Source organism: Nyctereutes procyonoides, unplaced genomic scaffold (genome assembly GCF_905146905.1).
Source record: "Nyctereutes procyonoides isolate TBG_1078 unplaced genomic scaffold, NYPRO_anot_genome, whole genome shotgun sequence".
NCBI lineage: Eukaryota > Metazoa > Chordata > Mammalia > Carnivora > Canidae > Nyctereutes > Nyctereutes procyonoides.
In genome coordinates this window covers 70,497,331-70,619,139 of record NW_026575126.1, presented here as the reverse complement: position 1 = coordinate 70,619,139, position 121,809 = coordinate 70,497,331, and the positions used below count along the sequence as shown (strand labels likewise).

Below are 121,809 nucleotides of genomic sequence, written 5' to 3'. Positions count from 1 at the left end.
TGTCTGTACAAGAGGCCCATCATCATCACCCAGGGCTGCTGTGAGGGGCAAGGAGATGCTGTGACTGAAAAGGCCTGATGTGCAGATGATCCGTTAATGAGTGTTTCTACCTTCCTCTGAGATCGTTTTTATTACTTCAGAGGAAGACAAAGCTGTCGTTTTGACCATTAGTTGCCGCCACCCCAGAACCCCCCATCCCCTCCCCTTCTTGTGGAGGCACAAGAACGCTTTGCAGGCTGGAGCACGGATGGCACATACAGCTCCCGGCCACACAGCTGGGCAGCAGGCCCCTGGCAGCCCAGCCCACTGCCTACCCACCCCCTCCAACCCCCCCCTCCCTGGAGCACTTCTTATCCCTGCCCCCAGCGGCCCTGGGAAGCTGCCTGGCCTCAGGTGGAGGGCCAGAAAGGAAACAGGAACAGAGGGACCCAGCCCTCACTCCTCACTCTACAGCCTGCTTACCCCACCTGCTGGCTCCCTTGAAGGGAGGGGGAAGGAGAAGAGTGGTGTGGGGGCAGGGGGATGGGGGAGAGGCAGTTACTGGGCACCACTTCTGGGCAGGACCTGGAAACCCAGCCCAGAGATCCTATGGACCATACAGAGGGCTCAGATTCATTCCCTGTCCTTAGAGAGTGACCCACACACAGGGGAGGTGCACCTGCCACGATAGAAGGAATTGTGGAAAATTCATACATGGAAGCTCTAACCCCTAGTGTCTGAGAATGCAACTGTATTTGGAGACAGGGTTTCTAAAGAGGGAATCAAGTAAGGCCTTTTTCTTTGTTTGTTTAAAGATTTTATTTATTTATTCATGAGAGACGCAGAGAGAGAGGCAGAGACACAGGCTGAGGGAGAAGCAGGCTCCATGCAGGGAGCCCGACATGGGACTCGATCCTGGGACTCCAGGATCAGGCCCTGAGCCGAAGGCAGACAGATGCTCAACCACTGAGCCATCCAGGCGTCCCTAAGTAAGGCCTTTAGAGTGGGTCGTAATCCAATCTGATTGGCACCATTATAGATTAGGACACCGACACCAGGGTTGCACGTGCAGAGGAGAAACCATGTGACCAGGCAGCAAGAGGGCAGCCTTGCGCAGGCCAGGGAGAGAGGTCCCAGAAGAAACCAGTCCCACCAGCTGGATCTTGGGCTTCCAGTGTGAGAGAACAGTCGCTTGGTTTTCATTTTGGGTAAGCTCTACGCCCAACGTGGGGCTTGACCTCACGACCCCGAGATCAGGAATGGCACACTTTACTGAAGCAGGCCAGGTACCCTGAGGCTTGTTTGAGCACCCGCCTGTGGCATCGTGCTGTAAGAGGACTAAGCCACCCACCATTACAGCACAGGGGGCAAGAGTGTTCATGAGGTGGGGCCCAGGGAGCAAGGGCGGGGTGAGATGTCATGTAACCCGGAGCCAGCAGGTGAGCTGAGGGCAGCGGCTTTTGTGCACAGAGGCTTGGAGGTAGGACAGGGCCTGGGGGACCACTGAGCAGGCTTCAGAATGGACTTGAGGGTAGGCCGGGCTATACCTGCGCTCAGCCCTGGCCCTCACCCTGCTCGCTGTCCCTGACCCAGCTTTCGGGGTGGCCTTCCCCCACCCCCATGATAGCCATGTCGTGTCCCTCTCCTTCCATCCTCTACACTGGTTCCAGCCTGGACGCCCCTGATCCTGAGGCAGAGCCCCAAGAGTGAGACAGGAACACAGGGTTCTCCTTTATGCCTTACTTGCCGGGTGAGCCCCACCAGACAGCCCTGGCCTGGCCTCAGTTTCTCCTCTGTAAAATGAGCAAAGATCTTTCCAAGCTCCTTGACTCAGACTCTCCAGTCCTGGCCTCCCCGAAACCCCACTCCCTGTGGGTGACACGGGCTAGAGTTACCCAAGGGCAAGAATGTGTTGCCCTTGACAACCATTCTTTCCCTGACTTCTCTCCCTGAGGGACAAAGAGGAATGCTTCATTAGTCATCCTGGCCTCTCCCTCCTTGTCTTCAGCCCTGCTCCCTCTACTCCCCAGAGCAGGTGGCTCAAATTCCCCCTGAGGGTTCCATGGAACCCCCACGCTCAGCCTTGCCCTCTAATCCCTGTGACTGGAACCTGTCCTTGTCTGAACCTCAACTCCATGGGGCTGGGGCAGTGGGAGGGCCCCCAGGGCAGGAGGTGCCGTGGGGTGCAGGTGGGGGGATGGGCAGGAGGACTTGGGGGCAGAGAGTGCACTCAGGTCATCAGACATCTCCGAGTGCCTCTTCTGAGTGGGGTGCTCTGTGGGCAGAGCTGCTGGCCTCTCTGATGGCCTATTGGAGGGAAGAACGAGCAGAGAAAATGCCCACCTTTTACCCAGCCTCCACTTCACATGTAGAGCTTCGGCCGTGGCCCGTGCCCACAGTGGCCCTGGCACAGAATAGTCCCTCAATAAACAGTGTGGCAGCTGCACTGAACGTAGCAACTAAAATGGCCTTAGTCTTCTGACCTCCAGCTGCTCTGTGTCTGGCTGGGGAGATGTAGGCCCAGAACAGGACGGACTTGGCCCCGGGCTTAGGTGAATCAGGGATGAGCCAAGGTCACTTACCTCTTGGTCCCAAATTTGTGAGATTTCACTCAAAGGAGGCATTCCTCTGCAGATCTAGACTGCAGATCTGGGGCATCACTGTGCTGGGGAGGGTGAGGAAGGGACTTCCTGCCCCTGGAAGTGCCAGAGCTTCATCCTGGGCACCTCCACAGGACAGGGTGTGATGGTTGCCATGGAGCTGGTGCCTTGTTTGGTGACATGGAGCTGGGTGGGCCTTTAGCTGGCTGTTCTGTGTTTGGGGGCGGGTGGAAGCCCCACCTCATCCCATGAGTCACCCCAAAGGTACAAGGCAAGGTAGGTCCTTGGGAACAGACTATTCCCTAGGGCTTGGTATGCCCCCCTCCCCCGGGCATCCTGGGCTCACTCCTTTCACACTGGGACTCACTGGGCTGGGAACATCTGGACCAGGGAAGAGAGCTGGGCTCTACCCTGAAGCCACAACATGGTAGTTGTCAGCCCAATGATGTAAAACAAGATGGTACCCATGGGCCACCTGGCCAGATACACAGAGCAGAGAGGTGTTCATCTTAGCAGTCAAAATGAGGGGCACCTGGGCAGCTCAGAGGTTGAGTGTCTGCCTTTGGTTTAGCTCCTGATCCCGGGGTCCTGGAATCGAGTCCCACATCGGGCTCCCCACAAGCCCTCTGCCTGTGTCTATGCCTCTCTCTGTGTGTCTCTCATGAATAAAGAAAATTTTTTTAAAAAGTTACTGAGCACAATTATTGGGCCAGACCCTGGGCTCAGTGCTGGGGATGCAGTGGGGGTGTTCCTGATAATGGAGAAAAGAGGTATTCGTCAAATAATGATACGGCCAATTAATATAGTTGGGGGAAATCATTTATACTGTGGTCGAGAATGTAGCATAAAGTTGCTGTCTGAAATGGCCTGATACTGATGCCCAAATAGACAGATTGATCCAAGAAGTGAATCAGAACATCCAGAAGCTGACTAGAACTCACACACACACACGCACACGCAGACCAGGCGTGAATGTCTGTGAACTCCGAGGTGTAGGATACGTCAGACTTTGTTTTCTGAATCACAGCAACTCTGGTTCCTGGTGTCCATTCTCTCGGGCTGTCGGCCCAATATCGGTTGCTTCACACGGCTTCTCTCCTCTGCTGAGTTTGGCCAAGGTTCTGGTGAGGACTCAGGCTAGGAAGGTGGCTGTGGGAGGAGGTGGCATGTCTGGCCAGGAGTCTGCCCTGGTCCTTCTTGTCGCTGTCACCAATTCTGCCATAGTGGCACGGCTGGGAGCTGCTTACTCTGGTGATGTCCAGCTGTGCCCGAGCAGGCCGGCCCTCAGCTGCCCAGGCTCCTGTCCAGGAACGTGGGAGAGAGAGAATCCCCTGGCCTGGCTGAGCCTGTGCTTGTCTGCCGCCAGCTCCCTTGCTGTCACCTGCGGCAGCCCCAGGATGAATTCTGCAGGACAAGGAAGGACTCCTGCAGGCCTGCGAGTCTGGGAAGGAGCCCTCATACCTGTGCTTGGCAGGACAAACCGAGCCAGTGGTACCCCGAATGGGCTATGGACACCCTGAGGACATATGGGAGCTCGTCTCAGGTTAAAGAGGCCCTCTTGGTGGCCCTTTGGCTGACCCTCCCTGCACACAGATACCCACACTCACCCTGACCTCATTAGCCTGCCCTGAGCTTTCACTCTGGTATCGGCCCGAAGTTCCCTTGGGGCTGAATTGATCACCAATGGAAATACAGTGATTTCAAATCCTGAAAAATCTGAAACTATCTGTTAGCATGTCTGAGTAGAGTTAGTGTCACAAAAAAATCAACCAGGCAATTAATTACAGAGTTGATAGGAGAATCTCCCCCTTTGAAGTTCACTATAATATAAATAAGTACTATAAGTACTTTTGGGGATAAAAAAGTAGTGTATGTGGGCTGGCAATCAGATAGCATGTAAATGCATTATAATAACTAAAGAATATTCATAATTGTTTTTTAAAAATGTGTTTTAGGGATGCCTGGGTGCCATAATCGGTTAGGTGTCTGACCCTCGGTTTCAGCTTAGGTCGTGATCTTGGGATCATGAGATCGAGCCCAGCATTGGGTTCTGTGCTCAGGGTAGAGTCTGCTTGGGATTCTCTCTCCCTCTGCCCTTCCTGCTCATGCTCTCTTACTCTCAAATAAATAAATCCTCAAAAAAATTAAAATAAATGTTTTTTTAAAGTACTCCCCCAGGCAGCCCGGTGGCTCAGTGGCTCAGCACCCCCTTCAGCCTAGGGCGTGACCCTAGAGTCCCAGGATCGAGTCCCACATCGGGCTCCCTGCATGGAGCCTGCTTCTCCCTCTGCCTGTGTCTCTGCCTCTCTGTGTCTCTCATGAATAAATAAAATCTTAAAAAAAAAATAAAGTACTCCCCAAAGGAATTTGGGTTTTAGGAGGGAGGCTCTGCCCAGGTGCAGAGGCTGGGCTGAGGGGGGCTTGTGCTTGGGGCAGGGCTTGCCCCACAGGGGACTGTTGCTCCAATCCAGGTGAGAGATGGTTAGTACAGGCTCGGCACCCCCACCCCCTACTCCAGACCCCATCTAGGACCCTTCTGCTGAGGAAGAATTGCCCTGTCCTGGCAGTGGCCAGAGCCGGAAGAAGAAGAGGGGCCAGGTCACCTGGATAATGAAAGGAGAAAGGGCAATGTTGAGGAGCCCCCCTTCCAGAGTCCGGGCTGCAGGGAGTACCCCTAGGCTTGCCTTTGGCTGTGACCGTCCCATCCAGGCTCTGCCCTGGCTGGCCAGTGATCCTGGACAAGCCCCTTGAGAGCAACTTCCTCCAGTACAGGGGGCTGTGGAGAGCCATGGTGCCAGGTTGCCCTGTTGGCCAGAGTCACGGGGGCCACCTGGACCCCAAGCTCCAGCCTCCTTCCTCCACCCCTCCCTGGCCAAGCCCTCTTGGAGTCAGGGGTGGGAGGGTCCAGGCTTGTCCTGACGGGCAGCTACTGATTGTTCTCGTCAGACCCCTCCCTGGGATGCCACATCCATGGGGCCTGCAGATTCTGCCCTCAAACCTGTCCAACCAGTTGTTTGCGAAGAGGGGGGACCTGGGAGGAGCTGCAGGAGGTACCAGAAGCAGCCTCCTCCATCCAGATAGATAGTGGAGCCCCCTGGGACGCTGCAGACAGACTGACAGACAGACAGACACTCGGCCTGGCCATGGGGCTCAGTGGGGGTCAGTATGGGCTGCCAGTGCCACTGTTGCTGCTGCTGACCTGCCTCCAGCGGGGGACAGCCCTGGGTGAGTGAAGGGGAGCAGGGCACTCTGTCTCCAGCTTCAGGAGGACAGATCTACCTCCTCCAGCTGCCTCCCAAGCCCCAAGTCTGGGTGGGTCAGGGGAGGTGGCCCACCAAAGAGGTCACAAGAGATAGACACCTGTCCCCACAGCCCAAGACAGGAGAGTGAGTAACGCTCCTTCATTCTCTTTAGGGTCCTCATCCTCATGGGTCCTGAGCCCCCATCCTATTCTCACCAATGTCTCCCCACTGTCCCCTCCTTCCTGTCCCCAAGGAGAGGTTTAAAGATGTTGACAAGAACCATCCCTCCTTGAAGAAAGCTCTGGAAGCCCTCCAGGCATGGCTGCAGGCATTGGTTACTGTGGGCTCTTAAACTGGAGGTACTTAAGAGGTGCAGCCCCTCTCATCTGGGCTACTCTACTCCTTCTCCCTCATTAAGTGGACATTAAGTACCTGCTGTATGCAGTGTGCACCAGGCCTCAGAGACAGAAGTGGGGGCTCTGCGGAAGGAGAGGTGTAGCCCTGAACCTTTGGAGCTGAATGAAATGGAAATGAATCATACTGAACCCAACAGAGAGAGGGAAAGGATTCTGGAGACTGGCGGGGGAAAGCCACCTCCCCTTTCTGCTGCTGGGGAGGGTCCTCCTGTGCCTCCATGGCTTCCCCAGGCCCCGTGCAGGGCAGAGACCCTAGTGACTCAGGTGGGGCAGGATCTCCCTCTTGACCCCTGCTAGTAGACTAGCAAGGCAAGGGGCAGGGGCTGGACTCAGGCCCCCGCCTGTGACCCACGGGCACAGAGTTGCTAGGAGGCCTCCTGATTTGTGCCTGACCGCAGCTTCTAGAGAAAGCCTCCACTCCTCCCTCAGATCAGGGCTCCCGAATCAAGTCTGTGCCTCCCCCCTCAGGCTGGGGCTTCCAGAACCATGACTTCTCCCTCAGACCAGGCTGTGGGGGCTTGGCTGTCCTGCTGAGCCTCTTCCATCTGCCCCCCACCTGCTCCAGAGCACATCAGCTACGTGCCCCAGCTCTCAAACCGCAGCCTGGCAGGGACACTCACCCAGTCCACCTTCACACTGGAGCAGCCCAGGGGCCAGTTCAGTCACCGCAGCATCTCTGACTCTGATGCCATCTGGCTGGTGGTGGCCCACAGCAACGGTGGGTGCTGCGGGGGCGGGCTTCGGTTTCCCTCTGTGAACAGGGGCAGGAGGCCTGGGAGGAACAGCAAGCGTGGGGGAGGGTTGGCAGGTTTTGAGGGGCTGTGGTACAGGAAGGCCGTCTGGCCTGGCAGGAGGCGGGGGGGGGGGAGCCCTGCCCCTGCAGCCGTCACTGTCTGACCTGCAGTAACCCTCAGCCACCCAGAACTTCAGTGCCCCACAGAGGGTGGAGGACATCCCTGTCCCTGAAGACTTCACCCGGAGGGGCTACTACCTCACACTGATGGCCAACCGCTTGCTCTACCTGGGCAACCAGCCAGGCAACCAGCTCCGGGTCCTCCGCGTTGGCAATGATACCAGCTGCTCCCGCACCAAGAGGGGCTGCAACCACCCCCTGCCGGGCCCAGGCCCCTACCGGTGAGCTCCTGCCAGGGCTCAAACCCCGGCCTGGGGCAGCTCCCTGCTCAATGCTTGGCTTTCTATGGGCGGGAGCGGGGGGGGGGGGGGGGGGCGGGGGGCAGGGGCCAGGGCTGGGGAGGTCTCGGTGACTTCTCCCTTCTTTCTTGAGCAGAGGGTCCACCACTTGCACCTCTGCCCCCATGGGCCATCTGGACCCCACAGGAGATTTCCCCATCTAGGCAGGATGTGCCCCAGCCCATCTCCCCTTACTTGGGTCTTGATTCACTGATATTGGGTGCTGGGGATCTAGACCATTCCACACACATTTCCTAAGTGAGGACATTAAGGACCAGTGATGGTGAGGGATGCACCCAAGGCAACACAGCTGGGAAATGTCACAGCTGGAATTGAGGCCCCTTCTGGTGGGTTCTAAGGCTGGCTTTTAGGCCAGTCTGCACTTCTCTCCCCCACCCCTCCATCCCCCAGGCCCTGAAAGTCAGGGCCAGAGGCCTCACTCCCCATCCTGGGTCTTCTTCTCAGAGTGAAGTTCCTGGTGATGAGTGACAAGGGACCTGTAGCTGAGACAGAGTGGTCCAACGAGACCCACCTACAGCGAGGTAAGGGACTGGTAAAACACTGGGGCGGGGGGGTCTGGGGCCCGGGGGCTCCTGAGGAAGGGCTGGGCTGGGGAGATGGGGCCAGCCCCCCATCACAGGCACCATTACCACCCCGCTGCCTGCCGGTGCCCCTCCCCGAGCTGGGGAGAGGGATGGTCTGTCTGGAGGCCGTCCCAGGTCCCTCTTCTCAGGTCGGATCTCTCCTCCTTCCACTGCTCTGCCTGCCTGGGGAAACCCCCTCATGCCCCTCAGCTGAGAGGCTGCAGGCTGCCCCAGGCCCCCAAAGCACGGGCACCGTGGTCATCATTGCCATTTTGTCGGTCCTGCTGGCTGTCCTCCTCACTGCCCTCCTTGCTCTGCTTATCTACACCTGGTAAGTGGACAGGGTCTGGGCCCCCTGGGAGGGGTGGGGTCTCTGACCGGGACCACCTCTTATGCCCCCAGAAGACAGCAGGTCGTGCGAGTGTGTGTGCACAGGAAACCCTCCTCCTCTATCCCTCTGGGCCTGCCAATTGCTGTCAGGAGCTGTTGGGGGCAGGGCGAGTCTGCGCTCTCGGAGCGGGCCCCATGTGACCCCTGGCGGCAACCGCTGGACTTGCGAGTGGGGGCTGGCTCCAGATACTTCCGGTGGGGTACACCCAGATGCAAAAGTCAGGCAGATCTGCTGAGCAGGGATAGAGGAGAGTGGGGGTGCTGCACTGCTGGATCTGTGAAGTTTATATTTCTTAAAGATTTTATTCATTTATTCATGAGAGACACACAGAGAGAGGCAGAGACGCAGGCAGAGGGAGAAGCAGGCTCCATGCAGGGAGCCTGACATGGGACTCGATCCCGGGACTCCAGGATCATGCCCTGAGCTGAAGGCAGACGCTTAACTGCTGAGCCACCCAGGTGCCCCTGGATCTGTGAAGTTTAGAGGAAGACCCTGGATCTCTTTGGCTAAGCCAGCCTGGCCAGTTGAGCCTCAGTTTCCCCAATGCTCCTATGCCTAGAGCTCCAAGCTGTGGGCAGTAACTGTGGGGCTTGGATCAGGCCCTAAGTTCCTCTTCTCTCTCTTCCCCTGCAGCTATGACATCCATGGGAGCACTCCCATTTCGGGCCCCGAGCAGTCAGTGTGCGTGAGAAGATATGACACCCACCACATGATCAGCCCTCCAGCCGTGGGGGGCTCCTGAGAGGTTCTCACCTACCCCTCAGCCTTGTCCCTGGTCCAGGCTACAAATTCTGGACTGGGGGCATGCCCTGCAGCTGCTGGAGCCCTGGGAAGAGAGTGTTTCCAAGTGAGGGTAGGGAGAGGGTACCTTAGCCCAAAACTGGGCCTGTCCTTGTCAGAAATAAATGTCCCCAGCACCACCACCCCCTGCACATCTATGTTGTACTCCTGAGCAGTCAGTCTCTCTGAACCCCTGTCCCCAGCTTCCCTGCAGGGGGAAGGAGGCAGGTACTCAGGAGGATGTGAGTCCAGGGTCCCAGGCTGGCTGAGCCATCTGCATCCAGGTAAGCTTCTCATCTGGCCTCAGTGTCACTCTCTGGAAGATGGGGATGATTACACTGGCCTCACTGGGCCAAGTTTCCGCTAAACCAGTGAGGCAAATGTGTTCATCCTGTCCTGGCTACTCCATCCCCACAGCATCCTCCCTGTGGTCCCCTCCCCAGGTGGCCCACTCTATAGCCCCCCTCTGGCTGGAGGGCTTAGAGCCTCTGAGCTTCACACCCAGCTCTAAGCTGGCTCTGGGTGTTGGGGGATGGACGTGCATGTGATGCTATGGCTCAGCCCAGAGCTGACTCTAGCCCCAAACCTAGTCCAAGGCGTCTGGCATTTGTTATCATCAGCCCCACTCTGGGCCAGGCTCTGCGGGGCGAGAGATGACCCATGCGGAATCCTGCCCTCAAGCCACCCAGTGCTGTGGGGGAAGAGAAGGACACCAGCACTCAGGGAATAGAGGGAATGCAGGTCCCAGAGATCCAGATGAGGCTTCAGAAGAGGCTTTATGGGCAAATGCAGCCTTGGAGAAGGAGCAGCATTGCGCCAGGTGACACAGGAAAGGTGCACAGGTTGGGGGGAATAGCATACTCAAAGGCCTAGGAGCCACCAGGGGCCGGTGGATGGGCAGGTTTGGGGTGGTGAGAGGATAGGGTAAGGGATGGCAGGGAGGCATCCCTGCCTAAGGGAGAGGCAGCCTGTGCCACGTGCCCCTGGGGCAGGGGGTGGGGAAGGAGGGTGCTGGCTGGGTTCCCAGGTGCCTCTCTCTGGGAGGTGCAAATGGCCCTAATTGGTTTATGAGCCCACGCAGAGCATCCGGCTCCTGCTCTGGAGGAAATCCTCGGAGACCATGGGGGAGCCAGGCTGGGAGGGGCAGGGAGGGGCAGGGAGGGGCGGGGGGCAAACAAGCCTCTACCCTCTGCCTACATCAGCCTTGGTCTCTCCATAGCCTTTTTGGAGCAGCCATGAGCCCCAACCCTGGGGCTGGGTGACTCTGGACACATCACTTACCCTCTCTGGTCCTCTCTTTCCCTTTATGTAAAAAGTGAGGATTGAACTGGGCACAAGCCAACACCCTGTAGGGTCGGGCCTGGCAGGAAACAGATGGCACGCTGTCTGGCGGGGCAATTGAGAACGTTTACAAAGGTGTGGTCAGCATGCTAAGGGGGCCAACAGGAGGGGGCCCTGACCCAGGGCACTGATGGCCATAAGCCCTCCTATCTCTGCAGGGCTGGCAAGAGGGGGTGGTGTTTCCAGAGCCAGGGAGCAGGAGCCGTGGGTAAGGGTCGGCACAGCAGAAGTGGGGGGCGTGGGCGGGGAGGCTATGGATAGAAGGACAAAACCCCTAGAGGGAGTCAGGGAAATAAATACCCCTGCCTTTCTCCTGATTTCTGCTCTCACACCGTGTCTCCAGCAGACCCCATCTTACCAGAAGCAAGGGGGCAGGGGGCTCTGGGGGGACATGATCTGGGTGCCAGCCTCCTGGGACCAGAGCAGCACAGAGAAGGGCCAGGAATGGACTCAGGATTACTGTGATCTGTTTTACTCCCAGCTCTCCAGACACCAACTGGGTATGCTGGGATTTAATTCAATTCTGATGCTAGCTACCTGGAGTTAGGACAGACCTCACAGGTAAGGGCTCGGCCCCCTAAGACTGCTCCCCACTTCAGACACAGTAACAAGTACTGGGTGCCCGGGATACCCACACTTCTATCCAACCTCGGCTGTTACTCAGCGATTCCCATGACCCCATCCTCAGATTGGATGATTTTCTGGGACAGATCACAGAGCTCAGGGTAACAGCTTACTTACTATTACTAGAGTATTATAAACGCTATAAATCAAGAGCAGCAGCCTAGAAGAGATGCGCAGGGAGAGGTAGGGGGAGGGGGTGTACAACTGGCATCCCCCCTCCGGGTGCGCCACTCTCCCAGTGCACTCACCAGCCCAGAAGCTCTCCGAACCCCAGCGTCCAGAGTCTTTGTGAACATTCCCTCACGTAGGCATGATTGATGAAATCATCGTCTGTTGGTGATGGAACTCAACGCCCAGCCTCTCTGCCCTCCCAGAAGCCATTGGGGGTGGGGATGGGGCTGGAAGTTCCAACCTCCTAAGCACCTGGCTGGTTCCTCTGGGGGCCAGCCTGCCTCCTGAAGCCACCCGAGGCTCCACCAAGGATCGCCTCATTAGCTGGGACTCAGGTGTGGTCCAAGGCAGCTTGTTACAAAACAAAAGATGTTCAGGGCGCCTGGGTGGCTCAGTCAGTTGGGCGTCCAACTCGGGTCATAATCTCAGGGTCGTGGGATCAAGCCCGGTGACAGGCTCTGCGCTGGGCGTGGAACCTGCTTGAGCTTCTCTCTCTCCCTCTGCCCCTCCCCTCACCCTCACACTCTCACTCTAAAAAAAAAAGGGGGGGGATCTCTGGATGGCTCAGCGGTTTAGTGCCTGCCTTCCGCCCATGGCGTGGTCCTGGAGTCCTAGGATCGAGTCCCACATCAGGCTCCCTGCGTGGAGCCTGCTTCTCCCTCTGCCTATGTCTCTGCCTCTCTCTGTGTCTCTCATGAATAAATAAATAAAATCTTTTAAAAAAATAAATAAAAAATAAGAAATAATAAAAATAAAATTCTGAGTTTTTTTTTTTTTTTTTTTTTTTTTTATGATAGTCACACACACACAGAGAGAGAGAGAGAGAGGCAGAGACATAGGCAGACGGAGAAGCAGGCTCCATGCACCGGGAGCCCGATGTGGGATTCGATCCCGGGCCTCCAGGATCGCGCCCCGGGCCAAAGGCAGGCGCTAAACCGCTGCGCCACCCAGGGATCCCAAATTCTAAGAGTTAAAAAAAAAAAATTCTAAGAGTTTTAAGAGCTTTGTTTTCAGGAATCAGGAAAAAAGGTCAAATATGTATTTCTTATTTTTATTATTAATTAATTAATTTATTTGAGAAAGAGAGACAGAGATAGTGACTGAGAGAGCACAAGTGGGGAGGAGAGGGAGAAGAAGGCTCCCCACTGAGCAGGGAGCCCATTGTGGGACTCGATCCCAGGACCCTGGGATTATGACCCGAGCCGAATGCAGACACCCAACCGACTAAGCCCTCCTGGCGCCCCAAATATATATTTCTTATACCATGATATCATAGAGAGTCACAGGCCACCTTTGTGCCAATCCTGTAGAATCAGACCCTCCCCCATCTTTGTGCTCTAGACAGGTGGCCTTAAAGTCCTGTCTCAAACAGAGTGCTGCTTAAGGCCAGAGTAGGGGTGTGCAGAGGGGACTCGGCAGGAGCCCATCCCTGAGTCTTGGAGGACAGGAACCCTGGCTACCTCTGAATGGATATTCTAGAGGCCCACGGGTCCCCATACGACATCCATAGCCAAACCTAGAGCTGCCCCCGGACCCCCACCTCCTGGTTCCCTGGTCCTCCAAGCCCCAGGCCAAAGGCTAGAGAAGACTCTGATTAACCTCTTTCCTTAACGACAGGCCCCCACTGAGGACGTGCACTATTTTCTGTGACTGACACAGCCTGGCCACATTGTTTAAGCCACCTCCTTGGGACCTGCCCGGTGCTGAACTCCGGGCCCAAGTTCAGGGGCTGGTGGAGAGCCCAGCAGGGTGTGTGTGGGATTCTCCCCCTCGGGGGCTCCCATGGAGCCTCAGCCAGGCCCAGGCATGCTTTGCTGGCTCTTCTGGGTCCTGGGAGCCCGGAGGGGAAGGTCTGAACCAGGGTGGCCCCATAAAGCCACTGACCAGGATCTCCAGGAAGCAGAGAAGGAGCCTCAGCTTCGGAGCCGTGTCGTGGGACATGGCTGTTGGGGCCTTGGGAGGGTCCGTGCCCTGGCCCCAGCCTGACCCTTCTTGCTCTTTTCATCCGTGAAAAAGTTGGAAGAGGTGAACCATAGCTGGTGTCATTCCCCTCCCTGATCACACATGCACGCACTCACTCACCTCCACGCCCAGCAGCCATTGACTTCAGCCTTGCTGGCACAGAGGCATGGAGTCCTAGCCTAGCAGCGGCTCAACATGCAAAGAGATACAAGGGGACCCTCATGGGATGGAGGGGCACACACTGCCCGGAGGTGCCTGGAGCAGGGGCAGGTGGAGTGACACTGACCACTGAGCCACCCAGTGTGCCAGCTCTTGGGGTCACAGACCTGGGAAGCTAGACCTGGGAATAAGGACCTTGAGCCATGAAATGATGTCCAGTGGGTCCCATGCCACCTGCTATCAGCGCCTGGCTTTGAGTAGGGGCCTTTTTCTGCCCCTACAGGTGGCCCTCGACTGACAGGCCTGTCCCCCTCTTGCTTCTCCGCCTGTTTTTTGCCCTGTCTCTTGCCTCTATGTTTAATTATGACAAGCCATGAGAACTCTGTCTCACTTTCTGGGAAAAAGCTGTGTGAGCAGGCCCAGAGACGGTTATGACCGTCTCCCAGAAAACGGCAGGATAAAATCAGAAAGCTAGCTTCTGTTCTGGGTTTGGGCTCAGTACAGGAAAAGGATAAAAACAGAGCAGAGAGGAGAAGGGAAGGAGAGAATGTGTGTCAGTTATGGGGACTGTTCGCAGCCTGTTGCCCTAGCCCAGCCGGTCCAGAGAGCACCCCCCCTCCGAGCCCCCTCACCCACTGGCCCTGCTCCCAATGCCCTTTGCAGCCCCCAGCCTCCCTGTCTCCATGCCCTGGCCCCTATCGAGACCCCACTTGTCCTCTGCAGCAGGAAACCAGGTGGCCCACGTGCACTGTCACGGAAAATCAGGCGGCTCTGCCCCCTACTCCCTGCGAGTGTGCATTTGCACCCTGCTTTGGCGTGGGACCTAGAACTCTGCTGGGAATGCTGGCTCACACAGAGGGGGTCTGAAGGCCTGGAGGTGCCAGAAGCCAGGTGGGCCCTGGAGAGGAAGGGATCAGCTAGCTTTGGAGTTTGAGGCTGGGCTGCTTCTGCATCTGACCCCATCAACTTAAGCTTCCTGGTTCCATCCTGAGGCTCACCCCAACTTGAAAGAGGGGTCTCTCTGGGGTCCCAGGTACCCAACTGGGAGGCGTCTCCCTGGGAAGACAGTCCAGCCAAGGGGGTAGTCTCCTCTATTATCCTAGGACCCATCGGTGAGTCCCAGGCCAAGAATCCAGTGCTCCTGGGGTCCCCCTGGGGATGTGCTCTTGCGGGGGCCAGAGTCTCTGCTTGCCCCGTGTGTCTGAGCTGCCCTGAGTCAGCTCTGAGGTTCCTGTGCCATCCTGATGGCCCGAGGGCTCACACATGATTTTCCCCTTGCCTTCCTGCTGCTGTTCCCGCCTCCCATCACCATCACAGGGCCCCCAAACCCTCCTGGTCATTCAAGCCCTGCTTGAATGTCACCCTTCTTTTGTGGCCGCCTGGGGCCCCTTCCACTACAAGTTATTTGTCCCTCCTAAATCCCAAGGACTCCAAGAATATCTCCTGTTTGCCCACAAAGAGGAGGGTTCTCCATCCATCCCTGGTGGGGTGAAGGGGCCAGGAGACACAGACAAGGAGCAGGGAAACAGACAGGAGACTTGAACCACCCTTGTCCACCACCCCTGGTCACTCCAGCCTGGCCCATCAAATGCCACCTACAGAGGGCACAGTGAGTCAGAGGAGGGGCTGACCCTTGCACAGCATGCACAGGGTATCAGGAACTGCCCGAACAATTCACACATGTGAACCCCCAGATCCTTGGGCAAGCCCAGGATAGCCTCATTTTACAGACGAAGACATGGGCACATAGTGAGTTCCATGAGGGTAGGGAACACAGGCGGGGGGCGCGGGCATGGAGGGTCTCAGAGCTCAGCTTCCCGGGTGGGGGGCCACAGGGCCCTTAGAGGGGAGGCAGGGGCACCCTGCTGTCCCACCCCCACCTCTGATCTGGACAGCAGCCTGGGTGATCCCCTCACCTTCCCCAGCTCCCACCCACGGCTTCCTCAGCAGGAGGACGGGGCAGGGCGTTTCCACTCCTTTCTGAAAGGTTCAGGAAGTTAATGAGAGCAAAGTGTGGAACTCCACTCAGGAGATGGACGAACTTCTGGGAAGACAGGAACCCAGGCCTGGGCTGCAGGCCAAGGGTGGGGTGGGTGCACTGCTGGTCACGGAGCCTGCCTACCTGCTGCCCCAGGGCCACAGCTCGGCCTCCTCTGACTGGCCACGGGGTCCCCCAGGGAGTCTCTGAGAATGTCAGAGGCCTCTTCTCTTCCCATTGCTCACCTGCTCCAACCAGGGATATTTGGGAGGTGAGCCCTCACGCTCTGGTTGGCTTTAACTCGCCTGCCTTGAGCCTCAGGATCAGCGGGCAGGGGTGAAGACAAGAACAGGTTCTGAATCCCACCGGAACCCTAGAGGGATGCCAGGCCTGTGTTAAGGACCTAAGAAGTTAAAGCAGAAGTTAAAGCAGACAGACTGGACCTTGAGGCTATATCTTCAGGCTTGGTCCCCAAGGTGGGACATTCATTTCTAGACCTTTCTCTGTGTCCCCAGCCATCTGTTATATCCTCCCCAGGCTGTATACTGGGCACTGGGAGCAGAAACAGCTTAGCCACAGTCCCTGTCCTATGGGGGGATAGGCAGGAGGGTGGCCAGGACAGAGTGACAGACCCCAAGAAGACAGTCCTAAAGGTGCCATGAGAGGAGCTCTCAGAATAGCTTTGTGTCCTCTTAAGGGGTAAGGAAGGGCTCTGTGTTTGCTGATAAATCCAGTGGGCCCTTCAGCTGTGGCAGGGGTGCCCTGGGTCCACGGGGGTGGGGGGAGCGAGATCAGAGCTGCCCTGCTCTGCCCAAAGAAGCTGTATCGGAGTTTCCACCACTGGGCTGCTGGAGGGAGGGGTAGGGGACATCTGGTGGGTCCATGGAGGGAGAGGTGGGGACTGGTGTGAAATGCCTGTGGAGGGACCCTAAGAGTTGGTCTGTTCAGGATTCTACCCCAGGACCCCACAATTCTGCTCAAAGGTATTTCCCCAAGAGAACTGAGGGCCCATGTCCAGCAGACGATGTGTAGGGAACTTATGTTCACAGTGGTCTTATGTATGACAGCCCCCGACTGAACACAGCACAGGTGCCCCTCCACGGGTGAAGAGAGAAGGAGGTGGTGGGAAGCCAGGGTGGCAGTGGCTGGACTGGGGCCCGAGGAAGCCAGCTCAGGTCTGGGTATGTTCTAGAACTCAGTCTGGGTGAGGGCATGTGTAAAAATCCTTCGAGCTGTTCACCTAAGACTGAATATGTTTTACGTGTGAGGAGGTGTCTGTGTTATTGATGAGCACCCCTGTGGAGCACCCACTAGCAGCACCGGGGCCACAGAGGCGATCCCGCCGAGGTCCTGCCTCTGAGAGGAGCTGGCCCCCCTCCCTGCCTGGCTGCCCCTCACCCAGGCCCAGGCCAGAGAGATGTGGCTCAGGAAGGGAGTGTGTGGGGTCCAGCAGGGGAGGGAAGGACAGTCACACACGGAAGGTGTAAGACGATGGTAGGGATCCTGCTGGAGCCGGCGAGGACAGGGGACCCCAGTGAGCTGAGGGGGCAGCCAGAGGCTGGGGCCCCAGTGCCCACAAAGCCCCTGGAGCTACGGAGTGGAGGAGGAGGTGATGGGGAGCCCTGCCAGGAGGGGCGTTTGAGCGTGAAGGGTGTGCAGGACCTCTCTGGGCAGGAGTCAGGCTGAGAACCAGGAGCCACCTCCACCTCCTGTCCCCCGCCTCCCCCACACCCTGGCTCTATTCTTCACCCCAAGACTCCTGGTTCCTGTCAGCGTCCCCCACCCCGGGGGGGGGGGTCCTGTGCTGAGCTGGAGTGGGAAGGCGGTGGCGCCAGAAGCCACAGGAGGTTTATGTTCTGGCTGCCGCTGCACTGCTCTCAAGCCAAGTCCCTGTCTCACACATACATCCTTTTCCCTGTGGAGCCGGGAGAGGCCCTGTCAGGGCCCTAGGGCCTGGGGTCTCTTTGCAATCACACTGCCCCCACAACCTTGGGTCCTCTCTGCTCAGGGGGCACCCTGAGAGCTCAGCCTGGCCCCTTCACCCCCACTTCCTGGGCACATCCCTACTCCTTCAAGTCCAGCCTGGTGCCGCCTCTTCCAGGAAGCCCACTCGGAACACCTCCTTCCTCCATAGGAAAGGTGTGCTTTGGGTTGCTCCTGGAGGCCATGGCAGAGATCCGGACCCAAGACCGTGGACTCCCAGCCTTCAGCTTTCAACACCCAGGACTTCTGCTTTCTCACTTGTCTTGCCATATGCCTCAGTTTCCCATTTTGGGGGTTGAGAAAGTAGTTTTCACCCACGGGGCAGATGCTGAGAGGGTTAACAGAAAGGAGCCTGTGAGCTCCCTGCTGGCAGCCACCCTCTGCCACTGCTGGGATCCCCGTGCCCACAGGGCACCTGACGGACACCTGTCACTAGCCCGGTTCCTGCCTCTGCCCACCTTGGCTTCTGCCCAGGACCACTCTTGGCCACCTTGAGATGTCCAGAGGGACCCGCAACAAGGGGGCCCTGGGGGGAGTTGGGGGGTAATATTCTGCTTCCCTCTGCCCCCACCACAGTCTGTGGGGTGTTTAGGATGGTCCCCTCTGCTTCTGTCTTTTCTCTTTCTGACTTCCTGCCTCTCTTTCTACTTCGGACTGTTTTTGTGCACCTCACCTAGATCTCTCTGTCTCTCTCTGCGTGGGGGGGGGGTGTTCTTTGTCCTCCCAGGGAGGAGGCAGCTCGGAGTGGGCAGCTCTGTCAAAGTGGCTTAGCGGCTCCTCACCTGTGAAGGAGACACAACACCAGCACGTAGGCCTGGAGTTGCGCTGTGGATCCAGGGTGATGAGGGCCGCCCCACACAGAGCGGGGGCTCGGCTGTGGCTTCCTCATCCATAAAAGAGGATGACAGGAACCGCTCCTGGCACTAAAGAGAGGACGTCCCTGAAGGGCTTAGCATTGGAAGGTGCCTCCCGAGGTCTGGGGACATCAGCATGCTCTATTCACAGCCACTCTATGGGATGCGGCCACCACTGCCCCACTTTATAGATTAGGCAGGTGAGGCCCAGAGAGGCTGAGTCACTTGCCTACAATTACACAGCACATCCTATTGGAGTAGTGGATTGAAGATTGGAACTCAGCACTGTGGCTCCAGGCTCACACTCTCTTCACTGTGGGCCTCGGTTTTATTTTATTTTATTTTATTTATTTATTTATTTTATTATTTTTTTAAATTTATTTATTTATGATAGTCACACACAGAGAGAGAGGCAGAGACACAGGCAGAGGGAGAAGCAGGCTCCATGCACCGGGAGCCCGATGTGGGATTCGATTCCGGGTCTCCAGGATCGCGCCCTGGGCCAAAGGCAGGCGCCAAACCGCTGCGCCACCCAGGGATCCGTATTTATTTATTTTTAAGATTTTATTTATTTATTCATGAGAGATACACAGAGAGAGAGGCAGAGACACAGACAGAGGAAGAAACAGGCTCCCCGCAAGGAGCCCGATATGGGACTCGATCCTGGATCCTGGAATCACGACCTGAGCCGAAGGCAGGTGCTCCTAATAAAAATGCATGAAGCAGGTGCTCAACCGCTGAGCCTCCCAGCATCCCAGGGGCCTCAGTTTTAAAATATTTAATTTAATGCTCTCTTTCTACATGCGGTGGGTGGGGTGTCAAGACCAGCGGGGCCGGGGGGGAAGCTGGGGACAGAGCCCCATCTGGCCTGCGAATGCGTCTCAGCCTGCCCCTCCCGGCTTCTCACAGCTGGCGAGTCCAGACTTCTTGGCACATCGCTATCACCCGGCGTAGAGCCTGCTCGTCCTCCCCGTGGCCCTGGGCTCAGTCCAGAGTCCCGTGCCCAGAATTTGTGGGGCCACAGCTGGGCCCCTCTAACCTCTGTGTATGTGTGGGGGTGCCCTCACCACCTTGATAGCACATCTGCCCAGCTGCCTCTCCATTCCCGGCTCCTTCCTCTGACCCACATTCTCGGTTTCAGCCCCCTCCTCCCCTCTCCCATCTCCTCCCAGGAGACTGGACAGGCACCAGCAGCCACTGTCTGAGGTTGGAGGACGGTAGGGTGGCGTGGAAAGGCCTTTTCCCCAGGAGGCCCTGTGGGCTTGGGGCTTCCTGCTCAGGAAAATCCATGCGGTCTGGTTGGGGAGAAATGCATTGGCTACCCAGCGTTAAAACCCCAAGATTTAAAAAGATAACAAAAATTTTCTTAAACTTCTTCTAAATGCAACACCATGTCAGCTTTGCTCACTGTTACATTTAGGATTTTAAAACATGTCACCGTGCATGCAAACAATTTGTAGGTCACATTTTCTCACTTTGGAAAAATTCCCAGGATTCCCAAGAATGCATGATGTTTGTAGAAAAATCAGGGCCAGTAGCAAGTCACAGGAGTGGCTTGTCCCAAAATAGCTTCAAAAACTAAGTTATAACAATGTTTTCAAGTATTTTGACGGCCAAAATATATACATGTAGAGTTGGGGTATATTTGTATTTTTTAATTGTGGTAAAAAACACGTAACATAAAATTTACCATCTGAGCCAGTTCTTAAGTCCACAGCTCAGCAGGGTTAAGTATATGTTCATTGTTGTGCAACCCATCTCCAGAACTTTTTCATCTTGCAAAACTGAAACTCTATACCCATTAAACAACAGCTCTCCATTCGCCCTCCTTCCACCTTCCCGCCCCTGGCAACCGCCACCCTACTTTCTATTTCTAAAAACTTGACTACTCTACGTATCACATATAAGTGGAAGCCTGCTTGGCTTTTTGTGACTGGGTTATTTCACTGAGCATGATGGCCTTGGGATTCGTTCATGTTGTAGCACGTGACAGGATTTCCTTCTTTTTTCTTTTAAGTAAACACTCACACCCAACATGTGGCTCGAACTCATGACCTTGGGATCAAGAGTGACATGCTCTACCAATTGAGCTAGCCAGGTACCCCAAGGAGTCCCTTCTGTTTTTTTAAGGCAGAATAATATTCCATTGGGTGTGTGAGTGTGTATGTGAATGTGTGTCTGTATCACACTTTTTAAAAAATATTTTATTTATTTATTCATGAAAAACACACACAGAGAGGCAGAGACATAGGCAGAGAGAGAAGCAGACTCCATGCTGAGCAAGAAGCCCAATGTGGGGCACATAAGACCCCAGGACCGCGACCCGAGTCAAAGGCAAATGCTCAACCACTTAGCGACCCAGGTGCCCCCCTATTTTAAATTTTTTGGGTACTCTGGCATGGGTGCATTTTAATCCATTTTGTTCCAGTTTTATTGCGATATAATTGACTTATAACTTTGTGTTAGTTTTAGTACAACACGATGATCTGATATTGTGAAATGATCACCACAAGAAGTTTAGGTAACATCCACTACCTCACATAATTATAATTTCTTTTTTTTTTTTTTTCTGGTGATGTCAACATTTAAGGTCTACTCTCTTGGCAACTTACAAATACACAACATGGTATTGTTAACTCTAGTTACTACGCTGTTCATTACATCCCCGGGGCTTATTTATCTTGTGCCTGGAAGTTTGCCCAGTTACGCATTTCACCTGCCCCCACTGCATGCATTTTTATTAGGAAGAGAGAGAGAGAGAGAGGCAGACGGAGAGGGAGAGAGAGAATCTTAAGCAGGCTCCAGGCCCAGGGTTCAGTCTCACAACCCAGAGATCATGACCTGAGCCAAAAGCAAGTCAGTCACTTAACCAACTGAGCCACCCAGGCATCCCAATGCAATCTCGATCGAACACTTATTTCTCATCTCAGCCAATTCGGCATCCAACCCCTCCCTCCCTGGGGTGGCACCCAAGGGGCTCATTCTTGTCTAAGGCTCTTTCCCCATCCCTGCGGGGGCCGACGACATATCTAGTCCTGTCACCCCTTCCAAGCCTCCCCTGAAGCTCAAAGACCCAGACTCTCTAACTCCCAACGCTTTCTTCTTCCAGCATTACCGATCTGCTGTGGACTGAAACTCAAGAGCTGCCCCCTGTCCTGTGCCAGGGAGCACTGACTTTCCTGAGCCCTGGGCACTTTTGATTGGCTTGGGTCGAGATCTTAACACATTTTTTCCCTCTGCTTTGGTATAACCATGAATCCAATCCAGGCTAGATTCCTTTGTTATATATTCATTACTATTACATCCACTTTTTGCTTCTGATTCAAAAGAAATTAAAACATTTTTGTGGGTCCCTAAAGATGTGTGGGGGAGATCCTCCATTCAACTGACCACTCGGGTCAGGAGCACAGGGAGTTCAGAGTGGGAAGGAGACCCACATGCTAACACTTCAAAATGTCAGTCTACTGCATTTCCAGCACCCACGCCACTCCTGTGCTCCAAACCCTGCCCAGGAAAACGTCAGGGCTCTCCCCACTGTCAAGGTCCTCCATTAGTTGCTTCCTATCTGCTTTTCCAGTCTCATGTACCTTTGCTTCTGACACCACCTACCTTGGTGTTTCCGGAACAGCCCAGGCTTCATCACACCTGCCCACCTTTGCTCAGGCTGGTTCCTCCACGGGGAGCATTCCCTTCCCACCCGTGACCACGTATCAGACATGCCTCCCTATCCTTCCAGACCCAGCTCAAATGTCACTTCTCCGTGAGACCTCCTGAGCACCCACCACCCCCTCCACACCCCACCATGCATGTCTCCGCTCTAGCACTTACTCGCCCTTTACGTCTATTTCTTCCCTTCCACTGTGAACCCCTTGAGGGCAGGGACCACGGCTGGTTTTTCTCTTGGTCCTCAGTGCCCAGCACTTGGCCTGGCACACAGCAGGTGCTCAATGAATGCTGAACACATAAGCAGGCTGAGTGAATGACTGAATGAATGAGGGAGACAGGAAAGGAGGGCAGTGGTCCGCTCAGCGAAGGGGTCTGCTCTGCAGCCCCCTGCGGAGGGAGGGTCTGGACCCACGGCTGGAGCCAGGGCTGCCTCCCCTCCTGGCCTCGCCCTCTGACTCACCCCTCCCCAGAGACTGGTTTCTGGGAACACGCTGACAGCTTGGCTGGCCTCCCTGGCTGGATCCTCTGTGTTGACCACGTTCTGCTCCGGGAGTCTCTGTGCTCAGAGGCTGTGCTCCTGGGCTGCAGGGCCCGGGCCAGGGCCAAGGCAGTGGTGGGTGGGGGTGGGGGGATACAGAGGGGGCAGTACTTCCATGTCGGTGGCAGGGACCGTGCGCAGAGGGGTTGGAATGGCTGTGTGGGAGGCAGGGTTTGAGCCCGGCTGGCAGGCAGCCCCCCAGAACCTCCTCCTTCCTGCTGGAGTGGAGTGCGCGGCAGGATGCCAGGTGCCCCATGGGAATCTCGGGGAAAAGGGGGTGACAGCATCTCCGGCACAGGTTGTCACGCAAACCAAATGAGAAACTTGTGTGGGTGCCTGCTGTGCAGGTGGCATCTAGTGGGTGCTAAAGAGGCATCATCTGGGGTGCAACATGGCAACCCAAGACCCTATCGTGAATGTTGTTGCCCCTGGGGATGCCTGGCTCCTGAACCTCTTTACTCTACCCAAGCCCTCCTCCCCTCCCCCATCCCATCTTCTCAGGTAGGTCCCTCCTGGCACAGATGCTGATGGTGCTGTCACTGGCCTTCCCAGCCCTGCGGTGACGAGGGGGGATGCCACAGTGCAGAATGTGCGACAGCAACACCTCGGCGGTTGGTGTCAGCCTGGGATGAGGGGTTGGCACTTGGGGTGTCTGCCCCAAGCCACTTCTGGCATGTACTTTGGGGCATTGTTCTTGGCTGGGTGAGCCCTTTGGGCCTGGTTCTCTGACCCTCCCAGAGAATCTGTGACAGACTCGATAGCCTCCTAAAGAATCTGTTTCTGTTTAAATTAGAGCTGGTTTCTGTTGTTTGGAGCCAGAAACCAGGACAGCGTGGCCCAAAAAAAGGCAAGGGGGGTTGTGGGTAGCATCATTAAAGGTCTAGTGCCCAGACAAAGGGAGGGTTTAGTCTGTTCATGTTTGCTCTGAGCAGCACAGCACAGCAGGGAAGCCCAACCCTTCTCGAAGAGAAGGCCCGTGACAAACTGGAGGCTTTCTAGGGACAATGACCAGGTCAGTGTGGGAGCTAGGACTCATGACAGGGGTGGGAAGCCTGGCTTGGAGCTGAGCAGGCTGAAGGCGCTGAGGAGAACAGCCATAGTTTAGGCTTCAAGGACCACTCTGGGTAGCTTGGTGGGGTGGGGGTCCAGCCATTCTCATAGCTGGAATAGTTTGAAGATGGAGAGAGCTGCCTCTGGAGGAGGTAAGCTCCCCAGTACTGGAGGTAAACAAGGCTGGATCCTGGAGGGGACAAAAGAAGCCCAGCCTGGGCTTCCCTGGCTTGCCTTGGGGGGGGGGGGCGGTATCTCCAGGCTAGGGAAGGGATCATACCAGCCTGCAGTATCGCTCCAACAGAAGACTTAGCAGAGTCCTCTGGCCCCCACCCACCACCTGGCCTCGGTGACAGCCCACAGTGTTGGGGGAGGGGTGTGGAGTAAGCCCCCAATCTACCAAGAAGCCAACAAAGCTTCTTCTCACTCTCCAGGTGACCTGGCCCACATTCAAGGAGCGGGGGTTGGGACATGCCTGATGAATGACAAGGCTGAGGGGGCAAATCTCAGCAATCATGAAGTTTGATAGTGGCCTGATATACTAAAAAAAAAAAAGGCCTGATATACTACCTAAAAAAAAAAATACCTCGAGTACCCTGAGAAACCATTATGTTTCCACTGATTACGTAGACAGAGATCACAGACTGATAACAGAGCATGCTGGGTGCTGGGGATGACGGGGAGCTGGCACGCTCCTGTATGTCGGTGGCCGTGTAGCAGGAAATCTGTGTCCTACACGCACACATCTTCTGGCCCAGAGATTCTGCTTCTAGGAATCTATCCTTGGCTGCATTTGCTCACGTACGATATGATGTGTGAGCCACGCTATTGTTTGGTGAAAGCAATCGCCCATCAACTCACAGGAGACCCATCAAAGAGATGATGGTACGTCCATACTGGAAAACCGGGCAGTTGGCAGAGAATGAGAATTTTTTTAATGCATAAATATGTATGGCTTTCCAAGATAAAGTAAGAGAAACTGTAGGCAGAACCTGTTAGCTACTATTTGCATGTAAAGGAAAAACATGTATGTCTGCTGCTGCATCGTAGGCAGAGACTGTCTTCAGTAGGCTGCACAAGGAATCAGGGGTGTGGATGCCTTGGGGGAGGGAATTTGTGTGGCTGGAAGAGTAGGGCGATTGTCTTTTTATTGAAAACACTTTATTGAAAACACTTATTTATGGAGCCTACTTAAAAAATATATATATAAAGTAGGCCCCACACCCAATGTGGGGCTTAAACTCACAACCCTGATATTAAGAGTTGCATGCTTTATCAACTGAGCCATCCAGCCACCCTGAAACCATCTTTTTAAAGTAATCTCTATGGGCAGCCCAGGTGGCTCAGTGGTTTAGCGCCGCCTTCGGCCCAGGGTGCAATCCTGGAGACCTGGGATCAGGTTTCACGTCGGGCTCCCTGCATGGAACCTGCTTCTCTCTCTGCCTGTGTCTCTGCCCCTCTGGTGTGTGGTGTGTGTGTGTGTGTGTCTCATGAATAAATAAATAAAAATATTTTTTAAAAACAGTAAAGTAATCTCTACATCCAAGGTGGGGCTCAAACTTAAAACTCCCAGACCAAGAGTCACATGCTCTATGCTGAGCCAGCCAGGTGCCCCTCCTTTTTTTCTTTTTAAGGAAGCATTGAAAGCATTGTAAATATTTGATATCTTTCGAATTTGGCAAAGTATGCACGTGTTGTATAAATAACAGAATAGGAAAAGAAAACAGAAGGTAAGAGAAAACAGAACCTGTGCTAGGCGCCCACACATTCAATGTTTCCTGGGTATCTATGGCAGGTGTCTCTGCTCCCTCTTTGCTGGGGATTAAATGGAACCAGCTCATCGAAGATCAGAAAGCCACTCAGAGTGACCAGCAAGGGAGTGCTGAGCAGTGGTGTTTGGGGAAGTGCCCTCCCGGGGCAGACAGATGCCCAGGGCCAGCTGCCGCTGTGCCAGCCCCAGGACTATGACCTGGGAGCTCTGGGAGAAAACCACAAAGAGGTGGACTCTGGGAGAAAACCTGGGAGAAAACCACAAAGAGGTGGATTCTAGAGACTCAGGTCTGGACACCAAGTCTGGGAGAAGGATGGTGCTGGTACTGGAAAGGCCCCTGCTCACCGAGGACCCGGTAGGTCAAGCCTCGCCCTCCTTGGGCCAAATGGGTGACCTCTAGCTAGTGATTTTCCCTCTGTGGACCTGAGGGCCTCATCCAAGTTCCCACTGAGGGGGAGCCTAGGAGGCCTAAGTGAAGTGACAACTGAGAAAGCCCCCTCCTCCAGAGCAGGTTCTCAAAAATCATCCATTCTGATCTTTCAGACTCCAAAGCATGGTCCCCAAAGCTCTGGACTGCCACGGCTCTCTCGCTGTCTCCTCCTGGGTCCAGATGGTTCTAACACAGACATAGTGTTTGCTTAGTTCTTCCGATTGTTCATTCATTCATCTTACACCTACGCAGGGCGTCCCACGCGTCAGGCTCGGGTGGCCAGGGCTGTCCTCCTCGCACGTCCCCTGCCCGCGTGTCCCCGTACCGGCCCACGCCTCTGAGCACACATAGCGTCCGTGCACCTGGGGACTGGCACCGGGACCACGCCCGCCGCCCACGCGTGCCGGTGGCACAGGCCCCCCGGGCGCCAACCATCGTCCCCTCGCCCCACCGCGACCTCCAGCGCGCGGCGGGCCAGCAAGGCAGCAGCCCTGGGCGCAGGCTCCTCCCCTCCCCCCAGGCGGCCAATGAGCGCCGCGACCCGGGCCGGCCCCGCCTACCCCGGGGAACCCCGGCCGCCGATTGGCCCGCCCGGGCGCACTGGCCCCCGCACGTGGGGCGGGGGCGGGGGTGAATGAAGTGGAAGCGATTCCCCCGCCCCCGCGCTCACCTCCCGCGCCCCGCGCGGCCCGCCCCCCGCGGCGCCCAGTCCCGAGCCCGCCCGCCCGCCAGCTGCGCCCGACCCCGGCGGCCCGCTCCCCCGGGCCCGGACCCGCGTCGTGGACCCGCGATGGCCAAGCGCAGCTCGCTGTCCATCCGCATCGTGGAGGGGAAGAACCTGCCCGCCAAGGACATGTGAGCGCTGCCGGGGGTGGGGGCCCCAACTTTCTGGGGAGGGCGCTGCCCCTTAAGCCTCACCTCCCCGGGGTCCACGCGGCCCGCTCGCAAGTGGAGCAGCGGCGAGGGTGTGGCGAGTGTGGCCGCGGTAGGGGACTGGAAGGGAAATGGGGACAGTAAGATTTGTTGGGAGCACCGGGCGGGGCGGGGGGCTGGGAAGGGCGGGGGCTGTAAGGGGCCTTAGTAAGGAGGGAGCGAACGGCGGCTCAGGAGGGGAAGGGGCTTTCATAGGACGGGAGCTGAGCGTGGGGGGCACCTCGCAGGGAGATGTGCTGCCGGGGGTGTGGCTGGAGGGGGTGGGGGAGGCCCCTGGAAACGATGTGTCTTCCTCAGTAGTTCTAGAACCTTTAGTACCCGAGAGTGTGCACCTGAAACACGCCCTGGGGCCCGGGGCTGTCCCGGGGCTTCCAGCTGTGCGCCGGCGTGAAAGGTGAATCCGTAGGTCAGGAGGCCGGGCCCATGCAAAGATGGGGTGGCTGGGGAGCAGCTGTTGCTTGTGCCCTGGGCTTTATCGGAGCCATGCGGTGGGTTTACCTCCTCACGAGCATCCAGCAAGGCAGTTCTCACCAGTCCATGTTACAGGTGAGGAAACCGAGGCTCAGAGACCTGAAATGCTGGCTCCGAATGGCAGAGCTGGCTCCTTGGCTCCAGAGCTCCTAACAGACACTGAGATCTAGGGCTTTCCCTGGTCCCTGGCCAGATTTGAGGTTTCGGAGCCCCTTGTCCCAGTCTGTTTCTCAGTAGTCGCAGAGCTGAGCTGCCCCATCACATCCCTGGCTCCCCTGCATACAGCCTTAGGCAGCATCTTAGCTCTGAAACCTCAGTTTCCCCTTCTGTAAACTGGAGGTCAAAATTCCTTCAGCGTAGAGGTGTTGGGTGGCTCGGTTGGCAGAGCACGCGACTCTTGATCTAAGGGTTGTGAGTTCAAGCCCCATGTTGGATGTAGAGGTTACTTAAGAATAAAATTAAAAAAAACAAACCCTTAAGCACAAAGCAAGAGGTACACTGGCTGCCTGGAGCAGCGTGGGGGAAGGGGAGCCCTGAGGCTGCATAGGGTCCAAAGTCTGCTGCCTGGATTCCCCCCCCCCCCCCGCCCCCTCCACCTCCCTCCCCTGCCAGCTGTGGCTCCTCAGTCAGCTCCTAGATGCCAAGAAGTGGGGAATGGGGAGGGGTGCCAGAGGCTGGGGCAAGGGTGTCTCTCTCACACGCACCGCGGCCCCTGTGAGTTTCCCTGCTCTCTCAGCCTCTCCAGCAGTTCTAGTTCAAGGCCCCCTGGGCCCGGCCAGGCCGGCTCAGCAGTTGCTATGGCGATGGGGTGAGGGAGGGGGCTGGGCGGGCTGTCTCCAGGTGGGTTTCTTTGTTGAGGGGGGTAGGTGGGGTGGGCGCTGGGTATGCGGCCTCTGGGGAGGACCCGCAGACAGCTCTGAGGAGGGTCTCAGCCTCCCGGCCCAGCCTCCAAGCACCCCCGCCCTCCAGGTTGGCACTGCTAACTAGGTCAGCTTGGCCTCCTCTGGCTGGTGGCTGCCGGGAGGAGCAGCAGCCCCTCCGTCTGTCGCCTCCTTCTCCATCCCTGCAGGCCCCTGTGCCTGGCTCAAGGCTTTCCCCAGCCCCGGGCGGTGAAACTGTGGACTGGGGCTTCCTGGGATCCAAGGTGCCAGGTTCTTGGCCAGGCCCTGCCTCTGTACAGCCCAGGGACCCTGAGTCTCCATCCCCCGAGGAGTGGCCACTGAGTCCTGTTGGTTCAGCCTCCACCATCTCTTTCCTTGCCCTGCCTGCCTCCCTCCTCCCCTCCCCTCATCTTGCTTCCTCTGCCCTCCCCACAGTGGCTGGCATACACAGCTCTGATCTGTCACTTGGCTCTTAAATCCAGCTGTGACCCTCCCCCAACCCCCCACACTTGGGCTCTTCACAGCCCTGCTTTTGCACACGTTTAGGAGGCTTCTGCCTTCAGACACTCCCCTTCAGAGTCCTTCAGAAAACTCCTGTTCATCCTTCAGAACCCCTCTCAAACTTGGGTTCCCTTCCAGGGCTTTCCCTGGTGCCCTTCGGCAGGGTTGGTTCGTTTGCCATGTCATGTGCCCTCCAACAGTTTAGGTCAGCTGGAGTTGGGATGGTAGCAGTTGCTGCTGCTTGGGCTGCCCCTGCTGTGGAACAGGAGGGTAGGAACCGTGACTCGTGACTCGTTCATCTTGGCATTCCAGGGCCCTGGGGAGCTCTTGGTCCATGGTAGAGGAGAATGGGGGGTGTTGAGGACCCTTCCATTTAATCCTCTTATTAGTCTTATGAGGTAGTTATGCTCAGTTTGTAGAAGGGGAAACTGAGAGACTCGGGATGTGCAAGTCACTTGCCAAGGCCACACAGCATGTAGGTAGAGAAGTCAGGATTCAAAGCCACTCTTGCTGCTGCTGACGGGCCAAGAATCCTAGCTGGACCGAGGTTGCAGGCTTGTTGCAGGCTTGCTGTTGGGCTCAGTGGGGACCAAGCCCTGCAAATGCCATGCAAATCATTTGGCTCAGGGATGGGGTGGGGTGGGGTTTGGAGTTCACAGGAGGCCCTCACTGAGCTTGGAGGCAGGGGTGGTGGTGAGCCTGCCTCAGTGTGCCTCTTTAGCCTGTCTTCTGAGCAGCGTCTCTTTCAGCCAGGACTTGCACACTTCTGAGGATGGGGAGCTCACCACTTTACATAATGGCCCATCTTGACTGAGGCTGTTCTGAGGAGGGAGATCTCATCACAGCTGCCAGTGATACTCATGGGCTTTTTAGTTCTCTTAAGGGCACAGAGCACAGCTGTGCTCCCTGTCACCGACAGCTTTTGGAGCCCACCTGTTCCTGTTGTGTTTCCATCCACTATCTCCCATCCTTGAGTGCATAGCTCAGCCAGACAGGAGCTGAGTCTCATAATGACCAGTGACTGCCTGGCTCCCACGCCCAGTGGCCCTGGGGACGGGCCCGGGACTATTTCAGGGTTTGCCCTGATCCTTCCCCTTCCACAGCCTGCAAACTGCCAAGGGGCTAAATATAGAGGCCCTGCAAGTAGTCAGGCTGGCTTCCCCAAGTGGCTTGGGGAAGGGGAAGTGGGGCAGGGGACCGGTCCAGGGGCCTCATCAGGCCAAGGGGTAATGGGCGGGGGCACAGATCCCAACAGCTGGCCAGGGATCATGGTTGGACTTCTGGCCTTAGTCCGCTTCTGACACTACCCCTTTTGCCCTCCTCTGATCCAGCCAGCCAGCTCCTCGCTGCCCCTGCACACCAGGTCTGTTACTGCCTCCAGGCCTCTGCCCACTTCGGTTATCCTGCTTGTAACACAAGCCCCAAACCGTGCCGTTCATTCAGAGATTCATTCATTGAGTGAGAGCTGCCCAGTGGGCAGAGCTGGACTCACGGGTGCCGGGGTGAGGAGGCAGAGGCAGGGTAGAGGGCCTCCCCCCAGGTCTCAGCCCACTCGGGACATCTTCCTCCTTCTGAGTTCCTTGTGCAAATATGCACGCAACTGCTGGGCCCTGCCACCGGATAGCCGGGCTCTGGGGGCCCCAGGGATCTTATTGCTGGAGCCCTGGAGTCCCCTGGCTTTGGGGTGTTGGGATGCAGGCTGGCGTCTTTCCAGGGGCTGTCTGGAGGAGGGGGCTCCTAAGTGACAGGGGAAAGGCTTACAGGCAGAAGAGCAAGGGGTTAGGACCTTGCCAACATTTACTAAACACCTGCCATGGGCTGGCCCTCCTACCAGGCCAGGGCCCTGGGGCAGCTACGCTGTGAGCGGTCATCATGTGCCCCACTGTACTGTGCGGGGAACTGAGTCCTGCCAGACATTTCCGCTCAGCATCAGAACCTTCGGAGATGTTTGTGTCTCCTCCTCCCTTCCTCTGCAGGAAGAGCCCCTTTTGAGAAGGGAAGCAGGGCTTGGAATTCCCCAACTCCAACACGCAAATCACTTCCTTTTTATGGACCCTGGGCCTGAAAGGCACTCCCAAGGCAGTCCTCACCCCCTTTCTAGTCTGGGACCAGCCCTAGGCCTGGCTGGGGCTGCCCCCACCCCAGGAATCCCCCACCCAACGAAACCAGGGCACCTGAGCAGTTCTGGCCTGGTCTTCCCCTTCCTTCTTTCCCAGATGGCTGAGAGCTCCAGGGCAGACTGTTCATTCTTTCATCCTGTGAATGCTCCTGGGCCCCCTGTCTTGTGCCCAGCTGGCTGGCCCTGCCTTAGGCCCTGGGGACACAGAAGCGGTTTAGTCAGATGGGGGTGGCCGCTGAGGACAGCACATCCCTAGCAGTCCTGGGATGGAGGGAAAGATGGAGAGGATGCCTGGCAGAGGGACCAATGGGTCAGAGGGGAGAGCCTACTCTGGGACAGGGACAGGCAGGCTCTGAGAGGCGGGGGTGGGGGTGAGGGGTGGGGGGATGCTGAGGCTGGGAGGTAGGCAGCACACTCCAGGTAGGAAGAGCAGAGGAGCATGGGCTGGGGAGAGAACAAGGTGCCGACTTGGGTATTGAGAATAGGGGTTCCTGGAGCTGGCCTGGGGCTGTTCCCTGCTCTGACTGTGGTTTCTGTCCTCCTTGGGGCAGAGCAGGGCGGGGCTGGAGGAAGGGGCTCCTGGAAGGAGCATCCTTTCTCTAGCAGGAGGGGGCAGGGGAGCTTTTGCTCACCACCAGCTTCCCAGACTGATGGGGGATGGGGCGGGGCACACGTTTTAGCCTGAGGTGCTCTTAGGCTCCAGCCCAGGCCCCCTGTGCCTCAGCCCCGATTGTCCTTTCCCTAGGGTAACTGAAGCCTGAGCTGCCTGGCAGCCCCTGGGCACCCCTACCTACCCTTGCCCCATTGGCCTCTCGGTCCGTGGTCAGCTCCTCGGTCCGTTGGTCAGCCCCTCCTTGGCCTTCTGTCTTGCAGCACTGGCAGCAGTGACCCCTACTGCATCGTGAAGGTGGACAATGAACCCATCATCCGGTACGGCCCCTCGTTCCAGCCCCAGCTGCGGGTGGGTGACAGGGCTGCACCTATTCCTCCCCACCCACCCCACCTGGTCCAGCTCACATCTGGCGTAGGGGGAGGGCTCAGAGTATCTGATCTGTTGCTGCCCCCTTCCCTGACACACCTGCTGGTAGGTGAGAAAACTGTCCCCTCACTCCTCCCGCTGATCACACTGACCTTACGGCCCATCCAGGCATTAGATCCAAGGGCCTCTCACCAACTCTGTCTCTTTCTATGATCTTTAGGGCCCTCAGAAGGGACAGAGGATGGTGATTAGTGACAGCAGCTGTCGTTTATGGAGTACAGTCTGCTAGGCCCTGCGCTAAACCTTTTGTAGCCCATTTAAAAGTTGCAACAAACTAGATGTGATATTATTGAATTGCATTTATGGATGAGGAACTCGGGGACTCAGAGAGGCTAAATAACTTGCCCAGAGTCACATATCTAGGAGGTGGCAAAGTCAGACCAGAAGCCAAATCTGGCTGACTCCAAAGCCTGAGCAACTTCCCCCTCCCCGGTCCTTGCTCTCCCTCGGGGCTCCTCCTCTCTGAGAGACTCCCATGGTGGTTATATCCCAGAAAGGCTACTTCGGGCCAGGGGGCCCCAGCCCGTACCCAGAAGAACCACTGCCTCTGGATGTGCCTTTGTCCACAGGCTCCACAATCCTAGGCAGGGATTTGAGGTCCCATCCCCCTGTCTCTTGGGCCTCTGCCTCAGACTTCATGTCTAGAGCCTCCCCACTGTTCTGCCCACCCGAGCACCCATCACTGACCACCACCCAAAGCTGCCAGGCTCATGATTCTTCCCCCCTGTGCAAATAGTACCCCAAATCTTCTTCCACATTCTATCCAAACCACGATACCAAGAAGGGGACAGACAGGATGGCTCGGATTGTGTCTGTGACAGACAGGGAGACCAAGTCTCCAGAGTTCAAATGATCTGTTCAAGAAGTGGTTGAGGTGAAGGTCATCATTTGTGCCTTCATCCACATCCTTGGGGGTTTCAGCTCCCCACCGCCCCCAGTATCCCCTGCTAAGTCCCATGAGCTCTGTCCTGGAGGCTGGCCAGAGCTGGATGAGGCTCTGTCCACATAAAACTTCTCTGGGTCAGGCTCTGGACTGTGGCTCCCAGGCCCCCCAGGAGGACTGTTTAGTTCCAGAGTCAACTTGGCTAGTCCCCTGTTTCCACCCTCAGCGAGTCTGCTCAGCATCAGGGGCCAGGGTGAGGCTAGGAGGCCAGCCCTCTGGTTTTGGCTCTGCCACCGTCCTGTTATGTGACCTGAGGCCAGCTATGGCCACCTGTGGTCTCAGTTTCCCCAAATGGAAAGTAGCCTGACAGACCTACCCAGGGCAGAAAGGAAGGTCAGGAAGGAATGATGGTGGACAGTGGGAAATCATCAAATAGCAGAGTGGGAGTGGAAGGGGATATGGAGAGAGGTGAACCTAAGTCACATGGCCCTGTCCTGTCACGTCCTGGGACCCGTGGGTGGCCCAGACAGGTGCTGAGGGTCCTCTCCTGCAGGACAGCCACTGTGTGGAAGACCCTGTGTCCCTTCTGGGGCGAGGAGTATCAGGTGCACCTGCCGCCCACCTTCCACGCAGTGGCCTTCTACGTCATGGATGAGGATGCCCTCAGGTGAGTGGGCCCCCACTCCTCACGTGGGCCCAGACCCTGCCATCCGCCTCCTCCCTGCCCGTGTCACTGCTGGGACTGCTGGTCACTTTGGATCTTCTTTACAGCCTGGAAGGAGGGGGAACCCCAGGAGGGTCTGGAAGGGCTCAGGGTTTGAGTGTGCAGATGTCTATGGGGGGTGGGGGTGTTCACACTGTTCACCCCACATCGTACATACACATGCACAGGAATAAAGGTATAGGTGTGTTGGGCTGTGCATGGGCGGTGGGGGTGTGTGAACTAGGGAACCCAGAGAGCATGAACTTGGCATATACATGGGCACACATGTCTGCCCATGTGCAGAAACCTAGCATGTGCTCATGAGAGTTTCCAGAATACAGGGCCCACAGGAGGGTCATTGGTCCTGCTCTAATAGGCTGCTGTAAATGACTGGAGTGTCAGCTTCCCTGCTTCCCGCAGGGCCCCTAAACTGGGAGGAGAGGGGTCCTGGGCTCTCTGCAGAGCCCTGCCCAGCTCTGGCTCCCTCTCCATCCTCCAGCCGGGACGACGTTATCGGGAAGGTCTGTCTTACCAGGGACACCCTGGCCGCTCACCCTAAGGGTAAGATCCCTGGGAGGGAGCCCATGGCCTGCTCTTTCTTCTCCTCCCCTGGCCTCCCTCCTCTCTCCCTCCACTGGTCAGCCTGGTCCCTGGCCTTCCGCCAATTCAGAGATGCTTGCTCGAGGCTCCTTCACCGCCCATGCTCAGGGAGAGCCATGTCTGCCCTCCCTGGAAGGGCCTCTGTGCCCTGGGTCCCCTTCTGTCCCTTGTTGGGACCGCATCCCTCTAGGGCAAAGAGGGGCTGCTAGTGGTGGGACCAGGGGTCCCTTGTCCCCTCAGCCTGGGCCCCAGTGCCGCTCTGTCCTAAGCCTGAGGGGTTGGCCTGTGGCTGGACTAGGCCCCTTGGATGATTGCTGGGATGCTGACACTGTTTTGAGGCCTCACTGTGTGACCTGGGGCAGGTGCTGCCACCCCTGGGATGGGTGCCTGTCTGCCAGTGAGGGCTCAGACCAGGAGCTCTCAGTTCAGGTTCTGCTTGCTCGAGCCCCTGTGACTCTTCCCAGGCCTTTCCACCACACACCTGCTCCTGTCTGTGAGGCTGGGGCAGGCGTGCGGGGTTGGGCAGACTTTGCTGACTCACGGAGCCTCTCGGCCCCTGCCAGGCCAGAGGCCTCTCCTGCCCGCTGCCCCTGCCAGCCCCTCAGGGTCCAGTGGCCCAAGGGATGCTGGTCCCTTGTGGCTACCCCACTGGGGCTCAGCCCCTCCTCTAGCAGCCCGAGATAAGAACCACTGTTTTAAGATGGAGAAACCGAGGCCAGAGAGGGTGATCCTATCATGAGTCAGGGTCAGCAGCAGGGCACGATAGTAAGGACACAGGGGTTGCTGGATTTGGATTCGCATCAAGCCTCTTCCAACTGCTGTTGCTCAGCTTCCGAGCCCGTGTCCACATCTGTCACTGGGGATGACAGCCCTTGCCTCATGGAGGGGGTCCCGAGGGGGTGGCAGAGGGGCCGTGTGACGCCTGGCAGGGCTGACGGATAGGGCCAGGCCCCCAGCTGAGCCACTGCTCCCACAGGGTTCAGTGGTTGGGCCCACCTGACGGAGGTCGACCCTGATGAGGAGGTGCAAGGCGAGATCCACCTGCGCCTGGAGGTGGTGCGAGGGCCAGGGCCCTGCCGGCTGCGCTGCTCTGTGCTGGAGGCCAGGTGAGGCATGCACAGGTCTGGGGTGGGGGTGGGGGACACCCTCTGTGATTGCCCACCTGCTGTGCCCCCCTCTCCATGGCCTGGCCCTGCACCTCCTCTCATGGAGGCCTTCTGTGTGGGCTGGGGGACAGTCCCCTTAGGGGACTTGGTGATGTTCTAATGGTGGAACTTCAGGCATCCTAGAGCAGTGGGGGTAGTAGGTGAGAGGGGACCTCAAACTCTGAGCATGCACCCCCAGTGCCATGACTGGGCTTCCCCTGAGTTTAACTCCAGTATGAACCTGGCCTGATGTGTGTGCGCACACCCGTGCGTGTGTGCATGTGTGTTGGTGGCGAGGGAGGATGTCCTCAGTGGGGTGAAAGGAGTTGCTGAAAAAATCCAGATGGGAGGGGTGGGTTCTCTCCAGGAGGGACAGTGACTTGGGTGGGAAGGTTGCCTGAGTCACCTGTGACAGGACCCCCCTCCCCCTCAGGGGTATTTTTAGTTGCGGGCTTCCCTCCTGTCTGGGCCTGAGTGTGAGTCACACACGCTCCATGAGCAGTACCTTCCCTTCTGGCTCCAACCCGCCTCCACAGGGTCCTTCCCTGCCTCTGGGGCGGGAGGGCCTGGCCTGGCCAGCGCCTGTAGAGGAGCGGGTCCCCGCAGGTTGGCTGGCTTCCCTGGGAGGAAGATCTCTCTCCTGCCAGTGAGGCTGTGGCTCCCCTGGCTGCATTTTCTGTCCTGGGACTAAAGTGGGGAAGAGGCACAAGCAGATGGAAAGTGTGTGGACTTGAGCAGAGGCACCTTCACACCCTCACACCCAGTCATTCCCACCGTCCGGCCCCGTGCCCACCCGCCTCCTCTCCCATCAGCCTTGCCTGGCAGTGGGCTTTGTGTGGCTCGCATGCATGCACACTCACACATGTGCACACTCACACATGCTCACACCGCTCACACATGTGCACACTCACACATGCTGAGACTCCTGGGGACGTTTAGCCGTTGCCTGGACGAGGGGAGCAGTCTGTCCACACCTCTGTGCCGAGTGTGGGGGGGGGCACCCTTGGCCCCCTGTCGCCCCCTGTTCAGACCCTGCTGGCATTCTGGGAGGCCTAAGAAGCTGTCTTTGCAGAAAGAACATTTCTCCTCGCTTTTCTGGGCAGATTCTCAAGGCCACGTTCTGGAATTCTATTAGACGGCTCTGAGGAGGAAAGAAAAGCAGGCATGAGAGGCTTTAAACTGAAAATGTGGAAGAGAGCAGAAAATAGTATTTACAGTAAATGGAAGAGGAGAGGGCTTTGCTGTTATTCCACAGAAGGTTCTGAGCTGGGGCTGCTGTGACCGTATTTGGGCCTTGCAAAGGATCGGCAGGATGGCTAATCAGGGCTGCTCTCCAAGATGCACCATCCCAGTCAGGAAATACTGCAGGGCAGACCTTCTACAAGCCCCATTATCTCAATTGTTGGGGTTATCTTCTCCATTCTACCTATGGGGAAGCTGAGGCTCAGGGAGCCAGCCCCAGCTCAGGGATGCCCTGGGAACAGGGGGTGGGATGGGGGGCACAGCTCAGGAAGGTGCACTTGCCTCGATGCACTTGCCTCCACTGCTCTCCAGGGCAGAGGAGTTGCAGCAGCTCGTCTGCAGCTGTCAGGTCAGAGGAGCCACAGCTTCCACCTCAGGGGATCCTTGCCTGGTATGGGTGCCACAGGGAGGCTGGTGGGGCGAAGACTGTGAGAACCAGCATCCAGAGAATGAAGAGGTGCTGTCCACAGTTACCCGGCTTGCCAGGGTGTGGATGAGCCTAGCCTGGTTGGGTACCCCACAGTGGTGGGGTGACAGTCTGGGGAAGGGGATGTGAAAAGTGGATGCTCTGCTTCCCCACAGAGACCTCGCTCCCAAGGATCGGAATGGTGCATCTGACCCCTTTGTCCGAGTGCGCTACAACGGCCGGACGCAGGAGACCTCGGTGAGGGGGTTGGGGGTGGCAGGCGGGCCCTTATCACCTGGGAGAGGCAGGCTGGGACTGCGGTCTCACAGAAGAGGTTTAGAAAAGTGGGTGACCTCAGTGCATAGTAGGTCCCAGCCCTTCTGGCATCAACCCCTACAGTCCCAGCTGCCTCTCACTCCCAGCCACATGGGCCAAGACAGCCAGTGTGGGGTAAATCTGCATGGTCCAACAGCTCCCCACACTGCTTTCCTCACCTCCAGGAAACAGCCTGGTTGGTGGGCTCAGCCCTAGGGTGAGGAGGGTGTGGAGTCCTGGATTCTCAGTGCAGTCTGCTGCCTTTTTGCTGTGTGGCCTTGGACAAGCACCTTACCCACTCTGGGCCTCAATCTCTCCCCTTGAGAAATGAGCAGAGGTTTGGACAGGAAGTTTATACCTCTGCTGTTGCAAGGCCCCTGCAGGGATCCCAAGTGGGGTGTCTGGGGTGGCTGTGTCTTTGGCTGGGCCTTGTTCCCAGGGTGGGGGAGGTGGGGTTGGGGGTGCAGGGGTGGGGCTTGGTGTCAGCTCTGCCCCCACTCATCCTGTTCTGGGTAGATTGTGAAGAAATCATGCTACCCACGCTGGAACGAGACGTTTGAGTTTGAGCTGGAGGAAGGGGCTGCGGAGGCGCTGTGTGTGGAAGCCTGGGACTGGGATCTTGTCAGCCGGAATGATTTCTTGGGCAAAGTGAGTGCCCCGCCCCTTCCGGCTGCACCTGCCACCACCTTGGAGCCTGGCCTCCATTCTAGCACTGCCCCCAACCACCCCCCCCCACCCTGCTGCTGCCCCAAGCACTCCCCAGAACCAGCCACTGCTGTTCAGGGACCCCCAGAAGCAACTCCTGCAAAAGGAACAGTAAGTTGGTGAGGAGGAGAGCTGAGGATATCAGCCCTAGTGTGGCTGCCCTGCCTCTGCCTGCCCTCAGGTGGTGTTCAATGTCCAGCGACTATGGGCAGCACAGCAGGAGGAAGGCTGGTTCCGGCTGCAGCCCGACCAGTCCAAGAGTCGGCGGGGAGAGTGAGTGTCCAGGCCTGGCAGTGGGGCTGGTGGGCTCTGGGCCCCGGGGGGGGGGCGGGGGCGGTGAGTGCAGCTGACAGCTGGCTCCAGCAGGCAGGCGGGCGGGCTGCGCGGGGATAGGGGCTGACCCTTGCCTACTAGGCCAGGCTCGGTTATCCTGGCTGATCCTGCTGCCTGGCCCTTCTCACAGTCTTGGACTCAGCCCTGTCCTCTGAGCTCTGAGGCAGTACAGGTCTCTTGCTTTCTACCTTCTTGGCAGATTCTGGAACAGGCTCACAGATCCTTTCCCTTGAGGGGTTTCTCAGTAGACCTCAGACCAGACTTCAAGTCCCCAGAGCTCTGACTCTCCCCCAGATTTTCCAGGAATAAGGTATAGGATGTCTGCTTAAAGCTGAATTTGAGACGAACATTGAATAATTTTTTAGTGTTAAGTATGCCCCTGCAGTGTTGGAGACAGACTTCTAAAGATACTCAAACTTAACTGGAGGCTTATATTTTTATTTTGGTAAATCTGGCAACCGTATCCAGGAAGCCCTCTGGGCTCAGCCTGGAAGTAGAGGATCAGCCATGACCCCCACCTTGGATAGTTCAGCTCTGCCTCTGCGGAAAGCCCCAGACTCCCCATCCCCACCATCGACAGGGCAGGGACAGCAGGGCAGACGGCTGTGTACAGGAGCAAGGCATTTCCACAGAACCAGCCAAGGGCCGTGTGGACAGCTTCTACTGTGTGTGATGCCATGGGCTGATTAGCATCATTTTGTGAACTCTGCTATGCTTCTGGAAGTGGGGGCCTTAGAGACAGTTAAGCCTTGGTCAGTACTGTCACCAGGAGGGATTCGAGCAGGGGAACTTGGCAGTTAGGTCTTTTGTGGCAAGTTGCCTAACCTTCTCCAGGCAGGTTGTTAGGACGACTGGGGATTTGTTTTACTGTGAAGCCTATACACGACGGAGCTGTGCTCTGAGGGTTTAGAGATTCTGGGCTGGGGAGCCCAGCATGTCCACCTGGGTCAAGCTCAGAGTCCAGGGAATCCAGAGGTGACAGGGAGCCAGGCTGTGAAGATGGGTGGAGGTAGGAGGGGCTTCCCAAGCAGGGAAAGAAAGCAGCTTGGCAAAAGGTCAGGACGTGGGGCAGTGCAGGGAAGCAGGATGGAAGGCATGAGCCAAGAGGCTGTGAGGCTGGTCGCAAGTGGGGAAGATGGAGGCAGTGGGGAGGGGGCATAGCCCCGGTGGCCTGGGTCCCTGGTGGAGAGGTGGAGAGGTCACAGGCTGCCCATTCCAGGGGCAGCCTGGGCTCCTTGCAGCTGGAGGTGCAGCTGTGGGACGAGACGGTACTGCCCTCTGGCTGCTACCAGCCCCTGGTGCAGCTGCTGTGCCATGAGGTGAAGCTGGGCACCCAGGTGAGGGGGCCCCGGGGGAAGGTGGGGGGTCCGGGGACAGTAGGCCTGTCCTCCCCGTCCTTCTAAACCTGTTCTCAAGAGCAAAGCTCTCAGTTCTCAGGATGGCAAGGAACTAGCCAGTGCCAGGGCCCCTTGCCATCCCTTGGGAAAGTGCCCCCCCTTCCCCATGGTCCTCTGAGGTCCTCAGGGTGAAGGGTTTGGGTTCCCCTGTGCCTCCTCCAACCCTTCCTCTCCTTGCTGCCTCCCACAGGGCCCAGGGCAGCTGATACCACTTATTGAGGAGACAACAAGCACTGAGTGCCGCCAGGATGTGGCCACCAACCTGCTCAAGCTCTTCCTGGGGCAGGGACTGGCCAAAGACTTTCTGGACCTGCTCTTCCAGCTGGAGCTGGGTCGTACCAGTGAGGCCTGGGAGGAGGTGGCCTGTCTGAGGGTTTGATGGAGAGGGGAGCCAGGAGCCAAGGACTCCAGAGATGCTAAGAGGGGAGAAATCTGGGAAGTCTTCCTGTAGGAAGCTGCTGGGTCTGATTAGGAGGCAAAGGAAAGAGCAGAAGGCAGAGGTGGGGCAGTGGGCTGGGAGGTGGCAAGGAAGTTCCTTGCAGAGGGTCCGGTTTAGAGTCCTCTGTCCTCCCCCAACCTCCGACCCACTAGAACCTCTGCTTGTAGGTGAGGCCAACACCCTGTTCCGGAGCAACTCTCTGGCCTCAAAGTCCATGGAATCTTTTCTGAAGGTGAGATTAAGGGGTCTGTGGTCTTTCTTTCATAGAAGAGATGGAGGTTCAGAAGGGCCGAGAGACGGTGGGAGCTTAAGCTCAAGTCTTGTGTCAGAGCCCGGGCCCTTTAGGCTGGGAATGTCATGCATCCATCCCCGCATCCGCTCACAGGGTCCTTCGTGCAGCAGGCAGGTGCTGCCGGTGGTGCCGGGGTGGCTGGGAGGCCAGGTGCGGGCGATGGAGGCAGGACCAATGCCACTCCCCACGGCCCCCAGGTGGCTGGGATGCGCTATCTGCACGGCGTCCTGGGGCCCATCATTGACAGGGTGTTCGAGGAGAAGAAGTACGTGGAGCTGGACCCCAGCAGAGTGGAGGTCAAGGACGTAGGGTGAGGCCGCGGGTGATCCCTGGGGGTGGGGGTGCCAGGCTCCTTCTGCCTGGGTCTACCTTTCGTCGCTCTGCCCCCCTGTGTCGGCTGACGCCGTACCGCGCCTGCCTCGGGGAGCCCCTGTGCGAGTCGTGTGCAGGGGCGCTGACCTCCATCTTCTCTGCGGGCCCCCCTCAGGTGCTCGGGGCTGCACCGTCCACAGACGGAGGCCGAGGTGCTGGAGCAGAGCGCGCAGACGCTGCGCGTCCACCTGGGGGCGCTGCTGAGCGCGCTCAGCCGCTCCGTGCGCGCCTGCCCCGCCGTCGTCCGAGCCACGTTCCGCCAGCTCTTCCTGCGCGTGCGCGAGCGCTTCCCCAGCGCCCAGCACGAGGTGCGCCCCCTGCCGGCGGGGGAGGGGCCGCGGGGCGGGGCTAGAGCCGCAGGCGGGCTCCCCGCGGCCGCGGTCGGTCGCGAGGTCCGGCCAGGGCAGCCCAGCCCCGCTCTCCCACGCCCCCCCCCCCAGAACGTGCCGTTCATCGCCGTCACCAGCTTCCTGTGCCTGCGCTTCGTGTCTCCTGCCGTCATGGCGCCCAAGCTCTTCCACCTGCGCGAGCGGCACGCGGACGCGCGCACCAGCCGCACCCTGCTCCTGCTGGCCAAGGTGCGGCCCGGCCCGGCCCGGCGCGAAAGGCTTCAGACGCCCCGATCTGTTCCGCCCTGAGCAGCGCGGGGATGGAATGGGTCCGTGAGCGGACCCTGTGCTGTCCCTGCCTCCATTTCTACCGCGGGAGCAGCCCAGGTTTGGGGGCGGGGCGGGGCAGGGAAGGTGCAGTGCGGGGGCCCTTGACCCAGCGCAGCCCGGCGCTTGCTGCGTCACCTGCAGGCGGTGCAGAACGTGGGCAACATGGACACACCGGCCTCCAGAGCCAAGGAGGCTTGGATGGAGCCGCTGCAGCCCACCGTGCGCCAGGGTGTGGCTCAGCTGAAGGACTTCATCACTAAGTTGGTGGACATCGAGGAGAAGGAGGGTGAGGCTCCCCGTGGGGCCCCGGGCCACCCTCTCACGTTCAGGTTTGCTCCACCCCTGCCCAGTGTGGCCCTGCCCACAGCCTGCAAGTCCTGTTTGTGCTGTGCCCCGTGTCACCACCTACCCCTGTGCCTCTTTGGTCACACTCACAGCCCCCTGCCCCCCCGCTGCCTGGGCCCCTTGTGGCTGTGCCCCAGCCTTGCCATCATCCCTGGGCTCACGTGTTGCCCTCCCTCCCTGGCCCAGCAGAACTGGACCTGCAGCGGGCGCTGAGCTTGCAGGCACCACCGGTGAAGGAGGGGCCACTCTTCATCCACAGGACCAAGGGCAAGGGCCCCCTCATGTCCTCCTTCAAGAAACTCCACTTTTCCCTCACCACCGAGGCCCTGAGCTTCGCCAAGACACCCAACTCTAAGGTGGGTAAGGAAGGAAGGAAGCAAGCAGGCAGGTGGGGTTGCGAGAGTTTATAACACCCTGGAGGCACCTGTGCCTCCCTCGGAGCCTGTCCAAAGGTCCACTGGGATCGGAGAAGAAAGCTCGGCAGGACCAGCCTTCTGGTGTTAGCCGCAGGATCTCTAAAGACTCGTGGGGAAGAAGCTCCTCTGCCCGGAGGGGAGGCAGCAGCTGCAGTGTCAGGCCTGGCTGCTTGCAGCATGAGTGGGGTGGGGGGCAGAGGGCTGCTTCTGGGAGATGAAGGAATTCGAGGAGGGCTGGGAAGGGTCCTAGTTTCCAGCTCTGTGTAGGGAGGAAGTGTCTCAACTTTTCTGAGTTTTGGTTGGTGTCTTGGCCAACAAATCAGGGGTAATGGTCCCCACTTCCCAAGTTGTTGAGGGCAGAGGAGATGGTTGCTCTGAGGATGCAGAGCCCGGGCCCAGCATAGGGCAGGATCGATTTTTTTTTTTTTTAAGATTTTATGTATGTATTTATTTATTTATTCATTCATTCATGAGTGAGTGAGTGAGTGACATAGAAAGAGAGAGGCAGAGACACAGGCAGAGGGAGAAGCAGGCTCCATGCAGGGAGCCCCACGTGGGACTTGATCCGGGATCTCCAGGATCCCACCCTGGGCTGAAGGCGGCGCTAACCACTGAGCCACCGGGACTGCCCCATAGGGCAGGATCTTAACCAGTGGTGTTACCGAGGGCCCTGGATTGGCCTCCTGTCCATGCTTTTCTCCCAGGAAGGGCAGAGCATATACGTCTTGGATGGATTTGCTGACCCCTAGCTGGGCCTCCCCACCAACCCCTTGCCAGCCAGGCTCTGGGGACTATCTGCTGGGGCCCCCAGATAGTCCCAACCCAGCCTGAGCAGCTGATGGGGAAACTGAGGGGGTGAGGGAGCTCCCTGGGTGACCTGTCAGCCTGGCCTCTCACTTTCCAGCTTCCTCCACTCTGGGCAGTTGCCCAGCGCCTGAGTCCCCCTTGCATTTTCTGTAGCCTCAGCAAAGCTTGGCAGGGCCTTCCCTTATCACACTCTGGGCCCTTTCCGCTCCTGGGCACTGGGCTCTGCTGTTTTGTGGGCACATCCCATGCATCCATCTTCTGTTTGCTTCCTGTTTCCTCTCCAGCAGCTGCTCCCCAGAACAGCAGGCAGCATATCCTCTGTCTTTTGGGAGGCCCCACCCCAAGATGGCTTAGATGTGTGTCCCCAGGCCTCCCTCCAGGGTTTCCCACTCCTCCCCCAGAGATGACCCTGCCCTTCTCTGCTTGTTTATGAGGCCAGCAGGGGTGGTGGGCTCAGATGCCAGGCTGGGGTTGTGTGGGTGCTCTCCTGAGGGCCATGGGAACCGGTTACTTGAGTGATGAAGGCCCTGATGAGTTCCGATGGGAAAACCCAGGGGCTGGGGGCTGCTAGCACAGGTTCAGTTTCCTCAGGTTGGGGGCCTCTCGGGGACATGAATCTGTCAGACACAGGGCTTCTCCCTGTCCCATTTGTATCTCACCATATCAGATGATGGCAGGGGTGGGGAGGGGCCGGGAGGTGGGGAAGGTAAAGGTAGGTGAGAAAATTATTCATAAGGGAAGAGGCACAGGGCCTGGTCCGGCGGGTGCTACTTTCCAGGCCTGAGGACTGCTGGGAGTCCAGACACTTTTCCAAAGCTCAGATCTCCCAGGACCACTGGGAACCCTCAAGAGGCCAGGCATTTGGTCACTCTCTGTCTGGCTGAGGTCGCTTACAGAGCTGGGTCCCCTGTGCCAGCCCCTGGTGCTGCAGATGCGGAGACTAAGGCCCAGGACTAGGGCATGGAGTGGTTCTAGCTCGGACCCTGAGTCTCCTTGTCCTGGCCCACTCCAGAAAAGTGCCCTCATCAAGCTAGCCAATATCCGGGCAGCAGAGAAGGTGGAGGAGAAGAGCTTTGGCAGCTCACACGTCATGCAGGTCATCTACGAGGATGATGCAGGCAAGCCCCAGACCATCTACCTGCAGTGCAAGGTGGGGACCATATGGAGGACACTCAAGGGGAGGGGTACTGTGAGAGCCTGTGAGCCTGGTGTGGGAGTGAGTCAGGCCCAGCAGAGTGTGAGATCTGATGTGAGTGCACAGTGTGTGTGTCCTGGGCTCTGGGGACCTGTGCCCATGGTGTTCCCTGGGCCCGTCTAGACGCCCACATGTAGGTCTCTGTGTAGTCCAGTGTACGGATATGTACGTTCCTGTGATTCCAAGCTTTGCACATTGTACATTTGTGGGAAACTGGATTTCTGAGTATCTGTGTTGGTGCCTATGTGTTTGTGGTGCGCGTCAACGCATATTAATCACCTGTTTACGCAAGCATGTGGCTTTGAGTACATGCTTTCAAATCTTCTCTTTAGGTATTAACTCATTCATTCATCTAAGACATGTTTGTGGCGCCCCTGCAAGGCTCCCGGCGCTGTTCTTGGGGGTGGGATACAGCGGCAGAGGACATAGCCTTGCCTTTATGGAGCTTGTCCCTTAGGAGACGGATGCTAAGTGAATATGTAAAATGTCACATGGTGACAGTGCCTTGGAGGACACAAGGGGAGAGGGAAGGGACACAGTAGTGTTTAGCGGGGCATGCTACTCTCTGAAGGGTGAGCAAGAGGGCCTCTGACAGGTGGCCTTTGAGCCGGGGCATTGTGAAGGAGAGAATGTCTAGGGGAAGGACACAGGGAGTAAGGAGGAAGGCTGGAGTCAGAGGGGGTCTGGCTTGTCCCTGAGAGTGACTGTCCAGAGCCACAGGGGAAATGGTGACAGTGAGGCCACCACATCTGGTTGGCAGGTCGTACACTGCCCAGGGGATGGCTGAAGTAGGCCCACTCTGTTCATCGGCCCATGTGCCTGGGAACTCCAGGAAGGGAGGGAGGGCTTCCTGGAGGGGGTGGCCTCAACCCTCCCACCTACCCTCCCGGCATTCCGTGCAGTGTGTGAACGAGCTGAACCAGTGGCTGTCGGCGCTACGGAAGATGAGCATCAGCAACCCTGGCCTGCTGGGCTCCTACCACCCCGGCATCTTCCGCGGGGACAAGTGGAGCTGCTGCCACCAGAAGGACAAGTCAGGTGAGAGCGGAGGCCTGCGCCCCCTGACACTGCACTGTCCACAACTGGCTCCAGGCTCCTAGCCGGGACTGGGGCCTTTGAGCCCTGGCTTGTTGGCCTGGCTGGGGAGCCACCTGTGCACCTGCGGGGACTAATCGGGGGCAGGCTAGTCCCTGCAGGTGCTCCGGGCGGGAAGGGTTCTGTGACAGGGTAGTTTGGGAGATGGTGTGTGGCGTGTGTGACACACATGGGCACGTTGAAGACCCAGCAGAGGCCTGAAAACGAGTTGGAATACCATCTCTGATGCCATGTAATCCAGCAGTTGGAACTCACGGGGAGTTAGGGGAACCCTTTCTTGCCCAGTGAGAGAGGTTCTGGCAAAACCAGTGTTCCAGGGAACACACTTCAGGAACTCCTTGCTAAGGAGGGCACATGAGGGCTCCTGAGTTTGCAAGTGCCCACCTGGCAGCCTGATACCGAAGCTGCAGGTGGGGGGACTCTGGGCACCAGAGGGATGGCCCATATGAGCTTCTGCTAGAACTTTCCGTGATAGCGGTAGTGGTATGTATCCGTACTGCCCAGTACTGCACCTGTGCTTGTCACGAACGTGTGGTTAGGCTTGAACCATGGCCAGTGTGGCCTAGGAACTGAATTTTAAGTTTGTTTTAATTTTATGTAGCTTTAATTAATTTAAAATCAAATGGTCTCCTGTGGCTAGGTGGCTACCCTATGGGACAGCTGAGTTCTGGAACTGTTAAGATCTTCCTTCCCTTAACCTCGGTCTGCTTTACAAAATTATTGTTCCCCATTCACAGAAGAGACTCAACCCCTGGAGCCTGTGGCCTCTGGGCCGGGCCTAGCCTCAGCCCCTGGAGCCTGGCTCGGGGAGGCCCTGGGAAGCTGCCCCGCCTGCTCCAGACCACCCTTGGGTCTGGGAGGGGGCAGTGGCAGCTCTTTACACAGGCATCACTGGTTGGTTGGCCTGACTTGCAGCCCCTGCTCTGACCTTGGTGGTGATAAACCCTGTCACTGGGGAGGGGGGCTCCCCATGACGCTAGGAGGCACAGGGCCTGGTAGCCCATTTTATGGAGGAGGAAACTGAGGCTTAATGGGCTGATGCCTCTGCCAAGGTTGTAAAACCAACAAGTGGCAGGGCCAGCTCCTTCCAGGGCACAAACCCCTCAGCTTCCATCCCCATGATCTTACAGTGCCAGGCCCCTCCCTTCTTCCTTCCAGGCAACCAAACATCCAGAAAGTTGTCCAGCCCCCTGACTTGTGTCTTGTGTGGCTTCCGTGCTCTGCAGTCATGTATCCTTGGCCCTGGGCTCAGGAGTAGACCCGAGAGGGATGAGCTGCTGCCCTCCTGGGGCCCCTGAGGCTGTTCTTGTTCCCCTTTAGCCTCTTGTGTCCCCACCTGCACTATCACCAGGTTGGATGTAAGCTCTCCCAGGGCCTGCCTGTGACTTTGCCCTCTCTGTGCCCCCAGATCTGGGCTGTGACAAGACTCGGTCACGTGTGACCCTACAGGAGTGGAATGACCCTCTGGATCATGACCTGGAGGCCCAGCTCATCTACCGGCACCTGCTGGGTGTGGAGGCTACGCTGAGGTGAGGAGGCCTATAGAGCCCCAGGGAATGTGGCCAGCGAGGACCGGGGTGAGGGACAGGGCCAGGGTGAGGGCTCAGGGCTGGTCCCTGTGGTTGCTCTCCCCACTGCACATCAGGCCGGCTCCTGCCCTGCCTGCCTGGGACAGCTACACCCGCGGAGGGGCACATGGGCCTCTGCAGCACGGGGCTGGCTCATGTTAGGATGAAGGCCCGAGGGCTGCAGAAGCCCCGAGTTCCTGCCAACGACTGTGTCCTGCCCGGGCCCACCCAGCCTCCCAGCCCGTCCAGCCTTCCCGTTGTGCCCTTGGACCACAGAGCTTGTCCTCAACCCTGGCTCTAGCTCAGAAATGACCAGAATGCCTGGGCCCTACCACACCAACTCAGAGTTTCTGGAAGTGGAGTCCAGCATGGGGATATCTCCAGGCAACCCACTGCTTGCTAAGAGCGCTGTTTTCCTGAGCCTGCTGGAAGGGGGCAGTTTTCTAGCCCAAAGGATGGGTGGTGGTGGTTGTCCGTGTTCTTCATCGACTTTTCCAGGGTTTAATCTTTCTCAAAACCCTTCAAAAAAAAAAAAAAAAAAAAACCCTTCAAGGCTCGTGGGGTCAAACTGGAACCACTCATTCCCCTGTGAGCCACAGTTTCCGGTAGCTTTCAGGTCATTCTGCAGCCACCTCCTTTTCTGATAGTGTGGCCCCCTTGCTTGGTGACTTCATCCTCTACCTACGGGATGAAGCTACCACCCTGTCTTCTCTGTTCCTGGGACCCACAGTTGTCCTCCATTTAAGCCAGGAAGTGGCAGAGCAAAAACTCGAACCTGAGCCACCTTGGGTTTAGGTGGGCCCCAGCACGGGACCGGTGCCCATGGGCCTCACTGTAGCACCCTGCCTTGAGAGCCTCCCCACCTCCAGAACCACCCTTTCCATTCCACACCGCCAGACCTCCTGCCCCTTGGCACCTCTGATTCTGACTCAGGGGTCTGTCCTTACTCCCCGTCGTAACTGATCACTGCACACTTGTGTTGGGAACAACATTGATGTATTCTCTTGCAGTTTGTGTTGAATAAGCAAATGAGCAGAGTGGTTAAGGGACCAGGCCGACCCCACGGGGCCTAGAAGGCATTTGAGAAGGAGGAGCCTGTTAGATCTTAGCAGAGGGACACATCTCCTCCAAAACAAACCTGGGAGACTCAGAAGGGCCAAGCCAGTGCAGTCCCCAAGCAAGGAACTTCAGGCATGAGGTCCACATGGCTGCTCACTCTTCCTCCATGTGAGCTCCTGGGATTGTGCCTGAGGACCAGGGATCTCTGGTGAACCCCGCTTAGGACTTGTGCTTAAGTTGTCACCGTCTCCTCTTCCTATAAGAAAGAGACTCCTTCCACGGCCAGTTAATATGGGGGATTTTCAGGCCCCAACTGGCCCCTTTCCCCAGAGCCCTCCAAAACAGAAGTGACGTTCCAGAGTGCCTTCCATCCACCCACCACTGGAGGTGGGGAGGACCAGTGGGGGCTGGAGAGGGAAGGTGCTAGAGGGCCAGAGGACCAAGGCCTGGGCCCCTGTTTTTCTTCCCCACAGAAAGTGTCAGCCCCCCACTCCTGGGATCCCCTCCAGCTTGGGAGGCCTGCAATGGGTTACCCAGCCTTCCTGGCAAGGGCACCACGAGCTCTCATTCCGTCCTCCCCTACAGGGAGAAGCAGCGGGAGCTGAGTGCAGCAGGCACAGAGGCAGGCTCTGCACTTAGGGGCTCAGGGGAAGGTAGGTCCTCCTAGCTGGACTCCCACACTGGCCTAAGTTCCACTCAGGGGTGCTGTGGGTGGGGCCCACCCCCAGGGGCCCTCTGACCTTCCAGACTGGTGCTGGTGGGTGAGGCCCTGCCTGCTCTGCCCTCATCTGGCATCTGCCTCCAGCCCCCAAGGATCCACTGGCCCAGCTGTTCCAGGTGCTGCAGGACCTCCGGGAGGCTCACAGATCCAGCCCAGCCAGCGCACCGCCCTTGGAGACAAACCGCCTGCTGGAGCTGCAGACGTGAGGCCTGCCCCACATGCCCTCACTGAACCCCCTGCCAGGTGCTCGGAGACCCCCCCCCCCCCCGCCGGGTGCGCTTTCAGCTCTTCACATCACTCCGTCTCACTGGGGAGCGGGGTTTAGGGCTCTCCTGGGCTGGGTGGATTGGGGGCCAGAGGCCCGTCCTTGCCCACCTGTAGTCTCTAGGGAACTTTGTGAGCTCCTTCTCCTCTCTGAAGCCTGGCTGTTCCTCGCAGCCCTTGCAGCCATCGCTGGCACCACCCCACTCTCTCCAGGGGCCCTCTCCTGCCCCGGCAGACCTAGCCAGAAACCAGCCCTAGGATGGCCCTTGACCAGGTGGACTGATAACTCCTTGGACTCACAGAGGTGGGAGGGAACATGGGGCCCACCCAGGAGACCAAGCCTTGACCTCAGCATCCCCTCAGCTCCTGGCCATCACATCACCTGCTCCCCTCCAGCCGCTGGCTGGGCCCCCCTGGGAGAGCTTTGCGGTGCTGTTGCTGACAATAAACCTGCTGTGACTGCTTGGGCTCTGGGGTCTTGTGATGGGGGTCAGTAGAGGGACTGGGCTTGGTGTGGATTCCAGTGGCTTCCTGAGTGTGGCCAAGGACCAGAGCCACCAGAATAACCTTCGTGCATCCCCTCTGTTCACCCCCCCACACACATCCTGGGAGGACTTGTTTCTTCCCCCAACTGCTGTTCCCACCATACTCCTGGGACCCCTGCTCCATCCCCCCTAGGCTACAGAGCCTGAACAGTGCCTCACCTTTCCTTCCTGCCCCGGGTGGCTGAGCCTGCGCCGCCCCTCCGCCATCACCAACACCCTGTTCTCTGGCTCCTTCCTTAGGACCTCACACAAATCCTCATGCTTTTTGAATCTCCGTGGGTTTCCAGGACCTTGTGGTCCGGAAGTACAGAGCCCAGGGTCCACTGCATCCTAATGAGAGTGAAGGGGAAAGTGGTGTGCACTACTTATGGGGCTGCCACAGGTAGAAGCCTGGATTTGAACTGCATACAGCCCCCCAGTGGTGTCACCGCCCACCCTCTCTTCCAGGAGGGTCCTGGATGGGATGGCTGCTGCAGCCTATAGAGGTGACAGTGAAGCAGGGCCTGGCACTGTCCCCACGGCTCATGTACCTCCACACCTCTAGGTTCTGTCAGGCGGGAGTGAGGCCCCTTTGGGGTAAAAACTATACCCCTTCTCTCCACCCCCAGCCAGCCAAGTAGCATCCCAGCTTTGCCCGGATGGCCCAGAAGGGTCGCGGCTACGCCCCTGTGCATCATCCCCTCACTGCCTTCTGTTCCTCACCAGCTAAAGCCCCCCCCCCCCCCCCCGTGGGCCGGAGAGTCCAGGCTGGTGTGGGCCTCTGGCCAATGGCACCTCCTCACCCCAGGGCCCAAGCTTAAGCGAGGAATAGCCCTTCCCAGGAAATGGAGGCTCCTGGTTTCCCGGGCAGGTCCCCGGCGGCTCCTCAGACGCGGCGGCTCCTGGAGCCGACGGGAGACCCAGCTCCTTGCCTCAAACAGCGCAGGTGGGGTCCGTCCACAGAACTGCGGTCTGCAAAATAGCAACCAGCGCCAACACACTCCTCTTGGCCCGCCCACCGCCTCCGCCGCCGGGTCACCTGCCCGGCCCCAGCCCTCACCCGCCGTCTGCCTGGCAAGCAGCTCATCAGGCCCCAAGCCCGCTCCGCAAAGGGGCGACCACGCGGGGGAAGGCGGGGGTCGCGGCCGGCGGCCTTCTGGTCCTAGGACCTGACGCCTCCTGCCGGCCCCACTGCGCCCTGGCTCCATTCTCCGCTCGAGGGCCTCGCGCTGGGCCCTCCAAGCACATTTGCAAAGAAGGATCTTGGGGGGGCGCGCACGGGAGCCGAGAGAGGCCGGCTCAGCGCGCACGGAGCAGCCCCAGCGCGGCCCTCGGGGCCGCCAACGCCTCACGCATGCGCAGAGCCACCAGCGCCCCGGTCCTCCCGGGCGCCTCTCGCCTGCGCTACATCCCCCGGGCCTCTAGGGGGCGAGCGGCCGGCCTCGCCACGGGGTGCCGTAACCCGGAAGCAGCCGCTAACCCGGAAGAGGTGGCGTCGTAGAGGGTCCTGCAGGCGTCGGGGGCGGCTCTGCGACTTTGGCTGCGAGTGCGGCGCTAGGATGAACGCCCCTCCCGCCTTTGAGTCGTTCTTGCTCTTCGAGGGCGAAAAGAAGTAAGTGGAGCTGGCGGGGGCGAGCCTGGGGTCGCGGGCGGACCCTGGGGCTTCTCGGCCCGTCCAGTAGCGGGAGACGGAAGCCTCTGAGTCCGCCAAATTCGAGCCAGCCCTGCCGGGCGGTGGCGACCACCCCCTTCCGCAGATGCGGAAACTGAAGCTCAGAGAGCCAAGGACCTGCCCCGGCCCTCGGGGAGTGGCGGTGTGCGTGGCGCCGGAGTGCTTCCCCCCGGGATCCGGCAGCCCCCTCGCTCGTGCGCCTGGCCGCCGCCTCCTGCGGCTGCAGCGGGGGGCTGGCTCTCAGGCTCTCGTCCCGGCTTCGCTGGCCTCTGGAGAACCTTCAGCGGCTTCTTGCCCGCGGGGTGCAGGCGGTGTAGGCTTGCTGTCTCTCAGCCTGGGCTTGGCTCCTGGCAACCCCACTGAACGTCTCCATGCCTTTGGGCAGGTGGCTTAGCCTGCCTGAGGCCTGCTTTCCTCATCTGGAAAATGGGTTCCTTGCTCTGTTAAATGACAGGATTTTCTCTAAGGGGAGCTTGACGAGATGATTTACGGGAAGTGCTTAGGCCAAGGCTCAGCACACAAAAAACTGTCTTAAACGTCGGCTTTTCCTTCTCTTAACAGCCTGGTGTGCGGGGCTCTATGTCTAGCCCTTGCCAGCCACTTCGTCTCCCTTGGGAGCAGTGGTTGGCAACTAGGGGCTATTTTGCTCCCCAGGGGACTTTTGGCAACGTCTGCAGACACTTTCGTCACATAGGGGCTGCTGCTGGCAGCTAGTGTGAATAGAGACCAGGGATACTGCTCATATCCTACAATGTACAAGACCACCCCCTGCGGGAAAGAATGATCCACCCTAGGATGTCACTGGTGCCAAGGAGCAATCCATAGTAGGTGAGGGTCCCGCAGAATCGGGGCATAGCCACTCTGCTGCTCTGAGTCAGAGGTCTTTATGGATGAAGAGATGGAGGAAGGCTTCGAGGTGGAAGTGGGACTTAAGCCTGAGTTAAAGGGCAGGATTTATCCTTGGGGGAGGAGGAGAGCCCCATTTCCCATCTGTTGCTACCACCTCTTCCTAGGATTACCATTAACAAGGACACCAAGGTACCCAATGCCTGTTTGTTTACCATCAACAAAGAAGACCACACACTAGGAAACATCATCAAATCGTAAGTTCCAAGTCAGAGGCTCTCGGGCAACGTGTAATGGGGCTCTTTGAGGTAAAGCACACGTCCCAGATTTCCCGAAGTCTCTCTGAGCTGCCGGAAGGTCTGGGTGCTTGCTCTGGCAGTTCACACGTTTCAGTATGTTTTCCCCAAAATGCTGCTGCCATGGATCTGATCCCACAGCTATATTTCTATACTGGTTCATTTATCTGATGAAAGGAAGTGAATGTGTGGCAAAGCCAGAGATTGGAACTTATTAGAATGAGGGGAGAAGGTGGGGGAGAGGCTCTGTGATTATCCGATGCTCATGTTGGGTAGCAGGTGTGTAAGTACATCAGCGAGGTCCTGGCCAGGTAAGTGGGCAGTGATGTGGTTGCTGTTTGGGCTCAAGGGCTTTTGTCAGAAAAGCACCATGGGTGAATCTAGGTCTTTCCGAGGTTCATGTGTTTGAGACCACTGGCAGGAGCCCACCTCACCTCTGGGCTGAAAGTAGGAGGTGGGGCTGGCTCTCTCCAGTCTGGCTGGCCCCACCCTGAGCCATGCCGGTGCTGCTCCCAGGCCCTTCTGCTCCCCTACTCTGGGAGGCATGTCCCCACCTGTGCAAGAGCCCTCCCTCTTGGTGCCTGCCGCTGACTGAGCTGCTCCAGAGAATCCCCCGCGGGCCCAGAGCAGAGCATGGCATGCACACTTCACCTCACAGCCAGGCACAACGGGTCCCAGGTGTGTGGGCAGCAGCGTTGACCAAAGGGCTTCCATTTCACTAAGCACTCAGAGCCTGAGCCTTTCCTGCTGTGCCAGATGCTCTTACTGGGACAGGAGCAGCACTTTGTGTTCTGGTTACTGAGCACTGGCTGCCTGGGGAGGGCTCTTTGGTGCTGTTGCAGGCCCCTGACTTCCCCTGAGGGAAGTTTGCTGGAAATCCTCTTTACCAGCTGGGGTCCTGGATCCTCATGGATATAGGGGTGGGGGGAGGAGGGAGGTGTCCTCACGAGGCAGATCTTCTAGATGTTTTACTTGGAGATATCTTTGGGAAATCAAGAGCAGGAAAGCAGCTGGAGTCAGCCATTTCCTCCCTGCCCCCACCCCCCTCGCTTCTAGGCCTCAAGCCAGTGGGAAGGCTCCTTGGTTAGAGGCCTGGTGGTCCCAGGTGCTAGGCCCAGCCCCCATGTCACACTGCCCATTTCCTGATCTCAGACAGCTGCTGAAGGACCCCCAGGTGCTGTTTGCTGGCTACAAAGTCCCCCACCCCCTGGAGCACAAGATCATCATTCGAGTGCAGACCACACCGGACTACAGCCCCCAGGAGGCCTTCACCAACGCCATCACAGACCTCATCAGCGAGCTGTCCCTGCTGGAAGAGCGATTCCGGGTGAGGAGCCGGGCGGCGAGGGGTGTTTGCATGCCAGCCAGTATGGCCAGAGCTGTTCTGATGCCCACACCAACAACCCCTGGGTAGTTTCCGGATTTATTGTGGGGTGGGGGCAGGTGGTGACTGAGCAGCAATGCCACTACAGCCTTGAGCGAGCTTGGACTAAGGGGTTTTAACAGAGTTGAGTTTGGGGGCCTGCTATCTGCAGGCATGGGTGGGAACTGTACTGAGTGCTCCAGGGTCTCCTTGGGACTGCTCCCCCAAGCCTTCTCTGGTTAAAGCCTGGCTGCTTCCAGGTATCTGTACATGGGGCAGCTCATCCCAGGCAGGGTGGGGTCCCACAGTTGAGGCCGAAAGGGGATGGTCCCACCTGTCCACACAGAGGGCCTCAAAGTCTGACTTGGGTGTCAAGTGGGAAAGATCCACAGCTTCTCAGGCAGATGGGTGGGGTGTGCTCAGAAGGCCCTGGGGTTGCTGACAGGACAGCAGGGCCCGGGTAGACCTCGGGTCACTGGGGCTGCTTTCCCACTAAGCAGCTGCCCCCTCCCTCTCCGCTCAGGTGGCTATTAAAGACAAGCAAGAAGGCATCGAATAGTGGGCTGGAGGAGTCTTGTTTGGCTGGTTCCTACCCTGCGCTGGAACCTTCTTCGGGCTTCCAGTAGAGGCGAGCAGCTTCCCTGGCTTCAGGGACATCTTGCTGAGCCCCTCCCCCCAGAGTTGGTGTGTCCTGTACACGGAGTGTTTTACCTTCCTAATAAAGATCTGGCTGTGAGAAGCAGCGGACCTGCTCAGTTTCACAGCGGACAGGCCCTGGGCCCCCAACTCCTAGACCGACAACCCAGAGCCTGGGAGGGCGGGGGTGGGGCCTGAGAGGCAGTGCTTTAGGAGTCTGTTCAGAGCTCAAGGTAGGAACACCAGGGGAGCCACAAACAGCTCTCCAGCCTTCCCTCAGACAGCAGAGAGTTTATTAATAAAATATATTCACTGATGAAAAGATCTTCGTCCTTAGCCCCAAAGCTGAATAAGTTAAGCCGTGTCCCTGGTGCTCTGCCGCAGAGGCAGGAACCCTACTCTGGCTACTGTCTCTTCCAGATGGCCACGATATTGGAGTCTGTCAGGGCGGTGAGGTAGGTAAAGGTGGGGTTGGCCACCACCATGTTCACCATGGTCTTGGTCACCATCTGGCCGAGTGCCCAGGGTTGGGGCCACTTAAGAATCTGGGGTGGCGAGAAGAAAGGAGAGCTGGGCTCTGGCGTCCCACACATGGTCCCCAGCAGTGGGAGAGGGCAGGCAGGTGGCGCCTACCTGTGTGGGGGCCTGCGGAGCTGCTGGCAGTGGAGGTGGCTGGGTCAGGATGTGCCTGACGTCGTAAACCCACACGTTGCCCTCTTCATCCCCGCACAGCACTATCCCCTCACCTGCTGGGACACATGGACAGAGGTCAAAGGTGGGGTGGGGCTCCCAGGGGTGGGGGGCGGGATTGGGGGGGAGGTGCATGGGCTCACCGGGACAGGTGCTCAGTGAGAAGTAGGCCAGCTTCGTGGGGGACCACTGCAGCCGAGCCAAGACCACCACTGCCAGAGTGGACTGCTTGCCCCGGCCCACCCAGGTCTGGCTCCAGCTCCACAGGCAGATGGTACCCAGGCTGTTCCCCTTGGAGGCTGTGGGAGGGAGAACAGAGAACTGGGTGGGGGGCCCCCCTAGATGTTTCCTGGTGCATAGTAGGGACCACCCGGGAGCCCCTGGTCCTAAACCCCAGCCCAGGGAGCAGTAGCCCACAGAGGCCTTACCAGGGCCTACCTGGGCTCCCGGGAGGCCAGGTTGTTCCCCCTTAGGGTGGGGCTTACTCACCCACGACATCCTCATTCACAAATGCCAGCCCGTCCACTCTCCGCCCGGCTGCCTCCGCACCCTCAGAAAACACAAACTCCACCTCACACACCCTGCGGGGCAGAAGACGAGGTGGTCAGTTGCCTCGTGCATGCTGGGCAAGTGGCTGCTGCACGTCCCCACATGAAGTGTGTGGGGTCATGTGCCTGGAAAGGCCACCCAGCAGTGGCCCACAGTCCTAGAGATGCCGCCCGGAGCCACAAAAGCTGGCCAAGTACCTAGAGGAGGAGAAGCAGGCACAGCTGAGGCTTGGACTCCTCCCCAAGGCTTAGAGACCAGACAGACCTGGGGATGGGGCACGGGGCTTCACTCTCAGGTGGGGTATGGGCCGGCACAGGCACTTGCCTGGGCAAAAGCCACCAGCTGGCCCGATGCTTCTGTTACTTGGCTCCACAGAGCAGCTGCTTCACTGCTGTTACCCCCCTCCCACCCCCTCCGAAGTTCTTCCCAGACTACTCATGGCACTGAGAACAAAATTCAGTCTTACCAGAGCCAGTGTCCCCTGCTCCAAGCAACCCTGCCACCTCATCCTGTCCTCTCCACTTCCCAGACTGGGCTGAACCTCCCTGGTCAGCCCGCTCTCCCGCCCCTTGCACAGGCCGCCATCCTAGGCCTGCACCTTCTCTCTCTCTGCTGCCCCATCTCCCTTGCTAGGCTCACGTGGAGAAGGCGAGCCTGAGGACCCACCTCACCTCACAGTTCTCTCAACTCTCTTTCCTTCATACTTGACGTTACAATTCGTGGGGTTTTAATGGGCCACCTTTTTTAAACACCTACCTCTGCCAGAAGGCTGTGGGCCCCACGAGGGCAGGGATGCCATGCCGAGCATGGTCTCCCACCTTCTGGTGGTACAGATGAACCTTTCCAGGCTTCGTGTCTGCCCAGGCACTACCTCCCCACCCCCCAGGTGAGGTGACCACAGCTGGGAGAACCGACCCAGCCCAGTCCCACAGCCAAGCAAGCACTAGAGGGAGGAACAGGCATTGAGACTAGAGGAGGTGGGGATAGGCCAGCCCCTCGAAGAGGCCCCTGAAAATGGCCTCTGACTGCCTAGACATAGGGCATGGCTTGAGCATCACCCATGGCAGATGTGCTTGGGGTCAGACATCTGGACTAGCTGCTGCCTAGCACCCAGACTTGGCTTTTGAGGCCTCACCTCCTCTTCTGCGGCTGATCCAGCCGCACGTCCCAGCAGCAGCAGCCACCCTCACAGCCAGCCAGCAAGTAGGTGTCCGGACAGGAAGCCACAGGGCAGAGGCGCAGGGGGATGGATGTGGTATCGAGTGTGAGCAGCTGGCTGTCGGCAGGGGAGGAGAGGATGCGGCTACGGACCCAGGTGTCTGCCCTAGCAGCCCCCTGCCCTGCCACACGGCCTCACCTGGCTTGGAATTCGTAATTGTGGTTGGGCACCCCGAGGTCCCAGAGGATGATCCGCTTGTCATAGGAGGCGGCTGAGGAGGGGATGGGAAGGGGCTCTGAAGAGGCCCTACTCCCTCCTAGGCTGAGACCGTGGTCGCAAGGCTGGCCCTTCCAAGGAGGGCAGGGCCACAGCTGGGAGACCCAAGACTCACAGGCCACCCATCCCTACCTCACCACGCCCCGTGCCAGGCAGCCATCTTTTTGCAGGCCTCTGCTCACATACCCCTTCTCGGGTTTACCACACTTGGTGGGGTGGGTAAGGGGGCCAGGATCTGAAGCCTGATCTGTTGTCTCTAATGCCATGCTGCTTCTACCATGGCCAGAGTGGACCTTGGCAGCCTGGTGTGAAGGCCACCAGCCCCAGGACCTCCCTGGCATCCCAGGGAGGGCATACTGAGGTATCAGGCTGCAGGACAGGGTGCTGGGAATGTCTCAGGTGTGCGGGAGAGGGTCTTACTGAAGAGATGGGTCTCGTGGGTGGGGCTGAAGCAGAGGGTGGCGATGGCCTTCTTGTGGGCCCGGATGACCCCACAGCAGAAGCCAGCTCGCACGTGCAGCAGCCGAACCAGGCCCCGAAGGCCTGCAGCCGCCAATACACTCCAGCGCTTCTTGTGGCCTGCCTGAGTGACCACAGTCAGGGCTGTCCAGGCCACTGAAAAGAACTCCTATGGGGGCAGGGGGCACGGGCGTCACCAAGGGGCCGAGTCTGGACCCCCAACCCTAGCACTGTGCCCCCAGCTGTGCAGGAGCCAGGCCCCAGCACTCACCTCGCCAGGCGCCTTGTACTTGTGCAGCACGATGCCTGTCTGGCAGTCTATCACACACACGGCCTCCCCGCCACACGTGGCCACTGTCTGAGACGTGGCCCCCGCCTGCCCTGAGGATCAGCCCAATAAACACATTCTGTGAAGTCTGCCCCTGCAGCTCCTTCTTCCTGTCCTTACAACACCTTGTAGGCGGTCTCTCCCAGGCCCCCCATTCACTGAGCCCCTGACCCCTGCAGGTAGCATTCCCAGGTGCCCAGTCTAGATAGCTCATTCTGCTCCTTCCCCGTGGTCTTGCCCTGCCCTGCCCTGCCTGCCCACCAAAGACATACCCTCCTCCCAGGCCGGCTCAAAGGCGCAGGCCCAGAGCTGCGTCTCCAGGTCCCGAGGGCTGTTGTTCTTGCTGTGACATTGTAGAAAGTGCAGGGGCTCCAGGGTGGGCTGTGGGGGAGGAGGGCAGCGGGGGGTCACAGCTGCCCCAGGCCTTGCTCCCTGCCCCCTTGCTAGCTTACCTGGCTGCCATCAGAGCCCTCGACGTGGGCCGACGAGGAAGAGGTACACACCCGCTTGTTGGGAGACAGGCTGAGTGGGGTGTCGTCCGGCCGTTTCAAGGCCGCGGGCTTGGCCTATAGAAGGTGAGGCCTGGCCTGAGGGCCTAGGGACCACAGGCCTATCTGACCAGGGCTTGCGTCCTCGGCGTTATAGGCTGGGCTGCACCCTCCCATGGGGGGAGAAAACAAGGCATGGCCCAGGGTCAGTGCAAAAGAGCTCAGGCATCAGAGGCCATCTCCTGGGCTTGTTTCCGGAACCCCATTCCCCCTTTCCTTACAGTCTCCTTAGGCAGGAAAGGCCAAGGCAGGCCTTGCGGGCTCCATGGTACCACGCTTACCCTGGGCTCCCGGGCAGCTGTGGCTTTTGGAGGTCTCTCTGGGATGTCTGCCTCCTGCACCTGGATCCCACCAGAGGCCACCAGCTCCTCAGAGATCATCCGCACCTACGTGGGGCCAAGACAGCAGGACGCTGGGTATGGACCTAGGGGCCCCGGCCCCTCCAGATGCCCAGGGCAGAGGGAGCCCTGGCTTCCAGAGTAAGCTGCCTTCCCTGACCCACCCCACTTTCCACCACCCCTCAGGGCCAGAGGCCTCTAGGGCAGCTGAAGGCATGGGAGCCATTGAGGAGTGGGTAGAACCGACTCCCAGCATAGCAGGGTGAGGTCATACCCGCCACTGGGTGAACTCGCTGAGGGACTCAGGCCCATAGCGGACGTCCCTGACAGCAGACCTCACAAAGTCGGCCTGGGCCTTCTCTGCCTCCTCTGGGCTCAGTGCAGCCTTGAACTTCTCCCAGTGAGCTGTGACCTGGTACAAGAGGGACCAGATTCAAGCCCAGTCCACCCCAGATGTCTCAGACCCTCTGTGGCACCCCTGACTCCAATCTTATGGCCACAGATGACTCCACCGCATCCTGGAAGCCTCCATGAGCCACAGCTGTCTTGGCAGCAGCGTGCACAAACCTAAACCACGCCCACATGAGAGAAACTGCCCCAAATAACAGGGTCCAGTCACTGTCAAAGTGTCTCTGCCTCCCTGGCTGGGCCCTGCCCGCACACCCTGAGAGAGGACCTCCATGGTCAAGAGGCCAAGCGCCATGGCCAGGCTTAGAGCAACATGTCAGGAAAGGACATGAGCGCCATTCAGTGTCCCCTGCAGAGAGCCCCTGTTAACCCCGCTCAGGGTCCTCCAAATGTCCAATTCGATCACTCGCTCAAGGGCCCCGAGTGCTCCCGAACACCAGAGATACCTGCCGGCCCCCTCACCCTGCTGGTCAGCTCCCGATTTAGGTTCTCCACTTGAGAACAGGTGGAGGAAGCATCCTTGCCATTGACCTTACGGAGCTTGGGAAGGAGAAAGGAGACTTTCAGGTTGTCACTGACCTGGGGGGAGAGGGAGAATGGCTCAGTGTCACCCCAACTCTGAGCTGTGGCCCCACAGGGTGCTGGCCCTAGGTATGAGGCAGGTGGGGGCCCCCACTTACAGTCAGGAAGGGGTTGCCCTCCAGGCTGAGCTCCTCGAGCTGCGGGAACTGGCACAAGGCAGTGACGTCCCCCAGCTGGTTGTTGGCGCAGCGGAGGACACGCAAGTGGGACAGGCCCAGGTTGGCGGGCAGCGTCTCCAGCTGGTTGTTGGAGAGGTCCAGCTCTTGCAGCTGCTTCAGGCGGCTCAGGAGCTTGGGGTCCAAGTGCTCTGAGAGCAGCTTCAGCCCCGACAAACTGGTTGGGGGCAGACAGGGAAAGCTCAGGACACAGCCAGGCCTCCCACCTCACACCTGGGGCAGTCCTGGGTGCCTGAGGGCTTTCTCAGCAGAGATTCTTGTGCACGCACAGCCTTTCCCTCTTAAAATCTTTTAACTGCGTACAAGCTGGCCCTCCAGGACGCTCTCCCCGATCCTCTAGGGGGGCTCCTTTGTGCTGCCCAGGGCCTCAGGAACTAGCTCGACAGGCTGCTAAATACCCTTTCTGCAGAACTGTCTCCCCCACAGCCCGGGCGCCCTTCAGGGGAGAGGCCACCCCGGGCCCAGCCCGCCCGTCTCTTAACGGGAGCTCGGCGCTTGGCCCGAGTGACTGGAGACGCCGACTAGCCGACAGGGCGATAACCGGGCCGGGAAGGGAGTGGGCAAGAGTCCCAGCCTTTCTGCCCGACCTGCCGGCGACCCAGGCCCTGGGGGGGGGGGCTGTGTGGCCCCGGCCCGGCGGCCCCCGGCGGCCCCCGGCCCGCCTCTTACTCCAGGCTCCGGATCTTCCCCAGCCGGTCGCTCTTGGGACGCCCCCGCTGCATGAGGAGCCGCGCCGAGAGGGGCCCCATGGCGAGGAGGAGCGGCCCGCGCTGGCCGGTCGTTGGCACCGGCGTCCGGTTGAGTCCGTACCGCCCGTAGACCGACGCGAATGTCTGCCGCCGGCGAAGCTCTAGAGGCGGCGGCGCGCGAGCCCGTAGCTAGCGACGACCGGAAGGAAGTGGTCCTGCGGACCTCGTGCCTCGCGGGCGGACTACAACTCCCAGCGGCCCGCGCGGCCCCGCGCCTGCGCCCTCGTCGCCAGGACGAGGCGATGGCGGCTGCGGCGGTGGCGGCCCCCGAGGTCCTCCGGGAATGTGGCTGCAAGGGCATCCGGACCTGTCTGATCTGCGAGCGGCAGCGCGGAGGTGACCCGCCCTGGCAGCACCCCCCGCAGGTGAGGGCTGGGGGAGGGGCCGTGCCACAAGTCCTTTCTTCATATGGGGAAACTGAGGCCCAGACTGGCTACGGAGACTGGCCCGGGATCCACCCGTGTCGGGGGCCCTCGCGGGGGAAGGAGGGCCGTTGCAGGATGAGACGAGCGCTTTGGGGGGTGGGCTTGGAGTGGGGAAGGGGCTGAAGTGCGTGCTGTCCTACCACAACTCCCCTCTGAGCCCCGGGGGGAGTGTGACGGCCGACCTCCCGTAGCCCCCAGGTCTGGGGCTTGGGAGCTTGCGGGAGAGGGGAGACCACCCGGAAAGAGAAGCGGATGCCGAGAACCAGGCAGGGCAAAGTCCTAGACGCCGTTGAGCCGGAGTGGGCAAGCAGGAAATACTAATTAATGAAAAAGAACTCCGAGCCTTTGCGGCCGGCCTGGGCGTTCCCGCGGGGGGAACTGCTTGGGCTGGGGCCTGGGAGGAGCGGGATGCCTCAGGGGCGGGGTCCTGACCACGGGGGGCTCCGTGTGTGGTCCCTGGGTAGGCGAGACCTGTCCTGAGGGCCTCCAGCAGCCGCTCAGGGTTTTAAAGGAAGTTACACGTGATCTTTAGAAAGATCCCGGGATGGGGGGGAAGCAGATTGGAAGGTATGGAGCCTGGGAAGCCAGAGCAGAAACTGTCAGAGCGTCCTTGGCGAAAGCTTGGAAGGTCTTGTGGAAAACAGTCTGGTGATTTCTCAGCAAACTAAAAGTAGAATTACTGTGTGATCCAGCAGTTCTGGGTAGACACCCAGAAATATCGAAAGCAGACACTTGAAGAGATACTTGTACGCCCACGTTCTAGCAGCATTCCTAGCAGCGCTGTTCCCAGCAGCTACAATATGGAAGCAAGCGTAAGTGTCCAGCAGTGGAGGCGGATAAACAACATGTGGCATACTGACCGCGGTGGAATATTATGTGCCTTAAAAAGGAAGGGCATTTTGACACCTGCTGGGACATGAATGGATCCTGAGATCATTATGCTGAGTGAAATGTCAGTCACAAGAGGATAAATAACTGCAGGATTCCACTTATATGAGGTCCACAGAGGACTCAAATTCATAGAACGGCAGGTGCCTGGGACTTGGGGAAAAGAAAGAAGAGTTGTTTAGAGGACAGAGTCTTAGCGAGGGGGAGTGGGGGCACAACAATATGATGGTACCTAACGCTGACCCATACACTTAAAGGTGGTGACGATGACAAATTTTATATGACATATATTTTGCCACAATTAAAGCCTGAGAAGTGCCAAAAGTCTGAACTTTGCCTATGACCAAGGGCGTGGGGGTAGCATCTGTCCAACTTGCTGGTTGTGGGATGAGCAGAAGGTACTGGATGATTCCCTGATTTTAATGTGTTCGTGTGAGGTGCAAGAAGACAGGACACGTTGGTTCACCGATGAAGTGGATAGCAGTGGTCGTGAAACGTAAAGGGGGAGAAAGCAGAATTAACTGGACAGGGTGGGCCTCAGACTGCCTGATAAGTGAGTCCCGAGTCGGGTATAAAAAGCCAGACTTGTGCTAAGTCATTGGCTGGGGGCTGCGTGGGACTAGGATGGCCTCAGCCTGAAACCTGAGGCAGGTCGAGGAAGGCACCACAGCAGGAGGTTGTCAGTTGGGCACTCCTCGAGGATGACAGGCAAGTTCTCTCTTGGGAAAGGAGATTCAGACAGTGCCTCCACAGCCACAGAGGCAGGGCCCAGAGTCATCGCCGCCCCAGAGACGGCGTCTGCCCCACAGCTGCCCAGCAAGCTCGCCCTCTGGACAGCCCCGGGGTCCTATCCTTTAGACACCCCACAGCGACACCAGAACGGTGTGGACTCACAGGCAGCCCCCAGCTCTGCAGCCTTAGGCTAGCTAGTTCCTTAACTTTGCTTGGCCCAGGTCACCTCATTTTTAAAATGGAGAACAGATAGTGGTTACATGGATGCTCTTCCCACATAAGATGAAGAAAGAAAGGCCAGGGCAGAGGGCCCTTCTTAAGAGGCAGCCCCAGGCGGGGGTTCCGCCTCCCTTTGGACTCCAGCTGCTTTCCAAAGTGGCTTCAGAGAACCCCTGGGCGGTGGGCTGCCCCCGAGGAGGCCTCCAGAAGGCACACACCCGGGGGCGGGGGGTGGGGTGGGGTGGGGTGGGGCTTCAGTGGTTCCAAGTCCCTCGTCTTTCTTTTGCAGAAAACGCACCGTTTCATTTACTACTCTGACACTGGCTGGGCCGTGGGGGCCGAGGAGTCTGACTTTGAAGGCTGGGCCTTCCCCTTCCCTGGTGTGACGCTGATCGAGGACTTTGTGACCCAGGAAGAGGAAGCCGAGATGGTGCAGCTGATGGACCGTGAGCCTTGGAAGCTCTCCCAGTCGGGACGGAGAAAGCAGGTAGGCCAGCCGCAGCTGGGGAGGAGGGGAGGGCCAGGCTGGCTGGTCAGAGAGGACTCCCCCCCCCCACCCCCCCGCCTTGGGCCCCTCAGACTCCCTGCCCTGCGTGCTTTTGCTGACTTTCCTCCCAACACCTCTCCCTGTGGCCACAGCACCTCAAGGCCACTAGGGGGGTCAGCTCCCCTGTCCCTGAGGCTTGGGCAGCCAGGGGAGTGGTGCATGGGGTGTATTGGAGGAGGGGGCACAGGCAGGCGTGGCCTGTTCAGCTTCCTCACCAGACACCCCAGACGTGAGGTGGGGCCATCCAGCTGAGGGCAGACTGATGCTCAGGTTGGAGGGTTTCTAGAAGGCCGCCGGTCACCTTCCTACCAAAGTCCTCTCCCCATCAGTTTCGAGATCCTCAGGCCCCCAAGTCCTAGACCTCCCCTCTGTCGGGGATCGCAGCCCTTCTTTCCTGCAGCTGTGTCTCCCAGGACCTGCAGGCCAGGCAACGGATGCCTTCTCTTCTTCCCTCCCCTTCCTGTTCCCTCTCCCTTCTGTGACCTTTGGCGCCAGGCCAGTCATCACACCACTCGCTCTGGTGCTCCTGTGCCCTGTGGCCCCTCACCATCCTGCAACTTCCACCAAACCCCAGCCCAGGTCAGGTCTGCCTCCTGTGGCAGGTGGTCTCCCGGGCCTGGCTGTCCAGCCCAAGCTGGGCTGTCCTGCCCCGGAGGTCACTCCAGTGTCCTCTAGGACGGCCCCCTTGTGGCTTCTCCTCCCGCACCTTCCCCCTTCCCCCAGCTCTCTGGCTGTCTCTCTGCTGACAGCCAGGCCTCTCTGTGCGGGGGGTGTGCTTCTCACCCCACCCAGGCCTTCTCTCCCTGCCCTGGCTCAGAAGGTGCTGTCCGACCTTGCTCCCCTCTGCCCCTAATATCGCCTGTTCCTCAGCTGGACCTTTCCCACCAGACCGCCCGCAGGCTCCACCTCTCACCCCTGCAGCCCAGCTCCTTGGAGGGCTCCTTCATTGTCTTCAGTGCCTCTCCTCCCGTTCCCGCTGAGCACCCCGCTGAGTACCCCGCTGAGTACCTGCACCACTTCCATCCCAACCTCTGCACCCTCACCTAATGGCCAGTTTTCAGGCTCAGTCCTCAGGCCCCTTCTCCTTTTACAGACACTGCCTTGCCGGGCTCCATGAGTCACGGCTCTGACACCGTGCATGTGCTTGTAACTCCCACACTCACGTCTCCAACTGGTTCCCATGTTTGCCAGATCCTAACTGAGCTTTAGGTCTTGGCCCGCGCCTGCAACCCTGCCATGTCCCCATCTCGGCAAATTCCATCTTCCATCTGCTCTGGCCGGAAAGCATGGAGCTTTCCAGATTTCTCTTTCTCCTTGGTAGTCCCTGTGTATTTTCTCCCTTCACACATACCCGGAATCTGAAAACTCAGCCACCCCCCCAGCCCCCCTCTAGGTCCCAGCCCCTGGTTCTGCCACCAGGATTCCTATGGGAGCCTCCTGTGGCCCTCACCTTCCTTCTGTCAGCTTGCCTTGGAGAGGACCCCTCCTCAGGTGGACCTGCTGCTCTGTGACAGATCCGCCAGGCCTTTCCCCGCTGCTCCAGGCAGCCCCCTCCAAGTCACGTCCCTCTGTGCCCTGCTCTTCCAGCCCTCCTCCCTTGCCTGCTGCTGCCTGGGTTGGGGGGGAGCCACTCTGAGCCGTGCTCATGCCGAAGCTGGAAGGAGAAAGACATTTGCACCAGATAGCACCACCCTCCACTGGGGGTGGGGGGACCCAAAGGGGGCAGGAATTGGTGGATAAATGGACATCCCTTGGGTCACAAGTCTGAGGGGTATTCTAGAAAGCTCCTCCCTAATCGTAAAATTCTCTCATTTAACCTGTATGGTTTGTTTTGCTGTATTCATAACGTGCAGCCATATCCAGTGCCTGCTTCTGGAACGTGCCCATCACCCCAAGGAAACTTGTACCCAGCAGCAGTCCCTCCCTGCTCCCCTGGCCCCTGGCAACTGCTAATCTACTTTGCCTCTGGATTTGCCAGCTCTGGACAGTTCATGTAAATGGGATTACATAACACGTGGCCCTTCGTGTTGGCTTCTTTCACTGACCACAACGTTGGCAGCCTGTTGTCAGTGTTGTGTGGCATCTGTGGCTGGATGGTGCTCTGTCGTATGGCTCTGCCATGACCGCCTCACCCACTCATCTGATTGTGGACAGTGGGTCGTTTCTCAGGTTTCTGGCTGCTGTGAACACTCAGGGGCACATGTCTGTGTGGCCAGGAGTAGAATTGCTGGGCCACATGCTAATTTCTCTCTTGTGGTTTGGAGCCCTAGTGATCCCCAGCTTTGACTGCTTGCTGAGGCTGCCTTGGGCTATCCCTCCCTCCCTTGCTACTCTTTCTTCCCACCTCCCAACCCCTTGGTATCATGTCCCCAGGCCTTGTTTGTCTCTCCCTCTGGTTTCAGGGGCACTTCATCCCCCTTCCCTGCTTTATTTTTTCCCTTAGTGTTTATCAACATCAGAGTGTTTGCTGTTTATTTGTCATTGATGCTGGCCTCCTGCTGCTGGAGAGCCAGATCCTGATCCACAGAGTCAGGCAGTTTTGCCAGTCTTGGTCACCGCGATCAGATTCTCCAGGCCTGGTCTGTGATAGCCATCCCCATAAACTCAGACGTTTCTCCACTTCCTCTCTGTCCTCACCCTTCAGGACTATGGCCCCAAAGTCAACTTTCGGAAACAGAAGCTAAAGACCACTGGCTTCAGAGGCCTCCCTAGCTTCAGCCGGGACGTGGTGCGGAGAATGGCCCTATACCCCATTCTGGAGGACTTCCGGCCAGTGGAGCAGTGTAACCTGGACTACTGCCCCGAACGGGGCTCGGCCATCGACCCCCACCTGGATGACGCCTGGCTGTGGGGGGAGCGGCTGGTGAGCCTCAACCTCCTGTCCCCAACTGTGCTATCCATGTCCCGGGAGGCACCCGGCAGCCTGCTGCTCTGTCTTGCCCCTTCCGGCTTTCCGGAGGCCTTGGTGGAGGGCGTAATGGCCCCCAGCAGGTCCGTGCTGTGCCAGGAGGTGGAAGTGGCCGTCCCCTTACCCCGCCGCTCCCTGCTCGTGCTCACAGGCGCTGCGCGGCATCAGTGGAAGCACGCCATCCACCGCAGACACATTGAGGCCCGCCGCGTGTGCGCCACCTTCAGGGAGCTGTCGGCCGAGTTCTGTCCTGGCGGGAGGCAGCAAGAACTAGGGCAGGAACTCCTGCAGATCTCTCTCTCCTTTCAGGGGAGACCTATGTAAGCCACCTCCCCAGGGACAGGAGCTGGCACCGGCTCCAGGGTCGACTGTTGGCCAGGTGCCCAGCACGGGGTCTTTCTCCCCAGCTTCTAGCTTTTAAGAGAAGACTGTTTACCATCCTGACACCACGACAGTATGGGCCCTGCCTGGGAGCCGGTTGTGATGGGACGCGCCTCAGGTCCTGTTTGACCTGTGCCGTGGCCGCCTGTGTGGCTGGCTTGTCAGTTTGAGGGCAGTGGGATCATTTGAGCTTAAACGTGTTGGCACCACCTTTCCTCCTTTTTACCCCTCCCTTAATGAAGTTCCCTGATACCCCATTCTCCAGTTCTTTGATTTGGGATGTGAGTTGGAGAACAGAATTGACAGAAGATTGAAAGTTACTATTTCAGCCTGAAGAGCTGGTGACAGCCTCTGAGTTGGGCTCTGCCTGGGTCACACTTGACCCCCAGGAGGTGTGGGAGGCAGTGAGGAGAGAGGTCTCCTCAGAGTCTGGTCCCACCTCCTTCCCTGCCCTAGGGAGAAGCACGATGTTCACTTGACACTGGTGCTGTGTGGGGTGCTCACCTAGATGGGTGGCCAGCCCTCTTCTGCTGCTTATGAGAAAATACACTCACCAGCCACATGCTCAGCGCCAAACTTTGGGACCAGGGCCCCATCATAGCCCAGGAAAGTTCATGGTCCCCATTGATCTTCGGTCATTCTAGAACCTTCTATGAGCAGTCAGGTGGGGGGCAGTCACTGGCTGCCATACACTGTCTGTGAAGTGGCATCACTCTCGAGACCTGTGGAGAGGCTGCTGGTTTCTAGCGGTTGAATGAGCCCAGCTACAGGGCAGGTGAGCTCAGTTGGAGCAGGAGGGTGGACGGCTTCTTCCCAGAGTTGTGACCCTCGCAGACCCTGCTCTGGGGCCCTCACTGGGCATTCAGATGTAGGCCTGGCTGGAGCTCCAGCCAGTCCTGTTGCATATGAGCAGCTCGGTGGGCTTGCAAGCTTGGTGGCCTACTCCTTGGGGGCCTGTGGGGAGCCTATGCCCTGACAGGCTGGGCCTTAGAGCACCCGTGTGTGGAGCCTGTGAGATGCTGTGCTGACATGTCTGGGAAACGCTGCACACCCAGACCTGTGGGGAAGAGGCCTACGAAGGCTGGGAGAGCCGCTCGGCAAAGCAGCCCATCTCCCCCCAGCATCGCCCAGTGCTTGGCAGACATTTGACAGTGGGCCCCTCCTACAGCCCTGCAGAGCGCACCTCAGGCCCCACTCCATGACGTGGTCTGTGCAGTCCGCAGAGCACACACTGGGACATGCTGCATCATGTCACGGCCAAGTTGGTGGCCCCAGTTTTGTCCTTGAAGCTACAATCTGCAGAGCATCCAGTTCAGTGTGCCCACCTCAGCATCCACTGCTCATGCCGCCACCTAGGTTGGCGTTGGGCGAGGCCCCAGCTGGGGTGGTTCAGCCACAGCCTGAGGGGTACAATGAGGTTGCAGTTCGCTCTGCGTGAACACCAGATACGCGGGCAGACCGTTCTGTCCTAATGCTCTGGCAGTCTCCGACTATGAGGAGAGATGGGCCTTACAGGCACGTACTAATGTGGATGGATCCACTCAGGGTGGCCTCCTGCACCACCTTTCAGAATCAGTCAGGGGAGCTCAGCTGATACTCAGCCTGTCCTGCTCTGAAAGACTGTAAGGAAACTCAGGGCCTTTATTTGTTTGGAGCTGAGGGCGGGGAGGCCCAGGCTGGTCCCATTGGGCAGGGCAGGAGGGTGCTGAGCTCTGTCTAGGGAGCATCCTCTGGGTTATTCCTGTTGAGGCTCACGTAGAACCTGTTTATACTGTGTCCCCAGTAACTGTGGGGGGGGAACCCACAGACACCAGGAGCTGGAAAGAGGGTTCAGCAGGTTGTAAATGGGCCTAGTGAAGAATCTCAGCGCCGTCCTGTGCTGCTCGCCCCAAGGGGCCCCACCCAGGGCTCTGTGGACCCTACCTCTCCACCTTCAGGAGACATGTGAGTCAAGACAGCCTTCTATGGTTTGGCTGCACTCGCTGGGGAAATGGCTGTGGAGTGGACTTGCTGGACACAGGCTTTGTGCCGAACCCAACCCTTCTCCAGACCTTCTGGGATGTGCTCCTCCTGAGCGGAGGGGCATGTGGCCTTGTCCATGCAGTGGTGTCGGCTGCTTGGCATACCTGATTCCTAGGAGCCTCTAGGCTGAAGTGCTGCAGGTTAAAAATAATAAGAGACATCCTTTCCTAGATGGGGGCCTCAATGGATAACAGGTACAAAACAGAATGTCTGGCAGCTTCTCATGAGAGTCACTAGGCTGAAGGAGGGATTCCTGCTGCCTGGCTGGACCCCGGTCCTGACCCCAGCGCCACAAGTACCTGGGATAAAGAAGGCACCACGGGACTAGAGCTTCAGTGGCTTCTCACCTGGAGGGTATGGGGACCTTCAAGCTGATCCTGTTCAGACAGGCTCTGCTGGCACTCAGCCACCTCTGGGGCTGTCCCTTGCTGTGTTTCTAGAAAGAGAGTCCCGCTGGGGAAGGGAAGCAGCAGGCAGAGATGCTCCATTCTCTTGGGAGCCTCCCTGCATGTCTCGGGCCAAGCACCCTGCCAGTCCACTCCCTTGCCTAGGAAGCTTGTTAAGACCTGAGGCCTGTGACCAGCAATCAGGAGGAGGCAGGAGGGGCTGCAGGAGAAGTAGTCTGCCTTCCAGGATGCGGCTGACACTGGGGAGGAGCCAGGGGCTTCCACCTGTCACCTCTGTCCACGGCGCTCCGCCAAGAGCAGAGAGGGCGCTTCACAGCTTCACTGGTTTATTCAGTTCAATCCAGGGTGACTGTTTCAAACCCCCCCCCCCCACAGGACAGGAGTTGTGCACACCATACGTGATCTCCAGTGTCACACATAACGAATGAATCAGCACGAGACAGGTAACCACTTCTGCCGAGCCCTGATGCACTCAGACTCACACAGTTTTCCCCTCAACACACTTTCCTAGAAGACACTAGAATACATCCTGCCCTTGCAGTTTCTAAAATAGAAACGCCGGAGTTTTGGAACTTCTGGTCAGGTACTAAATGGAGACTGTGTTCCACTTTGGAAAGGGCCTCAGCGTATCTGCGGGCGCTTGTTTCCTGAGCACCAGGCAGGCACTGCTCTGAGGAAAATAGGGCAAGCCCTCGCTGGCTCTGGGCGGCGTGCATGGCACCTCCGCCCTGTGGCCACTGCACCTGGAACCTTCACAATCTCGGGTTGAACCTTCAGAAACTGCCTTTCCAGCTTGTAACCTGCCGTCTCTCCACCCACCCCCCAGCCTGCCCCGCTGAGTTGTGTCTGCAGCTGATCCTCCATCTCCCCCGAAGCTCCGGGGCTGCCCTGAGATTCTCCTCTGACCGCCAGTCCCCAGACCCGTGGTCCTGTCTGTTCCCACAAATTCCACTTGCCCCGTGCCCTGGGAGCTGGGAGATCACTCTGGATCAAAGAGGACAAGAACTACATTCTCCGAATCAGCGTTAAAAACACAGATGCGGCGTCTTTCCTACCCAGATGGCACCGTCACAGGTAACCCAGCCACTAGCCCTGTGGGGCCAGGCCGGAAGAGCTGCCTGCAGAGCAAGGATTAACAGGCACCCAGCTGGCACCGGGGGGTGCCTTCCAGTCTGGGGAGCCTGGCACGTCTGGGACACTTGGGGCAGGGGCACCAGACAGCCCCTCTCAAAAGGCTCAGGGAGAGGAAGGGCCCGCTGCCCGCTCCCAGCTGTGGAGAGGAGCCAGCCCGTCTCGTCCCTGCCAGGACACAGAGAGGCTGTCTCACAGTGACGCAGACACAAAGCGAGTACATATGAAGCCAGACAAGCCTTTTCAGCGAAGCTCCAGGAAAGAATAGACATGCAGTAGAGAGCAAGCAAGCAAGGACAGAGGTCTGCAGAAGGCAAGGAACATGCCCAAGAAAGGTGCCAGGCTCTCGTCTGGCTCCAGGGAACCCGATGCCCAGGCTCCCATAATGTCCCGACTTACACCGGTGACTCCCGGCACAGCTCCCAGACAGCCCAGACAGTTGGCATTTTGGTTATGTGTTAAGGTTTATGACCTCCACAGTATGTCACATTCCCAGCAGCTGCAGCCAGGCTAGCCAGGATTTCTTGGCATAGGCAACCCAGACCCCACAGAGTGAGCAGTCCACAGAGGTGCCATCAGAGCATGACGCCTGATGACAAAACAAAGGCTCCCTCTCAAGGCTGCTGCTGGCTGATGTGGTAAACATGGTTTTTAAAAGCAGCTCGGGGTGTGGCATGCTCACCGATAGGCTGAGCTGTCATATATATGTGCACGGCCCAAGAACCGGAACTCAGGTCCAGTGAGAACATCTGAGCCCACCCTGCACATGGCCATGGAAATGTGTGAGCTGGGCCCCTGCATGTGGCTGAGAAGACTGGGGGTCCCTGCAGGGGAGCGTTATGTGGGGTCTTGTCCTCCCTGTGGTTGCTGCATTTGGCCAGCTCAGGCCAAAGGCCTCATCTAGACAGAAAGTCCCCCAGGTTGTGCCCTCCTGCCACCTGGGGTCACAGGCAGGTACCTTTGGCAGCCGAAGCCTGGAGGGGCAGTTGCTTGGGGCTCAGAGGCCATCTTGTAACCCAAAGATAGAGGCCTCTGGACTGTGGGCTCTTTCCCCAACCTGGTGGCTTTGCTGGGTCAACGTGACCAGGGTTCCTGGCTGGCTAGAAGAGGGAATTTGAGCCTGGTGTACCTCAGAGCACCCCTCAGTTAAAAGTCTCCTCAGGTGGGCATCTCACACGGGATGCCTGCAGACGTGCCTCCCCAGCCCTGCCAGGCTTCCACCCTTGAAAGTCTCCCCCTGGGCCTGAGCACTGCCCTCACCTGCCGAGCAGACACTTGATCCAGGCTCCTGCCTCTCCCCTGGAAGCCCGGCCACCTATTCCCCCCAGGACAGGGGAGGGAAGCACCAGGCCAAGCTGTGGGCCACCCTGCTGCCACAAGACCCACCTCAGGTGTCACAGGGCAAGCCCTTCTCTGAAACTCTCAGCCCTCCCCGGACTCTCCCGGCTGCTGGTTCCACGTTGCTGAGATTGCCTGTGACAACCATGTGCTGCTTGGAGCCCGGTCTCCTGCCGCAGGAAATCCCCAGGCCCCAGGCTTTTTTTTTTTCCCCCTCTAAGCTCTTAGCAACCGAGTCTCTCTTTTTACTACAAATTTCTATTTTCTGCGGGAGGATCACCCGGGCCGGGTGTTCCGGAATTCAGACGGGAGGAGGGGATACGACTTTGGTCTCGAACTCTGTGGCAGTGTCACAGTGGTGCTATTCCCGGGAGGCAGACAGGCAGTCGATCCTGGTGGGCTCCGCGGTGGCGGCAGCGCTGGCCTCTGCCCCGGGCACCATGCCCTCACACGACCTGCAGGCTGCGCTCATGCCCATCCAGCTGCACCTTTAGTTTGTGCAGCTCTTCGATCTCACGGTTGTGCCGCTCAGTCTTGTGGCGCACCAGGGAGCGGTAGAAGTGGATGGTGAAGACCACGAAGATGAGGCCCACGGGCACCATGATGATGGTGGACACGAGGGCAGCTTGCCAGCCTGTGTGGCCACCGGGGCCAGGTGGGGGGCCGGGCTGGCGGCGCGCGTCCACGGGAAGGAACTTGATCCAGCAGAGCAGCACCACCTCGGCCAGGAAGAGCAGGATGCCCAGCACGGTGGAGAAGCCCCAGGCCAGCTCGATGTAGGGGTGCATGCGCTCGTGCGGTGACTCACTGATGGAGTTGAGGTTGTGGATGTTGCTCACGGCCTCCACGTTGGGCAGGATGCAGGTGCTGATGAGCAGGGCAAAGAGGTGCACGGCCACCAGCACCGTGGTGCAGGCGCTGAAGGCGATGAGCAGCGGCCTGGGGTACTGGTACTGCGTCTCCAGCTGCACCTCCACCATGGCCACCTGCAATGCACAGTGGGCAGGGCTCAGCCAGGTGCTCTGGTACCAGGGCGCCCGCCTCGCTGTCCACACGCTTCAACTTCTGTTTTCTGCTGAGCTAAAGAACAGCTTGCTAAGGAAGAATCTCACAGGTACAGGAGAGATTAAAGCAGAGGGTGGGGGGTGGGGAACGGGGGGGGCTCACCCCGCCCCCCAGGGGCCTTCCCAGTGCCGACCCAGGACCAAGGCCACGCTTGCCAGGAACCAGTGGTTTGGCTGCTGGCATCAGCAGGGCTCCACCACCGAACGACTGCTGTTTTTCAAAAAATAAACACTAATCTTTCAAAGGGTAACAAGAGAAAAGTAGTAAGGGGGCTCCTGGGGCCCCCAGACTCCCAAGCTGCACACCTGGACAGCCTCACACGGACCATCGGGTATACCTGGCAGTGGAGACCAGACGCCCCGGGGAGGACCCGCATCCTGAAGGCCAAGAATGGTGACAGGAATGAGGGCATAGGTGGTGGGGGTGGGGGTGGGGGTTGGGGGAGGGGGCTGGGCTGGGCAAAGAGCTGAGTCATCACCGCAGTCACAGGAAGCCAACGCCAATAGCTAAGTCCAGAAATGGATAAATCTAGAAACAGCAGTCTGGAGAAAGTTATTCAGAAAGCAGAGGCCTGGAGGCGCTGCCCCTGGGCATGGGGTGGGGCTGCTTATCAGCCTCCCTGCACTCTTTCCTTGGTAAACTGTAAGCATGTATTAACTTTGACAAAATAAAAACTTTTTATCATTTTTTTTTTAACTAAAAAACTTTTTCAGAGGCACCTGGTGGCTCAGTCAGTTGAGCGTCTGCCTTTGGCTCAGGTCATGATCCCAGAGTCCTGCTCAGTGGAGAGCCTGCTTCCCCCTCCCTCTGCAGCTCCTTTGCTGTCTCTCTCTCTTACTCTGTTAAATAAATAAAATTTAAGAAAAAAAAATTTTAAACAATAAAAAATTTTTTTAACTCACAACCCCAAGATCATGAGTCACATACCTTACTGAATGAGCCAGCCAGGCATCCCAAAAACTAGTTTTAAATAAAAGGTAAATGGGCACCTGGGTGGTATAGTTGGTTAAGTGTCTGACTCCTGGTTTCTGCTCAGGTCATGATCTCAGGATCATGAGATTGAGCCCTGCATCCAGGCTCTGATCAGGGGAGTCTACTTGAGATTCTCTCCTCCTCCCGGTACCCCTCCTCACACTCGGGTGTGCTCTCTCTCTCTCCTTCTCTCTCTAATAAATAAATAATTCTTTAAAAGGAAAAAAGATCCACAGAGGGAACCAGAAGCCCCAGCCTATCTCTGTGGCAATGAATAGGCAGCAAGGCAGGATCCACTCACTGCAAGCCTTTCTGAGGGGCTTGCTTTTTCTTTTCTTTTTTTTTTAAAATATTTTATTTATTTATTTATTCATGAGAGAGACAGAGAAAGAGGCACAGACACAGGCAGAGAGAAGCAGGCTCCATGCAGGGAGCCCAACATGGGACTTGATCCCAGGACTCCAGGATCACGCGACTCCAGGATCACACCTGGGCGGAAAGCAGATGCTCAATCGCTGAGCCACTCAGGAGTCCCTCTAAGGGGTTTTCAAACCACAGACTAGGAAGCATGCTCCTGCCTTGCCTCCCCCAGGGGAGACCTGGTCCACAAAGACTGGCTCCCACTGTGCCCTGGCACCCCCCCCCCACTCCCCACCCAGCACTGTGGACCTCCCCGGATGGTTCAGTCTAGGCCTCGCAAGGACTCTGGGGCTCCGGGTACCCAGAGGTAAGAAACCAGATCAGTCAAGGAAGGAGGATGGGAAGGCAGAAAGAAGCCAGAAGGCTTTTCTACCCACTGTTTGCTTCTTAGACCTAAGACATCCCATTTTTTAAATTTTACAAGAAAGATTTCGCTACTTGTAGCAACTACCACCTTCTAGAGTGAGAGACGCATCCTCTCAGTAGAGACGGAACATTGGGTTGGTAAAAAGAAGACACGGCAGTCCTAGTGGACCACAGCTGAACAGAAACTCAGAAGTGATGAGTGCTCCATACGAAGAGTCGCCCCACCACACAGGCTGAGGGGCGCTCTTTTTTCAGTGCCCTTGTGGCCTGAGCAGGCTCTTGTTACCACAAAGGACCTGGCTCAGTTGAAGGAGGTTGTAAACCACAGAGGGCACAGAGGTAAACAAAGATAATTAAAAGGCCTACAGCAGAAAAAATGGTTTTGGTCACCCTTCAGGAGAGAAAAGGCCAAAGGCCTTTTCAGTGTGTTTATGCAAAGGTTTTATGAGGAGGCCTCGGATCGCTGGTTCTGTGTGTTCGCAGAAGGATAAACATGAAGAAACAGGCTCAAGGCTGGGCATAAGTGCTTGCTGTTGGACCAAAGGACAGCTTTGCAATTCTAATTAGGGGATGCATAACAAGAAGGGAGAGGCTCCACGGAGCAAAGTGCCTGTTTTCATTGCTTCTCGTTCCTGCCCCTTGGTCGGCCACGGTGTCTGTGGCTGGAACGCCATCGGACGATCTGTGTGTATGTGTCTGGTTTCTCCCAAGCTGTGCCACCATCTGAATCATTACCTGGCCTACTGGCAGCGAGTTACTCTAGTCAAGTGGGCGAGCTGTTGCTTTCCCCACCCCTGGTCTTCATGCCCACGCTGTTTCTACGGCTTTCCAGTTTTCCCCGTTACGGCTGCACCTCTGGTGTGTACTAGGCTGTGGCAGCCTCCCCGAGAGGAACCCTCTAGAAGAGAAGGTGAGGGCACTGCACAGCTTCTGAAATGTATCTCGGACTACTCAAGGGAGCTGGTAGAGGAGACACTCCATAAATGCTGAAGAAATGAATTATTATGGCAACTGTGACCACCATTGCCAAGCAAGGGATGGATAGCACTCTGTGGTCACTATTTCTTCCTTTCTTTTAAAAGGTCTATTTATTTGAGAAAGAGAGAGAGAGAGAGAGCGTGCACGTGCACAAGCAGGTGGAAGGGCAGAGGCAGAGGGGGAAGCAGATTCCCCAGTGAGCAGGGAGCCCAATGCGGGGCTCGATCCCAGCACCCTGAGATCTGAAGGCAGACGCTTCACAGCTGAGCCATGCAGATGCCCCCGTGGTCACTATTTTCATTCTAAGACCACAACCCTGCGGGCTGCCACTAAGTTTCAACTAGTCCTCCAGAATTCACTCTTTGTTTTACAATCTGATGAACGGGGCTTGTTTTCCAATTTTAAATGAATAGTTTTGGAGGTTTCAATCAGGGCTTCCCCTTTTGTTGGCTGGGAAAACAGTGAAGCTTCTCTAAGTCTGGAGATCCAAATGCTTGGAAGGCAAAGGTCTAAACAGACAGCTGCAGACAAGAAGTGACTTCCAAGACCTGGGCCCCACACACAAAGGAAACTGTCTTACTGCATCAGGTCATGAGATACTCCCCATGATTTGTTTCCCAGTCACAAAAATAATAAGAGCAGGCCAGACAAACAATGCAATCCTGTAATTCTGTGGTGCAGAAAACAAGGTCTCATTTTTATAGTGACGTTTGATACTTCTCACACCTATTCCTTCAAATTAAGCTTGAGAAACCATTCTGTCTTCTGCATGAGATGGAAACCATGGGAAGAAAATCACCATAAGCCACAGTTGTGCACCATATAATCATACCCTTTTGATGTTAAAAATAAGTAAATCAATACCACATAACACCTAAATAAAGCCTTTGCTTTAAACTACAGACCTCAACCCAGACTTATTGACTCTAAGCTTGTGACCTCTGCACACCCTGACTACGCAGGCTCTTGGTTTTCCAAGGGTGGCCTGTACCAATGGGTGAGCAGGCCCCGGCCACAGTGGCCACCGTGGTCACTCTGACAGCTTATTTTCTGTCTCCAATCTGAGCTTTGGCAAAATAACAATCGCTTTTTACATTACAGAAAAAAAAAAATTATTTCTACCCGAGAGACACAGCATACAACAACAGAGAAAGAGGGGGGGGTCACCCTGTTGTTCTCACTCAGAATCCTGTCATCTTCAGCCTCTGGCACAATCCCCTGAAGGGATGTGGGTCAGGGCGTTGGAGCCAACAGGTGACATGGCCCTTCTCAGGGCACGTGCTTCTGCTCGAGACTGACTCTTGTCCTGGGGAGTGACTCAAGGAAAACTGCGGCCTGGCAGCCAGGAAGTAGGCCAGAGGCTCTGCTTCGTCACTAAGAGGTCACATTTGAGGGGCACTGGCATCCTGAGCTGGGCTACCCTGAGCAAACCCCAATCCATCCCACAGTCCTACTCAAATCCTTCAGATTTCCAAACTCTTGGTTTGGTGGTACCTGGGATGGGGCAGACATGGGGACCTTCCTCCCTTACACTGAAGCTATTTCAATTGCTCTCAACTTCCCTGCCAGGTAACTGCTTTGTGGGAATGTCAGAAGGGGACATCCTCGGGCCTCTGGGGCTTGGGGACTCTCCTGGGCCCCTAGACAACCCCTCCGGTTGACGGAGAAGCCCTCCTCGCAGGTGCTGAGCTGGGGGGGACCTCCTAAGGGTCCATCCTTGCAGCCAGTAGGGCCTAGAGGGAGTGCTTTGCTCCCTGAAGCATCACGGGGTGGTGACAGCAGAAGCCCACTTTGCAGGTGGCAGGCCCCACCACATGTCTACACTCACCATGGCGAAGCCCGAGAGGAGGGCAGAGGTCCGGCTGGAGGCCTTCAGCTTGGCTCTGCTCAGGTAAAGTTTCCTCCAGGACAGGGCCTGCACAGAGTGGTGGTTGGAAGTGACCAGTTCCAGGTAGCTGCGGCGCACCCAGTCTCGGTAATCCATGCCCTTGTGGCCCGGTTCAGAGCAGGCAGGAGTGGAGGGGTCCACAGGCACGTTGAGCTCAGCGCTCATGGTGGGAGCCAGGCTGGGGGCAGGAGAGAAACACTCTTAGGCATCCCAGAGGGTTCCCGAGACCTGGAAGAGCCAGAAGCCAGGCAAGTTAACTTTCTCTGGGACCTGCTGTATATACCCTACACCGGGGTGGTGTGAGTATGATGCACCCTGAGCCCTGCACAGGATTGTGGGGACCCTCTGCTGGGGAGGAGGGCCAGGAATGCATTTCTAGTAATTCCCCACCTGGTCACTATCCATTGTGTCTCCACAAAGCTAATAATCCAGCTTCCATCCTATATCTGAAAGGCTCCAAGCAAGTGTGCCTTGTGGGTGAATGCAACTCCAATGTTAGCCAAAAGCACCTAACGAATCCTCCAATTTGTCCCCTATCTTCAGGGAATAGGGAGTTACAACAAGATCCTAGGATCTAGTTGCCAAGCCCGGATTTGATCCTACTGTGTGACCCTGGGCATCTTCCAGTGGGGACATCCCTACCCTCACATGACACTTAAACAAAACAACTGCTTCTCATGCCCAAGTGCCAATCATGAAAAACACATTTCCAAACAGGGTCTCAAATCCAACTTAGATTTTAATCAGTGCAGTTCACCCCCAGAAATACTTGGTTTACGTAACTAAAGGAAAGCCACATCCAGGCTGTAATGGAAACTGTGAGCAAAAGGAAAAACCGAATCTACCGAGAGGAGCACATTTGACGGAGAAATGGAGGCTACAGACGTCTGCAGTCATCCCAGGTAGATACCTGGTTTGACAGTAACACAGAATAAAGATCAGAAGGGCCAATCTGTCAAGATTTGTGAATTTAAACCCAAATCTCCACTAATCCAAATGGGGGATTGGCGGTCTCATGTGGCCCAAGGGGCTGGCCCATGCAGCAGCATGCCTGGATCGGCTCTAATTAATCTGTAGGGCAGACTTCAAGGGCACAGGCACCTCACAGCTCACTTGGCATCAGATATTAACTTGTACGTTCAGGCCCGCATAGGCCCCATGAAAAGCCTACTTAAGGCTATTAAGAGCAGATCAGTGTTCCTAGATCCCAGGGAGCATGGCGGGGGGGGGGGGGGGGGGGGGGCGGGGAATGCTTCCAGGGTCAGTGGCTGTGGAGATGTGCCAGATTTGATCCACCCATGACAATCTCTAAAAAGGTTCTATGGGAAGATCCTGCAGTTGGGGAAAAGCTCTCTCTTTGGGGTGCCTTCCTCTTTGCTCTCTGCCAGGCTGCAGAGGTACAGCTTTTACTGACCAACAGGACCCTGGGGAACAGTTCTGTATTCTATTTCTGCCAGGGGATACCAGTTACTAGGTCATGTCTAGGAATGTTGACTTGGGAGCCTTGGTCACTGCCCCTTCCCCGTGTCTGCAGCCAGCACCACTGCTTTCACGCACTTCAATCACTGAAACATCCCTTCCCTTGGGGAGAATTAAGAGATATGCTGCTCACTAATCCATCAGTTAACTCCAAATAATTTAGAATACCATCATCTGGAAATTCACTTTTCCTCTTTTCTTTTCCCATATGTAACAAAGGTGAGCCGACAGGTATGAGGAGGACAGCATATGGCCGTGTGGATGGGTGGAAGGCACAACCTTTGCCCCCTCAGAGAATCCCTCCGCCAACCTCCATCGCACAGATGCTCACTGGGATCTCAGGTCAGGCTGCATTTGTTACTTAGGCATCAACGATGAAAATGGTGAGGATCCTATGAGTCCCTCCAAGGAACTCTGCCCAGTGGGGGAGCAATTTAAGGGGGTGATTCTCACCTATTGAGCTAAATGCTGCTTTAGTGAAGAAGGTGTGAGAGCCAAGGGAGCAGAGGAGGGGGTGGCTGCCTCAGCCTCGGGAAGGGAGATGTCCTTACTGGGGAGCAAGGAGAGGGGATGAGGACGTAAGTAGTAAAGGCAGCACTGGCAAAGAGGGGCCCTCCCTCAAAGAAGAGATGCTGCCTGCATGGGAGGGTTCCAAGAGGCAAGGGAACATGACAGAAGGCTGGCTGCAGAGGGGGTCAGGGAAATGTGGGTGGAAGGCAGGATGTGGGGAGGTGGGGGACCGGGGGCAGCCCAGGCAGTATGAGTATGACTGTGCCGGGCTCCCTGGAGGGGCCGGGCTGCAGGGGCTTTGAAGGAACAGTGAAGGGGGCAGCCTGGGGTCAGGCTGGTCTCGGTGACTGCTGAAATGGTGGCTAAGGGACAGGAGGGCCTGGGAGCCTCCAAAGAGGTAAAGGCATGTGTGGGGTGAAGAAGAGGAAAGCCCAAGGACCATCAGTGGGCGTGGGCTGGGCTGACATTGGAGAGCGGACAGGGAGGGCTCTGGGTGCAGTAAGCGCTGACCACGGCCTCTGGGCAGTGGCCAGGCAGTCTCGGGCCTGCAGATGTCCTCAGAGTGGCAGGGAATGGAAAGAAGGGCGGGCTGTGTGCTGCTGGGAGCCTGGGTCCTGAGGAGGCCTCTGGGTCCTGGAGATAGAGAGGCCACTTCCTGCTGAGGGAGCAGCCTGGACGGGATTCATATCCATCCCAACGTCCCAGCCCCAGGGTCCCACCTTGTGCCAGTCCTCCTCCCCCTACCCCAGGGAGAGGCAGAGTCCCGTCCTCACACTCCGGATGGAGTAGGGGGTGGGGTGCGGCAAGATGGAAATCGACATTTCTGTCAGGTGGCAGAGGCTCCAAAAGGTGCTCTCCTGCCTGAACTTTGAAGGGTTTTTTTGTTTTTTATATATAAGGGGCAGTCACAGAAAAAGGCTCCTGGAGAGTAACGGTGGCTCTCTAAAGATGAGCTGCCCTCCTTGGCAGGCCTGTCTGAAACATTTCCAGGGGGCAGTTTTGGGGTTTGCCTGTCTTAACTTCCTTTAAACATGTGGGGCACGAGCAATGGCGAGTCTGTTCCTGACTCTGTCTTTGTCACACCCGCGGGGGGAGGGCCCCCCGCAGCCCCCACGGGGGGGTTCCCGGAGGCATCCACCTGCATCTCTGTCCCTTCCCCTAGGGAAGCCTCAGTAGCCGCAGGACCAGCACTCGGCCCCCGCCCCCGCCCCCGCCCCCGCCCTCCGTCCCGGATCTCAGCGCCTTCTCAGCGCCGCACCCGCCCGGGGATCCTGTAGGGTTGCGGCCACCTGGCCCCCCCAGCCCCGCAGCCACCCCATCCCAAGCTAGCCCAACAGAAAGCCCATCCCCTCCCCTCGTCGAGTCTCCCGGGGCAATTCCGGTCCCCTAGCAGGGCGGGGTGCCCCCCACGCCCCGCCAACCCCCCACGGCGAGCACTCACCGAGCTGCCCCGCCCGCCTGCTCGCCCGGCTCGGCTCCGGCTCGGGCTAGCGGCAGGCGGTGTGGCCGTGCTGCCCTGCGGCCCCGCGGCCCGGCCGGGGCGCTGAGCGCGGCCCCCTCCCTCCTTCCGCGCGTCCCGCCGGGTTCCCCCGGCCCCGCCCCCGCCGGCTGCCCCGCCCCCGCGGGCCACCGCAGCCGCTGCCAAGGCAACGGCGCGCCGCCGTCACGTGGTTGGCCCGTGGGGGCGCCACGAGCCACGTGACCTGGCAGGCCGGGAGGGGGGGAGGGGGGGAGGGGAGGCCGGGGCGGGGCGGCACTCGCGGCCCCTCCTGGGGGGCCCCGCGGCGTGGACCGGCTCTAGCCTGGACCACCCGGGCCGGACGCCGGGGAGCAGGAACCGCCAAAGGTGCGCATCTCTCCGGTTCCTGGGCGCGCCGTGGGCCGGGAACCCGGGTTGGCGCGCGGCGAAGGGGGCCGGAAGCCTGGGCATCCCTCGCGCCCACCACCCCCTCCTTCTCCCGCGGGGGCGCCGGCAAACGATGCGGCTGCGCTTTCCCTGGACAGCAGGCCGAGGGCAGGGTGAGCCCTGCTCGGTCTGTGCGGGAGTCTCGGCACAGGGAGAGCACGGAGTCTCCGGGGTGAGCCCCAGAGGATGCCCAGGACCAGCCATGGCCTTTAGGAGGGGCGGGGAGAGGGAACAGGTGTCCCATTGTCAGGCCGCCGGGCGGGCGGGGTGAGGTGGCTGGAGTGGGGAAAGCTACACCCATTTGCCAGGGTGGACGGTGGCGCGGGGTGGAGCAGGCAGGAAGGTCAGGTGGTCGCCTGGTCCGCAGCCCCCACCCACAGGCCCAAGTGGACACGCGGGGTCCAAGCCCGGCTGCAGCTCGCTGGGCCCCTGATGGGCGTCCCCCGAGCTCCTCTACTGAGACACTCAAACAGGAACATTCTTTTCAGGAAGTGCATACGAATAATTAAGAGGTGAGATGGGTTCATATCAAGACCCGTGCCGGACCGCCCCTCACAGTCCTTCCCCTGTGCCCTACATAGGATTTTTCCATCTGTCACAACACTATCCGACAGTGACACATTTATCTAAAGGAAAGAAAAATTCCACTCGTGTCAAGCAGTCCAAGTTTTCTGACAACTGTTAAGAGGGGAGGTGAAGGATGTCAGGCCAAATCCATTTCTCTCTCAAGATATATTTTAGAGGGCATTGCTGAGAGCCAGAATGAGACCTTTTAATTCAGGAAGACATTTAAAAACAGACCACAGCATAGGAAAATCCCAGGGTCTGATTACTCACCCTCCACCCCTCCGCCCAACACACACACACACACACACACACACACACACACACACACAGACAGATGGGTATAGGAAAGGGATCATTTGAATTTCAGGGGACAAAATTCTCAAAACCAACAGCTGTTTGTAAAATGATCTGGAAAACAGGAAGAAACCTTTTGTAAACTAGAGTCATTGCATCATACATGACCATTCTTTCCACAACAGAATCACTTGCTTCAGTTTTCACCGTTGGAGTCTGCACATCTTTTAGAAAGCTTCTGGTGCCAGTCAGTGGTGCCTCCACCCCCAAGCACACTTATCGAGCATGCCCAGACAGAAGCAAAATCTAAGTCATCATCACCAGTGCTTTTAGGAGCTGGTTTCCTAACCAAACACAGAAAATGGCTTTTTTTTTTTTTCCTCCCAGAAGATTAAGGAGGGTGCTTGCACTATGCTGAACAGAGAGGAACAGTTAGAATAGGATTAGTTGGAGGGCCCCTCAGGTGCACAGCTACACAGAGAAGGAGGGTCGGGCAAGGCCCATGGGTACCAGCCACCCAGCATGTCTGGGTGATACTCCCCGGGCTGTGATTTCCCGAGTAGTTTGGCCACAGCAAGTTGCTCCCTCTTCTCAGGCCTCAGCTTGAAAATCACCCAATTCTCCAAGGCACTGGAGGGGCTGGTTGAGCTCTGATCTTCCCATCAATACACACCCTCCTGCAGTGAAGACCGTGGCCCCTGCTTCCCTCCTCCCTGGGTCTTTTTTTTTTTTTAATTTTTTTATTTATTTATGATAGTCACAGAGAGAGAGAGAGAGAGGCACAGAGACATAGGCAGAGGGAGAAGCAGGCTCCATGCACCGGGAGCCCGATGTGGGATTCGATCCTGGTCTCCAGGATCGCGCCCTGGGCCAAAGGCAGGCGCCAAACCGCTGCGCCACCCAGGGATCCCCCTCCCTGGGTCTTATTCAGGATGGCTGCTCAGCTGCTCTGGCCAATGTAGCCAGTCCCCTGACAGTTCTGCCCCTTGGCTGTTGACTCCTATGGTTAGTCCTTGTCACTGCTCTTTAGGAGATCTTAAATTCACACCTCCCACTTCCTGACCCTTTCTCACTCCACTGCCAGCCTGTGCTGAGACACGCCCAGCCTCCCCTCCCACTCAGCCCCACTCCTTCCGACCTCTGACCTCTCCTGCCACCGCCTTCCGCCACCTCACACCACTCTCTTCAAGCGAGCTGTCATCACCACTTCCTTCCCGGCCCTCTACAGCACACTGCCACTGTGATGCTAACTCCAGGACAGAGTTCAGCCGTGTCCTTTCATCCAGAAACGACTCTGTCCTTGTTCTGGTGACCTCACTAACCTGTGCAGGCCCCCCCTCTGCTGTCTGTCCCCTAGATGTGTTTCTCCATTACCCTCCCCAGGGGGTCCCACCCACTCCCCTTGTTTCAAGGAGCCTGTTGACCCCAAATGGTCACCTCCAGCCCAGATCCCCCGCAGCCTGGCAGGGCATGTCCCCAGGCCCCCCCGCTTGCAACACTCCCAGCTGAATTAATATTTCCTCACTTGCCTGCTCCACTTCCTAGGTCACGGGTCTTGACATTACAGATCTGCTGCTGTCATTCCTGATTCCTCCCAACCCCATCCAGTCCTATAAATTCTCCTGTTTCTCCCTGGTCCCACCAGTCTCACACTACTTCAGGCCCTCGTCACCTCTACTCTGCATTCCTGCAAAAGCTTGTCCCCTTCCCATCTAATCTCTGCACTGTAAGGTGGAAAAATCCCCATCTCTTCACGCCCCCCCCCCAGTCCACCACTCCATCCTTCAGTTTTCCCTCCAGTTCCCTTAACCTAGTTATCCAGGCCATGACAGGACATCTGCTACTAATCCTTACTCCACTTGCTTTCTTAGAACTGCTATGAGCAACCCCGGAGCTCAGCCCAGCCCTATCAATACCCCGGAGGCCTGGGTCACATGCTGCCATACTGCACCCAGTGCTACGCACCATCACAATGACCTTTCTCTTGTCTGTGTCTCTTATCAGATCTGGAGCTCCTTCAAGGCAAGGTCTACATCTTGCTCACCATCATCCCATTGCTGAGCCAAGTACACTTAGGAATCCTTCAGATTAAGTTTTTGGTCCTGTTCAACAAACATCTGCTATATTCTATGGAATAATTGAATCCAGGTCTCAGGACCTGCCCCAGGGTGTTCTCTTTACTGAAATATATTAAAATATGGTAATTGTAGCTCACTTGAGTCAAGTGTGCCAAACAGTAGACATGAACGAGCTTCCACAGGGAGAAGGCACACCTGTTTCCCACACCGCTGGAGGTTACGGTGCCCTCCCAGTTCGCTTTCCAAGCAGTCTGCAAGCGGATTTAGTTATATTCCTATTTCTGAAAGTCGACAAAACCTCACTCTAACTCAACTGAATAATTTGCTTTTTCCAAAAAGATACATGTCGAAAATGGGAAAGGAAACTTGAACTAGTAACAGCGCTCAACAGGTTCCAAACCAGTGTTTCTGAAGGTGTGGGGGTGCCTGTGGCAGAAGCTGTGGTGGGGAGAGGCGAGGGAGGGGCCCTGTCTGAAATGCCTGAGTTGCGAGGAGACAGCCTCTGGGATGTGGCCAGGGAGCCTGGATGTCTGAGGCAGGCTCTGCTGCTGCCTGGAGCATCGCACCTGCCCAGACTCTTCCTGCTACAGGTTGTTTTTCGGGTATGAGCGACTTCCCTGTTCGCTTTCAGGCACTGAGATTTGCTCAGTCACCTACCTGGACATCACTCAGCGCCTGTGATGTCCCAAGCACGGTGCAGGCACTAGAGGTACAGCAAGAGAACAGGACAGGCAGGTCCTTGCTCTGGTGGTGCTCAGAGTTGAGTGGGGATGTGAGGGATGCTGGTGTGGCAGGGTGCAGACCAGTAAACAAGGGTTGTGTGCTAGGAAGACAACGAAACACAACCAGGTGGTTGGAAAGCCAAGACCTGACAGCACAGGAAGAGGCAGAGCAGGAGTGAGGATAGTGGGGCATGGACCCAGGCAGAGGCGGAGGTTCCAAAGGGAAGCCAAAGCCACAAATTCAGAAGACAGGGGCAGCCCGGGTGGCTCAGCGGCTTAGTGCCACCTTTGGCCTGGGGTGTGATCCTGGAGACTCGGGATCAAGTTCCACATCGGGCTTCCTGCATGGAGCCTGCCTCTCCTTCTGCCTGTGTCTCTGCATCTCTCTGTGTGTCTCTCATGAATAAATAAATAAAATGTTAAAAAAAAAAAAGTTTTTTTAAAAAAAATTCAGAAGACATCGGTGAGGGTGGTATTTAAAGCCATGTGTTAGATTCAGATCTCCTGGGGCCTGACCATAAAAGGCAGTGAGTGCACTGGGTCACCCTAACATTTAGAATTTGAGCAGAGAAGCAAACCAGGGAAAGGCAGAAAGCAGTACTGTCAGGGATGCTAAGGGTTTAGGTTTCTAAACTGTACAGATGCTCCCAGGCCCTGGATGTGGCCAAATTGAAAGCTTTCAGTGGAATGATGGGGATGAAAACTTGGGAGAGGTGGAAGCAAACACAGAACTCTTTGGGAGTTCAGCTGAGAAGGGAGGAGATAAATGAGGTGGTAGTTTGCAGGAGAGCCTGGAGCCGGCCTTTGCTCTGTTGTCACAAATGGGAGACAGCAGAGCTGCTTGCAGCTGGGAGGGAGGGGGCGCACCAGGCAGGGTACTTGCAGGGCAAGCCTGGCAGTGCATGTGGTGGGGCAGGAGGGCTTGGGCTGAACTTCTGCTTTCTCTCTGCTCTGGGAGACAATTTCTTGCTGAGGGGGAAGAAGGCCGAGAAAGGACATGTAAAAGCATCTTTTAGATGGTAGAGGATGAATATGTTAGGGAAAACCTAAGGAGAGGTGGGGAGTGCTGTTTCCCATGTGACTGCTATGGTCCTACATTCCAAGTCGGACTGGGGAGTCCAGCTCCTGATCCCCCAGGTGAGGTAAAGTCCCAGTCACACAGGTAATACAGCACAAAGTACAAGTCTTTGCTTTAGGAAACACTGCTCTCTGGAAGCCTAGGCTTGCTCATGCACGTTCCCTCACTCTCCAAACACACGCACACAGTTGGTCCTCATTATTCATGGTAGTTATGTTCTGTAAAGTCACGGGGCCCTGAGTATTGATTAGTGAATAGTGAGCCATCGCTGCTTGAGGAAATAGGGTTGTTTCCTCCCCCAGTCACATCACCTGATCAGCACGTAACCTTGTTTTATTTTTGTTTAGAAACACTTTAGTTGGGGGCGCCTGGCTGGCTCAGTTGGTGGAGCAAGCAACTCTTTTATTTATTTAGTTTTATTTGGGGGAGAGGGGCTGAGGAATGGGAGAGTCTCAAGCAGACTCCGCACTCAGTGCGGAACCTGGCACAGGGCTTGATCCGCTGACCCTGAGATCATGACCTGAGTTGAAATCAAGAGTTGGACGCTTAACCTACTGAGCCACCTAGGCTAGAGTTGCTAGCCACCCTGAGCATGCAACTCTTGATCTTGAGGTTGAGTTTGAGCCCCACGTTGGAGTGTAGATTACTTAAAAATAAAATCTTAAAGAAAAAATAAAAACACTTGTGTTAATATGTATTGATTCATTAATGACAAACTTGCAGCCAACAGCACTGTAACTCATGCCTGAACGAAGCTTATCTAAGGCACATCTGGTCTTGTGTTTACGACACTAGACAGTACTTTGAGTACTATGCTTTGGGGCCATTTAAAAAATGGCAAAATCATCAAGGAAAAAGCAAAAAAATGGGGATCCCTGGGTGGCGCAGCGGTTTGGCGCCTGCCTTTGGCCCAGGGTGCGATCCTGGAGCCCCAGGATCGAATCCCACGTCGGGCTCCCGGTGCATGGAGCCTGCTTCTCCCTCTGCCTGTGTCTCTGCCCCCCCCCCCCCGTGTGTGTGTGACTATCATAAATAAAAAAAAAAAGAAAAAGAAAAAAAATGCAAAAAATCTGCCTTTAAATAGACACGTGAGCTGAGCAGGAAGGTAGAGCATTGCCTTGTTTGAACTCAGCTGGAAACAATGCATTTTTTACCACTCTGTGCATGTCTGCAGATGACCGCAAAATTACAAGTACTCATCTTGGGGTTACAGGTGTTAGTGAACAGGTGAATTCACAAATGGAGAGCTTAGGAACAATAAATGGCCTTCAGCCTATAGCTCTGGCACCAAAAGAGATGCCCTAGGCCTCCCTCCCTACCAGGTCCAGGCTACACACAGCTTCTCCCTAGAGCAGCACAGCATTATGGTGCAAGGGCTGGAATTCTGGGAGGATTCTGGGAGTCACAGTGCTGGGGTTCAAATGCCAGCTCTGCCACTTACTTGCTGGGTGACCTGGGCAAATTTCCAGACCGCTCTGTGTGTATAAATCTTGTTTGGTAAACCTATGAGGAACATCTGATCAAAGAACACAAGGGAGTCTCATGAAGTGCTCAATAAAAATGTGGGGAGCAAGTAAGTGAACAGAGTCAATCAGAGTTCTTCTACATGAGGTTTCCTGAGACAACCAAGTCATGCACACCTTTGTGGATCAAGCCCAGATTTACCCCCACCCATGAGCCAATTAATGAGGGCATTACTGAATCATTAACTTCCCATCATGGCTTATTTTGGTGGTGGTGGGGGTGTCTCTCCATCTTCCACTCCCTTCTCAATGATGACATCTAAGTTCCCTTTTCTCAAACAATACTCTGAAGACCATCATTCAACCCAAGGTACTGACAGCCTCTTAAAAATTGCCAGAAATTGCTATAGACATTTCCTACCTAAACATCCTCTTCTGAAACCTAGTAAAGGTGTAGAACATAAACCTCCAAACTAGCATCCTGTTACCTGTCCCAGCGTTGACCCCCCCGTCCCACACACTTCTGCGTTGTCATTGAGCTATTGGCTAGGTGCACTGGGCAGAGGTAGCATCAGAACAGGAATACCTGGCGGCGGGGGTGGGGGGGTGGGGGAGTGGGAGGGGAGGTGTCACATCTGGGTGGCTCAGTTGGTTAAGTGTCTGACTTCTGCTCAGGTCATGATCTCAGGCCCCACACTGGGATCCGTGCTCAGCAGGGAGTCTGCTTGTCTGCTTGTCTCTCTCCCTCTGCCATTCATGTTCTCTAATAAAATCTTAAAAAAAAAGGAACTGGAATACCTAGGTCTTCAGGCTCCAAGTTCTAGCACTGTCAACAGCCTCCAGGGCAAGAGAACATCCACGAGATGCAGGCAAGAGTTGTGACACACATCTTGTGGGAAGATAAGGAAACCAACAGTATAAAGATAGTGAAACAAAAAATAAACACAAAACTAACCAGCCAGTCCCTGACAAGAGAAACACAGGTTCCAAAATGTAGAGCCACGGGGTATGCTAATTTACTAGGGCTGATTTTCCATTTCAGCTTCCTGGGAAAGATTCCTGTGGCTTGAATTGCTTAAAGTACAGGTGTTCACCTGTCTCAGGGTGGGGCCAGGAAAATCCATACTGCAAAAATTAAAAACAAGTAAAATGCTTCTTAGTTTCCCTTAGCTCAAAACCTATTTCCTTAATTCTATCAAACTCCATAAAAGGCATAAATTATACTTAGAAACTTGGAACTAGAGATAAATAACCCCAAAAGTGAGCACAGGCTCTAATTCAAACCATCTCTGTCCCTCCTGCTGGCCTGAGAGGCTGCCCCTGGTCACCTCACACTTTGTTCAGCTCCCCTTTTAACACAGGATGAAAATGCACCTTTTAGCCAATTCACTCCCTCCCTTCCAGTTGGGCCAGGACTCCCCATACTCTGCTCTGGTCCAGCCCAGCATGGATTCTCTACCTGCTTATTTTCTAGTCTGTTTTTCTCAAAAGCTCCCTTCATACACCAAGTTGCCCTTCCTATGACTTGGCCCCCTGGCCGAGCCCCACATCTCCCTTTGCACATGCCTCCCAATTTACACTTGTTGCCTGGGGGGCTGATGGCCAACAGCATGTATCACGGGGTACAGTCTGCCCCTCAGCTGAAGGAAGTGGAGGTCCTGCACTGTGCAGTGTGGCTGGTCCCAGAGCCAGGGCCATTTCCTTCAGCAAGCTTGGAAGCAGGCCTACCCTGTCACATTACTTCCCAGCCCTTCCCTACAGCTTTGGAACAACATTACACAGGTCTGAACAAAACCTAAAGTGTTTCTGTTCTTTACTAAATAAACATCCTTTTTTTTTTTTTAAATAAACATTTCTTTCATAGAAACTAGTCCAAACTTATCATATCACTGTCCAAATATGAGAACAAGCACCAGGGGCAGAAGGTTATGCGTGATCCCCATCAGTGGAAGCATGAATGAATTCTGCTCGGTGGTGCCCCAAGGGTTCAGGAGACAGTCTCCTCTGTCCCACAGGCATGGAGAGCTGCTAACAGGAGGGCTGCGAACAGTCAGGATGGGTTCCCAGTTGCTTCTCTTCAGCAAGGCATTGGGAGGGGACCGGAGTTGAAACAGAGCCTCCTTTGCCTTCGGGTTGTGTGGAGGGTTTTCTGAGGCCCTGGTTCCAGAATGGGCCAGGCTCCAGACAACCACTACAGCAAACACTGTCATCGCGCTGTGATGAAGCTGGGTTGCTCCTCCTCCTCCTCCTCATCCGTTCCAGATGCTTCCTCAGAGCTACTGGATGGCTGCTCCTGGGACTGACTGGATCCTGTAATCACATGACATCTGATTAGAAATATCCAAATTCATCCAGAGAACCAAGGGGCACTTTAAAAATGGAGAAGCACTGAGGAAAGATTATCAACTATAGTTTGCTCTTGAACAGTGCAGAGGTTAAGGATGCCAACCCCCCATGCAGTTAAAAATCCACGTATATCTCTTCTTTTTCTTTGCCCAGCATGGACCCCAACACAGGGCTTGAACTCATGATCCCGAGATCAAGACCTGAGCTGAGATCAAGTTGGATGCTTAACTGAGTCACCCCGGCGCCCCTTCATGTATAACTCCTGACTCCCCCAAAAGGTAACTACTAATAAGCCTACAGTTGACCAGAAGGCTTACCAATAACATAAGTAGTTCATTAACACATTTTGTATATGATATTTATTGCATTCTGTATTTTAAAAAAAGCTAGATGGAAAAAATATTAAGAAAATCAGGAAAATACATTTTACAGTGCAGTAAAAAAAAAAAAATCCACATATATGCAGAACCACACAGTTCACACCTATATTGTTCAAAGGTCAGCTGCAGTTTCTCTTGCACAGGACAATGAGGAACCAGAGGAGGTGCTCATGGCCATCAGTCCCTTGTGCCACTTCTCAAATATAAAGGATAGAACCAATCTACCACTATTGGCAGGTGGATCTCATCCTTGTGAAGAAGGTCTAGCAGGATCCATAAAGACAGCCCAACACCCCATCGATTGGGCCTCCCTGCTTTTAAGATGCCATCCCCTTTACCCTACCAGGCCCCCATGTGTGTCACCATGCCAGGGTGATGTCCCCAGCCAACCCTTTAAAATTTAATGTTAGGCTGACAACACTCCTGCCCAAGTCTCAAGCTCTCACTACAGTGTGCAAAAGGATTAAAAAACTGTGTAGCAGAGGGCTCTGCCCACAACAAATATGCCAGCTTCCCAGCTCTTCCCACAGACCCAGAAGCCTCCTCTGTTGACACTCCACGTGCAGCTCCGAGTTCCAGTGTTTCCCCAGCATCACTGCCGGTACCCACGGTGCAGCTGAGCTGGCCAAAAGCAAAGGAGAAAAACAACCTGTTCCCAGCTACTTTTCCTCCTCCTCCCCTCTTCTTGGGAGCAGGGCAGTGGGCGAGAGCTAAAACAGGAGATCCAGAGCCCACAAATGCAGCCCTGTCCTCCAGCACCATGCAGGCACAGTAGGCTCCCTAGGCCCACCAACAGGCCTGCTCCTCGAGGATGTGCAGGAACTCCCCTCAGCACCTCCAGAGCCCACAGGGACCCAGAGCTTTGCTACTGCTGTTGTCATAGGGTCAGACAGACAGCTTCAAGAGGGGAGGCCCGGGGCACCCAGGGCAGAGAAGTCTATAGTTCACCCTCACACTTAGAATGAACACTAAAGAGCACTCATGGCAATGGCTGGAAACCATCTCTGAGATTTAGTTTAATTACTTGAGGATCTCAGGATGCCTGGGTGGCTCAGTGGTTGAGCACCTCCCTTCAGCCCAGGGCGTGATTCTGGAGTCCCAGGATCGTGTCCCACATTGGGCTCCCTGCATGTAGCCTGCTTCTCCTTCTGCTTGTGTCTCTGCCTCTGTGTGTGTCTCTTGTGAATAAATAAATAAAATCTTTAAAAAATAATAATAATAAAAAATAATAATAATAATAACTTGAGGATCTCAAACTCATGCCAAAAGGAATGAGAAGTTTCCAAAGTACAAACAGTGAGCATTTTTTTTTTTAAGATTTTGTTTATTTATTCATGAAAGACACAAGGAGAGGCAGAGACATAGGCAAAAGGAGAAGCAGGTTTCCTGCAGGGAGCCTGATGCAGAATTCGATCCCAGGACCTTGGGGTCCCGCCCTGAGCCAAAGGCAGCCGTTCAACCACTGAGCCACCTAGGTGTCCCAATAAATCTTAAAAAAATAACAGATTTATTTATTTACTTTGTGGGAGGGGGCAGTAAGAGAAAGAGCATCTCAAGCCAACATCACACTGAGCAGAGAGCCAAACAGGGGGCTCGATCTCACGACTCTAAGATCATGACCTGAGCTGGAACCAAGAGACGCTCAACTGATCGAGCCATCCAGGTGCCCTGAGCATGTTTTAATAACTAATATTTGTTAAAAATCTCTTGGGATCCCTGGGTGGCGCAGCAGTTTGGTGCCTGCCTTTGGCCCAGGGAGTGATCCTGGAGACCCGGGATCAAATCCCATGTCTGGCTCCCGGTGCATGGAGCCTGCTTCTCCCTCTGCCTGTGTCTCTGCCTCTCTCTCTCTCTCTGTGACTATCATAAATAAATAAAAATTAAAAAAAAATTAAAAAAAAAATCTCTTATGTGCCAGGCACATGCTAAGTCTTTCCATATACCATCTCATTTCATTATAACAGAAGTGTATGAGACAGGGTCACCTGACTGGCTCAGTCATGGAGCATGCGATTCTTGATCACAGGGTTTTGAGTTTTAAGCCCACACTGGGTGGAGAGATTACTTAAGAGAAGTCTGTGAGACAAGTACCACTACTACAGATCCACTTTATAGATGAGGAATGAAGTCTATAGAGGTCATATAACTTGTTACTCAAGGTCTCATAGTTACTAAGAATCAGGGCTCTGACCTGGACTGACTTTCTAGCCCTCTGCCTGGTGTGCCTGCAGGAGTGTACAAGGAAATTGAGACAGAAGGAAAATGAGGTGGAGATGGGGGTGAGGTGAGCATGCTGAGTGGATAAGCAAAGCGTCGTCTATGCACACAATGCAATTATTATTCAGCATTAAAAAGGATATTCTGACACCTACCACTACAGGAATGAACCCCGAGGACATTACACTCAAGTGAAATAAGCCAGCCACAGAGAGATACCTACGATTCCAATGAACAGAGATAGAGAGTAAACTGGTGGTTGCTAGCGGTTGGGGGTAGGGAGAAGGGGGCAGTCAGTGTCATTAGTTTCCATTAAACAAGATGAAGAGTTCTGGGGATAGACAGTGGCAACGGCTGCACAACAGTGTGAATGTACTTAACACCACTGAACTGTCACTTAAAAATGGTTAAGATGATAAACGTTATGTGTATTTTACCACAACACACACACACAAAAAAAAAAAAAAAAGGAAAGAAAAAAGAAAAACCATGCATGCCATTGAAAGATGGGAGTAAAAGACTAGAGATGCATCAAAAACCTGGCTCTGACCTCTGGACACTAGGGCAGTACTCTCCAGCTACCTGAGTGCTGCACTCACAGAAAAGGATGCTATTTCTATAGCATGTGGTGCGACTGGCCCAGTCTCCACCCTGAGGGCCAAGGGGAACAGGGTCTTTGCCACTTATAGCCCATTCCATGGCTGGGAGCCCTGCTTAGAACTTGGGCTCCAAGGAGGAAACTGATTATTTGCTTTGTTCCATAACTTAGTCACCCTCTCTGCCTCAAGGTTCTCTAAGAACCACCAACCACCCATGCAGAGGTCTGAGCACAGCAGACAGGTGCACAGGTTTCGATCTTCAACAAACAGGGAAACACTGACTAACTTGGATGTTTGTGCAATGGGTCTACTGGATGCCCGAGATGCTGAATACAAGAGGAAGGCTCAAATCCTCCCTTGTGATAGAAAAGCCTCTGGAAATGGGTTACCTAATAGCAATGCAACTGATTCTTACATGTGGGAAACATGCTGTCAGGACCTAGAAGCATCACTCTCAAAGAGAAGCCTAGGAATCTGGTACACACCCAAGTCCTTTGGTAATTCGACAAAATTATTTCACTTGCTTATTCATTCAACATAATAAACAAAAAATAAAGTGTTTATCACTACTATGTTTAATATCAAGGACACAGAATCAAAAAGATGTTGTCCCAAATTAAAACAGTGAGATACCACAACACAAACTAGAATGGCTGAAATTAAACAAACCGGCGCTGCCACTTGCTGGTGAGGATGTGGAGCAGCAACAGCTCTCATTTATTGTTGGTGGGCACGCAAGATGGTCCAGCTACTCTGGAAGCTAGTTTGTCAGTTTCTTTTCTTTTCTTTTTTTTTTTTTAATTTTTTAAAAAGATTTATTTGTTTATTCATGATAGACCCAGAGAGAGAGAGAGAGAGAGAGAGAGAGAGAGAGAGAGGCAGAGACACAGGAGGAGGGAGAAGCAGGCTCCATGCTGGGAGCCCAACGCGGGTCTTGATCCTGGGACTCCAGGATCGCGCTCCTAGCCAAAGGCAGGCGCTAAACCACTGAGCCACCCAGGGATCCCCAGTTTATCAGTTTCTTACACAGCTAAACACACTCTTATCATAGGACCCAGCAATCACCCTCCTAGGTATACACTCAGCTGATCTGAAAACACATCCACACAAAAGTCACCACAAAGATGTTTGCAGCAGCCTTCTTCATAATCACCAGAAATAGAATGCAAAAAAAAATGTCCTTCAATAGGTGAAAGGATAAACAAACTGTGGCATATCCATATGATGGAATACCATTCCACAATAAAAAGGAATGAGCTATAAGCAAAAGCATGGATGTATCTTAAATGCATTTTTTCTAAATAAAAGAAGCCAGTCTGGAAAGGCCACATGCTATAGGACTCCAACTATATGGCCTTCTGGAAAATGGTGAACAGACTGGTGGTTACCAGGGATTGCAGGTGGGAGGAGGCTGGAGGTGAAGTATGGGATTCTTTAAGGCAGTGAAACTATTATGATACTATAACAGTGGATACCAGATGTCATGCATCTGTCAAAACTCAAAGAACTTTATAGCACAAAGACTAAATCTCAACATATACAAATTTTAAGTTATTTAGGATCCCAGAATGAATGCAAAAGGTGACACATGAATCCAACTCTATACAAAATGGATGAAACAACTTTTGTAAAAGGGGTGGGGGAAAAGTGCTGCCCTAAGTAATTTTGGAAATGATAGAGTCTGTAAGACCAAAGGCAAAGGAACTGTACAAAACACTACTCTAGCTAACAAAATTATTTCATACAGGGAACAGGTTAACAATTCTGGAGCCACTATCCACATGCACTGGAAATGAACAACTGAATAAATGAATGGTGCAGGGTGCATAATGCCTCACTCTTTTAAGTGTGGGCTGCATATAGTAACTTCTTTCCCAAAAGTGCAGTGTGGGAAGGGGGAAACACGGAATCAGTTTATAGCAGACAATCCTGACAGGCACTACGTCAGCCACGTGATCAAGGTCAACACGTTCAACAGTGTAAGTCATCTTGACAGTATATACCCTTGATATAATGTGATTAAGAATGGAACTTTAGGAGTGCCTGGGAGACTCTTTGGTTAAGCGTCTGCCTTCAGCTCAGGTTATGATCCCAGGGTCCTGGAATCGAGCTCCATGAGGGCTCCCTGCTCAGTGGGGAGTCTGGTTCTCCCTCTCCCTCTGCTTGTGCTCTCTGGCTCACTCTGTGTGTGTCAGATAAATAGATAAAATCTTAAAAAAAAATACCTTTATTTGTGTGGCCTTCCTCCCCAAAATAAAGTAACTCCAGTCAAATCAGGAGAAAACTATCTGGGACACGTGGGTGGCTCAGGGCCTGATCCTGGATTCCCAGGATTGAGTCCCATATCGTGCTCCTTGCATGGAGCCTGCTTCTCCCTCTGCCTCTCTGTGTCTCTCATGAATGAATGAATAAAATCTTGAAAAAAAAAAAAAAAAGAAAAGAAAAAAGAAAACTATCAGACAAATCCCAGTTAAGGGGCATTCTACAGGATATCCAACCCTCCAAACTCTCAAAGGCATTGAAAATAAGCAAGTCTGAGAAACTGTCATAGAACCCTAAGGATATGTGGTGATTAAATGAAATGTGATATCCTGGGGGATCCCTGGGTGGCTCAGCGGTTTGGTGCCTGCCTTCGGCCCAGGGCATGGTTCTGGGGTCCTAGAATCGAGTCCCCAATTGGGCTCCCTACATGGAGCCTGCTTCTCCCTCTGCCTGTGTCTCTGCCGCATGCATGCTCGCTCTCTCTCTCTCTGCCTCTCATGAATAAATAAAATCTTAAAAAAAAAAAAAAGAAATGCGATATCCTGGTAAAAACTAAGGAAATCTGAATAGAATAGAGACCTTAGCTAATACATCTATCAATATTGGTTTATTAACTGTGAAAAAACAGTTAACTTCAGATGTTAACAAAGAAATTTGGTATATGGAAATCCTTTAGGCTATACTGTCTCTGAACTTTTCCTGTAAATCTTAAACCATTCTAAAAGTTTATTTTAAATTTTTTTTTTAAATTTATTTTACGATAGTCATACAGAGAGAGAGAGAGGCAGAGACACAGGCAGAGGGAGAAGCAGGCTCCATGCACTGGGAGCCCGACGTGGGACCCGATCCCGGGTCTCCAGGATCGCGCCCTGGGCCAAAGGCAGGCGCCAAACCGCTGCGCCACCCAGGGATCCCTTTTATTTTAAAAAAAGACACTGTCCAGCACTCATGGAACTGGGATTACAAACTGAATTGTGATGGGGACGAATAATTTCCTCTGCCTTTCAAGGTCCTTCTAGCTGGACTAAGAATCAAATTGGCATGAGATAGTAACAGGAGAAAATCAAATTTAATTTTGTATGTATGAGGAATCCAGACAGACACAAAATTCCAAAAAACAGGCAACAGGAAGGCTTAAGTGACATCCTGAGCATAGGAGAGGGGTATGAGTACAAGGATACAAAGAGGCGGAAGGCAGTTAGCAGGAAGGTAATAGGAGATGTTTAGAAAACAAAGGTTGCCCTATTGTGCAGATAATTTCTTAGGTAAAAAGGAATCCCTATTCGTAGCTCTCTTCCTGGTACACCAGGCAGTTGAGGGGGAGGTAAAGAGCTTTTCTTGAATCTGCTGGATTTTGACTGCTTTTAACTTGTGAAAATTAATAACAGGAAACCTCACCAAATGGAGTTGTGAGGGGTTCTGGCATCCTACCACTAACCCTCAGGTGCAGACTCAACAAGAAGAGATGGACTCGATCTTTCATGTGGACACTACTTTACTATCCCAGGTGGAGGAAGAAATGCTTCCATGTGCCCCCCCAAAAGTTCAGCTAATGAGAAGCCACCATACTTTGAATTTCCAGTTTATTCCACTGGACTTTTAGTTTATAAAAGCCTTCTCAACTTAACCCTTTTCTCCTTAGAAATGCATTACTATGTGGAGACTGGCAGTTTAGCACTCAACCACTGAGCCACCCAGGTGCCCTAGAACGTGACTTTTTTTTTTTTTTTTAAGATTCTATTTATTCATGAGAGACACAGAGACAGAGAGGCAGAGACACAGGCAGAGGGAGAAGCAGGCTCCACACAGGGAGCCCCATGTGGGACTCGATCCCAGGACTCCAGGATCACACCCTGGGCGCTAAACCACTGAGCCACCCAGGGATCCCCGGACATGACTTTTTTAATAGCTGATCTGAAATTTCCTGATCAACATTAAAGAGGTCATCTGCATGATAAAAACCCTGCCATTCCCTTTCCCCCAGAAAAGATTTCTTGGCCTGAAACAATAATTTATTTTCATTTGCTTATAACCTCTTGCTCCACCTTCCTTCCAATAAAAACCTTTCTTTTTTGTACACCTCTTGTGGGCATCTCTCTACTTGCTAGATGGGACGCTGATTCATGAATTGCTTAATGAAACCAATTAGATCTTCAAATTTACTCAGGTGAATTTTGCAATAAGCAAAAGAACAAACAACAGTCTAATCTCTTAAAAAGAGCTTTGGAAGTCATACACAGGTGGGAGAAGCGGGAATGGGCTGGGAAGAGAGTGAGGCTGCTACTCTGGTTCTGCCAGATTGGGATCTATATTTCTGTAACGTTTTTACTAAATCCTCAACAAGACCCTGACTGCTTTGAAGTCACATTTCTTATCCACGTGGAGGAATAATTTCTAAGAGCCAGTGCTGGCCTGGCAAGTATATGGTAGAGGCATACACCATTACATATTGTTGAGGGGAGTAATAGATGGTACTACTCCTCTGAAAAGAAATGTATTAAGAGCCATGAAATCTTTTTATACTCTGTGATCTAGTAATTCCCACTGCTAGAAATTTGTCTTAAGAAAAATAAATCAGAGGGGATCCCTGGGTGGCTCAGCGGTTTAGCGCCTGCCTTTGGCCCAGGGCGCAATCCTGGAGTCCCGGTATCGAGTCCCACATCGGGCTCCTGGCATGGAGCCTGCTTCTCCCTCCTCCTGTGTCTCTGCCTCTCTCTCTCTCTCTCTCTATCACAAATAAATAAATAAATCTTAAAAAAAAAAAAGAAAAGAAAGGAAGGAAGGAAGAGAGAGAGAGAGAGAGAGAGAGAGAGAGAGAGAGAGAGAAAGAAAAGAAACGAAACGAAACGAAACGAAACGAAACCAGGGATCCCTGGGTGGCTCAGTGGTTGAGCGTCTGCCTTCGGCCCAGGGCTGTGATCCTGGAGTCCCGGGATCGAGTCCCACATCAGGCTCCCTGCATGGAGACTGCTTCTTCCTCTCCCTGTGTCTCTGTCTCTGTGTCTCTCATGAATAAATAAATAAAATCTTAAAAAAAAAAAAGAAAAGAAATCCTACATGGGGAAGGGAGATAGATTTGTAATATTCACTAAAAAGCATCTTCTAAAGACAAAAACAAATCAATCCACTGTCAACCAAAAGGAAAAGGTTAGGTGTATTGCAGCACAACATCTGGATATTATCAGTCACTGAACAAATTACGAAGGACTGGAAATATTTATAATATTAAGTGAAATAAAAATAACAAGGAACACTGTTCAGACACTATAACTACATACAAATGATGAGAGATTAAAAGCAAATGACAGGAAGAAAGGAGATTTATTAGGATAATATTTGAGCTGTTTCCATTACTGTTATACTATTGTTTACGTATTTTAAAATCTAGGAGTCTGAGATTTTATTCACACATTTTAGGAATACTAAGTAAATGCCACTGAGTTTAACTGAAACTGATATTAACTTCTTTGTTTTCTATAATCTTTACACCAACATGGGGCTTGAACTCAGGATCCTGAGATCAAGAGTCACATGCTCTCCCAACTGAGTCAGCCAGGTGCCCCAAAATGGATATTAACTTTAAAAAAAAAACAAACAGATGAGGGCAGCCTGGTTGGTTCAGTGGTTTGGCGCAGCCTTCAGCCCAGGGTGTGATCCTAGAGACCCGGATGGAGTCCCACATCAGGCTCCCTATGTGGAGCCTGCTTCTCCCTCTGCCTGTGTCTCTGCCCCTCTCTCTCTCTCTCTCTCTCTCTCATGAATGAATAAATAAAATCTTAAAAAAAAAACAGATGAAAGAACAGACTAGGAAAATATCCTTCCTTGTACTATAGAATTGTAACGACATGGGAAAATATTTATGAGGCAATGTTATGTGATATAATTAGAACTATAAATACAGTATTTACATAGAGGCTTACAAAATATATATTTAAAAACTGAAGTGAAAGAAATGTTCTTAAATGTTAAAATGACTGTTTTTTTTTTTTTTAATTTTTATTTATTTATGATAGTCACACACAGAGAGAGAGAGAGAGAGAGAGAGAGGCAGAGACACAGGCAGAGGGAGAAGCAGGCTCCATGCACCGGGAGCCTGATGTGGGATTCGATCTCGGGTCTCCAGGATCGCGCCCTGGGCCAAAGGCAGGCGCCAAACCGCTGCGCCACCCAGGGATCCCGCGTTTCTTCTTTTTAATCCATTCTCTCACACCCTGGCTCCCAGGCAATCCTGCCGGAGTCACAGTGGAAATAGCACCTGCGGTGGCAATGAGGACTTGCAGACACAGAAACTTCAAAAGAGTGGGGAATCCTTTCTGATCAGAGGAGCTGTGGTCCTAAGATTGGTTAGGCAAGCCCTACTGCTTTTCTTCTCTGTTATCCCACCACATGGCCCTGAGAGCAGGTGCAGGTGAAGGAAACGTGCCAGAGTGGTAACTAAAGCCCCAGTTTCCTGGCTAGAGGTCTGAGAAGGGGAGTACCAGGAAACCAGAAAGCACAGGAGAGCTCATAGAGAAAAAGCATATCAGGAAAGAGACTAGAAGTCATTTATGAACTCCCAGGCTCAGCTTGACAGCGCAAGCATGGATGTGGCCCTAATCATCATACCAAAAACACTTTGAGAACTGAAATCAAAGAACTAAACCCTGCCTGGACACTGGGTGGCACATGCAGGACACACCTGCAGAGCGTGGCAAAACTTTGAAAACTAAACTGACAGTAGAACCACAACCTGCAGGAGGCTGGTGAGAACCTATGTTCTGGAACACAGCCAGGCTGACTGCCTACTAAACCACCACCAAGACCAAAGCCTCATGATATAATATATTCAAAATACCCGGGGGTGGGGGAGGTGCCTGGGTGGCTCAGTCAGTTAAGCTTCTGACTCTGGGTCATGATCTCAGGGTCCTGGGATCAGGTGTGTAAGCCCCCCTGCTCAGGGGGCCTGCCTGGGGATTCTCTCTCCCTCTGTGCCTCCCCTCACTTGTGTGCATGCTCATGTTTTTTTTTTTTTTTTTTTAAGATTTTATTTATTTATGAGAGAGAGAGGGGTGGGGGGGGGGGGCAGAGACACAGGCAGAGGGAGAAGCAGGCTTCACTCAGGCAGCCCGATGCAGAACTCGATCCTGGGACCCCAGGATCACGACCTGAGCCTGAGGCAGATGCTTAACCACTGAGCCACCCAGGCGTACCCATGCTCATGCTCTCTAAACATACAAACAAGCAAACAAACACTCCTTAAAAAAAAAAAAAAAATGCCCAGGACACAACAGGAAATTACTCGGCATATGAAGAAACAGGAAAATCCCAACTTATGTGGGGAAGGACAATCAATAAATGCCAAGGCTAAGATGACCCAGATGTTGGGAGTTACCTAATATTGTATGTAAAGCAGCTATTTAGAAGTTTTACCAGGAAGAGTGAACACTCTTGAAATGAATGGAAAGATAGAAAACTGCAACAAACAGAAGATATATAAAAAAGGATCAGGTAGGGGCACCTGAGGGCTCAGTCAGTTAATCGTCCATGGGATGGAGCCCGGCATCAGGCACCCTGCTCCATGGGGAGTCTGGTTGTCCCTTTTCCTCTGCCCTCCCTTCCTGGTGCATGTTCTCTCTCTCAAATATTAAAAAAAAAAAAAAAGAATCAAGTAAAAATTTCAGAACTTTTCTGAAGGAAAAAAACAGTAATTGAGACAAAAAATTCACTGGGTTAGGATCAAGAGCAGAATACAATAGCACAGGAAAGAGCTTGAAGTCCAATTGGTAGGAATTATTCAACAGGAAGAATAAAAAAGATAGAGCGGGAAAAATGTCCAAATTTGACAAAAGACATATGCCTACAGATTCGAGTACCTCCATGAACTCCAAACAAGATAAATCCAAGGAAATCCATGTGTAGACACATCATAATCTACTAACATCTAGAGATGGAAATTAAAGGCAGCCAGAAAAAAACGATAGAACAATTTGAATGATTATAACATTTTCATCAGAAACTAGGGAGGCCAGAGAAAGTGGAATGGCATTTCTAAAGTGCTGAAAGAAAAAACTGCCAACCTAGAGTTTTATTCTAGTGAGAATGTCTGTCAGGAACAAAGGTCATATGAAGACAGCCTCATAAGAAAAGCTAAGAAAATTCATAGTCAGCAGACCTCTTCTAACCAAATGACTAAAAGTTCTTCAGACAGAGGGGAAATGATGACACAGGCAAGACTGGATCAAGTACTTCCATGTTCTCCTGTGTAGAGGGAGGGAGAAGAGGGCTGGGAAAGTAATGAGGTGGTTTATTTGAGGGATGAGGTTCTAGCAATCATATTTTAGTGTTGTAAAATAAAATATTCTAAGAAATGTTAAGAAACAGTCTAAACCTATACCATATAAAGTGTGTCACAGTATATTCACAACTCAGAAGGAAACGGATTCTGTAAAGGACCATGGATATTTAGTGTCATCGGTGAAAGTCTGACTTTATCGGAAGACCAAAAGTCACAACTGCAACCAGGAATGGCTAGTCAATCAGGGAAGAGCCACCAATTCAGTAACATGGTGTGCAGCCGTCATTTTTTTGGTCTTTTAGCGTCCTTGGTCCTTTCCATAGGAGACCTCTCTTTACCTGATTCTCAGCACAAGGGCTCTCAGGAGAGCGGCTGGCACCTCTGGCCATGTGATGGGGTCAGAGGTGGACAGGACTGGTAGCACTATGGGATAGTGGTACATGACTCACCTCCTATTCCTCCTTGTTAATAAAATCTCATTTCAGTCCAGGGTGGCTAGGTGCCCAGCTCCCAGTGATGGAGCCTGACAGGTTAAAAAAGATAACCACAACAATTCTGTTTTCTATTCTACCCTAATAGCAGCAAAGGATGGCAAAATGACGTAGTACTAAGCAATGAAATATAAAATGACACCTGTTGGGCACTTTGGGGGGAAGGGGGGGCGGGTCTTTTGCTCTTCTGTTAAAAAATTCTTCTTTAAACATAGGTGTGGGGATCCCTGGGTGGCGCAGTGGTTTGGCGCCTGCCTTTGGCCCAGGGCGCGATCCTGGAGACCCGGGATCGAATCCCACATCAGGCTCCTGCTTCTCCCTCTGCCTGTGTCTCTGCCTCTCTCTCTCTCTCTGTGACTATCATAAATAAAAAAAGTATAAACATAGGTGTGATATTAGGAGCTGCAGCAGCCATCTCATGCCCACAAAATAAAGGCCAGGAGAACTGCTGGGATTTGGGGCCTGACTTTACTGAGCCACAGAACCAGACCAGGCTGCTACCTACCACCAGATTTCTTGTTTTGTGAGAGAAATGAACCCCTCTTTAACTACTGCAAGTTGAGTTTTCCTTTTCTTAGAGGATATTCTTAACTGACTTGCCAAGTGACTCAATCAGAGCCCAAAAGACAGAAAAACACTTTTGCTAGGGATCCCCTCAGTCTTGTCTTTTTTTTTTTTTTTTTTTTTTTAAGATTTTACTTATTTGAGAGAAAGCAAGCTAGAGAGAGAGCACAAGCCAGGGGGAGGGGCAGAGGGAACAGCAGGCTCTCCATTGAGCAGGGAGCTCAACTCAGGGCTTGATCCCAGGATCTGGAGATCATGACCTGAGCCGAAGGCAGGCCTAACCGACTAAGCCCCCCAGGCGTCCCTGCCCTCCGTCTTTCCTACTGGACAGGTACCCCACAACCACAGGGAGGACATGCAGCTGCCTGAGGACAAGGAGCCAGGGAACAGAGGGAGACAAAGAATGCCAGTACACCACCAACCTCCTTTACTAGCCATCCCTGAAGTGAGGCCTGTCCTGACTTTATGTGAGCCAATCGTTCCTTTTGTTTACCTTTCTGACACTTGCAATTAAATAAGTCCTAATTAATAGAAGTCATTTCTTCAGGACCCAGCCAACCAGCTCCAAACTCTAAATCTCATTCTGGACAGGTCAGTCATGGTGATCAACACCAAGAAAGATCACAACAAAGAAAAGTAGGTACCACTCACCTTCATTTTGTTTCTTCTGTTCAAGTTTCATCTTCTTTGCCAATAATTTCTTCTCTTTTAACTTCTGGCTATAAATATAAAATGCATTAATTCCTTACCTACCTTATTGTATTATTTTAGAAAAATAAATGTTTATAGGATGTTTAAAGATTTTATAATCACACATACACTATAATAATGAAATAGAAGAAATATTTTCTCATGATTCTGCTTCTCCAACACCATCAATATTATCAAGCTGTTTTCTTCTTAAATCAAAATGAAATCCAAATCCTTGGGAGTCCTGAGGTGATTAAGGCAATCTCAGGAATATTGGAGATGTTTTCCATTCTAAGATATTTAAGGACTATTTTTATTTATTTACCTATTATTTTTTTTTAAAGATTTTATTTATTTATTCGTGAGAGACACAGAGAGAGGCAGAGACCAGAGGGAGAAGCAGGCTCCATGCAAGAACCTCGATGTGGGACTTGATCCCGGGACTCCAGGATCACGCCCTGAGCCAAAGGCGCTCAACCACTGAGCCACCCAGGCGTCCCATATTTACCTATTATTTATTAAAACGACAACTTTATCCCAGCATTGGCAAGGGTCAGATTTCTGAAGCTGGTGAAGATGGGCGGGGGGTGGGGTGGGGTGGGGTGGGGAGGGCTTTCCATGTGAAATGTTACAGCTTTACAAGTTTTGTTTCCCTATTTAATTCTACCTGCAGAAACTAAAACATGGTAAAATAAAAAAGGCAAAAGAGCTAGAAAAAAGATGTAATCAAGTTGTAGCATACAGATGTGCTCGTTAACTAAATTTACTATGCCTATCAGAAAGCAAATGAAAGAGGACTATCCCAATAAATTAATAGATTGCCAGAAACAGACTAAGAATTAGGGTCTGTTTTTAGAATCCTGCTCAGTTCTCTAAAGGTCAAGGGAGCACACATACAGTCTACATATTGACATGCTGTCACTGAGGGAGGTCACACACCCTAATTTAGGGAAGAAACTAAAGGAAGTTTGCTCACAGCATATTGTTAAACTTGATGTTAAAATACAGAAGTGAAGGGCAGCCCTGGTGGCCCAGCGGTTTAGCGCCACCTTCAGCCCAGGACATGATCCTGGAGACCAGGGATCGAGTCCCATGTCAGGCTCCCTGCATGGAGCCTGCTTCTCCTCTACCTGTGTCTCTGCCTCTCTCTGTCTCTCATGAATAAATAAAATCTTTAAAAAAAAAAAATACAGAAGTGGAGGAGACCTAGAAATCCACATGATCACCAAAGTGCTAACCTGAGCTGTGAAGAGAGAGAGGTAATAAACCAGCAATAAGTGACTTAATCTCTCCTCAGGTACTGGAAGAAAGGCCATTCCTCTACTGGACCTCAACAGGTCATATGGTGAACTTCTGACCACAAGGACTTCACCAGCTTTCACATTTCCTGCCTTTAAGTTTCATTGGTTATGAGAAGCCACAAAGCCCTTACCGCTTTTTTCGTCGCTTTGCCGTCTGCTCCTCTGCAGCAATTTTATTCCTCTCCAGTCTCTTCTGAAACTCTGCATCCAATTTTTGCTGTGAAAAAATATATCATTTAGACATACTCTGGGCTGTGTATGAGAGCTCCAGAAGTCACTACCACTACGGGTGCTATAGATACATCTAGGTCTCCAGAGCCGCTTTGTCAGAGGTTGCCCAATAGGTGGGGCAGGAATCAATACATGGCTCTCTGATGGCGAACATTCAGTTCAGTAAGATACCACTCACACACAACAAAATATGACAGTGTAAGAAGGTGCACAACTACTGCTTATACAGCCAGGGTCTTGGCTAGTGTGATATCGTGATTTAAACTAAGAAATCTGAGGGACGCCTGGGTGGCTCAGCAGTTAAGCATCTGCCTTCGGCTCATGGCATGATCCCAGAGTCCCGGAATCAAGTACCACATTGGGGTCCCTGCAGGTAGCCTACTTCTCCCTCTGCCTATTTCTCTGCCTCTCTGTCTCTTGTGAATAAATAAATAAAAGTAAGAAATCTCGGAATCTTTGAACACAGGTTTGAACCTGTGTGGATCTTTTTTGATAAATACAAGACAGTACCATAAAAAAAAAAGACAGTACCATAAATGTATTCTCTTAAGATTTTATTTTTTTTTAATTTTTTTTTTAATTTATTTATGACAGTCACAGAGAGAGAGAGAGAGGCAGAGACACAGGCAGAGGGAGAAGCAGGCTCCATGCACCGGGAGCCCGACATGGGATTCAATCCCGGGTCTCCAGGATCGCGCCCCGGGCCAAAGACCGGCGCTAAACCACTGCGCCACCCAGGGATCCCAGATTTTATTTTTTTGATAGACACCAAGAGAGCACAAGCAGGAGCAGCAGAGGGAGACGGAGAAGCAGGCTCTCCACCGAGCAGGGAGTCCAATGCGGGGCTTGATCCCAGGGCCCTGAGAACACAACCTGAGCCAAAGGCAAACACTCAACCCACTGAGCCACCCAGGCACCCCTTTCTTATGATTTTCTTAACACTCTTTTCTCTAGCTTACTTTATCATAACAATATGGTATACAATACATATATAAAATACATGTTAATAGACGGTTTGTATCATCAGTAAAGCTTCTGGTCCACAGCAGGCTATTAGAAATTTTAGGGAGTCAAAAGTTATATGCAGATTTTTTTTTTTTTTTACTGCATGGTAGGGGGGTTGGTGCCCCTAAACACCCCGTTCAAGAGTCAACTGTATTTGATCTTCATCCACTCTTTCTGGCATAGACGCCCTACAACTCTTGTAAATTTCCTATATAAGAGCCACAGAGGCATCTTTTACTACAATATTTCATTATGTTCCCGGTTCCTGAAATAACTCCAGAGGTAAAGGTGAAATGGTGTCTTTTTTACAATAAGCTCCTTTCAACCACAGGAGTTTATGTTAATGAGTGACTTCTAAAAGCCCGTACCTAAGGAAGAGGGCTTCCTTAGGCTAACTTTCTGCCCCACCTCCAGGGCTCTAAGGAGAGGAAAGAGGCTGCAGGTTGAACAAATCACCAATGGCCAATGATTTAATCAATTGGTAGTGAAGCCCCAAAAAGATGGGGTTCAGATGGTTTCCAATTTCGGGAACATGTGGACGTGCTGGGAGGGGATGGAAGCTCTGTGCCCCCTTCTTCCACCTGGCTAGCTGCTCCTGAATTCTGTGACCTCCTGTAAGCAAATTAATTGAACCTGAGGAAGGAGTCTTGGGAGACCTCCAGCCAGTTAGGTGACAACCTGGGCCTGGGATTGACCTTTGAGGTGGTTATGAGCAGGAAGGCAGTCTTGTGGGACTGAGGCCTAAACCTGTGGCCTCTGACGTTATCACCAGGTTGACAGCATCAGAATTGAGCTAAACTGTAGGACACTCAGCTGGTGTCCCAGAATTGTGTGGTGTGAGGGAAATCCCCACACATTTGGCAACCAGAAGTGTCAGAAGAATAGCAGAGAACTGAGAGTAGAGGAGAAACCCAGAAGCGTGTTTTTTCCTTACAGTGATCTGAGCTCATCGGATGGCACGGCCAGAGAACTGGAACTGTGGGATTTTCAAGTCCTAACTGACGATGGTTATAAGATGACTGATTCTACAGCAGCATTAGTTCCACTGCCATCACCACTACCAGGCACACACTGGTGTACAAAGGCATATGTATACACACACATCCACACTGAGCCACCCTTGTACTGTTCCTTCCTAGCAGCTCCCTATCTCTAAGCCTCCATTTTCTCACCTGTAAAACAGGAAAAAGATTAATTCCTCTCTCCCAGTCTTCAGGAATAACATCTGATGACCTACAAGAAAGCACTTGTAAGCCACAGATGCAACTGCTATAAAGTGCCATCTCTTTCTTCTAGTCACAGCCATAAAGGTCAGCAGGGTAAATAAGGAGACTGCAGAGGATGAGGTGGCTTCAACACGTCTGCTGGTCTGCACTGCCAGGGCCGTGTGGATCTGCTTAGAGTGACATGGAAACTCTCTCTTTGAGAGCAAAAATCATGAAATTAAAAAAAGAAGGGTTGGGGCACCTGGCTAGCTCAGTTGGAAGTGTGCGCAACTCTTGATCTCAGGGTGAAGCTCCAGACCCATGCTGGGTGCAGAGATTACTTAAAAAAAAAAAAAAAAAAAAAAAAAAAAACCTTAAAAAGGAAGAAGAAGAAGGGTCTCCTTTCCAGGAAATCAGCGTATCAGAGGACAACTCAAAAGGAAGCTACTTGAGGGACACCTGGGTGCCTCAGTTAGTCTCAGTTCAGGTCATGGTCTCAGGGTCCCGGGATTGGGCCCCACAGCAAGCTTCCTGCTTAGCAGAGAGTCTGCTTCTTCCTCTCCCTCTCCTATTCCCTCTCCCTTCCCCAGCTCGTGTGTGTATGTGCTATCAAATAAATAAAATCTTAATAGAAAAATAAGTTAAAGTAAACAACTTAAAGCTAAAAACATGGTCTGTTTAGAAGCTGAGCCACAAATGTCTCACTATGATGCTGGAGCAGCTGCCCTTGCTGGCTGTGAACCTGCCACAAGGACTTGAGCAGCACCACACGCTCCTTCAGTAGTAACATCCTGTTAGTCACTATGAAAGGTAAGGACATGCTTCCCTTTTTGTTTCTTCTAACCTGTCTGTCTTTTGCCATGTGAAATAAAAACCTGGGTGTCTCTGTGGACTCAGGGTTTGTGAAACATTTTTCCGTATTTTATACAAACTTCAGACTGACAGTAGCTAAGCCAACTGCACGCTCTATTTCCTTCCCTCTATAGCAGTTTAAAATTTTTTAAAGAGCTTCTGATAGTTTTTATATAGTTTTCTTTATTCTTGACAGTGTCACACACTATGGTGACCAGGTATAGCTGTGTGACAAGCTACCAGAAACTTCCCAATGGAATTGAGAATGTCATAAACAGAAGATAGCAGTAGCTGGAGAAGAACTACCAACAGCTGGGGGACAAGACAGGCTGCAGGACAAGCAAACACCACGTGAAAACCACCACAGCAATGTTTCCATTCTGTTCCCAAATCATAAAGATATTTTTCAAACTTAACTTTGGCCATTCCAGTGAATTTTCACTTTTTCAAATTTTCTTCTGTATCATGTCTATCTCTTGTAATACATCCCCTTGTGTTTTATGTTGGAAAACTTCAAACATAAAAAAGTTGAAGGAGTTATACAGTCCCTATACCCACCACCAAGATCCTACAATTGACATTTTGCTTCTTGCTTTATCACATCTGTCTACTTCTAGCCATCAATCCATCTTACCACTTTTTTTAAAATACATTTCAAAGTAAGTTGCAGACACCAAGACATTTCACCTCTAAAGATTTAAGCATGCATAGCATTAACTAGGGTTTAATATTTGTTAACAGCTCTTCTATTTTTTTCTACTTAAGGTAATACATACAACAAAATACTCGGGCAGCCCTGGTGGCTCAGCAGTTTAGTACCTGCCTTCAGCCCAGGGTGTGATCCTGGAGACCCCGGATCGAGTCCCACGTCAGGCTCCCTGCATGGAGCCTGCTTCTCCCTCTGCCTATGTCTCTGCCTCTCTCTCTGTGTGTGTCTCTCATGAATAAATAAAATTTAAAAACAAAAAACAAAACCAAAATGCTCAAATCTTTTTTTTTTTTTTAATTTTTATTTATTTATGACAGTCACACGCAGAGAGAGAGAGGCAGAGACATAGGCAGAGGGAGAAGCAGGCTCCATGCACCGGGAGCCCGACGTGGGATTCGATCCCAGGTCTCCAGGATCACGCCCTGGGCCAAAGGCAGGCGCCAAACCGCTGCGCCACCCAGGGATCCCGAAAATGCTCAAATCTTGAGTGTACAATTTGACCACACCAGAAAGTTCCATCATACCTCTTCCTATCCAACTCCCAGAGATAGCTATTCTGATACATATACATAACATAAATTAATCTTGTCTCTTGTCTCTTGTAGAATTTCATATAAATGGAATCATATGGCATGGTCTCTTTTATGCAAGGCTTCTTTGACTCAGCATGTTTTAAGAATCATTCACGTCACATGTATCAGTAGTTTGTTCCTTTCTATTGCTAAGTAGTATTCAATTTTCATGAATGATTGTTTTAATTTTTTAAGACATGTTCTTTCCTTTATATAGGAAGACATAAACGGGAACCCCGGGTGGCTCGGCGGTTTAGTGCCGCCTTCGGCCCAGGGCATGATCCTGGAGACGCAGGATAGAGTCCCACATCAGGTTCCCTACGTGGAGCCTGCTTCTCCCTCTGCCTGTGTCTCTCATGAATAAATAAAATCTTAAAAAAAAGGGGGGGGGACATTCTACAGTCTTTTAAAAAATCAAATTACTGGAAAATCAAATGTTATTGGATAGTTTCCTCCTTTATAAAAAGCAAACAATAAATATCATTTGAAGTATGTGAAGTTCTCTAAAACACACAGATGCACACAAGCAGGCTCCTGTTGATCAGGTAGCCAGATATGGGGCTCCATCCCAGGACCCTGAGATCATGACCTGAGCTGAAGGCAGACATTTAACCGACTGAGCCACCCAGGCACTCCCCCATCTCACTTTTTAAGATTTTATTTATTTTGACAGAGAAAGAGCACAAGCAGGGGGAGCTGCAGAGGGAGGGGGGAAGCAGGCTCCCCACTGAGCAAGGAGCCCGATGTTGGGCTCAATCCCAGGACTCTAGGATCATGACCTGAGCCAAAGGCAGATCCTTAACCAACTGAGCCACCTAAGTGCCTCTGGTTTTTATTAATAGGCAGGAAAATATAGGAACACTAAAATATCACCATTTTCTGATTTTTACTAATAGTAATAAAATATAAAGGAGCACCTAGCACCACTGCAATAAAATAAAGTAAAATTTTTGTACAAATGTGGTAAGATATATACCAGATCTCCATAAATCATCATTGAGAGATACAGAAAAAACACCAGACATTTCTAGAGATTACTAAACAGTATAACATCCATTCTCATTCAATTTAAGTTACAGATTCAATTCTATAAAAAAAAAATCCAACAAGATTTTTGGTGTGGATAAAACAACTCCAAAATTCTATTTGAAAAATAAATGAAATGTCTGAAGATTATTTTTTAAGAACGAGAGAGGTTTTGGGCTCTTCTGGTCAGGTAATTAAAATGCTTAATAGTTTTTATAATACAATTTCTAAGTCCATTCCCAATTGTTAATTATTATTTCACACCCGTCATGAAGAAATGCCAGCCTCTATGCTAGAGCATTCAAAGAAGCAGACACATGAAACCACACTACTATTCACACCAAACACAGAGCTACATGGAATTATCAGAATTCAGCCAAAGAGGTAACAGTTAGAAATAATAACTCAAGTGATGTAGGAGATCCTTTCTATTCCATTTCATGGCAAATGACAGAGGGGAGAGGGGACTCTGCTGTCCCTTCTACACACATGGAAGTCTCTCTCCTCTCATTCATCTCCTAGTAGGAGTATCTTGATGTGATGAGTCTGACTTAGGAGTAACCTGGATTTACCTGACATGTTTCCCATGCTGACTTTAGAAGGCAGGCTTCACAAAGGCCAAGAACCAGGTGTATCTCCTCGTCTTTAAATGCTTTTTCCTTAAAGTCTTAAGTGCACACTGCCCAAACTCAAGGGCTCAACCAGCCTCCTTTTTTTATTTTTTATTTTTTATTTATGATAGTCACAGAGAGAGAGAGAAAGAGAGAGGCAGAGACATAGGCAGAGGGAGAAGCAGGCTCCATGCACCGGGAGCCTACGTGGGATTCGATCCTGGGTCTCCAGGATTGCGCCCTGGGCCAAAGGCAGGCGCTAAACCGCTGCGCCACCCAGGGATCCCCTCAACCAGCCTCCTTGCTCACTGACCTTCTCAGCCATGGCATCCATGTAGTCTTGTCGCTGATACTCTCTCCGACGCAGATGCCTGTACACATGGAATTCTCCACTGCCAGCCCCAGCACTTGAACCTATAGTCAGAAGAGTCCAGAGTTCTTAATGAAATCCCATTACCAACAAAGGCCACTCTTAATCAAAAGGGACCAAAGAGGGATACCTGAGTGGCTCAGACACTGAGCGTCTGCCTTTGGCTCAGGTCATGATCCCGGGGTTCTGGGATTGAGTCCTACATCGAGCTCCCTATGAGGAGCCTGCTTCTCCCTCTGCCTATGTTTCTGTCTTTCTCTATATCTCTCATGAATAAATAAAATCTTGAAGAAGAAAGAAGAAAGAAGAAAGAAGAAGAAGAAGAAAGGGACCAAAGAAAGAAACTGGAAATAATGGAAAGGACCATTCCCACTGTACTCAGATCTGGCGCAGTGACTTGCATAGTATAGTTATCATTAAATAAGTGCTGCATGAATGTCGAATGCGACGTCACTAAAAATTCCACTCTAACATAGTAGTAAGAGGAAGAACAAACTGAGTGACCAGAAACCTAGAAGATAGCTTAAGATCTTTCCTTCCCCTGCCAGATGATTTCACATTTGACATGCTAAATTTCTACAGACCTGAAAAGATGTCCATGTATATTAAGTTAAAAAAAAATACTAAGTAGTATGTGTAAAACAACCATGTTTTTATAAAACCATTTTTTCTTAAACCTGAAGGGTTTCGACTATAGGAGTTTGCAAGGCTATATCACAATGTTGCACTGCCGGGGGTGGAGGGGTGGATGCCTGGGTGGCTCAGTCAGTAGAGCGGCTGAGTCTTGATTTAGAATCAGGTCATGATGTCAGGGTTGTGAGATGGAGCCCCATGAGGGGTTCCCTGCTCAGTGCGGAGTCTGCTTGGGATCTCCACCCCCTCCATGTTCAATCATGCTCTCTCTCAAATAAACCTTTTAAAAAAAGTTACAAGAATGGTAGAATTATGGGGGTTCAAAATGTTTCATACCTCTGTTATTCATCCTTCTTTATAATTAGTATGTTAATTTACAACCCCAAAAATAAAACTATTTCCAGTTAGAAAAAAACAAAACTGGGGATCCCTGGGTGGCGCAGCGGTTTGGCGCCTGCCTTTGGCCCAGGGCACGATCCTGGAGACCCGGGATCGAGTCCCACGTCGGGCTCCCAGTGCATGGAGCCTGCTTCTCCCTCTGCCTGTGTCTCTGCCTCTCTCTCTCTCTCTCTGTGACTATCATAAATAAATAAAAATTAAAAAAAAAGGAAAAAAAAGAAAAAAACAAAACTGCATTATTTAAAACAATGCAAGGCACCTGGGTGGCTCAGTGGTTGAGTGTCTGCCTTTGGCTCAGATCGTGATCCTGGGATCGAGTCCTACATCAGGCTCCCTATGGGGAGCCTGCCTCTCCCTCTGCCTATGTCTCTGTTGTTTCTCATGAATAAATAAATAAAATCTTAAAAAAATAATAAACCAATGCAGAAGAAAATTCTCTAGTGCCAAACTGTAAGCAACAACACCCCTTCGTTGTAAGTACTAAATTACTGAACCAGTGAACTTTTTTTCCTATTAGAGATCTAATTAACAAATATTAAACACAGGCTTTTCGTATCCACACTCCAAAATTTATTCTCTCTCTCTCTCTCTCTCTCTCACACACACACACACACACACACACACACACAAGACATTACCCATTACATCTCGAACAAATTCTGGGGGAGGCCGAGGTGCCCATTCACTCATTTTTTCTGGAATTGGAACTGCTTTGTCCTGCAACATTTAAACACAGGAGCATCTTTAAGCACAAACCTGCTGACAAATTCACATCTCTTAAAACCAAAGTATTTTAGCTGGATGGGTGAAATAAGGCTGCTTTGCTCCTTGAACTGATTTTCTTCCCTTCCTTAGATTTACTTCATTCCATATACTCTGGGGTCTATGATGGCCCACAGCGTTGCCAGGGCTACACTTGGAACTTTCCAAAGCAGAATTCAGAAACGTAAGCCATCATTTATGGCTGGAAACCTCTAACCTGAGCTCTACGACAGGTGGAGCCAACCCTTCCAAGCCAAAGGTGTGAGACCTCACCCAATCATTTTTATGACCGAAGGGAGGAGACCCAGACAGGGGGAGTGACTCGCTCCAGGTACGTCGGCCAATGCCCTTCTAACAATCGGAGCCGTTTAGAAGAAAATAAACCCTTGTGCCAACCCATGAGTTGTCTCTTTCTAGTCCATGCTTCAGTTCACACCAAGTTAAATTAGCGTCTTAGAGCACGGGAAACCGCTGCACGGCGCTCTCGTCCAGGTTGGGCTCCGATATAAGGCCTAGGGAAGCTATCTTCGGGGCAATCTATTCCTTCCTAAGGGCTCGCCCAGGGGTTCGCGTACTGAGTTCCTAAGTTTGGAGGCACGGGAGGCGGGCCCACGGGTCCCCAGAAGCGCTGGAAATGAAGGGTATCGGGAGGAACCGTCAAACCAGCGTCTCGCCTCACCGGGTTCTTCATGAGCCGCTCCAGCTTGAGTTTCTGCTCTTCTGCCGCATTCTTGGGGATGACGAGCGCCTGTGGCTCTTTCTTGGGTCTCGGCGGTCGCACGGAGGAGGCAGCAGAACTTGCCATCGCGGCTTCCCCGCTCTCCGGGCGAGCGGCGGCGGGGGACGCGCACATATGACGACAGAGCGGCGCGCCGGCGGCGCAAGCGCAGTCTGCCAGCAGGGCGGGGCTGAGGCGGAGTCGCCAGCCGGAAGGAAGCTGCTGAATATTCATGAGCTCGTGGCCGGGTGGGTTACCGAGATCAAAGCTGCTGGATTTCATTTCCTGTATCTGAGCAAATCAGGGCCGCAGTTCCTTTGGGAGAGGTGACCTTGCTTGCCCGAGGGTCCGACCCCAGCCGACCCCCTGCCCGCGCGCACGGCGTGGCTCCGCCGGCAGCCCTGCTAAATGGCTCTCAGCATCCTCTCCGGCCCCGGGCCTTTGTCCTGGGGGTTCCTTGGTCTGGTCCACTCTCTCTCCAGTTTCTGACAGTCTATTTAAGATAGCGCAGTCTTGTCATTACAAGCTCCCCGAGGACTGGGGCCATGTCTCTTTTGTCCTCCTCGAATTATTCTGCACCTGACACCCAGGAAATCTGCAACGGTGGAATGAATGAGAGAGCCTTTCTTATGAGAAAGAGGAAAGCTCCCCCCCCCCCCGCCCCCATCTGGGAGCTAGCCTGGCACTTGCAGCTAGGCCTTGCCGTCCTCTTCTTGGACATAAACAATTTCCCAGAATACCAACATCACCCAAGGCCATTCTGTCACAATGATGGAGTGACTCCTCTTGCAATCGTGTTTGAACATAGACGCAAACGGGAGTATTGTTGCAACCACAAAAAGACCAAATGTTTCCCTTGTTCTGGCTCTTAGGAGTAACTGCTGCTTCTTTAAAGCATTAGCCTCAGTTCACTTTAAATATTTATGAAGGCAGCAGTCATGGAATTGTGTCGCTTCCTGACAGCATCTGATCCAGAATTAAACCCACTTAACCTGAACCCTCCCCCAAGTCACTTCACCCAAGCCCAAATCCTATCACATGTCCTCTTTCACACCCCCTTGTTGAAGTATGTCTTCCTCCTCGAAAGAGGCAACGGAACCAAATTTTTTTTTTTAACTACAGGTGTGTTTCTGGTGGTCTTTCACACTTGCTGGTTTTCTCGTTTATCATTTGTCACCTGCTAAAGAGTGGACATTATGTTCACTGTGGTATTCCGACATCTGGGGCAAGGCCTGGCTCACAACAAAGTTCTCAGTTAACCTTTGCTGGATGCCCATGGGATCCTGGGGGCCGGGCACCTCAGGTACTAGTGTTGCTACTGCCTGCATAGCCTGCTCTGTCCAGGACAGCTCTCCCACTGAATGTCCTGGGCTGTCAGGGGACCTCTGTGACAGGGTATTGTGTTAGGGCCCTAAGGCCATTCCTGGCCCCCTCATAGTAGGTGGTTTTCCAGTGTCCAAGGGTGATGAATCTGGAGAAGTCTTTGACTGGCCTGGGGCTGTCACTGGAACCTCTGGAGGGCTTGACTTGGGTGTGGTCATGGACGCATGACCTTACATCATACACTCCAGCTGCCCAGGTACCTCACTTTCCCCCAAATGTGGCACACGCACACACAAGACTTTACCTGGAGTGTCTTTCCCTTCCAGGAGCACTCCCACACACCCTTCTTAGCTTTGCTTAAATGCTACCTCCTCCATGAAGCCTTCTCTGATTGCCTTCCTTCCCTTCTTGGGTTCCCCCCACCCTGTTCCCTTCTCCAGGCAGTGAGTTGCTCTCTTCCTGATGCTCTCTCTGCTCTGGGTCCTGATGGCTGACATATGGTAGATAGCACAACATGTCCTCACCATCTGCCTACCCACAAGTCTGGGAGGAGGGTTGAGCCGGAATCCCAGCATCTAATCCTGGCCTATAGAGTAGAATGGTGCTTCCAGAATGCTTGCAAAACGGAGGAATTAGGGAAAGAGGAAGGAAGGGAGTCGACAACTGCCTGAAAAAAATAATGATGTGTAAACGAGATAACCAGGGGACTGAAGAATGAATGAACACGAGAGACAGTGGATCGCAGAGAGTGAAGAGCCAAGAGAGCAGCCATCTCCTTGTCACACACACACACACACACACACACACACACACACACGGGTCTGGCACAGAGCTGGTGTTTGGCAGACACCTGCTGGTTGGAAGTGTAATGAACGAATGAAGTGAGTGAGTGCACAAGGGTAGGGGGCATGTAGGTGTGGTGGAGCTGTTAATAACAACCTCAGTGTCCAAGCCTAGTCTAAGTGTATTGATATGTTTAGCATCAAGATTTACTGAGGCCGGGAGGGGTGAGAAACTGGCTCAGGGTCGCACAGACTTACACCTGGCACTCTGGCGCCAGGTCTGTGAGGGCCTAATTGATCACAAGGACCATGGCCCCCAGTAGGCCTTGGTGAGATCTCTCCATGTGGCACCCTCCTGGGGCTAAGGTCAGTTTTGAGGTCCTGCTCCCAGGCTCCCACTGCTGGCTACCCCACACGTGTGGACTCAGACTCAGCACCACCTCCTCTACCAGTAGAGGGCAGCAGAGCTCCACCCAGGTGCACCTGGGTGCCCCTGAGGCTCAGGGCAACCGGGGCTTTGGAGTCAGGCGGAGCTGATACCAGAGTTTGGCTCCACCTATTCTGGAGAGTGGGCTGGGGAAGCACTTTAACCTCTTGAAGGGTGTTTCCTTATGTGCAAGTCAGAGACAAACTCACCTTGACACTTGCTTGCGAACAAAACGAAGTGACCCATGATCCATCCCCTGACACTCAACGGTTAGGTGACCACATAACCCAGTTTGGTCCCAGGACTGAGGAATTTCTCAGGATGTAAGACTTTCAATGTTAAAACCAGGAGAATCGGGATCCCTGGGTGGCGCAGTGGTTTGGTGCCTGCCTTTGGCCCAGGGCGCGATCCTGGAGACCCGGGATCGAATCCCACGTCGGGCTCCCGGTGCATGGAGCCTGCTTCTCCCTCTGCCTGTGTCTCTGCCTCTCTCTCTTTCTCTCTGTGTGACTATCATAAATAAATAAAAATTAAAAAAAATTTAAAAAAAAAAAAAAAAAACCAGGAGAATCTTGGGCAAATTGGAGCAGCTAGTTACTCTAGAGGGGTGCTTTAATCCTTTGAGTTGTGGTTGGTACTTAAAGAACAGCAAGGGAAGCCTGGGTGGCTCAGCGGTTGAGCATCTGCTTTCAACTCAGGGCATGATCCCAGAGTTCCGGAATCGAGTCCCACATTGGGCTCCCTGCATGGAACCTGCTTCTCCCTCTGCCTGTGTCTCCACCTCTCTCTCTCTGTGTCTCTCATAATTAAAGAAAAGAAAGAAAGAAAGAAAAAAGAAAGAAAGAAATCTTTTAAAAAACAGCAAAAATGTTTGCAACTATTCCTAATTTGAGTTTCTTGTAGAATGAGCGAGTCAGTGGTCTTTCTGCAATGGTCCTGCAGTTGATGACAGGAGAACAGTTTCACCAAGGGGAACTAAAACTGAGATGGAATACACCCACTTGGGAAAAGAGGTTGTCAGTTTCCTATAAAGATAAACAGGGGGCCCGGGTGGAGCTCAGTTAGTTGGGTGTCCGACTTTTGGTTTTCAGGTCAGGTCATGATTGTGAGATTGAGCTCCAGGTTGGGCTCCATGCTCAGAACAGAGTCTGCTTGAGGATTCTCTCTCTCCCTCTACTTCTCCTTCACCTCATGCTCTCTCTCTCTCTAAAATAAATAACTAAATCTTTTTTAAAAAAGAGATAAACGTACACATACCATACCACCCAGCGATCTCACTCCTAGGTATTACCTTAGAGAAATGGAAATATATGTCCAGTGAAAGACCTGCATGTGAATACCTATAGGAGCTCAATTCATAATTCCCCAAAACTGGAAACAACCCAAATGATCGTTAAGTTGTGACATATCCATACAGTGATGTACTGCTGAGGAATAAAAAGGAAGGAACTATTGATATTTGCAACCACATGGATGAATTTCAAAAGCATTATGCTTAGTGAATGAAGCGAGATTCATCTGTAGCCTTTTGAATGATTCCATTACTTGACATTCTGGAAAAGCCAAAATGATAGGGACGGAACGCAGATCAGTAGATGCCAGGGGCCAAGGGCAGGAGGAGAGAATTGACTTTTTGGGGTGATGGACATGTTGTACATCTGGATTGGGGTTGTGGTCATGTGAACACACATATCTGTCAAGCTCTGAAGTTTATGCTTTTTTTTAAAAAAAGGATTTATTTATTCATGAGAGACACAGGCAGAAACACAGGCAGAGGGAGAAGCAGGCTCCATGCTGGGAACCCAATGTGGGACTCTATCCTGGGACCCCAGGATCACTCCCTGAGCCAAAGGCAGATGCTCAACAGCTGAGCCACCCAGGTGTCCCTGAAGTTTATGCTTTAAAAGGGTGAATCTAGGGATCCCTGGGTGGCGCAGCGGTTTGGCGCCTGCCTTTGGCCCAGGGCGCGATCCTGGAGACCCGGGATCTAATCCCACATCGGGCTCCCGGTGCATGGAGCCTGCTTCTCCCTCTGCCTGTGTCTCTGCCTCTCTCTCTTTCTCTCTCTGTGACTATCATAAATAAAAAAAAAAGGGGTGAATCTAAATGTATGAAAATTATAATTCAATACTCTTTGACATAATAAAAGTCACCTTGCTAGGCTGCAGAGGCGCTGATCTCCTATTGTCTGGGTGACTTTGGGGGAGCATTGCCAGCTTTGAGCCCCTTATGCTTCCCGGAGCCAGCTCATTCTCTGTAAATTTGCGCTACTCTGCCCCGTTCAGTGTGGGGCTGAGGGGTCAGGTGGCAGTAATAGCCTTTCCGAAGGCCAGATGCCAATGTGGTTGAAGCCCCCTGCTTCTGTCTCTGGGCCCCACACACCCACAGGACAGAGTCCTGGCTGCTCTGGCTGAGGCAGGTCAAGCACCTATAGGCTCCTTCTGCCCCAGGCCATGCTACCATTGCTAGGAGGTGCTTACAGTTGCAGCTGGCACTACGCCATTCCCCAGACCTCCCAGTCTGACTTACTTAAATACCTTCCTATTCCTGAACTTGGACCTCCAGGTTAGGGGACTTCAGCCAATAGGAGAAGCGCATTGCCTGTTCAAGCTGGCACAGGATCTCTCAATTCCTGACACTGCCTGCCTCACCTGTGCCCCACATACCTTCCTTGGGGGGGCGCCCATGAATATGTGGACCACCCACAAATCTTCTGCTGAGTTCCACACGCAAGGGCAGGTCCCATTCAAAATATGCCCAATCCAATGAGAATTAAAGTCACTCACCTTGGCAGATTCTTTCCCATGTACCAGACTCTTTGTGACCGGGTCCCATGCACTATCTCATTTAATTGGCACAAAACCTCTCTGAGATAGACACTATTTTAAATGTCTATATCGTGAAATAAAGCATACACACAGAAAAAAAATGTGCAAAAACAAAACACACCTCAATGAACACTCACAAAGCAAACACCTGTATGACTCTTGATGGGAATCATCAAGAACCGGGACACGGACCATAGACCGCTTCTGATCCTCCAATCACGACTCTCTCTTTCCCCCTCTAGGTAACCACTGTCTTGGCTTGAATGGTAATTGCTTTCTGCCTTTTCTTTATATTTTTGTGTTTTTACCACCTTAGCATACATCTATTAAAACTCATGTGGTTAGTCCTGTTTCTGGAACTAAACATTGATTCCATTCTTGGAATCAATCGGAATGCATTTTCTTTCCACTCTGAGCTCACCTGTTTTCTTGCTTACTAGCAACTGTTGTCAAAAAGGAGCTCTTCCTTCGAATATAGTCAAATTTATCACCATTTCCTCTATCTAGGGCTTTTGGTGTCCTATTTTTAAAAATCTATTCTTACCACAAGTTTATGAAGAAACTCCCCTATGTTATCTATTAGCACTGCTCTTTCGGCTTGCCTTTGTCATTGGATCTGCTATTTACCTAAAACTGTTTTGTGGGGGCTGATGGCAAGTCAAGAACTAATTTCGTTGTTTCCCCCATACCAGTGTCTGTGTTCCCCAGAATCGCTTATTGAAAAAAATTGCCTTTCCTCACTGCTCTTGTGCTTCACTTCAGATCTTCCTAGCCGAATTTTATTCTGGGCCTGCCACCCCCACCTAGCCCCACCCCACCCCCCACTCCACCCCAGGCACAGCTCATGCTTCCTGGGCCCTCTGGGTACTTGCACAGATCCAGAGCCAGCCTTACAAAGGGAGTTAACATTATATGTGGAATGCCTGACCAACTGGGACAGGAATTGATGGATAAATGCTTGTCTACACTTCTACTCCCTGGGTGGAAAGTTTTGAACTGTGCTTTACATGGTTTCTCAGAGGGTCCAATTGGCTTGAGCCCTGGAACGCCCACAGCAGGGAGCAGCTCAATCCTTCTCTCTTGGATTGGCTTTTTTCCTTCCCTGTTTCCATCTTCCTTGTCCTCTACTTTCTGTCACCCTGGGATCGCTTCCCAAAATAAGTGACTCATGCTTCTGAATGGAACCCAGGCTAAGATTGTGGGTACTAGAAGTGTTTCAAGAAAGCAGCCCCTCGGGATGGGATTATGGGATTGGAACATGCACTGGACAGGCTACAGTAAGAATCCTCATGCTGGGGGCCAGTGGGGTGGTGATGCTCTCAATCTTCACAATATAGAAGCAGGAGAAATCCTCATGCTTTCTCCTGTGATAGATGGAACTACGATTCAGATAGAAGGTACTGCATTGGCTTATGTGCCCTGGTAGCCCTGAAAGGCCTAGGAACGATGGAAAGAAAGAATTGTGCTGTTGCCTGTTTTCTGTGAATTGCTCCAGAAGGACTGAAAGAAGAAAATAGAGGCTTGGGTCAGCCAACCATGAACTCAAGGCAGGCTATGGGAGTCAGAAAGCAACGAAGGTGGCCAGTAACACCGGGTAGACAAGATTGCTTGTCTGGTGCAGGTCGTCCAGCCTCTATCCTAAGTCACTCCAGTGATGGTACAATTGGCCCAGAAATGGTCCTCTACTCAGGGCAGAGCAGAATTGCAGAGAGAATAGAATTTCAGGTGCAATCAGAGCACAGTGACATGGGGGTAACTTGGACATCACCTCCCCTTCCTGGAGCTCTTGATAGCAGCTGAATTTGCATGAGTTTTATTTGGAAGGTTTCCACCCTTTGCTGACTCATATGCAGCTTAGGTCAATTCGCACTCTCTGTATTTGTACCCAAGCCTCTTGAAGCTGCTGCAGAGGGGGAGGGGGACACGTGAGACACCTGATAATTCTCCCTGTTGAATTTCCTTGTGGGGATACCTCTGTCTGTCTGGCTGGCCCAGATAATCTTGGACCAGGAGTGTGACTCACTCCTCTTTAGCTCCCTGGCAGCCCCAGTGTGATCAGCAGGGCCAGCACCCTGTCCTTAGCAGCTCTCATCCAGCTTCCCAAGGAAGAGAGGCCACCAACTACAAAGGCTGCATCTGCTGTGGTTGAAATTCCACCCTCACCACCTTCATCCCATCTCATAGCTACAAGCTTTAGAAGCACAGCAACTTCAGTTTCAGTCCAGGACCTGCCATTTATAGGTTACCTAACCCCCAGTGAGTCACCAATCTTTCTGAGCCTGAATTCCTGACCTCTACAATGGGAATAATGACACTATCTCATGGGTTGGTTGTAAGGGCCAATTAAGATCGTGTGACTAGGACACAAGCTGGCATTCAGCTAATAGAGGCTGGAATATAACAACCACCCTCGCCAAGGTCAAGCCTGCCACCCCGGGCTTGGCATCCTATTTCCCGGAACCCTCCAGAACTGGCTCCACTGGGAAGATCTTCTGTTCTTCTCAAGTCTATCCATTAGCATATAAACATGCTCTATCTCCCCAGACTCAATGTCCCTCTGAGATGGCTCTCCTCTTTACTATCAAACTTATGTTTTTAAAAAGTTGAATTGTGGGGGCACCTGGTGGTTCAGTCAGTTGAGTATCTGACTCTTGATTTCAGCTCAGGTCATGATCTCAGGGTCATGGGATTGAGCCCCAGGTCGGGCTCCGAGCTCAGTGCAGAGCCTGCTTGGAGAGTCTCTCTCTCTCCCTCTGACTTTCCCCCAACTTGTGCTCAATCAATCAATCAAATCTTTTTTTAAAAAAAGGTTAACTGTGGATATAGAAAATAGTCCTAAGAAGAGAGAATACAAAGCGATTCCCACATACTCATCACCTAGCTTCAATACCTGTCAATACTTTCATTTCTGCCCCACTCCCCCAGTGTATGTTGTAAAGCAAATCCCAGATATCATGTCATTTTATCTGTAAATACTTCTGGATGTATCACAAATAATAAATTTAAAAATGACCATAATGCCATTATCACGCCTAACAAAATTAATAATAATTCCTTTATATCATTTAATACCAAGTCAATGTTTTATTTTTTATTTTTTTAAGATTTTATTCATTTATTCATGAGAGACACACAGAGAGAGAGGAAGAGAGAGAGAGAGAGAGAGAGAGAGAGAGAGGCAGAGGCACAGGCAGAGGGAGAAGCAGGCCCCATGCAAGGAGCCTGATACAGGAC

The 121,809-nt window shown here is 54.0% G+C and overlaps 7 protein-coding genes across 9 annotated transcripts; 4 read left to right on the top strand and 3 right to left on the bottom strand.

Moving 5' to 3' along the window:
• The first annotated feature begins 5,679 nt into the window (after nt 1-5,679).
• On the top strand, nt 5,680-9,282 carry LOC129520079 (uroplakin-3b-like protein 1). Its single transcript, XM_055341021.1, has 6 exons — nt 5,680-5,804; nt 6,803-6,955; nt 7,152-7,371; nt 7,894-7,970; nt 8,223-8,343; nt 9,037-9,282. The coding sequence occupies exons 1-6, from the start codon at nt 5,723-5,725 to the stop codon at nt 9,143-9,145; spliced, it is 762 nt and encodes a 253-aa protein (XP_055196996.1). The 5' UTR covers nt 5,680-5,722; the 3' UTR covers nt 9,146-9,282.
• Nucleotides 9,283-26,405: 17,123 nt separating this feature from the next.
• On the top strand, nt 26,406-49,083 carry RASA4B (RAS p21 protein activator 4B). The gene is made up of 22 exons (XM_055341151.1): nt 26,406-26,565; nt 31,489-31,545; nt 33,091-33,204; nt 33,740-33,801; nt 34,817-34,946; nt 36,810-36,891; nt 37,465-37,596; nt 37,835-37,926; nt 39,206-39,323; nt 39,574-39,724; nt 39,990-40,054; nt 40,312-40,424; nt 40,602-40,794; nt 40,927-41,064; nt 41,287-41,431; nt 41,680-41,846; nt 43,726-43,863; nt 44,811-44,946; nt 46,412-46,532; nt 48,216-48,283; nt 48,436-48,594; nt 48,790-49,083. Exons 1-21 carry the CDS (start codon nt 26,501-26,503, stop codon nt 48,555-48,557), a joined length of 2,409 nt encoding a protein of 802 aa, XP_055197126.1. The 5' UTR covers nt 26,406-26,500; the 3' UTR covers nt 48,558-48,594; nt 48,790-49,083.
• Nucleotides 49,084-50,343: 1,260 nt separating this feature from the next.
• On the top strand, nt 50,344-54,055 carry POLR2J (RNA polymerase II subunit J). The gene is made up of 4 exons (XM_055339776.1): nt 50,344-50,751; nt 51,825-51,914; nt 53,106-53,280; nt 53,840-54,055. The coding sequence occupies exons 1-4, from the start codon at nt 50,699-50,701 to the stop codon at nt 53,873-53,875; spliced, it is 354 nt and encodes a 117-aa protein (XP_055195751.1). The 5' UTR covers nt 50,344-50,698; the 3' UTR covers nt 53,876-54,055.
• A 168-nt stretch (nt 54,056-54,223) lies between these two features.
• On the bottom strand, nt 54,224-60,337 carry LRWD1 (leucine rich repeats and WD repeat domain containing 1). Of its 2 annotated transcripts, XM_055339771.1 has the most exons (15): nt 60,135-60,337; nt 59,388-59,622; nt 59,170-59,286; nt 58,574-58,711; nt 58,243-58,347; nt 57,866-57,979; nt 57,686-57,794; nt 57,357-57,466; nt 57,047-57,254; nt 56,549-56,621; nt 56,327-56,467; nt 55,132-55,223; nt 54,786-54,941; nt 54,586-54,698; nt 54,224-54,497 (listed from the first exon to the last, which is right to left on the bottom strand). In XM_055339771.1, the coding sequence occupies exons 1-15, from the start codon at nt 60,212-60,214 to the stop codon at nt 54,357-54,359; spliced, it is 1,932 nt and encodes a 643-aa protein (XP_055195746.1). In that variant the 5' UTR covers nt 60,215-60,337; the 3' UTR covers nt 54,224-54,356. The 2 variants fall into 2 exon arrangements, with proteins under 2 accessions (XP_055195746.1, XP_055195747.1); XM_055339772.1 differs by lacking the exon at nt 58,574-58,711.
• An 82-nt stretch (nt 60,338-60,419) lies between these two features.
• ALKBH4 (alkB homolog 4, lysine demethylase) lies at nt 60,420-66,571 on the top strand. Its single transcript, XM_055339773.1, has 3 exons — nt 60,420-60,579; nt 62,768-62,965; nt 65,670-66,571. Exons 1-3 carry the CDS (start codon nt 60,457-60,459, stop codon nt 66,255-66,257), a joined length of 909 nt encoding a protein of 302 aa, XP_055195748.1. The 5' UTR covers nt 60,420-60,456; the 3' UTR covers nt 66,258-66,571.
• Nucleotides 66,572-71,450: 4,879 nt separating this feature from the next.
• ORAI2 (ORAI calcium release-activated calcium modulator 2) lies at nt 71,451-80,464 on the bottom strand. Of its 2 annotated transcripts, none has more exons than XM_055339774.1 (3): nt 80,332-80,464; nt 76,842-77,129; nt 71,451-72,198 (listed from the first exon to the last, which is right to left on the bottom strand). In XM_055339774.1, the coding sequence occupies exons 2-3, from the start codon at nt 77,064-77,066 to the stop codon at nt 71,659-71,661; spliced, it is 765 nt and encodes a 254-aa protein (XP_055195749.1). In that variant the 5' UTR covers nt 77,067-77,129; nt 80,332-80,464; the 3' UTR covers nt 71,451-71,658. The 2 variants fall into 2 exon arrangements, with proteins under 2 accessions (XP_055195749.1, XP_055195750.1); XM_055339775.1 differs by having other exon boundaries at nt 76,842-77,079.
• An 8,330-nt stretch (nt 80,465-88,794) lies between these two features.
• On the bottom strand, nt 88,795-113,339 carry PRKRIP1 (PRKR interacting protein 1). The gene is made up of 6 exons (XM_055339192.1): nt 113,177-113,339; nt 112,374-112,452; nt 110,647-110,747; nt 104,254-104,339; nt 102,783-102,850; nt 88,795-89,308 (listed from the first exon to the last, which is right to left on the bottom strand). The coding sequence occupies exons 1-6, from the start codon at nt 113,300-113,302 to the stop codon at nt 89,205-89,207; spliced, it is 564 nt and encodes a 187-aa protein (XP_055195167.1). The 5' UTR covers nt 113,303-113,339; the 3' UTR covers nt 88,795-89,204.
• Nucleotides 113,340-121,809: the final 8,470 nt, after the last annotated feature.

Bases quoted from the DNA above. Each gene is read 5' to 3' on its own strand.
- ALKBH4 (XM_055339773.1), top strand. From the start codon at position 60,457: ATGGCGGCTGCGGCGGTGGCGGCCCCCGAGGTCCTCCGGGAATGTGGC. The intron at 60,580-62,767 runs GTGAGGGCTGGG...TTTCTTTTGCAG, and splicing joins CCTGGCAGCACCCCCCGCAG to AAAACGCACCGTTTCATTTA. The intron at 62,966-65,669 runs GTAGGCCAGCCG...CTCACCCTTCAG, and splicing joins AGTCGGGACGGAGAAAGCAG to GACTATGGCCCCAAAGTCAA.
- RASA4B (XM_055341151.1), top strand. From the start codon at position 26,501: ATGGCCAAGCGCAGCTCGCTGTCCATCCGCATCGTGGAGGGGAAGAAC. The intron at 39,324-39,573 runs GTGAGGGGGCCC...TGCCTCCCACAG, and splicing joins AGGTGAAGCTGGGCACCCAG to GGCCCAGGGCAGCTGATACC. The intron at 46,533-48,215 runs GTGAGGAGGCCT...CCTCCCCTACAG, and splicing joins GGTGTGGAGGCTACGCTGAG to GGAGAAGCAGCGGGAGCTGA.
- LRWD1 (XM_055339771.1), bottom strand. From the start codon at position 60,214: ATGGGGCCCCTCTCGGCGCGGCTCCTCATGCAGCGGGGGCGTCCCAAG. The intron at 58,712-59,169 runs GTGAGGGGGCCG...CTCTTGTACCAG, and splicing joins ATCGGGAGCTGACCAGCAGG to GTCACAGCTCACTGGGAGAA. The intron at 57,255-57,356 runs GTGAGTGCTGGG...CTGCCCCCATAG, and splicing joins AGTACAAGGCGCCTGGCGAG to GAGTTCTTTTCAGTGGCCTG.
- ORAI2 (XM_055339774.1), bottom strand. From the start codon at position 77,066: ATGAGCGCTGAGCTCAACGTGCCTGTGGACCCCTCCACTCCTGCCTGC. The intron at 72,199-76,841 runs GTGAGTGTAGAC...TGTGCATTGCAG, and splicing joins TCCTCTCGGGCTTCGCCATG to GTGGCCATGGTGGAGGTGCA.
- POLR2J (XM_055339776.1), top strand. From the start codon at position 50,699: ATGAACGCCCCTCCCGCCTTTGAGTCGTTCTTGCTCTTCGAGGGCGAA. The intron at 50,752-51,824 runs GTAAGTGGAGCT...ACCTCTTCCTAG, and splicing joins CTCTTCGAGGGCGAAAAGAA to GATTACCATTAACAAGGACA. The intron at 53,281-53,839 runs GTGAGGAGCCGG...CTCTCCGCTCAG, and splicing joins TGCTGGAAGAGCGATTCCGG to GTGGCTATTAAAGACAAGCA.
- LOC129520079 (XM_055341021.1), top strand. From the start codon at position 5,723: ATGGGGCTCAGTGGGGGTCAGTATGGGCTGCCAGTGCCACTGTTGCTG. The intron at 5,805-6,802 runs GTGAGTGAAGGG...CACCTGCTCCAG, and splicing joins CCAGCGGGGGACAGCCCTGG to AGCACATCAGCTACGTGCCC. The intron at 7,971-8,222 runs GTAAGGGACTGG...CATGCCCCTCAG, and splicing joins CGAGACCCACCTACAGCGAG to CTGAGAGGCTGCAGGCTGCC.
- PRKRIP1 (XM_055339192.1), bottom strand. From the start codon at position 113,302: ATGGCAAGTTCTGCTGCCTCCTCCGTGCGACCGCCGAGACCCAAGAAA. The intron at 112,453-113,176 runs GTGAGGCGAGAC...TAAATGTTGCAG, and splicing joins AGCGGCTCATGAAGAACCCG to GACAAAGCAGTTCCAATTCC. The intron at 110,748-112,373 runs GTAATGTCTTGT...TTCTGACTATAG, and splicing joins ATTTGTTCGAGATGTAATGG to GTTCAAGTGCTGGGGCTGGC.